Genomic DNA, 128890 nt, shown 5'->3' with positions numbered 1-128890 from the left:
TCACTTTTTCCCCGAACATTTATTATGAAAAATGTCACACATACAGAAAAATCGAAATCATTATACAATACACTCACACACCTACTACCTAGATGCTACAATTAATATTTTGCTAATATTTGCTTCATTGTCTATCTCTCCACAAACTGGCTTTTAAAAATTCCAGTTATCAGGGAGGGGGAAGGGTAAACTGAGACGAAGTGAGAGAGTGGCATGGACATATATACACTATAGATAAAATAGATAGCTAGTGGGAAGCAGCTGCATAGCACAGGGAGATCACCTCAGTGCTTTGTAACCACCTAGAGGGGTGGGATAGGGAGGGTGGGAGGGAGACACAAAAGGGAGGGGACATGGGGATATATGTATACATATAGCTGATTCACTTTGTTATAAAGAAGAAGCTAACACACCATTGTAAAGCAATTATACTCCAATAAAGATGTTTTAAGAAAAGAATATTTGATCTAATAAAATCACTCTGAACTTAAAAAATATATTAAAAAATTAAAAATATTAAAATTCCCATTATATGATGCTTACAAAAGACACATCTAAAACAAAACAGCACAGAAAAGTTAAAATAAGAGGATTCAAAAGTCATTTGACTTTATCCAAATAAGTCGAAAACCTATGTCCACACAAAACCTTGCACATGAATATTTACAGCGGCTTTATTTATACTTGCCAAAACTTGGAGACAGCCAAGATGTCCTTCAGCAGAGGAATGGATAAACAAACAGCAGTACAGCCATACAGTGGAATATTATTCTTTGCTCAAAAGAAGTGAACTATCAAGCCATGGAACCGTAAATGCATATCACTGAGTGATTGAGAAGCCTGCAGACTGTATGATTCCAACTTTATGACGTCCTGGAAAAGGCAAAGCTGTGAAGACAGTAAAAAGATCAATGTATGGCAGGGATTTGGGGTGGGGGGCGGGGTGGGTGTGGTAAATAAAGGGAGCACAGAGGATTTTTAGGGCAGCAAAACTATTCTGTATGATGCTACAATGGTGGATACAGGTCATTATACATTTGTCTAAACCCATAGAACGTACGACACAAAGAGCAAACCCTAACTATGGACTTGAGTTAATAATGATGTATCACTATTGACTCATTAATTTACACAAATGTGCTACACTAAAGCTAGGTGTTAGTAACATGGGAAACTGGGGAGGGGGGAAGTAGGTATATGGGAAGTCTCTGAACTTTCCACTCAATTTTTCTGTAAACCTAAAAAATAAAGTCTAATTTATAAGAAATTAGACTCTAAAAAATAAAGTCTAATTTATAAAAAGAGAAGCCATGGAATACAGAAATGCTGTCACGGAGGTGCTGACACAGAGGGGGAAGGTCTAATACATGTTGGGAATTAGGAGCAAAAGAAATATTAAACTAAATGCACAAAATATACGGTGCAGCCATGTCTAGACACCATGTTGTATCTGGTAATTTTTGTGCCAATAAATGACATCAAAATTAAAAAAAAAATAGAAGCCATAAAATAGCTAGGAAGGGGGAAAAAGCCACGTGCACATCGTTCTTTATCTTTATTCTGAGTTCAAGTTCTAGTGTTCAGAATGATGGAGGGAAAACTGAAAAATGAAGGATTAGCCCTATGCTAAATAATTCAAGGATTCTCCTTTGTAGCCTCTGTGTTACTCCTGGCCTTGCCAGTCTGTTCTAGTTGAGTATGTGGAAACTGAATTCATTTGCAGACTAAGGGGTATAATCCTAGAACCGAATTCCTTTGTCTATCCTCTTATCCCTACTTTACAGATGGCCCAACAGAGAAAAGGCACACGCAGCGTTTCATGATTGCATACTGCAGAAGTGAACTGTGCACCTTTATTCCTCACTAGGGCCCGCTGCCCTGTTCCTCCTTTGTCCTAGTATCTGTTTGTGGATGGTGTTGTACAACCAAGAGCCTTTGTAGAATCAAGACCCTGGACACTGCATAGTATCTTAATGGCAAATACGAATATTTAAATCCTGGGTCATTGTTTCACCAATAGAACATCTTTCCTGAGGAAGTAAAGTAAAGTAAACAGAAATTGCACAAAACACCGTTTGTGTGTTCAATAGTGCGTATCTTTGCACACATCAGAAACTTCGTTTTGGTTCTCAATGTTTTTACTGGTATCTCTCCATGCCTATTTTTTTTTGGACTGCCCTCCTTTAGGAAAACCTAGCAAAATTATGTTACTATTACTAGTCACTACTCAAGGGTCAGTGCTTCTGACTTTGCTAAAGGGTAGATTGACTAAAGGAATAATTTGGAAACATTTTTTATTTGTCAGTGCCTCCTTACCTGTTCAGACTTCCTGTGTATAACTTGTCCAGCAGTTTGTACCCTCTAGTAACTGCGGTCCAAATGAAGATAAAATTTTACTTGGTTCTTGCCCACACCATTTCATGCAGAACTTGGCCCTTTCGTATCATCTGGTCTTCCAAGATTCTCACTCCAGAGTTTTTAATAAGCACCTTCTACGGGAAAAGCATATATCCTCAGCATGAGGGACTGGTACGAAATCATTTGACGCAATTATTTTTAAAACTTTTGGCGAATCTTCCTGCCCCTGCTGAGTGTTTTTCTCTTGCTTTTGTCTGTTTTCCAAATATGCAAATTGCAGCACACGTGTCCAATTTTACACATTTCACATAGTTAGAGTGTAAAACGTTCCTCCATAATCTTTGACAGCCCAGTTATGCTTACGCCACACTCCTTTGGCTTCCAAATATCCCCCATTATAGGATCGGTTCCCGCTAATCCAACATCTACTATGTGCCAGGCAGGAACTCAGTGAAGTGTGTTACATGGAATATCAGCTCGTCTCGACAACTGCATGATCGCTGTTTATCCTGGTTTTACACATGAGGAAGCTGAAGAGCAGGGAAGTCATCAACTTGCTGGAGGTCAAACAGCTAGTAATGGGGGGAGCTGGTTTCAATCCCAGATAAGCTGAATCACCATCAGTCTCCCTACCCTTAGTGTTCCCTACCACCCTCGCTACTGTAATGGGGAAGAACCTTTGTGTTCTATTACAAGTTCATCACTAAAGGGATGTTGCCTATAAGCTTAAATCATACATAGTGGCCCATCTCTGGGAACCCTGCCTCCCAGGTAATGAGCGTTAAGCTAAAATACCTTTGTTTAGCTCACAGGAAACCTCCAGAGCGGGCCCACCTGTGAATGACTGCAGGGAGGAAGAAATGAACACCTCCCCTCTGGGGGCTGACGGGAACCAGGAAATGCTTGACTTTACCCCCCTCCCCTTTTCGTATAAAAGGAGCCTGAATTCTAACTCAGGCAAGATGGGTCTTTGGGACAGGAGTCCACCGTCTTCTCAATACGCTGGCTTTTCAAACAAAGTTGCTATTCCCTGTCCCAACAACTTGTCTCTCAATATATTGGCCCGTCGAGCTGTGAGCAGTATGAACTTGGACTTGGTAACACTACCAGCCAGCCCCATTTCATGGACACAGAGCTCCGTAGCCTCCAAACGTCACCTCCCTCTCTCCAGTTCTACCTGCCTAATAACCTCTGACATCTACATGCTGCATTGTAGACAAGTGTCACTGACATAATGTCATTGGATCCTTGCAACAAACTTGTGAGAGAGGCAGTTGTCTATTACTTTGATTCACAGTTAAGGAGACTGAGGTTTAGAGAGATAAATAATGTCACAGCATGAGAAGAGAAGAGCAGGGATCCAAACCCGGGTCATGCTGACTCCTGCTTTAGTGCTCAGGCCATCTAGCCACAGAGAGGCCCGCCTCAAGCACACAAACCCCACAGACTGAGGTGGTGCTTTTGTCCTGGGCACCTGGCCTAACTTTTGTCTTTGTTGAAGAGTGAACAGTGCGTCATGTATTTACTGCTTTGGTCTACCTCCCACTTCAGAATGGATACTGCAGGCAGGCTGCATCTGTGACAAGCGCTATGCTAAGTACATTCCTTTTACACATCTTGGTTCCTTGCAACTATCCTCAGAGGTCAGGATTATCGTCCCCATTCTTCACAGATTTCTGCTTCCAGAGGAATGATGTGTACGGCAGATTAAATATCCTGAAAAGTCTGTCCACTACAATTCAGCTAGATCCTGAACGAGTTACAGCCAGCATTTTATATGCATTGCTGAGCTCACAAGAGGGTAAATGAAACCATGAAAAAGTTACACACACACAAGAAGGAACAGTGGACTGAAACCAGAACAGTGAACGGTAACAAAAAAAAGAAGCTGGGGCTGCCCTGGTGGCAAAGACTGATAACAGAAACCCGGAGTTTTGGGGACTAATAATCAGGAGGAAGATGAGAGACCATCGTAAAGGGTGAGCATCAAAATTGAGACCTCAGCATTAATCTGAAAACTTGGAAGGTGGCTACACTCTTAGGGATAGAGAGATTGCTAGAGGCCAGTGAGTCTTCACTGTGGCTGAGACAGTGGTAGGGATGACGGTGGTGATAAGATGATGGTGATGGTGGTGATGATGGTGGTGTTGATGGTGATAGTGATGATGATGGTGGTCTTTGAGAATTCACACCCTTATGCTCAGTCTTTTTTTTTTTTCCACTCCTGGGTATATGCCCAAGAGAAGTAAAAACATGCCCATACAAAAACTTGTACATGGGACCTCCCTGGCAGTCCAGTGGTTAAGACCTTGTGCTCCCGATGCAGGGGTTGAGGGTTCAGTCCCTGGTCCGGGAACTAAGATCCTGCATGCTGCACGGTGCAGCCAAAAAAAAGAAAAAAGCCACCAAAAAACCCTTGTACATGAATGCTCAGAGCAGCTTTATTCACAATAGCCAAAAACTGAAAACAACCCAAATGTCCATCGACAATGAATGAGTAAACAAAATGTGTGTGTATACATACAACAGAATATTTGTCCATAAAGAGGAATAAGGTCCTGTTAAACGCCACAGTGGGGATGAACCTTGAAAACAGTATGCTAAGTGAAAGGATCCAGACACAAAGGGCCACATTTTATCATTCCTTCTGTATCAAATGTCCAGAATACACAAATCCATAGAGACAGAAAGTAGATTAGTGTTCTGCCAGGAACTAAAGGGTTTTGGAGTGATGAAAATGTTACGAAGCTAAATAGTAGTGAAGGTTCCACAACTCTGAATATATTAAAAGCCGCTGAGTTGTACATTTTTAAAGGGTGAACATTATGGTATGTGAATTATATCTCAGTGTTTCAAAAGCCCATGAGATACCATTACATAGGCACTAGAATGGCTAAAATTAAAAAAAAACAAACAACCATACCAAATGACGACCACGATGCAGAGCAACTAGAACTTTAATCCATTATTGGTGGAAAAGAGGCAGTTTTCACAAAATTAACCATAAACATTTAAAGCTAACATTTAACTCTCCATTTAACCATGCAGTTAACATTTAACAAAGTAACCATACATTTACCCTATGACCAACTATTCCAAGAGAAATGAAAACACATGTCCACAAGAAGACTTTTACAGAAGTGTCCGTAGCATCTTTAGTCATGATAGCCCCAAACTGGAATCAACAAAAATGTCTATCACCAGGTGATCAGATAAACAAATGTGGCATACCAGGTGATCAGGTAAACAAATGTGACATACCAGGTGATCAGATAAACAAATGTGACATACCATCTGTTATGTGAGTGTGACATACCATACCACTCACTGATTAAAAGAAACAAATTGCTAATATACCCAACAAAATGGATGAATCAGAAACTGGAGTCAGAAAGTACAGTACTATAGCAGGCCCCAAACAGTACACGAATACAATTGTCTCTATGTGAAGTTCTACAGTGCGCAAAAGTATTCTGTGTTTGCCTAGGTCAGGGGATGGGCGTTGGCTGCAAAGGGCACGAGGCAATTTTTTTTGGAATGATGGAAATGTAAAGAAAAAAACACCAAGACCCCACTTCACCCCAACCCCCAGCAAGACAGCAAAAGCAGGGGCCTTAACACACCTGCTACCAGATGGTGGGAAACGAGCTGGCTGCCGGCTGCCCATGCTGAAGTCCACCAGCAGGTGGCGTTTCTGCCTCGCATGCGCCAGCCCTCCGCAGGGCCCCGACCCCCGGCCGCCTCGTTTCCCCGTGTGCCTCTGGTCTCTCCAGACAGATAGACGGGGCTGCTCTGGAGGCTGTAGGTGTAACGTGCTGCGACAGCCACTTTACAGCGTCGGTGCACGGAGGCGGTGACTGGTCCCCATGCTTCTCTCCTGGGCACAGGCAGGCACATGGCGGGGCGGGGTGGTGGGGAGTATGGAGCTGGCGCCTCGGGTACATTTTCCAAACGAGGCGTCTTCCTGATCATGTGCGATGTGTCCACATGACGTTAAGACATTGATGAAAGGATTTGGAAGGAGCCTAGTGAGAGCAAGACTGAGCTACATGGAGGAAGCAGTTGCAGGGTGGGGCCTCCCTCTGCGCTTTCCACAACCACGCAGAGGCTCCGGCGTCGCCCCCAGGTTCACGCTGCCCCATCTTGGAAACTAGCCACCCCTCTGCCCAGGGCTGGCCAAGCTGGTTTTGCCCATCCTGTGGCTGTTAGGTCTGCCTTCCTTCTTTTCCTTCTTTTTAAAAAAAATATATTTATTTATTTATTTTTGGCTGCGTTGGGTTTTCATTGCGGTGCGCGGGCTTCTCATTGCGGTGGCTTCTCTTGTTGCGGAGCACAGGCTCTAGGTGCGCGGGCTTCAGTACATGTGGCACGTGGGCTCAGTACCTGTGGCTCGCGGGCCCTAGAGCGCAGGCTCAGTAGTTGTGATGCACGGCTTAGTCGCTCCGCGGCTTGTGGGATCTTCCCGGACCAGGGCTGGAACCCCTGTGTCCCCTGCACTGGCAGGCGGATTCTTAACCACTGCGCCACCAGCACAGTCCCTGCCTTCCTTCTTTCCTTTTGCCAAGCGAGGGATGAATCCAATGCCTCCGTGGCCAATTCCCAGTGCTGGTTATGGCCCCAGAATGTGGACATGGATAGAGATGTGGGAAAATGGAATGCCTGTGATTTCACGGCTCTTTGCTTTTTACCAGAAGTTCTAGAAAGCTTTCAAAACACACTTGTTTTAACAGCGCCCAAACAGACTTCAACCCCATCGTCCACAATTGTTGGGGATGGAACATTCCAGAGCCCATTGGAGAAAGAAGCAGCTGGGCCCATCTCCTCCACAGCAGGCTGAGCCGTGAACTCATCACCCCGTAAGGTTCCCATTGAGGCTCCTGGGCTCAACAGATACGCCTTTGTTGGCTGGATGTCCAGTGGGAGTTCAAGGAGGCTGAGCATAGGCCTGACGGCTGTCTGGGCCTCCCTGGGATGACAGCAGGATCCAACCAGCCACCACAAAGTCTCTCACTCAAGGTCACTCTGTCCTTGGCTTGCTCACATGGGAAGTGACCCAGAATGGCCTTTTGGCTCCAGACCCACCACTGATGGCCCCAATTTCCTCATCCCCAACTCAAATTCATGCCCAGGGAGTCTGATTAGACCAGGACATCCTTTCAAATGAGCAGTGCGGAGGTCAAGGCCCCATCTGTGGTCCCCATCACTGTGGCCAGGGGGACATGGCTCAGAGTTAACCAGAGGGCCAGAGGTCAGTGGGTTTGCAACAACAATAAACACGCCTAGCAAAATATAACAGCATCCACGGCTGCTGCTCTGTGAGGTCAGCACAACACTGGCACAGCCTATATTCGGTGATTAAAACCTTCATGAAACTGTAGTGTATTGTTGCTAGTTTTATTCCCCAGTTGAGGAACTGAGACTCAGAGAATGGGACTGACTTTCCCAAGGTCCTGGAGCCAGTTACACGTGGAGCCAGGCATTGACCCCCAAGTCCCACAGCCTGAGCCCCCGACAGAGTGCCCGGAAGTATGATTAGCAGAACCCCAGAAACTAGAGATGGGGGACAGCTTGCCAATGTATCTCTCTAGCCCGACCTTGGCCCTGAATCCCAGGCTCAGCATGAAACGCCGACTTGATAGTTTGAACTGGATGTCTAACAGACGGTCAGAATGAACGTGTCCAAGCAGCTCTATTCCAGACTTGTTCCTTTACACTCTTTTTCAGTTCAGTCAATGGCAATCCTATTCTTCCAACTGCTCAGGCCAAAAAAGATGGATTCATCCCTGGATTTTCTCTTTCTCACATCCCACGTCCAATGCCGTCAGCAAATCCTGTTGGCTGGACTTCAAAATATATAAGCAATCTGACTGCTTCTTACCACCTTTATGGCTAACCCCTTGTCCAAGCCCTTATCTCCTCACTGGTAGCCCTGCTTCTCCCCTTGTCTGTGCACATTCCTTCTCAACACAATAGCCCCAGAAACCAAGTGAGAATGCAAGTCAGACTGTCTGTCTGTCCTTTCACTCAAACCCTCCCGTGGCTCCCAGCTCGCTCAGAGCGGAGCCAGTTGTCTCCGAGCCCCATCTGACCCCGTTGTCTGCGGTCTCTCCTGCGCACGCCCCCGCCCCCTTGTTCACTCTGCTCCGCCGTCCTCACTTCCCTGCTCTTCACTGAGCATATGCCAATTACACTCCTGCCTCAGGGCCTTTGCACCTGCCGGTCCCTCAGTTTAAAATCCTCTTTCTCGGAGTATCCCTGTGGCCAACTGTATCACTTCCTTAGGGACTCATCTCAAGAGTTACCTTCTCAGTGAGGCCCTTTCCTGCCCCCTAAGTAAAAGGGCAACACCCCTCCTCCATGGCGCCTCCCTCCTCTCCTGCTTTATTTTTCTCCATGGCATATATCACCTGATGTGTATATTGATCCCCTGCCGCTAAAATGTATGTTCCTAAAGGGCAGGGACTTGACTTTATTCGCTACTGTTCCCGGATCCTTGAACGGTACATGACATGTATTTGTTGAATGAGATTGATGATGTGTGGGGCGTGAGTTTCACAGCCTGAGCCTGAGCAGGTCCACCCAGTGTTCTGACATACTCAGGACATGTCTAGAGAGCAAGTGGGTGAATCCACCGGGGTCTTGTTTGTGTGATGATTGAGGAGTTGCTGGGGAAAATCTCAGTGTGGGGAAAATGACAGTCCAGGCACACGGTGTTTCCTAATCATAGTGGCTTGGTTGATAACAGAGAGATCCGCAGCTCAGCTCCACGGCACTCCTGTTAGAGGTCCAGGGGATGGCACTGGAAGTCCAAGGACCAGCATTCCTGGGAGCCACAGGGAGTACCAGGCAGCATGTCCCTACAGTGGTCCCTGAGAGGTGCCCCAAGGGGTCAGAGAGCATAACCAGCCAGGCCTGGGTGTGGAAATGTGACACCCACTTCCCGGGGGTGATAGGGCCAAGAGGCCAGCACAACACGACCTGAATCGCAGCCACCCTCATGCTCATATCCCAGCCCTGGTAACTCACGTATTAATGCCAAAAGCCTCTTCTGGCAGATTCAAAGTCACATTCTGTAAGGGGGAGAGCCGTTCATTCATCTGATGCATGTTTATCAAGAGCCTGTAATACGCCAGGCACAGTGCTAGGCCCTGGGATGCAGCCATTAACAAGATGTGTAGGCTAATGAGGGGACGGAAATAAACAAGCAAATCAGGACGCGGACAAGATCAACAAAAGCAGACCGAAATGCTACCACGAATATGGCTGTGAGAGCTACTTTGTTCTATGCAGCATTTTTAATGGTGACTTGGATGAAGCTCCAAAATGTACGCTTCTCAGTTCTCCAGGGGATTAGCGTCAGAACCAGGACCGACACAATCAGCAGGATGGAATTTAGCCGTGACAAGTTGTCGAGATCTGGAATCAGGCCCCGAAATCAATTACACAGACTCGGAATGTCATAGTCGACAGAGTGTGAGAAAAGGACTTGGAGGAATTTGTTGACTACAAGTCAAGGGTGGTGTAGCCGTTCACTCACTCATTCCCTCAGCAAATTCTGAGCGGATGATTACGGTACCAGATACTGTTCTGGGCAAGGAAAGGACAAAACAAAACAAGTTCCTGTCCTTATGGAGGTTACTTTCTGGTGGGAGGAAAGACAATAAACAAGTGAATCTGTGGTTGTAGGTGGTGATGGGTGCTGATGAGCAGGGAAGGAAGGGCTGAGGGAGTGTGAATTTGGGGAGAAGCTCTGCAATTTTAGGTTGGGTGGCCAGAGTAACTGAGTTCCCGGGGAAGCAGGTGCTGATCTGGGGGTTCGCGTGGGGGTATTTATTTGGGAGGACAGTAGGAATCCACATGTGCAGGAGGAAGGGAAGGAAGCAGGATTGGGCTTTGGGAGGAGTTGAGCTGTGACTCAAGCCGAAGAACTCAGCCAGCGCCCCATGGAGTTCTGGACACAGATGAGCCTTCAGAATTGTCTCAAATCCCCCATGTTGACCGGCATCGGGTGAGGCTGCCTTGGAAGGATGCATGTGCTTGAACAGGAGGTTTTCTTCAGCTGAGACAATCCTCAAAGGGGCTGAGAGCTGAGGGCACCTCCCAGCAGCCAGGGGACAAGTCCTTCGCTCCTGAAGAGGGGTCAGGACCACACATCACAGTGCCCACTACCCCAGGGAAGGCTTCAGCAAGAAGAAGACATTGACAGAAGAACCTGAAGGTGTGAGGCCCAAAACCTTTCCAGGCGGAGGGAACAGCAAGCACACAGGTCCTGCGGAGGGACGATGCTTGGGTGGTCCAGGAGGCTGGCGTGGCTGGAGCACAGTGGGGGAGGGGGAGGGGTGGGGGGAGCTGGATTCTCAGTGACGGTCCAGGTTGCAAGGACTGTGACTTCTACTGGGAGTCAGACTGGTGCCTCTGGAGGGTTTTTAGCGAGGAACAGTTTGACCTGCATGTTGAATGGTTTCTCTGGCTGCTGTGGTGAGACAAGCATGGCGGTGGGGGGGGGGGGGGGCGGGCGGGCAATGATGAAGCTGGGAGCCGATCAGGGAGCCCGCGATAATGATCCAAGCAGGCGACGATGGTAGCTTGGACCCAGGTGAAGCAGCAGACATGGAGAGAAGTGACATGCTTCTGGACAGGTTTAGAGATGGAGCAAACAGACATGATGACAGATTGGAAGAGGGGTCAAGGGTGACGCCAAGGTTTGGGAACTGAGTAGCTGGTTGAAGGAGTTTCTGTTACAAAAATGGATGCCTTCCTCCAAAAGGATGTTGGGCTGAGCCTACCAGGAGAGGCCTGCACTGGGCATTAAAGAGTTAACCCTATAGCGAATAGGCTTGTGGTTGCCAAGGGGGAAGGGGGTTGGGGGAGGGAAGGACTGGTAGTTTGGAATTACCAGATGCAAACTGGTGTATATAGGATGGATAAACAACAAGGTCCTACTGTATAGCACAGGGAACTATATTCAAAGTCCTGGGATAAATCATAATGGAAAAGAATATGAAAAGGAACGTATGTACATGTATAACTGAGTCACTTAGCTGTACAGCAGTAATTAACACTACATAGTAAATCAGCTACACTTCAATTAATCAAAAAAAAAGAGTTAGTCCTTTTCCAAACCCTCCCCTCCATGCAGGAGACGCTGGGTGACAGGTGGTTTAACCCATCAGGTGGGCAGGCTGTGTGCACAGAGGGTCCTCATGCAGCTGAGGAGCTGAGACAGACCTCACTGGCCAGCTGAGGGCTCCTTTCCTCTGAGACGCACACTTCAGGAAGGGCACTGACAAATTAACGTATTAAACAGCAAGACCCGGTGACAGATCTAATGGTGATTGTAATTTTGTTTTAATTAATTAATTATCTATTTACTTATTTGGCTGAGTTGGGTCTTCGTTGCTGCGCGTGGGTTTTCTCTAGTTGTGGCGAGCGGGGGCTACTCTTTGTTGCGGTGCGCGGGCTTCTCATTGTGGTGGCTTCTCTTGTTGCAGAGCACGGGCTCTAGGTGCTCAGGCTTCAGTTGTTGTGGCACACGGGCTTCAGTAGTTGTAGCTCGTGGGCTCTAGAGTGCAGGCTCAGTAGTTGTGGTGCACGGGCTTAGTTGCTCCGCGGCATGTGGGATCTTCCCGGACCAGGGCTCGAACCCGTGTCCCCTGCATTGGCAGGCAGATTCTTAACCACTGCGCCACCAGGGAAGCCCAGTGACTGTAATTTCGAAGTAGCCACAGCCATTAATTGATGACAGGTCACAGGTGCTACTAATACTCCTCTGGACGCTCTGTGCCTTCATGGTGGAAGGAAATGCCACATTTCAGTTATAGGTTGGTTGAAATAAAGAGGTAACTTTTCCCCATCCTCTTTTATGGAACCCCCTCCGTCCTTTCCAAGGATCTCTCAGGAATCTGTGGGCCCAGATCAAGAACCCCTGGAGGGCACCCATTTTGCTGATGAGATGAACAAACTGAGGCTCCGAGAGGTGAAGGGATTTGCTCAAAGCCAGGCAGTACCGAGCCGGGATGGGCATCTGGGCTGTGTGGTCCCAAAGCCCACTTTGGATTCCACCTTCCGTCTGTATAGTGGAGATAAACCTGCTCACCTGGCTGGGCTGATGGGCAGAGGCCTGGTGCACAGAGGCTTCCGTAAACCGCCGCTCCTGGACCCCACGACACCACGATGCGGTGGAGGGCAGACAGTGAGAATGGGCTCTGGGTGCTCGAGCCGCAGCTGGCAGCATCCTGGATGATTTCAGGCTGTTCTCGGGGAGCCCAGTCCTCTCTCCTGGGCTGGGTGGGTGGGGCAGGGGACTGGCTGGTCCCTGGGGCACCACACGGGGAGGAAGAGAGGCTTCCCTTGACTCAGACCTGCTAAGCAAGGAAACCTCCTAAGAGGGACGGGATTGGATCAGTCTCTCGATTCTGTTCATGTGGCCGTGTGCACAGGACGAACAGCACGGGAGATGTGGAAAGGAAGGATGGGTACTGGGATCCAGGCTCCCTTCACGTGGTATTGGCGGCACATGGTCCACCTCTTTTGCCCCCTGAGCCGCGCATGGTGCGGCCACAATTGCACTGAGGCCCCGGAGCGTCCTGGAGGTTCCCAGGGCTGAGGCTGACCCCTCTCAGCCTGAGTGCCCCTGGGGGACCCGATGGAGACCTGCTGTCTAACAGAGACTGTGTAAGTCTCGGGCAATGGGGAGAGTCAGGGGCTACAGAGGGAGGAGCAGAGTCCTGGGGCCGGTGGGAAGACAAAGGGGCATGCTGGCATCCCTGGACCCAGGTTCAGCCCCTGTCATGTCACGCGGCTTCACCTCTGTGAGGCTCAGTTTCCCCAGCTGTAAAGTGGGTTCAGAACACGACCTATCTCTCAGGGTTCCCGAAAGGAATAAACAGATGAATGTTCGTGAAGGCCCATCCCACCCACCCCCGGCTCACCGTTGGCTCAGAAACAGGAACAGTCAGTAATTGGGCCGCGGGGTCACATTCCTTAGGCTCAAATACCAGCTCTGCCTCCCACTAGCCGTGGGCCCTTGGAAAAATGGCCTACGTTTCCCAAGGCCGAGTCACCATGACTGCAAGATGAGGATAATAAGCATATCATCGTCCCAGAACTGTTGTGAGAATTAAACGAGATAATTTGTTAAAGTGCTTGGCACGTAAGAAGTACTTCATAAATGTTAGCTATTACTACGTAAAAAATATACTTTGGGGATAACCAGGACTCACGAACGAGGAGCCCTCTACTAATTACCGATGCCTGAGGGGACCCCAAACCACTAATATAGAATTTGACACAGGAAAGATAAAGTTCTCCATTAAAGTTCAAAACATCAGTTCCCTATAAATATGTTTCCATTTCTGACTTACAGAAGCTTCCTTTCCCTGTAATTTAAGCTCTCGGAACCTTTGAAAGGAAATGTCAAATGAGAAAACCTAGCATGTCCTGACTTACAGTATTTAGCTGTTTCTTTTTTCAGTCAACAAACCCTTAGTGAGCATTGTCTGTGTGCCTGGATGTGTGTCGGGTCTGGGGACACCAAGGGGAAATGTCCATGCCTAATTCACCATCTAAGGCCCTAGGACATTCCTGATTGAAGGTTCAGATGAACGGCCTGAAATTTACCAAAGGGCTGGCTTTCTTCCACCCAGAAACACACTGGAAAATGGATATTCTAGAGCAGTTATCCAACAACCATTTCTTGGAATCATAAATGTCTGAGAGTTGCTGCAGTACTTCAGATTATCTTGTTTTCTTTATCCATTGAAGCCAAGATTTTTAATGCTACATCTGTGTGAGTATCTTTTGATAATAAGAACCAAATGTTGTCGGTGGAAATGACTGGAAATTACACTTAGGTTGAGAATGTGGGGTTTTAGATTCCCACTTGGAAGGCAGTGCTGAGAAACAAACACACAAGACGTTTTCCCTATAAATCACCTCGGGATGTTGCAACACTCTTCTATCCAGGCATCAGGAAGACTGGGATGAAGTGGATGGGGGGAAGGCATCACCAGTTGGTAGTAAATACCCCACAGCCCAGATTACGCCTCCAGCACCCACCTCCAGCTTTTCTCGTCTGCCACTAGAGCTTGCCACCTGGATGTCCACATGCATCTCCAACTCAACACGTCCAAACTGAACTCATCATTCTCTCCAGAACTGCTCTACTATATTCAGATTCCACACTGATGAAAGGCACCACCTCGTCCTGGGCAGGAAAGCTGGGAATCATTCCCCGTCTCCCCCGTCCACCGCCCATGCTGCTCTCACATCAATCAAGTGCTGGCCCTTTGCTCTCTGATTTGGTCCCCTCTGCCCCAGCCCCCTGGTCCCTGTCCTGGTCTGGGGTCCTCCTCCAGAGTCTGGAGCATTGCAGCAGCCTCTTCTTGCCCACCTCTGACAGCCACTCCCTACCCCTCCAGCCAAAGTGATCTTTGGAGAAACCCACATAGATTCCATTTAGCCATGGCTTTTTTGAGAACTGAACTGGAGTGCAAATCCATCGGTTTCTCCACTTGAACTCCACCTTCCAAGAAAAATGTAAATAACAACAATATCAACCCATACCTAGGATTTAACACAAGAGGGGACCTTCCAGGAACTGCCCTGAGACTAGGACACCCTGGGGGAGACTGTACCCCTTGTTCCGGTCCACCACGTCCTGGATAATGGAACTGATGGCCTGGTGGCAGGATTCTGGCACATGGAGATGACCCAGATGCAGTCCCTGCCAGGTGGGGCTCCAGGATGGGTAATTAGGAATGACTGAAAGGAAAGTTTCCAGAAGGAGGGAGCAGAGAGGGGCAGGGCCAGCTTGAGAAAATCTTGAGCCTTGAAAAGGCTGAAATGATGGACCAATGCCTGTGGTCTGGAGAAGCTGCCAGTGTCTTAGCAGGACAGCAGACGGGCAGTGCTGGGCATCGGACAGATGAGGCATGCCGCAAGCTCTCCCGCACCCTTTCCAATTCTTAACAGCCTTTCACCTGGGCTTTGCGTTTGGAACTCACGGTGCGGGGCACGGATGACCCTGGCCCAACCCCCCCCCCCCCCCCCACCCCACCTAGAACTGGCACCTTGGGACTGGACCAGTGTCTCCGAGTGCTGGGAGGCCCACCTGTTGCAGCCTCAGGGGGCTCTGATGAATAACAAACTTGTATGCGTTTGCTTCTTTGCTTTGTTCTTAGAAGGCAGCTAGGAACTAAATATTTTCTGGGGGAGTGCGTATCCCCATTTCCCTAACCGGCTTCTACCAGTCTGCCCATGACACCCAAAGGACAAAGCTAACGAGCTCAGTGTAGTTTGTTTTGTTTTTTTTTTTTGCAGTACGCGGGCCTCTCACTGCTGTGGCCTCTCCCGTTGCGGAGCACAGGCTCCGGATGCACAGGCTCAGCGGCCATGGCTCACGGGCCCAGCCGCTCCGCGGCATGTGGGATCTTCTCGGACCGGGGCACGAACCCGTGTCCCCTGCATCCGCAGGCGGACTCTCAACCACTGCGCCACCAGGGAAGCTCTAGTAGAATCTTCATAGTAGCTAACGCTTGCTGCATCCGTGCCGTATCCTAAGCATTTTGCTTGGGTTATCTCACGTCCTCCTGACAACGGCTTGTGGGCTACACACTTTGATTACACCTATTTGCGGGTGAGAAATCGAGGCCCTACTCAGCTAAGTCGCTCGCCCAAGATCGCACAGCCGGGCAACGGTGGAGCCAGGCTTTGAACCTGACGTTGGCACCCGCAGATGTTTGCTGATAGAGCACTCGGATGCATTATGTAATCGGATGCCAGCCAGCTCCCACCACCCAGCAGCTCCCACCCATCCAAACCCCGCCCTCCCCGTGCCACACCTCGTTTGGATTCAGCACTGAAGGTCCTTTCTGCAGCTGTAAATTGATATCTGGAAGGGGAAGTCCCCACTCTCCACTCATTTAGTATAAATGGACCCACCACCCACCCTTCCCAAATGGCTGATGCCACAGCGGCTCCCGACCAGCGGTCAGCTCTGGGGTCATCAATTTCTTGGTCACCCATGGAACACTCCAGCTTTTCAGCGAGTTCATGATAAATGCTGTGGGGTTTTCCTCTGGGAGGGCAGGCGCGGGCTCTGGGCACAGACGGGTCACAGGACTGACAGCAGGGTGGCCCCCCGCAGAGGAAGCCATCCCAGGGGGTCCCCTTCCAGCCACCCCGACCAGAGTTGCGGCCTCCTCTTCGGAGCCGGGCGTAATTGGTTCTGCATGGTGTTGTTATGGCTTATGTGGGAATCAGAGCAAAAGAATTCGGTGGGGAAGGCCGCTGTTGGGGACCACATGGCGACTCCCGGCGGATGTCTCCGCTAACCTGTTCCCAATTAGGGGCTTGGGGGGCTCCAGGCCTCCCATTTGTTTGTGAAGCGATTTGACCAAATTCTGCCTCAAAATTGGTCAAAGGGGAAGGCCCTTTGTGGAGCCGTGTTCATCTTTTCCTTTTTAAGTTTTTTTTTTTTTTTTGGCCACACCAGGTGGCTTGTGAGATCTTACTTCCCCAACCAGGTGAGAAAGAACCAGGTCTCCCAGTCGGGCCGCTATACTGGATTTTATGGGAAGGGTTGGAAAATTGTTAAGCTTTGTCCCTCTGCATTGGACGGTGCCCAGAAGTCAGGTGGACAGACTGACACTCCATCAGCTGGAGCTTCCAGATGTGCCTGGCCACCTGGATTCAAGAAAGAGCTAGCTGGGAAATTTGGGAAGAAGCCGCATTTTCTTCCCCAGTTTGGGCACCATTCTTGCCATCTACAAAAACACACTTTGCTATATTTAGGTGGTGCTATTAACAGTGCTCTCTGTCTCTTTTTCCCTCAAGAATGTTTCTCGGTTTGTTTTTGTCATTTCATATTTTTCCCTACCACCTGGGGAAATCATCAAGCACTCACATTCCTGAAGCAACCTTTCCCACTGCTAGCTAATTAAAATAAACCTCTGTCCAAATTTCGACCTTCATATTTTAGGTATCGGTGGAAAGTATTCGTGCATGTTTCCCCCACCTTGGATGGACGGCACGTTGCTGGTATTTCTGGGGTGTCTGCTCTGTGCCAGGCACCATGCTAGTTGCCATCTGCGTGTTTGTTCATGTCAGGCTCTTGTCTACCCTGTGCAGGGGAGCTGTTAGCATCACACTATGTTCTAGATGACAAAGCCGAGCCCTAGGGGGGTCAAGCCACAGCCACAGGGGCTTGGGGACACTGAGATCTGAATACAGGTTTATTTGACTCTAAGTTCTGTGTTGAACATGACGCACAGGCTGGGGCTGGAGGAGACACACGCTGGGAACATTCACTTCTGAAGTTCTGTGGGTTCTACTTTAATGTGGAATTCCATGAGCCTCTAACTGACCCTGGTCAGCCTCTAACTGACCCCTCCATGGAAGGGGCCTTGACCTGGGGGAATCAAGGGGGCAGACCTCCCTCCCAGTTTGCCCCTGCCCCCAACACCACTCTGAGATGCCTCTTAGCTTCCAGCCCTCACCCCAAATGGCAGCACCTCTCCAGGGGGACCCCAGGACATCAGGCACGAATTAGGAAAGGTCCCCAGCCCCTTCTCCCAATGCAGGGCTTGGCAAATTGGAAAAGGGCTTCGGCTGGCTCTCTGGATGGGTGTGGTCCCGTGTCCAGGCACACGGCTTGGCCAGCTTGCAGGGGGCGGTGCCCAAGCCACCATTCGCCCCTTGGCCTGGCGTCCGTGTGCAGTAAACAGCTCCACACTGCACAGCGTTGACTTTCCTTAGCAAGGAGGCCATCAGCACAAGCGCACAGGCCATGTGCTCCTGAGCCTGCCATCCCGGGCCTGACCGATGATGACAACAGTGGCGCGACAAGAAAATAGGTCATGCTGATCTGTAGCTATGATGCGTGTGCTGGGCACGAGGCTAAGCATGTCTGGTTGTATTAACTCGTTTAATCTGCACCACAGCCCCATGAGGTACGTTCTATTATTGTCCCCATTTGAGAGATGGGGAATCTGAGGTTGTCATTTGAAAATACAGGGACCATGGGGTCAAGCTTCTTTAAAAAAAAAAAAAATCTGGGAATTCCCTAGTGGTCTAGTGGTCAGGACTCTGCACTTTCACTGCCAAGGGCACAGATTGGATCCCTGGTCGGGGAGCTAAGACCCCGCAAGCTGCATGGTGCGGCCAAAAACAAAGAATGAATGAATAAGTAAGTAAATAAATACACAAATCTGACCCGATCACTCCACTCAATCCTCCGGGCACCATCCGTATAACCTCAGAGCAGGTGGGTATGGCTCCAAAGCCCTCCACGGTCAGCCTCCTGCCTGTCACTGCAGCCACGGCTGCTCTTGGGCACCCCTACGTACTCTGCTCCAGAGGTACCGTAACCTCCCACCCCGTACAAGACCTTTGCCTAGGCTATCGGTCCCACCCAGTCTGCCTGGCAAATACCTCTTGTTCATCTTTCAAAACGTACTTGAGCATCGGTGGTTTTGGTCTCTTTTCAAGAGCAGCTCCCTCCTTCCTTCCTCTGGGTCCTGCCGCTCTCACTGCATACCTCCGTCACGGTCCACCTCCTGCAGTCGAACGTGGGTCCTAGGAGACAGGTGTGGCTGCTGTGAGCAGGGTCTGGCTGTGAGTGTTAGGGAAGGGCCCCATCCCTCTCTTCTCCGCCCCTGACCAGCATTCCAGGTTAGGCTCCCATCGGTGATTCAAACCACGAACCTAATATCTGTGTCAATAGCATCTTTCTACATCTGATAGTTGCAAGATTCTAGCCTGTCTCTTTTCATACTTGTTTGGTGCCCCTGGTGCTTGTGTCCTGGGTGTGTGTGAAATGAGCCTGCCGAGGCCTGGGGAGAAAGCATGCAGACACATAAATCTTGCGGACGTTCCATTCATTTCAGTGAACCCAGAGGCCACGTTCTTGGCAAAGCACCCAGGGAAGGCCTGGTGGGGGGATGCTTGGTGAGCACGGGGCCTCAGCCTCCCACTTCTTCCTAGGAGATGTTTTCTGGTTAATGGTGACAGCAGTCTGAGTCCAGGGTGGGGGGATTTCTGAGTTGAGAGGAGCCCAAAGTAGGGACCTCTTACACCCCTAAGCACCTCACTCTGAAATTACAGCACGATTGCCTTCTGTGGCTGCAAAACGTGGGAACTGGTGTAATGCCCAGGTCCCTGGTGTGATTTCTGAATACCACAGGAGTGTGGCATCCTGGGAAGCAACGTCTGGGTGGCACCCACACGCAGGACGCTGTAGCCGCCAAGTGCTCGCCCAGCGGTGGCCACGTGTGATCATGCCCATTGGGGCTACAGCTCCTGAGAAACACTGAACTTGGCAGTTCTGCCTATTTCGTGGTCAGTCAGCCTTGGGTGGGAGCAGGGAGGGGGCGGGGCTGAAGACATGGAAGGAAGTTAATGGATTTAAGAGCTATTTAGGAGTCCAAGTGCCCAGGTGTGGCCGTGGACCACTGTGGAAGACACAGAGAAGAAGGATTTGGAGGAAGCTTCAGCTTCTTCCTGGCTTGGGCAGTTGCCTGGTGGATGTGTTTTTCACAGAGGAGGGAGCCCAGGAGGCAAGCCAGGTTAGGGTGAAAGCGTACATATCGGTCTGCTAGGGCTGTCACCACAAAGTTCTACAGACTGGGGGGCTTAAACAACAGACATTTGTTGTCTTACGATTCTGGAAGCTGGAAGTCCAAAGTCAAGGTAGCAGCAGGGTTGGTTCCTTCTGAGGCCTCTCTCCTTGCCTTACAGATGGGCATCTTCTTCTTGTGTCCTCACACTGTCATCCCTCTGTGTCTATGTCCTAAACTACTCTTCTTATAAGGATGCCTGTCATATTGGGTTAGGGTCCACCCTAATGACCTTCTTTTAACTGAATCACCTCTCCAAGTGCAGTCACATTTTTTTTCTTTTAAAAAATTTTTAATTTATTTTTGGCTGCACTGGGTCTTCGTTGCTGCGTGCAGGCTTTCTCTAGTTGCTGCGAGCACGGGCTACTCTCTGTTGCAGCGTGCGGGCTTCTCATTGCAATACCTTCTCTTGTTGCAGAGCACGGGCTCTAGGCGCTCAGGCTTCAGTAGTTGTGGCACACGGGCTCAGTAGTTGTGGCTCGTGGGCTCTAGATCGCGGGCTCAGTAGCTGTGGCGCACGGGCTTAGTTGCTCCGTGGCACGTGGGATCTTCCCGGACCAGGGCTTGAACCTGTGTCCCTGAATTGGCAGGTGGATTCTTAACCACTGTGCCACCAGGGAAGTTCCTGCGGTCACATTCTGAGGTACCGAGGATTAGAACTTCAACAGATGAACCTTGGGAAGATACAATTCAACCCATAACAGCTTGCATATAGTTTTAAACAGGTTGAGTCCTGAGAACCACGCAGACACCCAAGCCACGTTGGATGTGTCCTTCTGGGTTGAGAGGGAAGGGCTTGGCTGGAGCTGTGAATTTGGGGGTGGGTGGCAAGGAGATGGTAATTGGGGCCACAGGAGAGGAGGAATCGGTCCAGGAGAGAGAGTAGAGGGAGATGAGAGGAGATTCAAGACCAGCCATCCAGGAACCCAACATGGGAAGGGCGGGTGAAGCTGTGGCCGGTGGGACTGGAGAAGATCCAGGGGAGAGTGGAGTCACAGAAGGGACCCCAAGGAAGGGATTGCTTCAAGGAAGAGGGTGTGGTCGTCGTTTTGAACAGCAAGTGCCCTTTTTTCTATCTGGCACTCATTCCGTTTCGTGTCTCCCACAAGATGGCAGACAGCTTGGGGCAGGGGCTTAGTTTTGCTTTTATCCAAGCCCACTCCCACCCTCGACTCACCCCAGAGCCTGGTTCAGGAAAAGAATAAAACTTGAAGTATGGAAATATTCATTTCCAGTTTTCCTTAGGCAGGTGTGAGTTTCTGTTTTCGTGAAATCAGTCTCCTCCTGGGAGTTAAAGGTGGATAAACGTGTCCTCTAGTGGCAAGAGGCTCGTGTCCCCCCCCCCACCCCGGACTAAGGCAATCTCGTGGCAGCAAATGACCGTGAGCTAAAATGAAACACCCAGATGTGCTGTTCGACTTGGAAGGGGGGGAAAAAAACCTGGCTGTGCTCGCTGTGGCTTTTGTTTGGCCTTTAAACATTGATTGGTCAAAGTGAATGATGCTTTCCAGATGCTCCAGTTTCCCCCAGCCAGGAGTCCGGCTGGCCAGCTGGGCCCCGCTGCGGGCCTCTCCTTCAGCCCAGCCTCCCGTGCAGCCAGACAGCCTTCCTCAGGCCCGGCTTCCACCCGCCTGGCTAGAGCTGTGGGGCTGTGGCCTCGCTTCCTGCTGCGGGAAAGGGGGGCGGGGCGGCGCTGGGCAGATGGTCCCCAAGGACCCTTCCAGTTCTAACAGGCAACAGTTGTGTGCCTTCTAGCCCCGCAACTGCCTCAGAATCAAAGTCAGGCATTCGAGGACCCCCGCAGGGTGAGCGGTAACGAGGCCCTTTATTTGCAAAGGGCTTCGTGATCTTCTGAGACGCCACCCCACATGTCCGCCCCGAGCTGCCTGCCCAGCCCCAGCGCTCTGGGCACGGCTGCCTGGATAACCCACTCCCGGTGACGTCAGCCCCGTGCCTGCCCCTGCCTCTGAGCTGCTGTCCTTTGGAGTTTATCACACTTTGATGTGAATCGATGAACAGGCTTCTTCTCTTAGAGTAACTATGTCTCGGATTCTAATACTCGAACAAGCTGGTGAGACGCCTATGTTAGAATTTCTTTTAAACTTTTAATTTCAAAATAAATATAGATTCACAGGAAGTTGCAAAAGTAACACAGAGAGGCGTTTCTGCTTCTGGAGGCAGATTTACTTTTCCCTATTCCTCCCACTAAGTACAAGTAAAAACTCTGAATGTTTTATATAAAACAAATAGAAGAAGATTCTGAAAGGTGGAGAGAAACAGGTGGGCTGACTAGGGACCTCAGGACCCAAGGAGTTCCACAGTGGCAAGTTCCCTGGGTTTTCTTTTGCCTCGTACATCCTAGACTTGGAGGAGGAGAAGCTGGCATTTAAAAATGTCAACAGGCACAGACAAACAAAAGCCTTCTCTCTCTGGCCAAAAGACCAGGAAAGGGAAGCCGAGCAAGTCAGAAAACTTGTAGACAATAACTGCTCTACTTTAGCTAAACACACAGAAGCAAACACGGCCCTGCCCACACCCACACCACACTGTAATGAGGTGTCCCAACATCCCCACTGGTGTCAGAGGAGGCTGAGTGGGAAGCCAGGACTTTCATCCCTGCCAGCTGGAAACGAGGCCCCTCTCCCGTGGTGCCTGTAGAGACACGTGGGGAGTCCAGACCTCTACCCCAGCCTGGCGGTAACAAGGCCTCTCTCCTACTCCCCACAGGGTTTCGTCAGAGGAGGACCGGTAGAGAGTCAGGTCTTTCACCTTGGCCCGATAACAAGGTGACCCCTCCCCCAACCCCATGTCTACAGGTGAGGAGAAGAAACAGCCCTCTGTCCCTCCCATCCAGGGAGTTTTCAGGGCAGGCTTAGCAGAGAGCCAGAACTCCCACTTCCATGCAGCGGTAAGAGGAGCACCTCCACCATGGGTGCCAGTGAAGGCCAACTGGGAAACCAGGACTTCTACCTCCACCTGGCAAGAATGAGGCTCAGTCCACGCCACCCCTTCCAGAGCAGAGTGAGAGGAGACCACCTGAAGCAGAAGGTTTAAATAAGATCCAGAATCTCATGTGCACTATGAGAATGTCCAGGTGTCAAATGAAAATCACTCGGCATACCAAGAACCAGAGAGATCTAAAACTGAATGAAAAGAGATAATAAATAGAGACCAACCCTGAGATGACAGAGATGTTAGATTACCCGGCAAAGATTTCAAAGCACCCATGATAAAAATGCTTCAACAAGCAATTATGAATATGCTGAAAACAAATGGAAAAATAGAAAGTCTCAGCAAAGAAATAGAAGATAAAAGGAAAGCATCTGTGAGCTGGAAGACGACAATCAAAAGTACTCAGTATGAATAACTGAGAGACAACAGACGGGAAAAAATTGAACAGAGCCTTGGGGACCCGTGGGACTATAACAAAAGATCTAATATTCGTTACATCAAGTCCTGGGAAGAGAAGAGAGAGAGGTTGGAGCTGAAATAATACCTGAAATCTTCCTTCATTTGGCAAGAGATGGAAACTTATACATTCAGGAAGCTGAGCAAATTCCAAATATGATAAACCCAAAGAAATCCACACCAAGATGCATCATAGTCAAAACTCCGAAAACTAAAGACAAAGAAAAAAATCTTGAAAGCGACGAGAGAGAAACGACACTTTACCAATAGGAGAAACAATTCAAATTATAGCAGATTTCTCATCAGAAATCATGGAGGTCATTAGGAAGTAGCACGACTTTAACAAGGGCTGGAAGAAAAAATTTCAGAATTCTATACTCAGAGAAAATATTCTTTAGAAATTAAAGGAAAACCAAGACATTGTCAGTTGAAGGAAAACTAAGAGAACTTTTTGTCAGTAGACCTATCTTAAAAGAATTGCTGAAGAAATTTTTGTAAACAGAAAGGAAGGAATAAGATGAGGAACCATGGAACATCAGGAAAGCGAGCAAAAGTATAGGAAAATACAATAGGTTTTCATTCTCCTGTCGAGTTTTCTAAATTATGTTTGACACTGAAGAAAAATTATAATACTGTCTGATGTGGTTCTAAATATATGAAGCGGAAATATTTAAGCCAACCGTAAACAGAAAGAGTAAAGGAACCTAAAGGGAGATGAGATTTCTATACTTCACTCTAACTGGTAAAATAACGCCAATAGACAGATAAGTTATGTATACCTAATGCAATACCTAGAACAACTACTAAAATAGTTATATAAAGAAACACCGTACATAAGTAAAAATGGAATTCTGAAAAAGTTCAGTGAACCCACAAAATGACAGGAAAAAGAAAACAAACAAAAAGTAGAACAAACATAAAACAAAAAACAAATTGGCAGACTTAAGCCCTAACGTATCGATAATTACATTAAATGTAAATGGTCATTTACCATTTAAGGACAATTAAAAGACAGAAATTGGCAATTAAAAAAGGGAAATAGAGTGAATTTTAAAGATGACCCAACTATGTGCCATCTACAAGAAACCCGTGTACAATATAGTACAGGCAGCTGAAAAGCAAAAGGGTAGGAAAGATAATATCATGCAAATATCAATTTGAAAAATCACATGGGGGCTTCCCTGGTGGCACAGTGGTTGAGAGTCCACCTGCCGATGCAGGGGACGCGAGTTTGTGCCCCGGTCCGGGAAGATCCCACATGCCGCGGAGCGGCTGGACCTGTGAGCCATGGCCGCTGAGCCTGCGCGTCTGGAGCCTCTGCTCTGCAACGGGAGAGGCCACAGCAGTGAGAGGCCCGCATACCGCAAAAAAAAAAAAAAAAAAAAAAAATCACATGGTTATATGAATATCAGATGAAGTAGACTTCAGAGCAAAGCAAATTGCTAGAGGTAGAGATTATGTAATGATAAAACGGCAAATCTACTAACAAAACAGACATACCAATCCTAAATGTGTATGCATCAAAGAACAGAGTTGCAAAATATGTGAAAGAAAAACTGATAGAATTGAGAGGAAAAATAGATAACTCTACAGTTACATCTGGAGACTTCAATGTTCCTCTCTCAACAATTGATAGGACAACTAGACAGAATGTCAACAAAGATATAGAAGAACTCAACAATACCATCAACTAAAACGATCTAAACAACATTTAGAGAACACCCCAGCCAGCAATAGCATAACACACATTTTTTTAACTGTCAGAGAACATGTACCAAGATAGACCATATCCTGGGCCGTAACACAAACCTCAAAAAAAAATTAAAAGAACTGAAATTATACAGTGTGTTCTCTAATCACAATGGAAGCCAACCAGAAATTCATAACAAAAAGATAACAGGAAAATCTCCAAACACTTGAAGACTAAACAACACACTTCTAGATAACCCATGGGTCAAGAGGAAGTCTCAAGGGAAGTTCAAAAATTATATTGAGCTGAATTAATATGAAAATACAATGTATCAAAATTTGTGAGAACAGCTAAAGCAGTGTTGAGAGGAAAGTTTATAGCACTAAATTCGTACATTAGAAATGAGGGGGGACTTCCTTGGTGGCGCAGTGGTTAAGAATCTGCCTGCCAGTGCAGGGGACACGGGTTCGAGTCCTGGTCCGGGAAGATCCCACATGCCGCAGAGCAACTAAGCCCGTGTGCCACAACTACTGATCCTGTGCTCTAGAGCCCATGAGCCACAACTACTGAGCCCACGTGCTGCAACTACTGAAGCCCACGCGCCTACAGCCCATGCTCCGCAACAAGAGAAGCCACCATGATGAGAAGCCCACGCACCACAACGAAGAGGAGCCCCGGCTCACTGCAACTAGAGAAAGCCACGCACAGCAACGAAGACCCTAAGTAGCCAAAAATAAATAAATAAAATAAATGAAAGAAAGAAAGAAAAAAGAGGGAAAATGTTAAATCAATAATCTAAGAGTCCACCTGAAGATTCTATAAGAGGAAGAGCAAAAAAAAAACCCAAAAAACCCAAAGCAAGTAGAATGAAGGAAATAATAAAGAGCAAAGATCAATGAAATTGAAAATAGAAGAAAGTAGAGAAACTCTATGAAACAGAGCTGGTTGTTTGAAAAGATAAAACTGACAAAACTAGCAAGACTGACAAATGAAAAAAAGAGAGCCTACACAAGTTACCAAGACCTGGAATGAAATCGGGAATATCACTACAGACTCTGCAGACATCTAAAGGATAAGGGAATTCTAGGAGCAACTCTACACACATAAACTTGACACATTTGATGAAATAGGTCATCTTCTCAAAACACTCATGCTATCACAACTCCCCCAATATGAAATAGATAATTTGAAGAGCCCTATAACTATTTAGGAAATTGAATTCATGAGTTTAAAACTCCTTAAAAAAGAAGCCTCCAGGGCTTCCCTGGTGGCGCAGTGGTTGAGCGTCCGCCTGCCGATGCAGGGGACAGGGGTTCGTGCCCCAGTCCGGGAAGATCCCACATGCCGCGGAGTGGCTGGGCCCGTGAGCCATGGCCACTGAGCCTGCACGTCCGGAGCCTGTGCGCTACAACGGGAGAGGCCACAATAGTGAGAGGCCCTCGTACCGCAAAAACAAACAAACAAACAAACAAACAAAAACAAAAACAAAAGAGAAGCCTCCAGGCCCAGATGGTTTTACTGAAAAATTCTACCAAATATTTAAAGAAGAATTAATATTAATTCTACACTATCTCGTCCAGAAAATAGAAGGAGGAACACTTCCTAATTCATTTTATGAAGTTAATATTAGCTTGATATCAAAACAAGATAAAAACAGTACAATAAAAAAATGAAAAAGAAACTACAGACCAAAATACCTCATGCAAAAATCCTTAACAAAATACTAGTAAGTAGAGTTTAACAACATATAAAAAGAATTATACCCCATATCCTGAGTCTCACACCTATTAAAAATTAACTCAAAATGAATAACAGGGACTTCCCTAGTGGTGCAGTGGTTAAGAATCCACCTGCCAGCGCAGGGGACCCAGGTTCGAGCCCTGGTCCGGGAAGATCCCACATGCTGCGGAGCAACTAAGCCCGTGCGCCACAACTACTGAGCCTGCGCTCTACAGCCCGTGAGCCACAACTACTGAGCCCGTGTGCTGCAACTACTGAAGCCTGTTCACCTAGAGCCCATGCTCTGCAACAAGCGAAGCCACTGCAAATGAGAAGCCCGTGCAGCGCAATGAAGAGTAGCCCCCGCTCGCCACAACTAGAGAAAGCCCCTGCACAGCCAAAAATAAAATAAGTAAATTTATTTTAAAAAATGGAAAAAACAACATGAAGAGACATTTCACAAGAAAATATACAGAAGACAAATAAGCACATGAAAAGGTGTTCAGCATCATTAGCCACTAGGAAAATGCAAATTAAAACCATAGTGGGGGGCCTCCCTGGCGGCACAGTGGTTAAGAATCCACCTGCCAATGCAGTGGACACGGGTTCGAACCCTGGTCCAGGAAGATCCCACATTCTGCGGAGCTACTAAGCCCATGTGCCACAGCTACTGAGCCTGCACTCTACAGCCCGCGAGCCACAACTAGTGAGCCCACGTGCTGCAACTACTGAAGCCCGCACACCTAGAGCCCGTGCTCTGCAACAAGAGAAGCCACCACAATGAGAAGCCCGCACACCACAATGAAGAGTAGCCCCTGCTCGCCGCAACCAGAGGAAGCCCGTGCACAGCAACAAAGACCCAAAGCAGCCAAAAATTTAAAAAAAAATAAATTAAAAATAAATAAATAAATAAATAACCCATAGTGGGATGGTTCACTACATACCTATAAAAATGGCTAAAATAAAAAAGAGAGACAACACCAAATGTTGGTGAGGATGAGGAGAAACTGGATCTCTCACATATTGCTGATGGGAATGTAAAATGGTGCAGCCACTCTGGAAAACAATTTGGCAGCTTTCTAAAAAATTAAGTATTCAAATACCATACGCCCCAACAGTTGTCTTCCTGGATATTTATTCCAGAGAAATGAAGATTTCTGTTCACAGAAAAACCTGTACACCAATGTTTAAAACACCCTTATTCTTAATGGCCAGAACCCAGAAACAGCCCAGATGTTCTTCAACCTTCGCTGAGCGTGTTCACTGTCAGTCTATGTGGATGACCTTTATCAGGTTGTGAAGTTCCTTTTCCTTCCTATTGAGATTGCTGAGATTTTTATCATAAGTGGATGTTGAATTTGTCAAATGCTATTATATATATATGTGTATATATATACACATATATATATAAATGATTATAAGGCTTATGTCAATGTAGTGAATTATACTGATTAATTTTTTTTTTTTTTTTTGCGGTACGCGGGCCTCTCACTGTTGTGGTCTCTCCCGTTGCGGAGCACAGGCTCCGGACGCGCAGGCTCAGTGGCCGTGGCTCACGGGCCCAGCCGCCCCGCGGCATGTGGGATCTTCCTGGACCGGGGCACGAACCCGTGTCCCCTGCATCAGCAGGCGGACTCTCAACCACTGCGCCACCAGGGAAGCCCTATATTGATTAATTTTTAAAATGTTAAACGTATCTTGTATTTCTGTGATAATTCCAACTTGGTCATGATGCATTATACTTTTTATATATTACTGGATTTGATCTGATAGTACATTGTTAAGAATTTTTGTGTCTATATACATGAGGGATATTGAGCTGCAATTTCCTTTTCTTGTAGTATCCTTGTCTGGTTTGGTAAGAGAGTAATGCTGGCCTTATCAAATGGGTTGAAAAGTATTCATTTCTTTTCTATTTCCTGAAAGAGTTTGTATAAAATTGATATTATTATTTCCTTAAATGTTTGATATGATTCACTTATTAATCTTTGAATCTTCCCTCTAACCCTCAATCCCTCTGTCAATATGGTAGGTACTTAGTACATGTGGAATGAATAAGTTTGTGCTTCTAGACCAAGGGTTGCAAGTTCAGATGGCTTCAAGACGAGGTCAGTAACAGAAATAGGTGAAACAGCTGAGTACTATAGGGAGTGGTGGGGTCTGTGGCTAAAAAGCAAAGCATTCAAATTCAAACTTTATCCACAAATAACAAATGCTGGAAAAGCGTGTGGAGAAAAGGGAAGCCTCCTACACTGTTGGTGGGAATGTAAATTGGTGCAGTATGGAGGTTCCTCAAAAAACTAAAAATAAAGTTGCCATATGATCCTGCAATCCCACTCCTGGGCATATATCTGGAGAAAACCATAATTAGAAAAGATACATGCACCCCAGTGTTCATTGCAGCACTATTTCCAATAGCCACGACATGGAAACAACCTCAATGTGCATCGACAGATGAATGATAAAGAAGCTATAGTGCATATATACAATGGAATGCTAATTAGCCATAAAAAGAATGGAATAATGCCATTTGCAGTAACATGGATGGACCTAGAGATTATCATACTAAGTGAAGGTAGACAAAGATAAGTATCATATGATATCACTTATATGTGGAATCTAAAATATGACACAAATGAACTTATCTATGAAACAGAAAGAGACTCACAGACATAGAGAGCAAATTTGTGGTTGCCAAGGGGGAGGGGGTTGGGGGAGGGACAGACTGGGAGTTTTGGATTAGCAGATGCAAACTATTATATATAGGGTGGATAAACAACAAGGTCCTACTGTATAGCACAGGGAACTCTATTCAATATCCTGGGATAAACCATCATGAAAAAGAATATGTATATGTATAACAATCACTGCTGTACAGCAGAAACGAACACAACATTGTAAATCAACTCTACTTCAAAAATATAAATTTTTTAGAAAACAAATTCAAACTTTAAAAAACTTATCTGTGGGGCTTCCCTGGTGGCGCAGTGGTTGAGAGTCCGCCTGCCGATGCAGGGCACACGGGTTCGTGCCCCGGTCCAGGAAGATCCCACATGCCGCGGAGCGGCTGGGCCCGTTAGCCATGGCCGCTGAGCCTGCGCGTCCGGAGCCTGTGCTCCGCTACGGGAGAGGCCACAACAGTGAGAGACCCACGTACTGCAAAAAAAAAAAAAAAACTTATCTGTGGATCTTGCCTGTAGACCTTTGGTTTGCAACCCTTATAAACACTTCTAATTCCATATTTTCTTAAGACATGGAGGCGACGGTAGAGGACAGAGTATAAGCTGAATCACACTGAGAAATTTTAAATGTATAGCTGTGGCTCTGTTTGGTGCTCTCCTCACATTTATTCACCCTCCTACCTTGCCTCGTTTCTCTTCTCCGTCACTCTTACTTCCCTGGGATTGCAGGCTTCCAATAAAGCATAAGCATGTTTAGAAAGAAAGTGGGGGAGGGGAGAGTTACCATCCCATGCAGCCATTGCCCAGCAAAGTGTTAGGGACTTATCTAAGGGACAGAGAGATAAGAAATGCCTGGCGATGTTCTTATCAATCCAGGCCCAGCTAGGATTCTTGCTGGCAGTGTGAAGTGTTGGGGCAGCGTTTCCTGGCTAGCCAGCCACAGCTGCACATGAACAGGAATTCTCTCTCTTGGTGCCTTTGCTCACACCCCCCAGGGTTTGGGGGGCAGATTCATTGAGAAGAGGTCACAGTACTTGTAGTCATTCATTCCTAGGCTGCTGGAGCCACTCTCCCCGTCTCTTCATCTTCTGAGTCTCACTCACAGAAAGGATCAATCCACAAACTTTGGCTGCATGTCTGTCCCAGGCGGGGCAGTATGCTGGGTGCTCAGAATGGAGCCAGACACAGCCCTGCCCAGGAAGACTCAGGACCAGGCATTGTCAGCATAGAGATTAGAAACCATCAAAGAAAACCATGATGAAATAAACTCATGCCCTGTTTCTAAAGGCAAGGAAATGTGTTCTACGTTTTGGAAATCTTTCCGTTCAACACCGTCAAAATAAAGAAGCAAAGGGTTGTTGCTGGAAGGGATAAGCTTCAAAACTGGGGAAAGATAGCTCATGTGGGACTGGCTTTGTTCCAAACGCACTTGATCAATGAGTGGTTACTGCGTGGTGTTTTTAAAGGGAGTTAAAATGTTGTCCTACTAGAGCACGGAGGGTCATAGGGCACCAAGGCCTCTAGTTTTAAGTCTTGGTGATGACTTCAGTGTTTCAAACAAAAATTTTTTTTTGGTGGGGCAGATCAGATCTAAAGTCTTACTAATTCTGTAGAACTCTGAACAAATCCTTACCTGTCTCTCTAAAGTACATCTCTTATCTTTATGGGTTGTTTCATTTCTCCATCGCAGTTTAAAAAATATATTTTGAATTTTCCCTGGCTTCAGAATGAAGTCATAAGACCTCAGAATTGCCAACAGATGCTCTCTTTCTAGAACGTGAATGTGCGGAGGAGTTTTATTAAAGTGATTTTTGTGTGCAGAAAAAGATTAGACATGTATAAAACCTGCTGTAAAAAGTACACACATACTCTGGGGGATGTCTCAGATTTGATTTCAGGGTTCACTCTTGCATAGATAATGATAGCCTTTAATTTATACACTTTTTTGGGGGGGGGCTTCTTTTTTGTGTGTTTGGCCTATGTCCCCACTGTGATTCTAAATTGCCAAAACTTAAACATGGAAAACTGGTATTTGAGATTAGGCATAAATTATGAGATCATATACCTCCAAAACTTTTCATGCATTGTGGATATTCTCAGTTCCAGTGTTCTTTTTTTTTTTTTTTTTTTTTTTAGCGGTACGCGGGCCTCTCACGTCGCGGAGCACAGGTTCCAGACGCACAGGCCCAGTGGCCATGGCTCACGGGCCCAGCCGCTACGTGGCATGCGGGATCCTCCTGGACCGGGGCACGAACCCGCATCCCTTGTGTCGGCAGGTGGACTCTCAATCACTGCGCCACCAGGCAAGCCCGGTTCCAGTGTTCTTTAACACCAGTAATGAACATGGGCTGGGAGCAGTGTAGGTTGTTAAAAGTACTTGCCAAACATACTTCTAAAGCTTAACCTCGTTAAGGGGAAAAGAAAAAAAAAAAGAAATAGCATTACTGCACATTGGCTTGAAAGCAATCTGCCCAGTGACTGGCCTCCAAATGTTTCTCATTAAATACCTTCCCCAAGGGCAGGACTATAGGACTCATTCATTTCTTAATTTACAGCCCCTATAGCTCAGTGTCAGACAACGTTAGATGCTCAGTAGATATCAGCTGAATGGATTATTTGAAAGCATGTGACAGTAAGAGGCGTGTTAAAAGGATGGGTCCCCAAGAGTAGGATCCATACCCCAGGGCAAAGGATGCTGCGCTGTCTTTCACTTCCAGGGTGGACTTTTGGAACTCTGAGCAGAGGTAGTGCCTTGAAATCCAAGAAGCTGCCTTGCCTGGAGGAAGGCACTCCGCAAGAGCCAGAAGGCAGTCTGATGCTGCTGAGTTCCTGGGTGGGGCCTGGGCGCTACTCCCTGTTCCTCCCTCACAATGCGCTGGGGGCAGTGGAATCCCAAGAGAAGTTCTGGGGAATCCTGAGGTGGAGGGACCTTACCCTCTTGGAGGCCCTTCGCGGTGGGGTGGAGGTTACTGCCTGGAGGTTGGTGCAGAGAGGACTTACTGGTGGCTTCCGTCTAGAACAGTCTTCTCTCTTCCCCAGGTGGTTCTCACCTGTTCTTCAGGACTCCAGTCAGATGTTCCCTCTCTGGGAAGACTACCCTGCCCCCCAGTCTGGGTTACCTGTCTCCTCTCCTCTGGGTCTCCTGGATCCCCATGTGTCCACCTACCATAAACACATCACATGATATTGCAATCCTGTTGCATTCATAGCCTGCGAGCTCCTTAGGGAGGGACCATGTCTCCAGGCATCACTGTGTCTCTGTGATCAGAACAGGGTGTTCCTGGGTCCCCACTACCCCTCCCTCTGCCCACCCCAATTTATCAAGGTTCTATTGAAGATAATGTATTTTCCCCATCCCCACTCATACCCCCAGCTGCTTTAAATCTTTCTCTTTGTGTTTGTTTTTCAACAGTTTGACTATTCGGTATTTAGAATGTGGTTTTCTTTGTGTTTACCCTGTTTTGGATAAATTGAGCTTCCTGAATCTGTGGGTTGGCATCTTTCATTGCTTTGGGGAAATTCTTGACCATAATCTGAGTATTGCTTTTGCTGCCCACACCCACCCCTGTTTTTCTGGGGCTATAATTACATGTATGTTGGGCCTTTTGACTATGTCCCATAGGTCTTCTATCCTCTTTTAAAATCCATTCTTCTGGACTTCCCTGGTGGCGCAGTGGTTGAGAGTCTGCCCGCCGATGCAGGGCACGCGGGTTTGTGCCCCAGTCCGGGAAGATCCCACATGCCGCGGGGCGGCTGGGCCTGTGAGCCATGGCCGCTGAGCCTGCGCGTCTGGAGCCTGTGCTCTGCAACGGGAGAGGCCACAAGAGTGAGAGGGCCGCGTACCGCAAAAAAAGAAAAAAAAAAAAATCCATTCTTCTATTTTTTTCTATGTTTCAATTTACATATTTTTATTGATTTATCTTTGATTTCATTTTTCTTGTGTTCTACTATGTCTAATCTGTTGTTGAACCTTTCCCTTGAGTTCTTTTTTTTTTTTCTTTTTTCTTTGGCTGTGTTGGGTCTTCATTGCTGCGCACAGGCTTTTCTCTAGTTGCAGCGAGCGGGGGCTACTCTTTGTTGAGGTGCACTGGCTTCTCATTGCGGTGGTTTCTCTTGTAGCGGAGCACGGGCTCTAGGCACGCAGGCTTCAGCAGTTGTGGTGCGTGGACTTAGTTGCTCCTTGGCATGTGGGATCACCCCAGACCAGGGATTGAACCCGTGTGCCCTGCATTGACAGGCAGATTCTTAACCACTGTGCCACCAGGGAAGTGTCTCCCTTGAGTTCTTAATTTTCCAGTTCTAGAATGTCAGTTTGGTTATTTGGTTCTTTTTTCTCTAAAGTGTCCAATTTCCTATTGAAAATCTACCTTTCATTATTTTGCCTATGTTTTCCTTTAGTTTCCTTGACATATGCATAATTATTATTTTAAAGTTCTTGTCAGCTAACTTCCATATCTGGATCAACAGTGGTTATGTATCCTTTGCTTGTCTTTTCTGTTCATTCCTTGTCATATTTTCTTCACTCTTTTCAGGTATAGTAATTTTAATTGAAAGCTGAACATTGTGTAGGGAAAGCAAGGAGGCTCCAGGTGACTTTATTCTCCTCTAGGGATGGTTTCTCCTCACCTCTTAAAAATATTCCTGCTTATGTGAAAAAAAGCTAAATACAAAACTGTCCCTGGGCTTCCATGGTGGCGCAGTGCTTAAGAATCTGCCTGCCATTGCAGGGGACATGGGTTCGAGCCCTGGTCCGGGAAGATCCCACATGCCTCGGAGCAACTAAGCCGGTGCGCCACAACTACTGAGCCCGCGTGCCTAGAGCCTGTGTTCTGCAACAAGAGAAGCCACCACAATGAAAAGCCCGCGCACCGCAACGAAGAGTAGCCCCCGCTCGACACAACTAAAAGAAAGCCCGTGCGCAGCAATGAAGACCCAACGCAGCCATATATAAATAAATAAATAAATTTAGTAAGAAAAGAAAAAACAAAAAAACTCTCCCTATTGGATAAATGGTATGAGAGACTTTTCACATCAATCTAACCAGAAACTGAGCAGGGAAGGGGCTGAGTTGCAGTTTGAGTCATACTCAGTTTGTCTCTGGGGCATCCCTGTTCCCAGATCATGCCCTCCTGAACTTTCGACTGGACACCTGCTGGGCTTTGTCTCCCAGCCCCGAGAGACTACAGGACAGTCAGCTCTCCTACATCCTGCCCAAGTAGCTTCAACATCCACTACTACATGGTACATGGAGGCTGGCTGCATTTTGGACGTAGGTCTCCTCCCAGGCTGGGCTTTTGTGTCCTAAGCCTCACTCTGCCTTTCCAATTTCCTTCTGGTTCCCTGGACCCCTGCACAGCTCCAGAACTCAGCAAATGCGCCCCCCAGGAAAAATGGGCTGTGCATCCAAACCCCCTCAAGTTTCCTTGCCCCGCCTTCCCGTGTGACCACTGGATACTAACGGGATTCCCCTTCCTCTGGCCAAGCCTCCCAGCCAAGAGTAGCCCCATCCTCAGTCCTCAGAAAGAACAATGGTTAGAGATTGTCAGCTTCTCTCAGGGTCTCCCGGCGCTAGAATTTAATCTGATCTAAGCCTCATTGCTTCCATGAATCTTTGGTGCCTTTAAAAATATGATTTTTGCAATTTACCCAGCTTTTCGAATTGCAGTGATGGGAACATTGGCCTGTTACTCCAGTTTAAAAAGTAGGAAAAGAATGTCTCCTACATAGTTTATCCACATACTTGCTTTTTTTAAAAATACGAGTCATGGGCTTCCCTGGTGGCACAGTGGTTGAGAGTCTGCCTGCCGATGCAGGGGACACGGGTTCGTGCCCCGGTCCGGGAAGATCCCACGTGCCGTGGAGCGGCTGGGCCCGTGAGCCATGGCCGCTGAGCCTGTGCGTCTGGAGCCTGTGCTCTGCAACGGAAGAGGCCACAACAGTGAGAGGCCCGTGTACCGCAAAAAAAAAAAAAAAAAAAAAATACAAGTCATGCTTAAGTGAAAACACTAAAGACGCAATTGTATCGACACTGTGATTACAGCTGTAAAACTCATTTGTGCAAGTGAACAAGAGCTAGAGAGGAACGCAGAGAAATGAGTCTAATGGGATGGGGCAGTGGGGTTGTCCATTTTTCTTGGCCTTCTGATTTCTGTTAATATGATTAAAACGTGGTTTATAGAATTTTCAAAAATATTATTTTGGAAATCCACGCTTGGCTGTGTAGCTCCGCCTGAGGTCTGCTTCCAAGATGGTGTCCCAGGTTCTTGGAAATGGGTCCCTTCCCTCACTTCCCATCCGTTCCCTGCTCTTTCGGACACCTGTCTGGCCCCTTCCTCCTCCTCACTGAGACTCTTAAAGAAGTTGGGGAGAAATCACCTCGTTGACCCAGTGGGTCCCCTGCCCATTCCCTGGTGCTTCAGTAGACGGAGCTCTAGGCTTGGAGCCAGGAGAGCTGGGGAGAGGGGAGCACGAGGCCCGGCTCTCAGGGGCTGCACAACACCTGGCGAGCCCCTGGCCTTCCTGAGCCCCAGTTTCTCCATCTGTAAAGTGCGCATGGTACCCCTATCTCACAGCGTCAGTGAGGACTCAGGACCACGCTGTGTGCGGCCGGCCAGAGGTTGGCTGAGTCTGCATTCGAGCCCTGGGATCCACAGATGTGAGCAGATGGCAGCTGTGGAGGCTCAGGCCGCTGGTGGAGGGACGCATAGGTGGTCCGGGCCGTGCTGGGCTGATCTGATCAGATACATTCACAAGTCAGGCCCGCCTGTTCATGCCTCACGCTTGCACGGGACACTACATATGGGTGATCGCAGGACAAACGTGCACTTTCTCCTGAGCTGGGGTCCCTGGGAGGAGCAGAGGGGAGCCCTGCCCAGTGGTGAGAGAGATGGGCAAAGGGTCGGTGCCAGGACAGGCTGGCCAGTGAGAGAGCCAGGGCAGAGGACCCGGGGACATCCCGAGGAGGGCCGGGGGAGAGGAGGCCTGCATCCCACCAGGCCCACAGACCACCCAACCTCGACCAATGTCAAAGCCCCAAATCCCAGAGGGAGTGAAAGGTGTTTGGCGGTCTGAAACGCGAGAGCATGTAAAGTGTGTTCATACATGATGTCAGCCTCGTAAATTGTGAAATCCAAGACACAGGCTGACTTTTTCCCATGTTGGGGTAAACACTGCACTTTTCGTGTTAAGACGGAAACTAAAACCGAAGATAAAGTCGGAGTCCCCTGCAGCGGTCACTTGGTGCCTTGTCAGATGTGTCTCTCAGATCCCGAAGCTTCTGTCTGTGGCCAGGGTGGGGGGGCCCAGGAGCGGTGGTGCAGAGGCGGCCCACCCCCTCATTACACCGTTCCTGAGACAGTCGGGACACCTGGGGTAGCTTTTGAAGCGTGAGAATGGGCTTGCCAGGAGGAGGATGGCCTGCAGGGGAGGGAATGGCAGCTCGGGCAAAGGAGGGATGTTTCACGTCTGAATGGAAACTCCCTCCCCCATAGCAGCCGCTCCACGAAGGCAGGATTTTGCCCGTTTGGTTCATGTCTGCATCTAGGACAGTGCCTGGCACGTAGTAGGTGCTCAATAAAATACTTGGCGAGTGAATGGATGAGTGAGTTGGGTGTGCAGAGAGAAGAGGCTGGAGAGGAAGCTGAAGGAAACAGGGCAGTCTGTCCAGGGGCCTCATGTGGCAGAGTCTGAGGTCCTGCACGCGGTCCTGCAGACAGAGAGGAGGTAGCAGAGTTGCAGCAAGATCTCTTCGCTATCGCCCACTGTCCCGACATTGTGGGAGGGAGCAGCGGGCATGGGGCTGACTGGAACCCTGGGCAGTGTCATGGCCACAGCCGCAAACATCGCAGCCCTCCAGAACAGCCCAGGGGGCTGGCCTGGTTTCTTGCTGTAAAGCTTGTGGTACATGCAAGGCTTCTCCTGGCCACCCCTACCGCATGGCCACACGGCAAGAGGAAGCGGGAAGCCATCCTGAGCAAAGCCAGGCTGCCCGAAGGAAGGTGAGGGGCCAGGCCCAGCAGCCGAGGTAGAGACATCAGAGGAGGCCACCTTGTGCCCTGAGCACCGTGTGCACCTGGATGCCGGCGGTCACCCAACCCCCAGGGCCTCCCTCTGTAAAGCGGCAGCTCCCCAGCGCACCAGCTTCTGGGCGGACCTCAGCTGATGATGTGCTGACACGTGGCACAGGACCCGGCCCTTGGTCAGGGCTCCATAAAGACATACCAGGATGTAGACATACAGAGACGCCAGGCCCACCTGCAGAGGCCAAGGCCTCTCTCCAAACCTTTGCTGTTCTTTCTGCCTTGGGTGTCTCGCCCCTCCCACCTCTGTCCATGGAATTCTTCATCCTCTCCCCAGCTCAAGTTTCCATGAAGTCTTCCAAGACCAGCTCTCCCTGCTACATCCTCCTCCCCCACCCCCTTCGTCTCCTCCTGCATCAGAGCTAACGCTTATCAGATGGTTCCATGTGCAAAGCACAGGTCTAGAAGCTTCACAATGGTATCCAAGTTAATCCTCCCAGCACCGGTATGAGGATGATGTCAATATCCTTTTTTTTTTTGCGGTACGTGGACCTCTCACTGTTGTGGCCTCTCCCGTTGCGGAGCACAGGCTCTGGACGCGCAGGCTCCGGACGCGCAGGCTCAGCGGCCATGGCTCACGGGCCCAGCCGCTCCACGGCACGTGGGATCTTCCCAGACTGGGGCACGAACCCGTGTCCCCTGCATCGGCAGGCGGACTCTCAACCACTGCGCCACCAGGGAAGCCCCCAATATCCTTTTTTTATAAAGAAGCCTCTGTAGCTCAGGGCAGGTAAGTGACTTGCCTAAGGGCATCCAGCCAGTGAGGGGTGGAGGCAGTGTTTTAACAGAGGTCTGTGAGGTCAAAGCTTGCTCTTAGCTATCAGGAGACGCTGCCAGGAGTGAGACGGGGCTGGACGGGGCTGTGGTGTCCTCTAACCTTGTCCCTTGGCGCTCTATGTGTACAGGGGAATCCTGACGATCTACTTTAGGGTTTGCTTCACACACTGTCTCCATCCGGGAGACCTGGAGCTGAGTATCTTGAAAGCCAGGCCCAGGGCCCACTTGCCCAAATGCACCACCCACTCTCCTCCTTCTTTACTTGCCCACCTGGCAAACTTCTGCTGCGCATGCCCGAGAGCCCCCCTGCTCCCTGAATCCTGCGTCTTCTCAGGGCACCTGTGGCCTCCCCCAGACCGTGAGCTCCTGGGAGCCGGGCCGGACACCTCCAGGCCTGGCACAGATCTGCGCTCAGTCTTAGTGAATGAACAAATCCAGTCCCACATGGATTGATTCTGAAGTGGCCCTGGAGCTGGAGGGACGAGATTGAGCTTTGGTTTTGCTACTTAATTGCTGTGTGCTCCCGGCAAGTCCCTTCGCCTATTTCAGCCTCAGTTTTCTCATCCATAGAATGGGGGCAATTTGTGGCAAAGAGAGATGGAAGCGCTTCCTAAACTTTGAGTTGTAAGGAGGGATGACGGTGGCCTCAGGGAAGGCCCGGTGGATCTGCTCCTTGTTAAGCAAAGCAGACACTCGGTAAGGCTCACAGCTATACAGATTGTCCTAAAATATGAATCCATGCAATCAAAAGATTGTTGTGTTCCTTTAGAAAAACACTACCTACAGAGACACCCTGCCCCCACCGTTTAGTTTAACAAGTTTGCTCTGGTCACAAAAACCCCAGCGACTCCCCGGTACACACAGCTGGAACCTATGAAGAAAGTTCAGGACTTTATTTAATTAGAACCATTTGTCCTTCCAGCAAACAGCAGGTGTCTGGGCCAACTTAGAAAGAGATGCTCATTAGAGCAGCATGTGCCCTTTGACCTGTTCATCTGACTTCTGGGAATCTGTCCTAAAGAAATAATCCCAAATATGGAAAGGCTCACGAACAAATAAACAGTCCTTGCAGTATTTCTTATAACAGCAAAGAAACTGGAATCAACCTGACCATCCAACAAGGGAGGAGCTGATGATGTTTCCCCAACCTGATGGCATTCTATCCCCCACTGGCGAGGATGGCTGTGGAGGCTCTGCAGCAACGCGGAGCACGGTTATGAGAAGAGGTTAATTAAGGAAATCAGGTTGCAAACTGTGTGCTCCGAGACGGGCTGCGTAAACTACGCATATAAAACACTGGAACTAAATGTACCACCATTCTACTTGTGTCAAGAGAATGAGATTATGGGTAAATTTTTTTCTCCGTCTTCCCAATCTTCTGCAATGTGGTCACAGTTAAAAGTATATTATAAACCTAAAAAACTCAAAACAAAGCAACAATGCCTGGTTTTCTTAGGGTAGAGGTAGAACTTCCAACTTTGTAAAAACAAATTCTACAGAACCACTCCTGTGGCCTGTCTTAGATTTTTTTCTTTAATGTAAAAGTAATACATGTACAGAGGAACAAATATGCAGGGCAGAAAGACCAGCAAACGCCACTGTCCTAATGACACTGCCTTTTTCTTCCAGTAGTCTTCACATTTATATACAATTTAACGAAGCCTGGGGCTTCCCTGGTGGCGCAGTGGTTAAGAATTCACCTCCCAATGCAGGGGACACGGGTGTGAGCCCTGACCAGGAAGATCTCACATGCCACGGAGCAACTAAGCCCGTGCGCCACAACTACTGAGCCTGCGCTCTAGAGCCCGCGAGCCACAACTACTGAGCCCACGTGCCACAACTCCTGAAGCCTGCGCACCTAGAGCCAGTGCTCCGCAACAAGAGAAGCCACTGCAATGAGAAGCCCGCGCACCACAACGAAGAGTAGCCCCTGCTCGCCACAACTAGAGAAAGCCCGCGGGCAGCAGCGAAGACCCAATGCAGCCAAAAATAAATAAATAAAATTAATTAATTAATTTTAAAAACCCAGAAAAACAAAGCCTGGTGTATATCCAATTTTAAGTTCTGCTTTTTTATTTAAAAAACAAGCACCTCTGTTGCAACAGTCTTCATAGTTTAAATTTAATAGTTCCCTGATAAATCAACTACACTCCAATAAAAATTAAAAAAAAAAAAAACAATTACATGATCTTCCATAGGGGGGATCTGTCATGTATTTACTTAACTATTCTTCTATATTACATACTAGTTATTATGTTTCCATTTGTGTTTATGTTTCTATTATAAATCTCATGGCAATAAATAATTGTACATAATGTACACATGGTTGTCCATAATGAATATGTAAAAACTTATAGCTTTCCTTTTCATCAGCCGTAACAAATTAGAAAACGTGATGGGAAAAATATTCCATTCAGAATGACAATAAAAAATATAAAGTGCTCAGAACTAAAGAATTAAGATGTAAGATCTGCACTTAAAAAAAAAAACTGCAGAATTTTAATAAAAGCTGCAGCTCTCAGGGAGTTCCTTGGTGGTCTAGTGGTTAGGATTCAGTGCTTTCACCGCTGCGGCCTGGGTTCAATCTGAGATACCACAGGGTGTGCAGCGTGGCCCAAAAAAAGTAAAAAAAAAAAAGGTTAAAATAGTAAAGTCTATATTAAAAAAAAAGTTGCAGCTCTCAAAGAAGAGGGAGTCATGGGCTGGGCTTCATTTCTCAAAGATGGCTACCACATTCCACCCCTTGGCTACTCAATACATCCATACCCCCTTGCTCTCTACATACAAACTTGTTTTTGCTTAACTCAACCCAACTGTCTCACATTCCACTACAAAGTTATTAACTCTCCCCCACCCAGAGGCAACCAACATCATGTCCAGATGTTACATCCAGAGGCAATCAAATTAAGGCCCCTGTTCAGCACCCACCATCCTTAGGGGACTGTCCTCCACTAATTCTGTAACAATCCCTGTAGCAATCAGGACTGTTAGTTGCAAGCTGTGGAAACCAACTCCGGTTGAAGTAAATAGAAAGAAATTTATCGAAATGGTATTGGGTAGCTTGTAGAATTATCAGAAATACTGCAGACCAAGCCTAAACCTGGGCTAGACCAGGGACACCTGGAGTAAAGCCAGGGCTACAGCCAAATTCAGGGCACAAAACCAGTCAGGTGATGTCACTGCCAGCTACCACCGTGCCACTCAGCGCCGGACGCCACGGCTTGCTCTGCTTCCAGCACTGACCCCAGAAATTCCATGTTCTTGCTGCTGCTGCTTTTAACTGCTGACAAAATGGATTCGCCATCAACCTTGCTTCCTTCCATCACCAGCTGCCTGTACAAAATCTGGGGCAGTTCCATGAGATTGGCTCGCCTTGGTCACAGGCCAGCACCCTAGCTTTAAGGGAGGCTGGTGTGGGGACGTGAGGGTTTAGTTTCTGCAGTGGGAAGAAAGCAGTGCCTCCCCGTGAGGCTCTAAAGTGGGGAATTTCTCAAACAAAGGTGGAAAATGGATAGACGCCTATTATAATCCCATTCGCTTTTCTGGACTAGCAGGAAATTTCAAGATCGTCATTCTTTTGTCTGCGGCCAACTACAAAAGAAATGCAAATCTGCCCTGAAACAAGCAGAAACCCAAGCTCAAGTCTTCCCAGCCTCCACTGCTGCCCCCAGGGCAAGCGGAGAGAGTTTTTCCAGAACCTCAGCAGTTAGAGTTTCATTTTGTCAAAACAAAATTACATGTGCTTCAGCCGTGGAATGGCTTCTCCTCCTCCCTTCTTTTCTTCTTTGACCACAGGAGCTCCAATGGTCTTAATCTTTATAACTATCACCTTTCCCATTTCCACTTCCCTGCTCTTAGGACAGCCGCGTACCATGCCCCTACCCCCAACGCCAGGCTCGCATCACGGGCTTTTCTGTTTTCTGGGCTTTCGTTTGTGCGAGGCAGCAGCTTTATATAGTCTCCAAAGCAGAGTACAGCTCCTCGAGAACTATCTTTTCACAGAAAATTCAACGATGGCGGTTTTTATTTGAATTTGCCCTGATAATCCTTCTGATCCGCGGAGAGTTCCAGGACAGCTGACGTCATAAGAGTCCCTCGGACCTTGTTGCTCCCCGACCTGCTTCCTTCCCTGGTCCCAACGCCTATTTACAGAGTCCCTGACCACAGACACGGAATACCTCTTCCGAACCCCTCTCTAACTGTATCAGTCTGCAGTGCTGCATAACAAAGTACCACAGACCGGGGGACGTAGACAATAGAAAGCTATTTCCTCACAGTTCTGGAAGCCAGAAGTTCGAGATCCAGGTGTTGGTAGAGCTGGTCCCTTCTGAGGTTTCTCTCTTTGGCGTGTAGACGGCTCTCCTCACCCCGTGTCCTCACATGGTCTTTCCTCCGTGTGTGTCTGCGTCCTCACCTCCTTTTCTTCTAAGGACCCCAGTCCTACTGGAGGGGGGACCACTGTAATGACCCCATTTAACGTGATCCCCTCTTCAATGGCCTGGTCTCCAAATACAGTCACATTCTGAAGGACTGGGGGTTAGGACTTGTGACTTTTGCGGGGGACTCAATTCAGCCCAGGACACTCACTGTCACCGGCTGGGTGGGCACTGCGGGCTGGTGACGAATGTGTGGGCTCAGGACCCAGACATGCCGGGGTGCACCCTGGCCCCGCTGCTGGTGCACGTGAGGCTGGCAGTCTCCTCTATGGTCCTGCCCCCCCTGCTGTGAAAGAGGGTTCATGCAGAGTGAAATGGGATCAAAGGTGGAGAAGTGCAAAGGTGCGGGACAGATGGGAGCAACATCCTTTGCCGTCAGCGGGGAGGTGGACGAATGAGACGGGCCCAGGCAGGGACTGCTGGTCGCTTCCCGGTCACCGGCGGGCCTGACGATGGGGGCTGCCGTGCCGCGTGGGGGGCACAGGTTCAAGGCGTAAGAGTCAGGAGAGAGAGGCGTCTGTGGGAGGCCCGGGAGAGCCCAGGGCTTCTCCACAGCTTGTGTACTTGGCACAACTTGGAAGCTCTCATTTTGGGAGCCCACTTGAAGGGTTGGGACTTTTTGCACTCGTCCCCCTAGTCACACGATTGCACCTCTGAGGAATACCTTCCGCATGAGGAAAGACGCCAGTGGAGTGGAGAAGGAACCCAGAGGGGGCGGTGAATGGGCTCAGGAGCAGAGGTGCTTGGATGGCAGCCCTGGGCCAGTTCCCAGGCTGGCAGAGGGCAGCGTCTGGGGCCACACCGGGCGCCAGCTCTGCCATGCCCCTGAGCCACAGTCTCCCCAGCCGTCACGTGGGGGGGAGGATGCCCATCTCAGCGGAGGTTTTGATGCTGGGCGTGGCCCTGACTCAGAGCCACGCTTGCTCTCCATGCTGCACTGCCAGCTGCTGGAAAGGCCGCTTCTGCATTCACACACTAGACAGGATTTGTTTTTTGGCTGTGCCCTGCGGCATGCAGGATCTTAGCTCCCCAGCCATGGATCGAACCCTCCCTCACCCCCTGCAGTGGAAGCGCGGGGTCTTAACCACCGGACAGCCAGGGAAGTCCCTTGACAGGATTTATTGAGCACCCAAGGTGTGCAGACACAGTCCTTGCCCTCAGGGAGCTAGTGGGTTAGTGGGTGGAGAGAAAACCAACACTTTAACAAAGAAAGAAAGGAGTATGAAAGGGAGAAGTGTCATGAAGTGGGTGGCATCTCGCCTGAGACCTGAAGGACCGAACGGGGCGGCTGGCCAAGCGGAGAGGCAGGAAGGGAGGGGAGGAGCTTGGGTGTTCTAGGAGCCGTGCAAAGGCCAGGGGGCTGCCGCCAGGGCGTGAGGGGTGCAGGGCCAAGATAAGCCTGGAGTGGTGGGCAGGGGCCAGGGCAGCCACTGCCCTGAGAAAACCACCCGGGTGGGTAGCAGCATCTCGTGCGAGAAAACATAGCGGTCCTGTCCTCCAGAGGCTGGGCAGCGTCAAAGACATTTGCTTTCTGACTTGGGGAAAAACAGTCCACGTGTGCCAACAATGATCTTTCAAACAAAATGGAGAATTATTTGTTATGTGGAGGAGGGCAAGCATTTGTTCTGCTCCTCAGAGACGGGAGAAAGCTGGACTGTCACAACGGGACATAATGAATGACTTCCTGCTTGGAGCAGAATCCGAGGGGTGTGTGTCATCTTGTCCTGGACTGGGGGCCAGGTGGCGGGGGGCTCCTTTGGTCCCTAATTCCCCCCGTGGAACCTCTCTGAAGACCATTCCATCTTCCACAAACTACAAGCAAATGTGCAGCTCATCAAGTTTCCTGACTCTTACCTCAAGACCCAGAAAGAAAATGATTAGAATTTAGTGCCAGAAAGAAACTTGTCTCTCCAGATAAAATGATACATTTCCTTTGGTCAGAAAACAGGGACTGCATAAGTGATCATAATTTGATTTTTGCTTTGGTCGCCAAGAAACTCAGAGTCAAGTTTATGTGCAGGAGTTATATCACTCCAGGTTTCCTCCCTGTCTCAATTGTATCCTAAAAAATAAAAATTAAAATAACAACATTTTCACTAGTCAAACACAACATCCACTTTCATTTAGCTCCCTTTTGATCTTTAGCTTCATGACTATAGCTTTTACAGAGTCATAACTGCAGTGTGAATCTAAACATTCACACTCAATCTTGTTTTCCTTTTTCTTTTTACATGATATTAGTTCGCAAAGATCACATTTCTACTCAAGCATTGTATTTAGCCCTTTCGACCATGGTACAATATTCTGTTGAATCACTGACTATTGACATTGGTGAATTCAATTGTACATACCATAAATAAGCTATTGTCGGACATTGCATTTTTCTAGCTTTTCACTGGAATAAACAATTCTGCTATTATAAAAATAAATGAATAAAAGTTATGAAAGAGAAATACAGATATGAAAAATGTTCAACCTCTGTGATGATTAAAGACATATATTGAAACATCGAGACACCTGTCCTTTTGACTGTGGAAATAGCCCAGATTAAACAAAGATACTCGTGCTGGAGAGGAGATGGAGACACCCACGGCTCAGCTCCTGTCTCTCTCTGGGCATGTGAATTAGTCCATTCCTGGGTGTAGCATCTGTTCTTCTAGTGTATCCATGCGGGGAGCTGAGCCCAGAGCACACAGGTTTCACTGCAGCCTGATTTATAACCCCCAACATTGAAATGATCTAAATGTCCAATAATAGGAGAGTGGTTAATTAAACGTGTGTACAACTTTTATACTAGTCACTCACTGGATGTATAATGTAGATTTCTAATAAGAGGGGGAACGTTTATGCTGTAGTGTTCGGTGAAGAACAGAACCCTGGATACAGATGAGCCCGGGATTGGGAGTCAGATGGCCTGGATTCAGATCCCAGAGCTGCCAATCACTGGTCATGAGAATTTGACCAATGACCTCACCTTTCTGAGCCTTGGTTTCCTCATCTCCAGAATAGGGGTACTAAAGCCTCCTGGGGCTGTGGTATTAATGAAATAACATAAGAGCATATAATCTACTACACACACTACACTTTCCCTGGTTCTCTAACCTCCTTCCACGGCACCCTGATTCTCCCGTGGCTTAAGGACATCAAATTAATATTAAAGTACTAGTGAGTCTCCAATCTGCCTCCAGCTCAGAGCTCCCCACTCACCCTTTATCCAACTGCCTTCAGGACTTTACCATAGCACATCTGTGGGCTTCAGGGACCCACATCGTCCAGTCAAAATGGACCGGATAATCTTCCTGAGCTGCTCAGGGTCTCTGATGCCTCCACACTTTGCAGATGCTACTCCCTCTGCCCAGGAATCCCTTCTCCCTCTACTGCTCGTCTTTCAAGGGCCGGTCCCATGTCCCGTTTCTGGGAAGCCTCCTTAACCCGGGAGGCCATTAGCAAGCGAGCCCCTTTCATGAGCTTTTCTGGGCTCTTTGCAAACCTCAAACTTAGGAGGTAACCTGTGGGGAGATGAGTGTTGTGTCCTTCTGTTGTTGTTGGGGTTTTTTTTTTTGGCTGTGTTGGGTCTTGGCCACTGCGCGCAGGCTTTCTCTGGTTGTGGAGCAGGGGCTGCTCTTTGCTGCGATGCGCGGGCTTCTCATCGCGGTGGCTTGTCTTGTTGCGGAGCACAGGCTCTAGGCACGCAGGCTCCAGTAGTGGTGGCTCGCAGGCTCAGTAGTTGTGGCTCACAGGCTCTAGGCACACGGGCTCAGTAGTTGTGGCTCACGGGCTCTAGAGCGCAGTCTCAGTAGTTGTGGCTCGCGGGCTCAGTAGCTGTGGTGCACGGGCTTAGTTGCTCCGCGGCATGTGGGATCTTCCCGGACCAGGGCTCGAACCCGTGTCCCCTGCACTGGCAGGTGGATTCTTAACCACTGCGCTACCAGGGAAGCCCTGTCTTTCTGTTTTTGATTTTTTTTGTTGTTAGAAAATTTCTTTATTATTACTCATTAAGCACCAGCTTAATAGTGCAGAAATTTCAAATCACCCATCAACAACTCATTCTTCCCCACCCCACAGCCCCAAATTCCTGATAAAGAGCTCTTCAAGTAAAGACACACTCTCTTCTCTCCTCTGTATAAAACTTTACGAAATAAAGGCAAAGAACTGTGTACATCTTGCTGTAAATGCTGCCCACAGCTGTGGAGACAGTGTCTGCCCAAGGCTCCCTTTACTGTCCAGGTCCTGAAAGACTCTTGTTCATGAATTGTCTCTTCACAAAGCAAGTCCACCACTTGCTGGGTTTATCATTCTGAGGGTTAAAACCTTCTCCCAAAGTCTCAGTCCAGTCTCTTGCCTCAGCTGTTGTAAGTAGGTCCTCATCACTTCATCTTCCTGTTTGTTCGCAGGTTTGGCGTAAATTGCATTAAGTGGAAAACCAGGCTCTCTGGGAATGGGAAAATTAGCGATTCCCAGTGTATACATTTCTTTCTTGCCTTGGCTTTTAGAATTGCACTTTTGGAGTTCCTTTAGACACTGAGAAATGTAGAGAGTTATATATATCAAGGTCCTATCAGCTTCATTCTTAATTTCATAGTTTTTGAAGAAGACATTGGCCTTGAAGTAATAGATAGTTTCAGCCACAATATCTGTATCTTTTGTCTCTCTAGGGGTGGGTCCTTTGAACTGACTTCTGATAGGCAACAGTGCCATGTTTCCAATGAGTTTCATGTCAGGGTCCGTGAGGGGAGAGTGGTAAACCGGCATCCTGGAGGCGCCCAGGTTTCAACCCCGGTGAGGAGGGTCGGGTTAGAGCGCGGCGCTTCCGCTCTGGCAGCCCGGGTGGAGTTGTTTTTGATTTTTAAATCTATCATTCATTCAGAAAAGGGCTCATGTAAGTGAGCAGCTTCATAAAATTTCACACACTGAACCCAACCTTGAAACCAATACACAGATTTTAAAAAACATCCTAACTGGCCCCGGAGAAAGCTGCCTCATGGCCCCTCCAGTCCCTAAGCCATCACCAGGGTCATCACTCTCCTGACGTGTCTGAGAGCCTCCCTGTAGCTGCCTGGGTCGTAGAGCTCTCACTTTTCAGGGCTGCGTAGTGCTCCAACCCGACTGCCCAGTGTTTTCATTATACTGCTGGTGAGGTTGGGGCCTTCCTTGTTGGAAGCCGTTATGAACTACGCTGCAGCAGACACTCTGGTACAGGATTTTCTGTTTCTTGGTGCACACTTCACAACACGTATATGCCTTTCTGCTGGGTGTAAACCCAGAGTGGGACTGCTGGGTCAGGGGACCCCTACCCTTGGCTAATGGTGTTCCTGTGGGTCTCATCCCGTTGCCCCTCATCTTCACCCGTACACGTTTTGTTTTTGTTTTTCTTCTTCTTTTAAATAAATCTATTTATGGTCCCAACGGACTAATTCATCCTCAGTAACCACCGACTGGTTGCAGCCATGAATTCCTACACAGGCCCAGCGCAAAGGCTGCTTCCTCTCCGGCAAAAAAAATCTCTTTCTCCCCGCGGTTGGGTGTCCCGGGTTCATCACCCTCCACGGATGCTGGGATGTTGGTGGAGTCTGTCCGCTGCCCGCCCCACTGGCGGTCCCCTGAGGGCAGAGCCAGGTCGAAGCCCGGGACACACCTGGAGTTAGCCACCGACCTGCAGAGCCCCGGGCGACCTGCGCGCAGGGATGGCGAAGGCGCGAAACCCGCAGACCGCGGGTTCGGGGTTATTACTTGGGGGCCGGGTCCCACAGGGAGCCCCCCGAATGGTCACCACCCTCAGAAGGCGCCTCCGACCCTGGGGACCCCTCGCCGCCTGACTTCCATTTTGGCGGAGTCGGGCGGAGCTAACCTTTGCTACCCAGCCCGCCCCTCCGGCCGATGGGTGGGGAGGGGATCGGGTTTCACTGGCGCAGGGGGGGTGAGGGGTGAGGGGGGGTGCCTCCCGCCCGACTGCGCCCCCCTTCCTCGGTCCCCACCAGGAAGAAGTCTTGGGTCCCTGCTCCCAGCCCGGCCGTGGGCCTGCGCGCCCCTCGGGCCTGGGGTGCCAGGAGGGAGGGCCCAGGAGGTCCCGGGCGGGGAGCGGTCGAGGGGGGAGGGGAGCGGGCGCCCCGCGGCCCCGCCTCCGCCGCGCCCTCCCCCGCGCCCTCCTCCGGGGCGGGATAATTGAACCGCGCGGCCGGGGCCCTGCGTTGGCTGTGGAGGCGCTGCTGGAGCTTGGAGCCCGCGCTGCCCGCGTGCCGCGCCCGGAGCCGAGAGCCGCGCCCCGCGCCCCGCGCCTTTGTCCGCCCGCCGCCCGCCGCCCATGGAGCGCGCCGTCCCGTCGCGCCGGGTCCCGCTGCCGCTGCTGCTGCTCGGCGGCCTCTCGCTGCTGGCGGCCCAAGGTAGGGGCGCGGGGGCGCGCCGGGCGGGGAGGGAGCTCCCCGAGCCCACGGCCCCCGCGTTAGTGACTCCCCGACACCCCGACCGCCCGGACCCACGCCCCGTGCGACTTTTGGCGCTGCCGGCGCCCGGGAGCGTCGACCGGCGCTGCGCCCCTCCGCGGTCTTCAGGGTGTCTGTGCTGCGCTGCCGCTAGGCCCCGGCGACGCTTCCCGCCCCCACCCCGACCAGTCTCCTGGCTTCGGTCCTGATCACCTCACTGACGTGGGAATTTGTTTTAAAGACGGATCCCTATCCCTGCAGACACATCCTCCTGCCGGCCCTCTCGCATCCACCCTGCCCACCCTAGCGCCCACCCACCCCCTGGGGCCAGGGTGCGGGCTGGGGGAGAGGAAGGCTGGCTGGTGGTTGCCAAGGACCCCCCCTACCTTGCACCACCCAGTGCCTGCTCCTTGCACCTGGAGCGCCCCTGGCGTACCTGTTCACACTGCCCCCACCTCCACCCCTGCACAGGCGCTGTGGTACCCAGCTTGCTGGGCAGTAATTTGCCCAAGAGACAAAAGCAGTCATGGGGTAGGAGGTGGACGTGAAGAAAGCAGAGAGGAAGGGAGTGGGCTGAAGGTGTTCAGGGCCATGGCTGTGTGTGCGGAGACCCCGCCTGCCCACCTGAGACACCGAGGACCCCAAGACACGGGGTTCTGCCAGGCTCCAGACTCAGCTCTCAGCTGTGGCTGGGGACAGGACACCTCCAAACCCAGCCACCTGGTGGCAGAGGGCTGCCAGGGGGTCTCCACCAGCAGACCCGTGGCCCAGAGCTCCCAGCCATGACCTCTGACCTCTCTGCTGACCCGTGGCTCATCAGTCATTAGCCAGGCCAGCCTTCCTGGGGCCAGGCCCAGATAAGAGCCCCGACCACCCTTGGCATCCCACATTCTTTATCTCTGGCTCAGTTGAGTTTCTTTTAAACTCTCTGGGGACCACCCTCCGCCTCTGTCAAAGGTCACTGGTCAAAGGTCACTGTTCTCAGCTAATGCTTTGCCAGGATTCAGGGATTCCCGGAGAGGCTGCCGGGGGGGCGGGGGGAAGAGCTGTGCAGAGGTTTCTTGGCTCAGTGGCTCCCTGCAGCAGACCTTCACGGAGCTCTGGCTGTTCCAGGCATCGGCTCCATCCTGGGCATGTCTGGGGGGGGTACATCTCATGGGGTGGGGGGAGGTGCAGGGCTCAGCATTGGCAGCAAGAGCCATCCCAGGCCCTGGGGCTTACGGGAGGCTTCCTGGAGGAGATGGCGTTTGGGCAGGAGCTGGTCAGACAGGCAGGGAAAGAAGGGAATTCTGGTGACCCCTGGCTGGAGTGAAAGCCCAGAGGGGCCTTAGACTGGGGGCCACACAAGACTCCTCTTGGAAATGGAAGGGGCCCCGGAACCTCCTGTATTTTACACCCAAGGAAACTGAGGCGCAGAGAGAAAGCTTAGTTGAACTGTCCTGAGCCCGAGTCCCCAGATACTCCATCGCTGTTCTTTTCTGCCTGCTGTTTGAGAAGGGTCCCCTGCAGCCTGGCAGCGTCCAGCTTTGAAGGAGCACCGAGACTTGCTAGGCTGAAGCCTGACTGACGGTTTACAGCCGTCTTCTTCACAGAGAAGCTCCTAACTTGAAGTGTATAAAGGAAACCTTAATTACGCACTGACGAGAACGCTGTGGTCCTTTGTCTCTTTTGGGAGGTCCCTCTTTGGAGTTTCAACAAGTTTAGTGTGGTTTGGGGAGAGAGAGAGTGTGTGGTTTGCCTTGTTCCTTTCTGTGCCTGCAAACTCAGAAGCTGTAAGGTTCCCTGAAGCCTTGTAAGGCCAAGGGTGACACTGTCCCCACCCTCCGTAGAGCTGCGGGGTCCAAGAGGAAACATGCAGTTTAAAAGTGATCACGGAAAAGGCCTCGATGGTGAGCCCTTTAGCTAATCTGCTGAAACCCATTTGGTGACCTGGCCACGGAAACGCAGAAGGGGGCTGGACTTTCGTGCCAGGGGGCAGAGTTGGAACCACGGGTCTGTCCTGTATCCATCTGTCCAGTTGGGTTTTCCTGAGAGCCAGGGTGGGCGGGAGTAGAGAGAAGAACCGTGTTGGGAAAGACGGTTGTGTTTTCTCCAAGACTTCTTGGCCTCTGGCTCCAGCCGGGCAGCCTTCCTGACTGATTACAGAGAACATCGCTGGGAGGAGAACAAAGGGGAGAGAGGACTTAGCTTGGAAACACGTGGCGGCACCGCTGCCGCTCCTAGAAGTTTCCCAGTTGGGTGGCAGTGGCGGGACATGCTGATGGGGCTGCTGGACTGTGAGACAGCGTGCCCTGAGGGTGCAGGGCCAGGGCCTCTCCTGCGGAGCCACAGCTCTGGGTCACGACCCCTCTTGGCACTGCCCAAGGCCACTCCCAACTTGGGCTCATTTGCCGCCTCTGATGGTGGCGGGGGAGCGTGACTCACCGTTGGGACCCAGCAGGCTGCCAGGAGCGTTTGTGGGACTGCAAACATCTTTGTCTGTCATCCCTCAGAAAAGAACCACGGGCTTATCTGGTGGTTTTCTCATTTGTAAGATGGAGATAACAGAGACCAACTTTTTAGTTTGGCTGGAGGATTGAGGGAGAGAACATAGGACGACGCCTGTGATGGTAGCTGTATTATTATTATCTGTTATTTGTGATGTCCCCTTCCTAGAGTAGGATAGGACAGTATCCTTTTCCCCAAGATTGCACTACTAAAACTGCATTTCCCCAGCCAGGAGCTGGGAAGGAGGCCCAACAGGGCCGCAGAACCTGCGGCAGCTGTCGAATGCAAAAGCCGTGTTGGTAAAGGTCATGCAAAGTGGCCTCAGCTGGCCTCCTTAGGCGTTCAATCATCTGTACGCGAAATATCTGCTGAGGGCCAGCTCCGTGCCAGACACTGTTCTAGGTCTTGGGGATATGGCAAGGAGGAAGAGAGACCTGGCCCTTCTGCCCATGGGGCACATCTCCCGGGAGATCCAGAAAAGCGAACAATTACAAACCAACTCCAACTGGGAGTGAGTCAGGGAAGACTTCCCGGAGGAAGCAGCATGCAAACTGGGATGTAAAGGAACAGAAGGAGGGCTGGGAGGAGGGTGGGGAGGGTGTCCCAGGCAGAGAGGAAAGCATGGACAAAGGTCCGGAAGGTGAGAGAGAACGTGGGACTTCTAGGAGTTCTGCCCCCTCCTTATGCTTGGGGAAGACCACCGTGTCTAGCACCTTTTCCAGCAGCCCCTTCCCCAGCAGCCCCTTCCCCAACGGCCTGCACACACCTCCCCCTGCCCTTTCCTCTGAAGGTGGAGCTCTGAGCAGTGGGCACAGTGGGTGGAGCAGCTTTGCAGGAAAACTGTTCTAATAGGGAGTATTTTGCCGGTATGTTTTACATAATAAAAGGTTTTTGTTTTGCAAAACATCAAATTATAACAATTTCATTAATAATGCTTTTGCAGGCTTCATATGGTTCCAGTTTCCCTGTAATGGTCTCAAATGAGGCCAGATAATGAAACGGCGGGGGGAGGGGGGGCGGCGCACCCGTTCTGTCAACTTTCCTGGGGTCAGAGACCCTTCAGCCTGGAGGGGAGCTCATTGTTGAGAGGGTGTGGCGCTGAGGCCAAGTCATCCAGCTCATAGCAGGCATGGCTGGACCAGAGGCTGTGCTTTGCGGCCAGCACTCTTTCCACTGGTCACTGCTTTTAAGCCCCAGGCTGGTCATAACGAGAGGCTGGGACAGGAGGGTCCTACACCGACCCACCCATTGCTGGGGGTCAGCACTTGACCAGGGTTAGGAGACTGGTTCCAGCCCTGAAAGTGATTGGAGAGAGCTTGACGGACTCCCACACGCTCTCTGCTCTGTTTCCTTAAAAACAGAATGGAAACTCTCTGCCCTAGGAAATTATGATAATTGGAAGTCTTTTACACTTACTCACTAACTTAGTCCTTCTCCACAGCCCCATGAAGTAGGTACTACTGGTATTTCCACTTTACAGGCATGTAAACTAAGACCCAGAGCGTATACTCTAGCGGATGACAGGCTCCAAAAGGAAGAATAGGTTCAAGAAAAATACTGGCTCAGCCCATTAGCGTAAAAACACCGTGATCTTGGGCGTTTAAAATCCAGTCCTGGGGCTTCCCTGGTGGCGCAGTGGTTGAGAGTCCGCCTGCCGATGCAGGGGACACGGGTTCGTGCCCCAGTCCGGGAAGATCCCACGTGCCGCGGAGCGGCTGGGCCCGTGAGCCATGGCCGCTGAGCCTGCGCGTCCGGAGCCTGTGCTCCGCAACGGGAGAGGCCACAACAGTGAGAGGCCCGCGTACCGCAAAAAAAAAAAAAAAAAAATCCAGTCCTGGCAACCAGCCCTTGCTCAGGACGATGTGGTAGTAAATAGAGGACTCCGGACCTCGTGCTCCTAACCACTCAGCTGGATGGGCACTTCAGTGCCAGAAACGAGTGCTGTGTGTACGAGGGGCTCCTTTGAAAGAACAGGCATTTTCTATGGGGGGTAATGGACGGGGGTGGGGGGAAGACCACAGAAGTGGGAGCCACAGCCTGGGCCCTTGAGGGGCTCACAGCTGGCTTGACAGAAGGTGGCCCCCCAGACGACAGCGCCCGTCTTGGTTCAGATCTGTGGATGAGCCTGTCCTGTGCTGGCGGGGCCATCCAGCCCAGGGTCTGGCTTGGTCGCACCTCTCCCTCAGGTGTGGCCTGAGTCAGGGCCTCCTCCCTGCCATCTGGGGTGGCGCCTAGGAGCCCCCCAAAGAACCAGAGCCTGTGGTGCTCTCCCCGCTGCAGGGCTTGGCTGGCTGTGGCCTCGGGATGCTGGGAGCGGTCCAGAACCGTCGTCAGGATAGAGAGAGTCGCCCCTTTGCTGGCATCTCTGTAAAGGAGAGTACTCTTGGCTGGTCTTGGGTCCTGGACACAGCAGGGCAGGCCTGGCCTCTGAAGAGAGCAGCCCTGGAAGTTGTTAAGTCCTGTTTCCGCTTAATCCATGGGGACACCGCCGCCGGCCTTGCCAAGGAAACTTGTCAGAGCGCTGGGCCGACACGGCCGGGGCCAGGAGTCTGGAAACCAGGTTCCCGCCCAGCTCTGTCCCCGGCTTCCTGGGGGATCCAATGGGCAAGGGTGCCCGGTTATTCCTTCCTGAGGCCAGAGGCCCAGAGCCTCTTTTCCCCCAGTGAAGGGTTCAAGGTGTCTGAGGGCTTCCCTTCCTCCATGGCTCTGGGGCGCCCAGAACTCCTTGGCTTGAGGCTGCATCCCTCCAGTCTCTGTCTCCATCTTCATGTGGCTTCCTCCTGCATCTCCTCTGTGCATCTCTAAGGACACTTTCATGGGACTTCGGGCTCACCTGGATAATCCAGGATGATCTCATCTTGAGATACTTCATTCCATCTACAAAGATTCTTATTCCAAATAAGGTCACATGCACAGGTTCCAGGGGTTAGGACATGGACATATCTTTCTGGGGGCCCCCGTTGAACCCACTACACACACTAAGAGTAAACACAGAAACAGATGCACTAACAAAAAGTATCGGGGGCACCCGTGCCATAGTGACTGTAACACACTGTGACAGTGGGACACGGGTGGCTCTCAAGTGGGTGTTGGGGGAGGGAGGGAGCGAGTGAGAGCAAGTGATACCTGAGCTCAGATGTGAGTGGCGAGAAGCCGACTCTGAAAAGACCTGGGGAAGAGCGTCTGGGCGAAGGGGACAGCCGGCACAAAGGCCCCCAGGTGGGACCAGGTGTACCAGAGGGACCGGCGAGCTGGTGTGAAGGGAGGGGAAGGGGGGGTGCCCGAGAGGGTGGCCAAGGCGGGAGGGGCAAGGCAGTCGTGCAGGGCCTTAGAAATCAGGGTGTGGACTGGATTTTATCCTAGATGCTTGGGGAAGGCGCTGGAGGATCCTCAGCGGGGGGGTGACATTCTTTGACTCACACTTCTAGAAGTCCCTCTGTGTTGCCTGGTGAATGCATTATAGGGAGACCAGAATGGAGGTGGAATAAGCTGGGGGGAGGCTCCTGCAGGGTCCAGGGCCAAAGATGCCCTGGGCCGGGGGGGGCGGGGGGGGCGGGATCTGTGGACCAGAGGGAAGTGGACAGATCTAGGGCGTTTGGGAGGTAGAGTGGACGGGACTCACTGAGGGCTTGGATGTGGAGGGGGAGGGAGATGGAATAATTCATGCTGGCCCAGTTATTTTGGCTCCAGCCTCTGGATGCATGGTGACTGCTAATGACTGAGGTGGAGAAGCTGGACAGGGGAGGGGATCAGAGTCCTGTGTGGAAGCCTTAAGTTTCCTATTAGACGTCCGGGTGGAGCCTGGGCTCATGGGCGAGACCAGGCTGCAGACAGAAGTGTGGGAGTCTCGGCCGATAGGGGAGGCTGGATGAGGCCACCCAGGGAGGTGGGAGCAGTGGGGGGAGAGGACAAGGGGCCACGGCACTGAGCCCTCGCAGGCAGTTTGAGGAAGAAGAGCGGCTAAGTGGCATCCCCTCAGGGGGGTCCCCAGAGCCACCCCCTCAGGGGTCCCCAGAGCCATGGGTGGTAGCTGGGACACGGCCAGGATGGGTTTTTAGATGCTAGCTATCAGTGTTTTTATGCTAATGGGCTGAGCTCGTATTTTTCTTTCTTTCTTTTTTTTTGAGCCAGGATTTTTCTTGAACCTATTTTTCCTTTTGGATTGTGTTGCCTGCTGGAGTGAAATGTACTGGAAGTTTTGTTACCTACGTGCGCCACTCGTTTTGACGTAAGACGGCTCCCTGAAACCCATCGCGCCACGCGTGTCGTTATCCCCATTTTCCATTGTTGGTGTGAGACCCACCCCACCCAGGCACAGAGAGGCCAGGCAGCGCGCCTGTGGACACACAGCTGCTAAGTGGCAGCAACAGGACTCGAACACAGGCGGCTTGGCTCTCACGTCGTATTCTTAAGCAGGACACTGAACTAACCGCCTCACTTTTCTAACTGAAAAGTCTCCAGTTTTTTAAGTCCAGCTTCAGGGGGAAGCCACTGTCTCCTTCGGGCCGCCTCTGTGTTTGTTCCATGGCCTCGGGCAAATTGCTTCATCTCTTCCCGTCCCCTGTGTCATAGAGTTGCTAGGATCACATGAGATCATTCGTCCATTCATTCCTTCATGGACGTTTACTGTGTGCTGGCTCTGGACCTGCTGTGGGGCAGGGTGCAGAATGAGACTCCTGTCCAGCCCTCGTGGCACAAGTACACCCTTGGTTAATTACTTGTGCTAATTGCTGGGAAGTTCAGGGAGCAAAGAAACCACGAAAGAAAGGAAACATGTCTGCCCCATGTTCACGTGTGTGCATGTGTGTGTGTTGGGGGGTGCAGTTAGGGAGGACTTCCCGGAGGAAAGGACCTTTGTACTGGTGTGGGTGTGAATGAGCTAGCCGGAGGAGAGGAGGGACCCAGGACCACCCAGCCTGGCAGAGCTTCAGTTTCCAAAAGCCGGGTGCAGAGGACACTCGACAGGTGTGCATACATGGTCTGAGAGGTGAGAGGAGAACCAGGGGAGGTGGGTCCTGCAGGGGATGCTGTAGAGATGCGGGCCGGGGGAGGACGGCCCACATGTCCACTGGGCTTGATCCAGGAGGTCACTGGGAGCCGCCTGGAGGGAGCAGTGTAGAAGCTATTGCTTCTCGCCTTCCCAGAGATGTGTCTTCTGGTCCTTGTCTCCTGCTGCCTCCTTTTAGCTGGTGCTCTATCCGAGACCCCGTCTCTCTGTGCCAGGTGCTGGCGTCGGAGGGTGTGAGGGCACCAGCCGTTCTTGTGCTGAGGACAGGGCCTGGAGCCATAAGAGCAGACTCAGCATGCCCTGCTTCCTCCTGGGGAGGTCTTGGGGCCTTGAGGAGGGGAGATGGGTCTGTCCTCATCCCAGTCGTACAGAATGGTGCAAAAGCACTGGGACACACCAGGTGACAGTTGCTTGTCGTCTCCCTGAGAACGGGGTCATGACTCTGGATCCCTCGCCCCAAGCTCAGAGCCTGGCATGTGGAAGGGTCCTAAGAGGGGCATCTGCTGGCGCCCCAGGCTAGTGAGGTGGGGGGCCCCGCAGGGGCTGGGGGTGTGGGCTGAGTCTTGGGTGGTTCTGTTGGGTTGGAATTTCCTGTTGGCATCTCCTTGCATCTCAGGCTTCCCAGCCACGCGGGTCCTGGACCCCACGGGGACCCCCTCCGACTTTTTGCTGTGGCTTTAGACAGTGCCGTGGAGCAGATGGGGCGTGGGCCTTCCGTCAACTCTTTATTTTTCCAAATGAGAGTATTAAAATAAAACCAAATAGAGAGCTAACCGACCACCATCTCATATCTCAGCATTTCATATACATGGAGGGCATTTTAATGCCCCAGGTTTTGGAAGGACAAGGAATTTTGTCTCTGTGGATCTCATCAAGTCAGATTAACAGGGACCAGAGATGGAAACTGTGCCCTGCTGAAGTTTCTTCTCAGAGAGGGAAAGGATCTGAGGGAGAAGATTCCAGACTCGCCCGAAGCCCCACTTCTCTCTTAAGAGCACCTGCGGGCTCTTAAGGACGGGCGTTGAGTGAACAGTAAGCGCGTGGTGGGTGTGGGTAGGTGACAGCGCTCCCCGGGGTTGGGGACAGAAGAAACAGTGATGGCCTTGTCGCGCCAGGTTTCTTTCGTGACATGACTTAGGAGGGCCACTCAGACATGGCGGGGTCTGTGCCTGAGGTTTCCTCAATTTTACGCCCTTTGGGAGGTGCTGCCGGGGGATCTGCTGGTGAGCCTGGTTGGTCTGATGCTGTCAGCTGCTGTGTGTGGCATCAGGTGGGGTGACACCTTGGTCGTCTCCTTGCCCCCCGTGCCCAGCCCAGCCATGTGCCCTGTGTCAGAGATTGGGGCCACAGCCTGGAACCCCCATCCCTCTTTCCCCTTCCACTGATGTCACAGAGTTCCTTCTGTGAGTGGTTGGGGGAAGTGATGCTGGAAGAGGGGCCTTCCCATCACCTCCAGAAAGCCTTCCCTCCCATCTCCCCTGGGCTCGGGCAGCCCGAGCCCCATGCTCCGTGGCCCCATCTGCCAAAGGACTTGTCACACTCCCGGGTGACAGTCACTTGACCCAGCCGCTCCCCCCACTAGTCTGGGAGTGGCGGACCGGCACTGAGAAGGTGCCGCATCGGGGTGTGACAGGATGCACAGGCTGAGGGGGGGCGTCGACGGACATGTCCACAAGTGGGGACAGGAGAGGGGCGCCTCTTTGGGCTTCAGGTCACCCCCGGTTTGGTGATGGGGCAGAACTGAGAGGCAACCTGACCCCGCAGGTACAATGAACAAGCCACGGTGTCCGCAGTGATGCAGGAGGTCAAAGCCAGGGCAAGTCTGAACTTTAGGTCTTTCTGCCTCTCCTCCACCTGTCCCACCCTCTGCTGGCCACTGCCCCAGCTGCATGGGGGAGAAATGATCCCTGGGGATTTTTGTTTTGTTTTTAAACTTTTAAATCATCTTTATTTTGGTTGCAAAGTTACAATTTACTTTTTAAAAATATATATTTATTTATTTTTGGCTGCGTTGGGTCTTCGTTGCTGTGCGCGGGCTCTCTCTAGTTGCGGTGAGCGGGGGCTACTCTTCGTTGCGTCGCGCGGGCTTCTCATTGTCGTGGCTTCTCTTGTTGTGGAGCATGGGCTCTAGGCGCGCAAGCTTCAGTAATTGTGGCATGCAGGCTCAGTAGTTGTGGCTTGTGGGCTCTAGAGCTCAGGCTCAGTAGTTGTGGTGCACGGGCTTAGTTGTTCCGCGGCACGTGGGATCTTCCTGGGCCAGGGCTCAAACCCATGTCGCCTGCACTGGCAGGCAGATTCTTAACCACGGTGCCATCAGGGAAGCCCAGGCGGATTCTTAACCACTGCGCTACCAGGAAAGTCCCACAATTTACATTTTAATTAATATTTTCACCCTTCCCATTTGAGGTCTCATAGCTTGCCTTGGAAAACATTGCATTCTCTACCAAACTGCTCTACAAAGATGTTGTAAAATACAGTTTCCCAGATTAATCCTCTTTGCCGGTATTCAGATTAGTGCATAAAGACAACATCGATTGAAAATGGCAAGTGACTTAATCGGCAGAACGTACAATTCCTTTCCTAGTGAAGGGTGCTACAAAATGGTACACAAAAGCTCAGTTTTTAAAATGCATTTTAAAAACACGCATAACTGTGTGAGCTATTATATATAGAATGGATACACAGCAAGGTCCTCCTGTACAGCGCAGAGAACTATATTCAATATCCCATGATAAGCCGTAATGGAAAAGACTATATTGAAAGAGTGTATATATATGTATAACTGAATCACATTGCTGTACAGCAGAAATTAACACAACATCGTAAATCAACTCTACTTCAATTAAAAAATTTAAAACTACGCATAACGTACAGTTGACCATTTCAGCTCTTTTTTAAGTGTGCAGCTCGGTGGCATTAAGCCCATTCACATTGCCGTGCAACCGTCACCACCATCTGTCTCCAGAACTTTTCATCTCCCCCAATGGAAACTCCGTCCGCATTAAACACTAACTCCCCCTCCCCCTCCCCCAGCCCCTGGCACCCACCATTCTACTTTCTGTCTCCATGGATCTGACTGTTGTCAGGACCTCGTATAAGTGGCATCATACAGCCCTTTTGTGACTGGTTTCACTCAGTATAATGTCATCAACAATGAAAAAAATTAAAAGAAGGATTCCTTTCAGTGTTGGGCATTCAGCTTCCAAAAACAACAATCATGGGGAAGTTAGTTCCCCAAAGTAATTTTAACCCGAGGCTGCATATATAACGGTTGTTCTACAGGACATAAGGAAAGATAAATAATGGCCCGTAGAACCAGACCGTCATACTCAACGTGGTTTCAATAGAAGAGCCAAGTTGGGATCGTTAGAATCTGAGGACAAGGTTGACAGATGGAGAAGATGCTCAACCCAGAGCTGTTTGTTCCCATAGTGAAATATCGGAAGTAACGTAGATGCCCGGGGGGGGGGCGGGGGAGTGGGTTGGAGACGATGCTACTTCTATACAACAGTGTGACGCCTTGTGCCTGGCACAGTGGCATAAAAAAGGAATTTAAGGGGGTGAGAGGTGGTGAATGGACGGGCTGTCTCTGCGGGGATCCTCATGTGTCCGGCTGTTACGATGAGGACAGCGTTGTCCTGTCTGCTCTGACCTCTCTGCTGCGTCCCATCCAGCCTGGCCGTGGGTGCCCCGTGGCCCCTCGGATTGGGAGTGCAGGAACTTCCCCCTGGCTGGAGAGGGGGCGCATCCTGCCCAAGGAGGGTGTGCTGACCCCGGCCACTGGGAGTTCCAGCCTTATGGCTGCTTGGGGCATTCTGGGGATGTTCCACGTTTCTGGATTGAGCGAAAGATGTCACATTTCATTGTCCTTCTGAGAATAAGGTTCAGAGTGCTCCAGGCTCCCCAGTGGGAATCATTTCCAAACGTTTCTACAGCTTGGGCACAAAGTTCTCGTGCCACTGAGCCAGCTCCAGGAGTCTGAGCTTCACCTGTGCTTGCCTTTCTCAGAGTTGAGGGAGGCCGAGGGGCTGCCACTCATCCCTGGGCCATTCTGCACCCCGAGACAGGGCCTTGGTTCCCGCATTCTTCACGGACAACGGCAAGCAAAATTCCCTTTGTTCCTTCCACGTGTAATCCAGCCACTGTTTACTGGGACTCCCTGTGTGCTCGGAACTTTATAAGCTTTATCCCTCTCCTCAGCCACCTTCAGAAGGTACTGTGAGCCCCGTTTTGCCGTCCAGGAAGCTGTGGCTTAGAGAGGTGAAGTGTCCTGCCTAGGGTCACACAGCAAGAAGGCGCTGGAACTGGGATTGGGGCCCATGCCTGTTCGGCTCCGAAGCTGGCATTCCTACTCACCCCTGTAGCTGCTGAGGGCTGGCTGTGGGCTGAGGGCTGAGCCCGAGAGGGAGGCCTAGCTCTGCATGGGTGGGAGGGAGGGAGGGAGGGAGGGAGGGAGGGAGGGAGGGAGGGAGGGCGAGGCAGACAGATGTTGTCAATTGTGTTTGCTCCAGGCCGGGCTGGTGGGCAGGCGGGCTGCGGGGGTGGGGGAGAGACTGGATGGGGGTTGGGCCGGGGCCAGAGGGGCTGAGAGAGCCACAAGGCGTGAGACTGTGGGCGGGAGAGCTAGGCGGGCCCTGCTGGGATTGGGGTGAAGGGGTACAGCACAGGGGACATTGGCCTCTGCCAGGCCACGTGGCTGGGTCACAGTCGTCTTGGAGGTGAACCACAGGCCATGTTTTATCTGTGACAGGTCAGGTCCTGCGTTTTGTGAATGCTTCCCTTAGAATCAACTGGAGCAAGAATGAAGGAAGGAACGAATGAATGAGTGGGGCCCCTGGAGGTCACCCCGGTAACCGAGAGGCTCTCCCTGATGAGGGACCTCGCTGTTTGGGGCTGGGAAGCCGGTGATGCCAATTATATCTGACCCCCAGCCCACGGTGCCCCCCACGTTCACCAGATGGCATCATCAGGAAGTGTGGAGGGGGACAGCTGAGGTTGGGATGGGCCGAGCGGCCGGTAGGCAGTGGACCGGCAGACTTGGCTCTGGGGTGGACTGTCACCCTTATTGCCAGCCTGGGGGAACCCGAGAGAGCGAGGATGCAGCAGTGCATCTTCCACTCCGAGCTCCCCCGGCTGCGGATGGGGCTGAGGTTGTCATCGTTGGGGGACCTGGCAAGGCCCTTCCTCCTCCTGGTTCAAGAAGTACCTGGGGCTTCCCTGGTGGTGCAGTGGTTGAGAATCTGCCTGCCAATGCAGGGGACACGGTTCGAGCCCTGGTCTGGGAAGATCCCACATGCCGCGGAGCAACTAGGCCCTTGAGCCACAACTACTGAGCCTGCGCATCTGGAGCCTGTGCTCCGCAACAAGAGAGGCCGTGATAGTGAGAGGCCCGTGCACCGCGATGAAGAGTGGCCCCCGCTTGCCACAACTAGAGAAAGCCCTCGCGCAGAAACAAAGACCCAACACAGCCAAAAATAAATAAATAAATTTAAATCATATGGGCTTCTAAGAAGACCTCTGCTTAAAAAAAAAAAAAAGAAAGAAAAAAAAGAAATGCCCAGCCCAGCCTCGGACCACGCCCATTGGGTGTCTCCCTGGAGGTGAGCCCAGAGCTCAGGGGCACCGTGTTCCAGGTGCAGTTTGTCGGCAGAGGTGCTCGAGGTGGCTGCGGGCAAGCCGTCACAGCCGGTGTTTCTGGACGCATTGGCCTCGTGCTGAGCCCTGGGGTGACCCTCTCTTTTGGGGCCACCCCAAGGGCTGGGCCTTGGAAGAATAATGAGCTCAAACAGAACACCCAAGGCCCTTGGTGCCAGGAAACGCTGCCAAGTCCGGCGGGATTTACCCCGTGGGGCACGGGAAGGCCAGCCGTGAGGAACCGTGGCGTTTTGTTTTTTTTTATTTTTTTGCGGTACGCGGGCCTCTCACTGTTGTGGCCTCTCCCGTTGCAGAGCACAGGCTCCCGACGCGCAGGCTCAGCGGCCATGGCTCACGGGCCCAGCCGCTCTGCGGCATGTGGGATCTTCCCGGACCAGGGCACGAACCCGTGTCCCATGCATCGACAGACGGACTCTCAACCACTGCGCCACCAGGGAAGCCCCCCGTGGCGTTTCTTAGCGCCCAATTTTGAAATGTCCTGCCGAGAGGTGACCTTCTGCCTGGGAGCAGAGGCTGTTGTCACTAACAACAGCCCCCTCCCGGCTGCGGGTGGAACTGACGCTGGGGGGCGCCTCGGTACTCGGTTGCTCCTCCCTTGGGGAATGGTGGGGTCCCCTCCTTCCTGTGAGCCGAGGGGCCCAGCGGGGCAGCAGCCTGGGTGGGGCTGAGTGCCGGGCTGGGCGCTGGAGGGCGTGGGTGCCCCAGCTGCTGGACCCACCTGAGCCTTCCATCTTTCCTTTTTGTGAGCAAAGAGGCAACCTTGTGACAAAGCAAGGGCAGAGACCATCACCGGCCTCAGTTTCCCGACCCGTACAGTGAGGACTGATGCTCTCCTAGAAAGTGGCCCCGGCGATGAAGTGAGAACACAGAGTGGGTCCCGGAAACGCTGGCTCTCTGCTTCTCCGCAGAGCCGGCTGGTTGCATTCGAGGCCCCGCATCACGGTTCCCTCCTCTGTCCTCTGTTCATGCTGTACCTCTTCCTTGGTGTTCGCTCCCCACTCTCGAGAGATGCCTTCCTTGGTTGTCCCAGTTTGGGGGACACCTCTAGGCCTCCCCAGTTCTGCACTGTTCATTTTTAGTGATAGAAACCATCTGTGACCCCATAGGAGTGGGGTCGGCAGCATCCTGGATACCCACCTGCTGGGCTGGAAGGCAGCTCGGCCGTGCCTTTGTCAGTAACCCCTGTCTTTCTTTCTTCTGGACTGCGAAGGCAGAGACCCCGTCTGGGCAGGTCCCCATCCCAGTTTCTGGCATCTGGCTGGAGCAGGGGTCCCGGTGCTGAGCTGCAGCCCCGTCAGAATTGGATTTGGAAGGTAGTAGTTAAGGTTTCAGGCCTTTCTAGGAGGAGCGGAGTGTGTGCTCCCAGCCTGCGACTCAGCGGAGTTTTCAGTACACGTTTGTCGAGTGACTGAGGGACCGGATGTGCCGCGGCCCTTTCGGGCCCCGTCCTGATGCTGTAGAGGAGACCTAAGGAAGGGGTGTCCAGATGGTGCGGCCGGGAGGGGGCGCTCTCGGCCACCTGAGGGGGCCGCCCGTCTAAGGGGACCTTGGGCAGGGTCCGAGGTGAGTCACCTGTCGTCAGTCACCCTGTTCTCTTCCCTGCACGGCAGGCGCAGACGTCCCTATGGAGGCTTGCTGTGCAGATGGACATCGAATGGCCACTCAGCACAGGGACTGCTCAATGCCGTACGCCTCGGAATCTAAGGAATGCAGGTATGTTTGCCAGTGCCGCTGTGCTACCAGAATAGTGTTCTTCTAGACAACAGCAGGGGAGGAAGGGACAGTGGGTGCCAGGCCCCCGGGAGAGGCTGGGCCCCCAGGGCCAGGCTGCGGGAGGTGTGGGGGGCTGGTGACCCCTGCGTCCCTCCTCTGTGCTCCCACGGGCCTTGTACGGGACTCCGCTTACCCTTCCCGTGCCACCCTGGCAATGCCGGGGCATCCCGTCATTTCACCAGGCTGCAAGCAAGGGGATGTGGGTTTGTAGCCCTCGCTGCCGCACCTGGGCAGTGTGGCCAAGTCACCCAGCAAGGGGGTGGTTGTTGGGGGCGGCGGATGAGAGCGTGTGACTGCCAGTGCTTTGCAGATAAAAGCATGGGCCACCTTCAGACCCCGAAAACGCAGACGAGCGAGTCCCAGAGCAAAAGTTCTGCCAGACCGTTGCCTACTTTATACAGTAGCCAGCCTCTGGATCAACTAGTTTTATTCCTCTCTTCCTCAGTTGACTCAAGCTCCCTCAAAGTTTTGGGAGAATGTAAGCGTAGAATAAATAATAAAGGTATGTAATGTTGATCATCACCGTAAAAATAATAGCGAGCCTTTAAGAAGCACCGACTTTGTGCTGGGCGTTTGCTGCCCTTCGTCTCATTTCACCCTGTTACTGATCCCATTTTACAGATGAGGAAACTGAGCTTTCCCCAGTACGCACAGCTGGTAGGTGATGGCCTTAGGACTTGAACCCAGATCTGCTTGCCTGGGGAGCAGAGGTTGAGGGGGAGGCGAGGGTATGAACGCATTCCATCACTTGACATCCGTTCATTTTCTCTGCCTCTAATCCGAGTCTAAGCTGCTTAGACGCTTGGAGCTGTGGGATGCTAGGTGGAGAGCTGCCATGGAAGGAATGTGCAGGGGAGGCTTGTCTGCCTCACCCTGGAGTTTTGCATTTGTGTTGGCATCGAGCAGAGGCTGCTGCCTGCCAGCAGTGACGGAGGATGTAAATCTCGATTTAGGAAATTCTTGAAAAGTCGAAAGCATTATAGACCAAACAAAGGAAGGGAAGACAGGGCACTCGGATTGTTTGAATTGACTGGGAGACCACGCCGTTAGGATTTATGGCGCGTCTGATGAGTGAGAGCCGGGATCTTGGCTCCCGAGCGTGGCTTCGAGCTGGAAACGTCAGAGGGTGGCTGGCAGTTGCGGAGCGAAGCTGGGTGGTGAGCGCCAAGCGTTCTGTTTGCAGACTGGACTCTGAGAGGCAGCCGGGCCCCGGGGACCCTTCTGGGCCGGCTTTCAGGCTGTGTGACTTGAGCCAACTTGGAACCTCAGTTTCCCCAGATGTAAAAGGAGGACAGCGGTAGCTTCCTTTCGGGGTTGTGATAATGACCGAGGCGAGGGAAGCAGCCGGGACCACCAGGCCAGGCTGTGGGGCTGTATGTGTCTGCTCAAGCTGCCGGCACAGATACCTCTGCCCGGGCGGCTTAAACCACAGACATTTACTGTCTCACAGCCTGGCCGACAGAAGTCTGAGATCGAGGTCTCAACAGGGCTGGTTCCTCCTGGGGCATCTCTCCTGGCCTGGGGATGCCACCTTCTCCCTATGTCCTCGCGTGGTCTCCCCTCTCTGTGTGTCTGTGTCCTAATCTCTTATCCTATAAGGATGCCAGGCAGATTGCACTAGGGCCACCCTAACCTTAATTACCTCTTTAATGACCATTTAATCTCCAAATAAGTCACATTCGGAAGTCCTGGGGTTAGAACTTCAACATAGAATTGTGGGAGGCAGGGATACAATTCAGCCCAAAACGGGGAGCCCTGTTTGTAAATCAAAGGCTTACAAAGTGAGGCGTCAGCCAGCTGACCCCTCAACGGACAGAAGGAGGAACTGAGGTCAGCGACTCAGTGGCCTCTGGGCCCCACTTGTGAATTTGGATTTTAGTCATGACTGAATTTGTTACTGACTTCTACTCACCAGTGTCTTGACTGAGCTTTGGAGATATCTTGAATCCCCAGTGGGCTCCAGACTCTAGAGAAGCTGCCTTTTTGGCTATGCAGCAGGCATTCGTGTTATGATCTACATTTTTTTTTTTTTGAGAGTTATGTTTTATTTGGTGGACTTTCTGAGGACTTCAAGCCTGGGACACAGTATCTCAGATAATGCTGAGAAAACTGTTCCAAAGAGGCAAGGGGGGAGCCAGGATATATAGGAGTTTTTGCAACAAAAGGCCAGGTGGTCGGAACATCAAGATTACGGTCCATGATCTACATTTTGGGCAGGGTTGTAAACTTCAAACACGCATTCAGAGATTTCCTGAAACGTAAGTCATATCACCTGAATGGCCGAGAGGGAGGGTCTTCTCTCTTGGGGGCAGATATGGGTGCAAGTCCAGGTTCCCCCTGACCCCTGACATGTTTCCAGTGGGGCCCACTCACTTCATCACGTGGGACCCAAGGGAACTCTGGCTGGATAGTGAGAGTTTCCACATGACAGGGTCCTCAAGACGTGTTGTTCAACTCCCAGGACGCTGACTGCCAGCGATTGGCCTTTTGTTTCCCCGAGGCCCAGGGAGGCCGGTGGACTTGTCCCTGAACTCACGGGCAAGGGCTGCGTCTGTGTCCAAGGCCTCTGAGTGAGTTAGCCGCTGGGCTGCTGGACTCTGACCGCACCCCGGTCCTGTTTGCCTAGGTGCTGCCTGCTGCCCCTCCAGCCTGCCCTGCACCCTTTCCTCTTTGTCAGTTAATGTCGGGGTCTGAACCCCATACCATCTGCAGAGGTCAGAGGCCAAGCTTGTGGTCTTGGGCTCAAAGTAAGATGCAGCTCATCTAAGAACACAACTGGGTTTTAATTCCAGGGGCAGCACTGGGTGCCACCGTAGGGGATGCTCAGGAGAACAAGAACCGCCCCCCGCCCCGCCCCAGCCCTCCATGCTTTCCTCGCCCAGTGGACGGGGACGGCGACGGCACACGACAGATGACTCTGAGCCCCAAGTCGGAGCCGCGGTGCTAGGATGAGCAGGGCCGTGTGCAGTGGGGAGTGACAAGCAGCGCAGCGATGCTGATAGCAGGGATTTTCTAACAAGTTCAGGGTTATCGCTTTTAATGAAGGCAGAGAAGGGAGAGAGCAGGTCAGAAATCCAATCTGTTTTAAGAGGGTCCTCTTCCTAGTAATAGGTAAAAGATACAAGAAACAGGGCTTCCCTGGTGGCGCAGTGGTTGGGAGTCCGCCTGCCGATGCAGGGGACACGGGTTCGTGCCCCGGTCCGGGAGGATCCCACATGCCGCGGAGAGGCTGGGCCCGTGAGCCATGGCCGCTGAGCCTGCGCGTCCGGAGCCTGTGCTCCGCAACTGGAGAGGCCACAACAGTGAGAGGCCCGCGTACCGCAAAAAAAAAAAAAAAAAAAAAGATACAAGAAACAGAGACCAGCGGCCGCTTGCTAACTCAGTAGTTCTGGTATCATTTTTCTTCTTTTGAAGTGGAATTCTGCCGGGATCTCCAGTTTTAAGTCCTCGTTCATTCGGCAAATCTTTATTGAGCTCAGTGCTGTTCTAAGTTCAGCACGAGGAGAATGGGATCACACGGGTGGGCGAGCCCCAGGCCGAGCCTCCAGGGTAGAGTCGAGGAAGGAAGGCACCGAGGGTTCTGTGGGGCCCAAGAGGCCTGGGGTTGGTGCCACTGGCAGACGAGGGGATTGGCAAGGACCGCAGAGGGGCCAGCCCCTCTCTGCACACATGGACTCCAGCCGGGCGTGTTCGACCTCTGCCTGAGCCTCTAACACATGGCGCGTTTGGGGGCGATCGTCTCCTCAACTCACGCATCGCCATGCATTCTGGCCTCGACCAAGGGCCCCGTATGCCTTAGGACCCAAATATAAATTTGCCTCAAACCTTGGGTTGAATTAAGCCCGCGAGTCTCTCGGAGGAATTTGGATACACATGGAGCCAAAACCTAAAGCGGATCCTCAGATGCTGTCTTTCAGTCTACCAGTCACTCGCTGAACCCCTTCGTTTATTTATTTCACAAATCGTATTGAGGGCATTCTGGACAAGATGGAGATGAATCAGTGAACAAAATAGGCAAAATCTCTTCTACGGAGGATACAGATGATGGCATGGGAAAGTCTATCATTTGTAAGAAGGCACAAGGTGTCATGGGAACGGAAAGCCCAGGGACAGGAGGCAGGGTCTCCTGATCAGGGCAGGTTTACAATTTTAAATAGAGCTGTCTGGGGACGCCTCGCTGAGAACAGACGTCTGAGCCAGCACCTGAAGGAGGTGAGCCAGGCAGCCAGGTGAATGCTTGTCCAAGTTGAACGGCAGCAAGGGGAGAGCAGCTCTCTGGACGCCCAGCCCCACCAGGGTAGAACTTAGTAACTGCTGCCCCAGAAGCCCCCTGGTGTGGGAGGCTGAGGTTCCCCACCAGGCCATCCGTCTCCCTGTCCCTGAAGCCTCTGTACAGGTCTGGCACACAGTAGGGCCACAGCCACATTTTTTTAAAAAATTGCATTAAAATATACATAACACAAATTGTACCGTCGTAACCATGTCTAGGTGTATAGTTCAGTATACTCACATCACTCTATCGCCATCACCACCATCCATCTCCAGAACTTTTTCATCTTCCTAGTGAAACTCGTACCCATGAAACAAAACCTCCTGCTTACCCCCCCTCCCCCAGCCCACCCCTTCTATCTTCCGTCTTTATGAATTTGACTCCGCTGGGTCCCTCATATAAGGGGAATCACAGTAGTCATCCTTTTGTGTCTGGCTTATTTCACTTAGCTTACTGTCCCCAAGGTTTATCCATGTTGTAACATGTGTCAAGGTTTCCTTCCTTGTTAAGGCCGAATCCAAGTCCATCATATGTACAGACCACATTTAGCTCATCTATTCCTTGATGGACACTTGGGTTGCTCCCGTCTTCTGGCGATTATGAATCACGCTGCTGGGAATGTGGGTGTGCAAATATCTGTTTGAGTCACGGCTTTCGATTCTTTCGGGTTTATGCACAGAAGTAGGATGGCTGGATCCTATGGTCATTCTATTTATTTATTTTTTTGCGGTACGCGGGCCTCTCACTGCCGTGGCCTCTCCCGTTGCGGAGCACAGGCTCCGGACGTGCAGGCTCAGCGGCCATGGCTCACGGGCCCAGCCGCTCCGTGGCATGTGGGATCTTCCCGGACCGGGGCACGAACCCACGTCCCCTGCATCGGCAGGCGGACTCTCAACCACTGCGCCACCAGGGAAGCCCCCTATGGTCATTCTATTTAAAATTTTTGGAGGACCTGCCATACTGCACCATTTTACCTTCCCACCCACAGTGCATGAGGGCTCCCATTTTTCCACACTGCTTGTTTTCTGTTCAGCCAATAAGTATCTTTGAGCGAATGGATCAATGGATGCACATCTGCTTGCTCTCCCTGATAATGCAGTGACATGCCTGTCATTTGCAAATCCACTGAGAGCACGAGTGGATGTGTGGTAGCAGAGTACAGGCATATCTCATTTTATTGCTTTGAAGTTTGCGTGTTTTTTTTACAAATTGAAGGTTTGTGGCAGCTCCGCGTTGTCAGATGATGGTTAGCATTGTTTAGCAAGGAAGGTTTTTTTTTTTATTAAGGTATGTATTGCTTTTTTAGACATAATGCTATTGTACACTTACTGGACTACAGTACAGTGTGAACATAATTTTTATATGCACCAAGAAACCAAAAAATTCATGGGACTAACTTTATCGTGGTTGCCTGGAACCAAACCCGCAGTATCTTGGAGGTCTCTCTGCAGACAAATCCATCCCGGAGCCCGAGGGCAGTTCTAGAAGTGCACGGGAAGCCGGGTGCAGAGCTCTGGCCCCATAGGGTGGAGGCTGGGGGCCGAGGCAGCCTGGCTGGCAGCACATGGAGCCCAGCGGGGCCCCTCCCTCTCCGGCCCAGTGCAGGTCTGACGGCTTCTCCTGCCCTTGGTGGCTCTGGCCAAAGCCAGGGTTATTTGGGGTCTGGTGGGAGCCACACCTGTGATCACACACCTTGCGCTCCATCACCTGCCTGCCCTCACCACCTGGAGCTGTGTATGAGGGACCAAGCCTGGGAGGTGACGGTCCTTCTGGCGACATAAGCTTTTGTGCACGTGTGTCCTCGGGTTTCCGAGGACCTTCCTCCCGGAGCTCCCAACGGGGCCGGGAGACGTGGATGCCACGGCCCGGTGTCACCGTTGCCACCATCCCTCACTCCGTGGCCTTGGGCAGGCTACTCCGCCTCTCTGGAGCTGTTTCCTCTGATTCCGGAAACTGGAGATGAGTGTTGGGAAGGATTCAACTTGATAAAGGATCAGAAGGTCTGGCCCAGAGTCAGCCATCTGCTGTTTTTGTTTTTTAAAATAGGTGGGAACTTTCTGTGGCTGAGGCTCAGAGGTCAGAGAGGTGAACTGGAGCTCTGGCCACACAACTGGGGCTCTCGACTCCACTCCCAGTTACCACCCTGCGTCCGGTCTTTCTAATTAAACACTGTTGGGCACTTTCTGTATGCAGGCGTTGTGTGTGTGTCTGTGGATGAATGGAGGGGATGGGCAAGGGGGGGACACCCAAAGATGACAGAGCTCCCATCCCCGAGGGGCTACTGCTTCCAGGCCCTGAGTACCAGCTGGTGGGCCCCCCGCCCCACAGAGCCCTTGGGCCAGCCTGCCCCCTCTGCCCACAGGATGGTCCAGGAGCAGTGCTGCCATAGCCAGCTAGAGGAGCTGCACTGTGCCACGGGCATCAACCTGGCCAACGAGCAGGACGGCTGCACCATGCCGCATGGGGACAACACCAGCCTCGAGGCCATGTTCGTGAAGGTGAGGACCTGCGCCCCTCCCAGCTCAGCAGCCACTGCTTCAGCAGGAGGCCTGGGGCGCTCTCCTCTCTGCACCCCCGACCTCAGATGCCTTTCCTATGAGCAGTGCATCGTGCTCGACTCGGGGCGGGAGGAGGGACACTCAAGTCTCCCCACCTCCTCCAGTTTATTCAGTAAACCCTGGACAACACCCCGGGCCCTGTCCGACACCGGGGAAACAGGGATGGAGTGACCCAGCCTTGCCCTGAAGACTGCCAGTCCCGGGGCTTCAAACAGGAATGTGGAGGTCAGAGCAGGGGTTATCTGGGCTCAGGGCCGTCTGAAACCTCTTCTCAATTCAGATAGGCATTCCCCACCCCACCCCGGAGGCCCTCCAGCTTCTCTGCTCTCCCGAACTAGTCAGAGTTCAGGATGGGCCCCCACCAACGCCTCTGATGACACGTGACCTCCATAACCGCCCTGGAAGAGAAAACTGAGGTTCAGAGAGGCCCACACTCCAAAGTGGCCTCTCAGCAGGGGTCCCTTCAGGACCAGCAAGGGAGGGATCTGGTGAGGCAGAGCTGGGAGTGTGGTCCATCTGGCCCAGAGGGAACCCTGCCCAAAAGTCAGCTATGAATGAAGGCCGTAATCCATCCTGGGACTCCAAGTCCAGGCCAGGTCACTCAGGACCTCTGTCACTGTGGAAGGCCTGCATCTTTGCATGGATGTGGAAAGGTTACTGAGAGCGTTCCCAGGTCTGAAGACTGCAAATAAACTAGGCTGTCCCTCTCTTGCCACCTACTGAGGGAGAAAAACAACCCGACCAGAAGGCACTCAGGTTTGGAAAGTTAATTAACCTGGACATCTGGGTTTCTGTTGGAGGTGCCAGGTGACAGAGATGAATTCCCTGGAAGAAAGATGCCCCCGTTCCCAGTTAGGAAGGCCCTGCAGTAATTTCAAGGAGCAAGCATTGGAATGAAGTCTGGATCCCGAGACGGGGTGTGTGGGTTCCTTTCCGGGGATTCTCTTTCCACGCAGGTCGGAATGTGTAGGGAGATTCCACGTAGAGGAGCTGTGGGTCCAGAGCCCCTCTGCCCGCCCCTCAGCCTTTGTGGGCTTTCATGGGAGGAGGCTTCTGGTGTGAGAGAGCTGGTGGCGGGGGCGAGGGGGGGTGATCTGGTCAAGGGGGCCTAGGAGCCAGGACCTTATGTGTTCAGTGACTGCCTCCCAGGAAGGGTTGGGGCTCTGCAGACGTTGTCTGCCCCGCACACACTTCCGCCAGTGTCCCCCGACTTGAGAGAGAGGCATGGAACTTTCTAAGGGGAGTGGAAACGGATGGCTTTGGCAGATGTGTGGTCTGTGTTTCCGGGAAGGGGGCCTCATGGCCTAAAAGGTCGGGGAGGTAACTGAGGCTCCCACTCTTTCCAGCAGCAGAGGCTGTAGAATGAGTGGATGGGAGACCCGTCAACCTCTACGAAACTCAAGCAAAGCCACCCCTCCTCTGCTCCTGCCATGGACCTTCTGGAAAGCTCTTATGCTTTTCTTAGAATGATAAAGACTGAAATGGGGCTTTTCATGTACCAGGGTGAATGTTGTCCCTGGGATTCAGCTGTGACTTTTGGAAACACTGGGGTCCAGGTGACAGGCAGCAACTCTGTTCCTCACTTGATGACCAGGCTTGAGGTTCCGTTCCTGCTGCTTGAACCACCCTCACTCAGTGCGGGAAGAGACAAGGTGCATATTCATCCTTCCAGGCGTGGTAGAGAAATCTCAGACCACGCAGAAGTCATGGACCCTTAGGGAGCTCTTGTGTGAGCCCCAGAAGGCCCTCTCCTAACCCCCTCTTCCTGGAGGTGGAAGCTGGGCTGGCAGGGATATTGGGGGGCAGTCAGGTATCATGGAGCGTGTGCTGGGATAAGGCCCTTTAAGGTTCCTTTCAAAATCAGAACCTGCGGGATTTGGGGGCAGCAGGCTTCGGGCCTGGATTGCTTTGCTGTTTCCTGCCAACATGTAGAAGATGCAGCCCAGGTCAGGCACATGTCATCACCGTCCAGGGAGCATTAACACGGCGGGGCTGAGAGGTCCGTGGGGATCCGCTGTGTCCTGTGTCTGGCTTCCCCAACGGGAGTCTCCTCCTGTGTTTGCAGAGGTGCTGCCATTGCTGCCTGCTGGGAAGGGCGGCCCAGGCCCAGGGTCAGAGCTGCGAGTACAGCCTCATGGTCGGCTACCAGTGTGGGCTGGTCTTCCGGGCATGCTGTGTCAAGGGCCAGGAGACAGCAGAGTTTGCCCCGGGGGACGTTGGGGACCTTCAAGAAGCAGGTAATTCCCCCCTTTCTTCCCTCTTGGGCAGTGCAATTAGTTAAGGTCATCCAGAGAAACAGAACCGATAGGACTTGGAGACAGAGAGACATTTTAAGAAATGGGTTCACACAGTTGTGAGGGCTGCCAGGTCTGAAATCTGCAGGGTGGGCCCACTGGCCAGGGACCCAGGGGAGAGCTGATGTCGCAGCTCGAGTCCAAAGGCCGTCTGCTAGCAGGGTTCCTTCTTACTTGGGAGAGGTCAGTCTTTCTCTTAAGGCCTTCACCTGATTGGACGAGGCCCACCCACATGATGGAGGGCAATCTGCTTTACTCAAAGTCTGCTGATTTCAATGTCAAACGCATCTAAAAAATACCGTCACAGCCATATCCAGACTAGTGCTGGACCAAATATCTGGGCACCATGGCCCAACCAAGTTGACACATAAAATTGACCATCACAGGCAGTGTGGGCATGCACATTTACCATTGCCTTAACTCAGAAGAGACTGGTTCTAGTTGTCAGAGCAGTTTCACGTTTGTCACTGTCCTGGAGTGAAACTGAGGACTTGGGATCTGGGATCTGACAAATTTGTGTTCATGTCCCTGTCCTGACATGTATTTGGGGGGCAAATTGGTGTATCCAGGCCTCAGTTCCCTCATCTGTGAAAAGGGGATAATTAGAGTCCTACTTCCTCAGGTTGCTGGGATTAAATGGGAGAAGGGGTATAAAGTGTTTGCCATCACATTTCGTCCCATCCCTCCAACCGCCTTGGGCAGCGTGGGTGGCTGGCCGTGCTCTTGTTTCACACATGAGGACCTGGCACTCAGGATCACGTGGTCAGGGGACTTCCCTGGTGGTCCAACGGTTAAGACTTCGCCTTCCAATGCAGGGGGTGCAGGTTCGATCCCTGGTCAGGGAGCTAAGAGCCCACATGCCTCAGGGCCAAAAAACCAAAACATAAAACAGAAGCAATAGTGTAACAAATTCGATGGAGACTTTAAAAATGGTCCACATCAAAAAAAAAAAATCTTAAAAAAAAATCACAATTATTAAAAAAAAAACGATCACATGGCTGACATACAGAGGAGGGAGAGCTCTGGCCTTCCGATGCCTGGCCAGTGCCATCTCTCCATCTGGAGCTGAGGCAGGGGGCACCACTCGTTAATAGCAGGGGCAACACTCATTAATAGCAGGCTGTGAGCATTCAAACACTAGATATTTATTCAGCAAAGGGGCAAATGACCCCAAGAGCAGCTTCAGGAGGGCTCCCAGCTGTGTGTCCACCAGTTCAGTCTCCACCCTCCATTTGTCTGAAGCCACATCAATCCTGAAACCTTGGGGCTTCATGATTCAGTTACATGGTTCAGGAAACTTCTTGGTTGTCTAATCATCTCTTCCACTTATGCAATGGTTTCCCGTGCCATAATGGAAAGAGCCCTGGAAAATTTCAAGCATCTGCTCTGCCCCAAGCTTGCTGCGTGACTGGGACCTTTGCCTTCTCACTCTGAGCTCCGTCTGCCCTCTGTTAAAAATGGGAAAGGGGCAGGAAGGGGCTCGGAAGGGCGAGCTCACAGACCAGTGGTCCCTAAGTCAGGCCATCCATTCATGTGGCTTTGGGGTCCTCGGTCAAACGACCAGTCTTTCATTCTTTGTTTTGATTTCTCAAGTCCGGGGCCCCATGGCCGCCGTGGGGCTGATTTCAGATATTTTAGTCATAAAGGGGGATTGGAACCCCATTCTGGCTCCTTCCTTGACTTTTGAAATCATGGATGACATTTTCACTTTAAACAAACTCAAATTCTTCATACTGATGGAGAATTTCTCCTGTGTCTCCAGGGAGGACTTTTGTTGATTTATGTCTTGTTTCATTAATGATCTCTGAGCTTTTCTGTTGCTCCAGATGTCTTATTTCTCCCTCGTCTTTTATCTGCTTCATTTCTTGCCTCAGACTTTCCTCAGTGTCTCTATGAGGACTTCCCTGTGTTTCCTCCTCACCCAGACACAGACCTGCTTTCCTCTCTTCCACTGACATTTATTGTGGGCCTACTGTGTGCTACCGTAGCGGGCCCACAGACCAGTGCTGGCCTGCAACAAAACACGTACAGAAGTTGGGAGTAAGCTTTTAGAAACTTCTATAAGCATTTGATAGAGTAACATGTCTGTTTAAATATAAAATTGGGACTTACATGTCTGTTTTCTTATCTTAGTTTTTCTAATAATCTATATTATAAGTGATCAAAGTATTGGTCTAAGATGGGGGAAAGAACCCTGTTCCTTGGGGATGAACTGTGCTAGGGCGTATCTTGGTTATGTCCATTCTGCAGATTGGGAGACTGAGGCTGTGGAAGCCTCAGTTCAAGATTCCTTTTCTGGCATTCTTTGCCAGGCTTGCTGGCTCCTGAAAAATGCCGTGAAAATCTTGATGACCTCATCACCTGAGTGATAAATAGTTTCTCATGAGTCCTCCTGGCCTTCTTACCATGAGTCCTTCGGAGGATGAGGTCTGGACACCCTGGCCTGTGCCTGGCACATGGCAGGGACTTGGGCTTTGCTGGGATGGAATGCACCAAGTGAATGAAGAGTCCCCAAGTTAAACATTCTTTTTTTTTCTTTTTTTCTCTCTTTTTTAAAAATTGAAGTATAGTTGATTTACAGTGTTGTGTTAATTTCTGCTGCACAGAAAAGTAATTCAGTTATACACACACACACACACACACACACACATTCTTTTTCATATTCTTTTCCATTGTGGTTTATCCCAGGATATTGAATATAGTTCCCTGTACTCTACAGTAGGACCTTGTTGTTTATTCATTCTCTATATAATAGCTTACATCTGCTAACCCCAACCTCCCACTCCATCTCCCCCCACCCCCTTCCCCCTTGGCAGCCACAAGTCTGTTCTCTGTGTCCTTTTCATAGATAGGTCCATTTGCGTCATATTTTAGATTCCACATGTAAGTGATCTCATACGGCATTTGTCTTTCTCTTTCTGACCTGCTTCACTTAGTATGATCATCTCTAGTTGCACTGACATTAAACATTCTGAGCAAAGGTGCTCCCGGCCTCCTAACCTAGAGATGACTCACACCCTAAGTGTCTCTGGCTTAGTTCCTCCCTAGCTGAAAAATTCTTTGGATTATTTAGGAACCCTTACCATATCTTAATAACCCCTAAAAAATAACGCCTTATGCCTAGGTAGTGTCTATAACTTATGTTACGCTGAAACGTACAGCAGAATTACTAATATGTGTTCTTTCTACTGATGTCTGCTTTTCCAGCGTGTGTGTATCATGTAGTCACTGTAGGCGTTTTAGAAGACACGGGAAGGCAGAAGGAAGAGGAAGTCAACATGGAGATAAATATGGTTTCCATTAGGTCACGTTTCCTTCCAGTGTTTTTTCTGTCTCTCTTGGCTTCTCTTGTGTAGGTGTGGCTGTGCTGGGGATACCTTTGCTTTATGCTTTCCCCCGCAGCGTTGTAATGTAATGGCTGTTGGATTGTGATTGAATTGTGATCACTGTCATTCCATCTTGCGGAAGGTCTTCATCATCAGAGCACTTGGTTTTTCAAGTATTCTATGAATTCTTGGGTCTACCCACCCAGGTTAAAAGGACTCATCCATTTCTTCTATACCAGAATTGCCAATGGAATACAACCCTTTAAAATGAGGGCCCAGGTCTCCCACTGGGTCCCTCTCTATCCTATTGTGATTATTGAGAGGAGGGGCCTTGTCTGTGCCGAGTGCTTGACCCTCGGAGCAGATACTCAGATACCTTTGTTGAATGAATTGAGTGAGTGACCGTTGATGTCCGGCACTACATTGAGCTTTGCCGGCACAGTGTGTAAAATAAGTGAATTCATTTCCTGGGGCTGCTGTAATAAAGCACCACAGACTGGGGAGCTTAAACCACAGAAATGTGTTGTCTCACAGTCTGGAGGCCAGAAGTCCGAGACCAAGGTGTCGGCAGGGCCGGCTGCTTCTGAGGCCTCTGGGAGCATCTGCTCCAGGCTTCTCTCCCAGCTTCTGGGAGCATCAGGTATGCCTTGGCTTGTAGATGGCTGTCTTCTCCCTGTTTCTTCACACCGCTTTTCCTCTGCGTATCTGTCACTGAGTCCCAATTTCCCCTTTTTGTAAGGACACTCATCATTGGATTAGGGCCCACGCTAATGACCTCATCTTAACTTGATTGTCTGCAATGACCCTTCTCCAAACTAAGGTCACATTTCCAGGTACTGGGGGTTAGGACTGCAACATCTTCTGGGGTTTGGGCGGGGTGGGACACAATTCAACCTGTAGCCATAAGCTTTTACCAGGTGCATTGTTTTCGGTTTGGAAGATGTGACTTAGTTGATAGTAGGGCCGTGACTGCATTTGCAGAAATATTTGAGTAATGTGGACAACGTAACCACACTCAGCATTAAGTTGATGACTACAGACAGACCCTTGTGCCAGTGCTGTTTCTGTTATAGTAGATCTTTTAGAGATTTAGCTACATTTATAAGTGTGACTCTGTTTTTAAAAAGGATAAAATGAACACTGAGCTTTTTATAAGATGTACCAGCAGACGTTACTGCATGATATTTGCAAGAAGAGAAGATGCTCGGCGTTGCATTTGTGTTAACGTGGGCACTGTGTGTGGACAAACCTGTGTTTGCCTCTTCCCCCTCAGCTAAGGTCTCTGAGATCGAGGAGGGACAAGAAGACCCCTACCTGAATGACCGCTGCCGAGGTGAGACTGGCCCTCCCCAGGGCTAGCTGGTGGTTAATGAAGCCCGAGGGGAAGTCAGTGCTAATCTCGCTGGGAGCTTGACCGCAGCCCTTTGGCTGGGAGTCAGCTGTAAGGCCCTGTCGTCTGCACTCCCGGGCTCCTTCCCTTCCTCTCCTCCTAGCTGGGGCCTGATGGGCGAGCGAGGGAGAGGGTGGGCTTGTAGAGAAGGGGCCGCTTGAGGAGCTGGTGTGCAGAGCTCTCCCACCACAGCCCACAGACTCTGTGAACGATGACCCCCCAAGGCTGGGAGCCCCTTAGGGGACGGGGGTGAGTGATACTTCATTTTGCGGCTGGAGCTCCAGCTGTACCATCTGTGATAGTCATTTGTCTCATAAGAGAGGCGTTTGCAGATTTAGTCAGTAGGGCCTTGGGACTTCCCTGGTGGCGCAGTGGTTAAGACTCCGTGCTCCCAGTGAGGCAGGGGGCCCGGGTTCAATCCCCGGTCAGGGAACTAGATCCCACATGCATGCCGCAACTAAAAGCTCTCATGCCGCAACTAAGGAGTCCACCTGCCACAACTAAGACCCGGCACAACCAAATAAATAAATAAATAAATAAATATATATACACATATGTACATATATTTTAAAAAGACTTTAAAAATAGTCCACATCAAAAAAAAAAGTCACTAGGGCCTTGCACCTTTGTTTTCCATATGCTAAGACTGTTTCTCTTTATGGAACATTCCCGCATGTCTGGACTGGCAAGTCTGCTCCCCGAGCACATTCAGTGGCTTGCCTTGTGGTTGGGCTTTCATTAGGGAGCCAGTTTAATCACAAAATGATGTGGTTGGCGCGCAGTGACACTCGGCACAGAGGGCTGGGGGTAGGTGGAAGGGGGGGCAGAGAACCCCAGAAAGGCTCGTAATCCTCTCTGGGGGGCGTGCGAGGCTCTTCCTGGGGGAGGGGATAGCTGGCTTGCAGTGGCTGACGATGGGTTAGCCAGGGAGATGACATTGGCAGGGGGTTTGTGGCAATGGGAGCGGGGACTTGCAGGCCCGCAGCAGCTGGGCACTGGTGGGCCATGGGGTGGGGTGCGGGGGGGAAAGGAAGAGGCTGGAGAAGTGGGCAGGACCTGCAGGCCCCGGGCAGCAGTCAGAATTTTATTCCCTGGAATCTTTGCCCGTTAGAGGTTTTGTCCCCGTGGGATTTGCTCTTTGGGCATCATGCTGGCTGCCCTGCAGGAAGCCTGGTTGGAGGGTGGTACCAAGGGATGCTCAGAGAGCCAGGGGAGCGGGCGGCCGGAGCTGAGGCAGTGGCGGTGGAAATGGGGTATCGGGGCCCCGCACACACCCCTGATCTGTCAGATCAGGGCTGGGACCTGAAGCCGCAGCCCCGGGGGGTCTCCCATGGGAAGGGAGGGCGCTGTGAAGGCTGCAGTGGGCTCCAGCCTGGGGAGCCTGCCCTTCTGTGTCAGCCTACCCTGAGGGCGCTTTCTCTGACCCCATCCAAACACCTGGAAAAAACCAGGAGGTCTCCGGGGTGCACCTGGCCTCCGCTCACGTTTGCTCTGACTCCAGGCGGCGGGCCCTGCAAACAGCAGTGCCGAGACACGGGGGAGGAGGTCGTCTGCTCCTGCTTTGTGGGCTACCAGCTGCTCCCGGACGGCGTCTCCTGTGAAGGTAAACGTCGTCCTGCCCTGGGAGCCTCTGCCTCTGCCTGACAGCCAAGCAGGGCCCGCTTGGCACAACTTGGGGCCCCATTCGTAGGTGAAGAACGGTCCAGGACCGGCTTCCCATCGTCTCCTGGAGTTTGCAGCGCCTGGCTTCCGGCCACGGCTGTCCTCCAGCAGGATGTAAACACCGTGCTGTGAAAAGGGGTTGGCTTTGGGGTGTGACCGGGCTCTGAATCCAGGATATGCTGAGTGGCCCTGGGCACGTCCCTCAGCCTCTCTTGGCCTCTCATCTGTGAGATGGGGCAGACGGAGGGAGGTGGTAGCCCCGAACGGGGGGTTCTCTGGGATCACGTGAGTCCAGTTCAGGGCCTGGTGCTCGCTCAGCAGGTGTTCGGGAGAAGCAGTACGTCTGAAATAGCTCAGCAGGGCAGAGGAGCCGTTGCTTTTGCTCTGATGGCGAGCGCCCAGGGCTCCAATCCGGTGCACGGCCTATAAATGCACGTGCCCGGGGAGCTCGGTGGATGCGGGAGGTCGATCCCCTCGTGCCCTCTGGTACATTCCTGCTGATAAAGCGTGACGATCGGTGGTTCTTGCTGGTTACTCCTGCGTCACCTGTGTCTCTCCTAGATATCAATGAATGTATCATGGGCGCCCAAAGCTGCCGTCTTGGAGAGTCCTGCATCAATACAGTGGGCTCTTTCCGCTGCCAGCGCGACAGCAGCTGCGGGACTGGCTATGAGCTCACAGAGGGCAATGACTGCAAAGGTAGGATAAGCTCCGAGTCTCAAAACCTCATCCCCCGGAAGTGCGTATGATGCGATGGGGAAGTGGCACTGGGCTCCCTGGGGTCTGGGCTCCGTGGTGCCGTGTCCCCCCTTTGGCTGCCTGGGGCACTGGCCAACCCTGTTATTAGTGAAGATTTACCTCCTTTACCGTAATGCTGAGTTAATGACAGTGGAGAGTTTGGATTTCTGAAAAGGCTTAGAACACGCTCATTTAAAAACAAGACCAGAGATGAATTTCAGGTGCTCACATGTGCTTTCCAGTCCCCCCACCCCCGAGCTGTTTTTTTGCACAACAGCTGCCTTGCATCTGATTCCAGGTTTCCTTGAAGTTCAAAGCATATTCCCTTCCGCTGCATAAAAAAACATGACATTTCTGGCTGCTGGCTTTCCCCCGCCAAACCATAGATGTTATTTGGCAGATAAGCCTTTGATGAGGATCTGTTAGAACATAGTTTTCTGCTGAGGGTTTCCAGCCCTTCAGAACGACAAGACCACTTGTGTAAAAACGTCGTTTGAATTATGAGGGCCTTTGGATGAGCTCAGTCCTCCCCACCCCTGCAGACTCCCTGGGCGGTGTGGACCTCGAGAACCCAGGGGCCCAGCCAGCTGAGTATACACTTTTGAACATTTGACGCCATGAACTTCAAGGGAAGGGCAGCCAACACGTCCAGTCACGACAATCACCATTGTTAATATCTGGAATATTGCGAGGACTGCAGAGTGAATAAGTTTATAGGGACAGTGTTTATTGCCACTTAAGATCATCATCGCTTTATAATCTAAACTAAACATGCCTGAAATGAAAACCAAATCAAACCAAACCACATGTTGCCAGGAAAACGCCTGGGTTATTTATCACATAACAGAAAATTTGCATCATAAGAACCTTGGGGGGAAAGTCAGTTTTGAATCTTTAGAAACACGAGCACCATTTGGCTAAGGCCCTTTTGGAATGTGACCTCTCTATTGGAACGTTTGGGGTTATAGTCTGAGTAATGAGCATTAAAAGAAAAAAAAAATTCTTGTGATTTTAAAGTGTTGAAAGATGCTTCTGGCAGGACTCTTGCTAACAATTTCCTTTTTTTATGATGTACCAGATATTGACGAGTGTGAGAGTGGTATTCATAACTGCCTCCCCGATTTTATCTGTCAGAATACTCTGGGATCCTTCCGCTGCAGACCCAAGCTACAGTGCAAGAGCGGCTTTATACAAGATGCTCTAGGCAACTGTATTGGTAAGATGCTGCCGCCAGGGCTAACGGGTCCTCCAGGTGGGGGAACCGTCCAGCGATGGGGCACTGCGTAGTGTATTAGAACGGAGGTCAGCAAGCTTTTCCTATAAAGGACTGGATAATAAGTTCGTCATCGTGGGCTGTGTGGTCTCCGCTGCAACTACTTAGCTCTGCGGTTGGAGCTGGAAAGCAGCCATGGCTGTGTTGAACAAGTGGGTGGGTCTGTGTCCCAATAAAACTTTATTTACAAACACAGGCGGCAGCTGGGTTTGGCCCCACGGCTATAGTTTAGCAATCTCTGGTTTAGATGAAAGCGCTGGTGTTTTGAGGTCAGAGACACCTGGTGTTGAACCAAGTGACCTAAGGTCATTTACTTCCTCGGAGCCTCAACTTCCTCCTCTATAAAATGGGAATAATCATCATATCTGGCTTGTAGGCTTGAGGCAAGGATGAAACAAGGTGGTTGTGAAGTGCCCTGTGTATTAGAAAATGGTTTTAGAAGACACTCTGTGTTAGGAGTCAAGTTCGTAGAGACAGAGAGTAGAATGGTGGTTGCCAGGGGCTGGGAGACAGGGGTGGGGAGTTAGGGCTTAACAGGTGGAATTCTGCTTGGGATGGTGAACGAGGTCTGTGGCTGGACAGTGCTGTTGGTTGCACAACACTGAATGTGCTTGATGCCACTCACCTGTACGCTTAAAAGTGGTTAAAATGGCAAAATACTGTGTTGATATCGGAGGAAGATCAATGCGAAATGAAAACAAATCCCATGGAATTTAGTAAAAAGAGGAGGTCTGGGTGAGACTGCTTGAGTTGCAGAGGCAGTGTAGGGCAGGGGCGAGCGCGGGAGTAGTGGCCAGAGTGACCTGTTCTTCAGACGGGAGGTGGTCCCCGCTTTCTCCTGCAGTCGCCCGAGACCAGCCATCTGGCCAGATCGCTGTATGCTGTTGGCGTTTAGGTCCAGATCTGCCGGGCTGCCCTTGCCCTCTGCTCAGCAAAAGCTTCCGTGTCCTCCCTTTGGGGTCGGAGAGTCGTCTCCCTTATTCTGCGCTGCAGGCGCCACTAGTCAGAACTCACCCTTCCTGGAGCTGCCCCGTCACCCCCCTGGAAAGGCTGGTACGCCACGAGCAAGGGGCCGAGAATTTCTTCTGTCTCACCCTCTTGCAAATAAATCTGTATTGATCTTTGATTTGAAATGGCAGTGTGGACTGAAAGTCCTTCCCCGCTTTTATTACCATCCCAGGATATCTAAAGACAAATAGAACATCAACTCCTTAGGACAGGGGCCTCGTCTGAAGCCAACCCCAGTCTTTGTTCCTAAAGCTCCCCTTTCAAGGGGAGGCGAGGCTTCTGAGCCGCGGGGGCCTCAGCTTGGCTGCATTGGCCCCTCGCCAGCCTCCTCCCAGCAGGGGGGCTGTCCTCCTCCCAGAAGGAGGCCGGTGAGCCGGAGGCTGACAGCTCTCCCAGGGCTAGGAGGGAGGAGGGGCCTGCCTAGACTTGCAGCGCACTTGCAGGGGGCTCCGCGGAGGATGGCATCTGCCGGGGATGGAAACCCTGACTCATGGCAAAATCAGCCCAATTTCCACAAAGAAGGGACCGTTGCAAGTCTCGACTTAGCCTCGGTTCCCACCCGCCCCCCACCCCCGATTGCAGGGGTGCAGCTCTACAGGGGGAGGCTCCAGAGCAGGAGCCCGGGGGCCCAGGACTGGCCGCAGCCCAGCACCCACCCCCGAACTTGGGTCTTCAGAGGTCCTAGAGGCGCCCCTCGTCTCAGCACCCTGGGAGGGTGGGGCAGTCCAGCTTTCTGTGTGCCCACAATCAAGTTCACAGCCCAGTTCACGGTCAAGTGCCACAACCAAGTTCAGGAGTCTTTCTTTTTAAAAATTATCTTTTTTATTTCAAAAGTTATGTCCATCTTTATTTGCAAAAAAAGAAAGAAAAAGCCGAGTGCAGAAAGGGAAAGCTTCTACCCTGCTTGGCAGCGGGAAAAGTTCTAAACACTGCATTCCTTCTTGACACAGGGCCAAGCTATTTCTGAGAAGGGCTAGAGAGTAAATATCAACCTCGTCGACCGAAGGGTCTCTGTCACGGCCACGTGGAAGCAGCCGGGGACACTGCATAAAGGGATGGGCCTGGCTGTGCTCCAGTAGAGCTGAACTTACAAAAACAGGCAGTGGGTGGGATTTGGCCGGCGGGTTGTGGTTCGCCCACACCAGGTTTAGGGGCCCTCGTCCTGGCCGGGAGGCGGGAGACCCTGATTCTAGACCTGAGTGGGTCCCAGCCTTGGGCTCGGGGAGTTTCCTGTTTATGAAATGCAGATAATCCCGTCCTGCCTAACCTGCAGGGCAGTACTGGAGGTGAGACCGGCAGCACAAAGGCAGACACCAGGATGGGGAGGGAGTCGGGCTGCCCATTTGTCCGAGGAGGGTGGGCCTTGGCTGCGAGGGGAGAAGTACAGCCGGTCCTCTACCATCACCCCCTTCTCTTGGCCCCCCTAGATGTTTATAAGTGATTCTTGAGACCTTAGGTCCTTCTGGGAGAATACTCCTGGTAGGAAGTTCAACCTGTGCGGTTTGGCACTGAATCTGAGTGTGATCAGTGAACACATGTGTAACCCAGTTCTCCTTCTTGGTTTACTGGTTCACACCCGCCGGGCGTGTGTTCATCAAAGGGGAATGCACGCCCCACGGTCCCCCATCAGAGGCGTGTCCAGTGGGGGAGGGAGCCACCGTGCGGAGAGCTTAGAGCAGCCCTTCCCCGGGGGCGCGAGTGCACACAGGCCCCGTGGAGCCCGGAATGGGGGTGGGGATGTGGGAGAAGGTCGTGCCCAAGCTGTAAGAAAGGCACGTTCACCAGGCAGACAGGGGCGCTGGCTTCCCAGGGAGGAACTGTGAATAAAGGCACAGAGGCGGGATCTGAGTGGCCGCTGGAGGCTAGGGCTGGAGGCTAGGGCTGGAGCCTGGGCGGTAGGAGAGATGGACCCGAGTTAGGCTGGGGAGTGGGGCGCGGGGGCCAGCCAGTCACTGGAGGATCGCAGAGCACGAGTGCCGGCACCGAGGGGGCGGCCACCTCTGCCCCTCAGCCGCTGCTCCGCTCAGGGAAGACCCTCATTAACCGTGTGGAGTATGTGAACACAGGACGGCACCTGAATCGCTAAGTTCACCGTGTGGGACTCACAAGCGGGCAGCTTCGGATTCGGTGCAGTGGAAGATGGAAGTGTTGCGGGTTTAGGGGCAGGAGGATGGACCGGGTAGGGGTCGTTACGGTGTGGTATGCTGCTGACACCTGCGAGCCAGCTGGGAGGCTGCTGTGTGGTCCAGGGCGAGGGCATTGTCGTAACTGCATTCGTGGTTTTATAAAGAGGAGGGAAATGGGATTTCTTTGGAGATCCAGGGGTTGGGTTTCGGGAAGCCCTCCGGGTTTAACCCCGTTGCCTCCGTCTTTCCCCCTGTAGATATCAATGAGTGTTTGAGTATCAGTGCCCCATGCCCTGTGGGGCAGACATGCATCAACACGGAGGGCTCCTACACATGCCAGAAGAACGTGCCCAACTGTGGCCGTGGCTACCATCTCAATGAGGAGGGGACCCGCTGTGTTGGTTGGTATTAAAAAAAGAAAACCTGTTTGAAATGGACTTTTGGTCTGCTCCCAGCACAGCCCTCCCTTCCCTGGAAGGAGAGAGCAGATCCCCAAAGGAAGCTGTTTGCACCTGTCCGTCCATCCCATTGCTGATCTCCAAGCATAGGTCTTTACTGGCTATAGCCCGGACGGGTGCAGTAGAATGCCAACCCACCCACTGCCGCCAGCTTTGCCCCTTCAGTCTGTCCGGTTCATCCTGGGCTGAAAACTCTCTCGCGCCTCCCTGCTCACAGCCCCCGTCGGTGATGGCTCCCCATTGGCGGCAGACAGAGGACAGATGCCCTCTGCTTACAAGTCAGTCCTCCTGAGTTGGCCCCAACCTCACAAACTTTATGATCCAGGTGAAATAGGTCTTGCTGCTCCCGCAGCAAGCCCTGCCCTTTCCTCTCTGTGTGGTTTTTACTCTTACATGCTTCCCTCTTCACCTACATTCCTTTGGATTCGGGCAAGGGCATCATGCACCCAGCCTGCCCAGATCCCTGCCACACCGAGGAGTCTCCTCCCTATAACGCCCAGGGCACTTCCTCAGCCTCTCCCCAGTCACTGGGCACTTCCTGCCTTAACTAGGGTCACTGCTGGCCCAGAGCAGCAGGAGGCCCCCGAGGGTAGAGGCTGCGTCTGCGTCAACCATCTCGCCAGCATGGACTTGGCACGTAGTAGGTGCTCTATGAAATCGGGTTAAGAATTAAACGATGCCGCTTTGTCCATTACGTTTTAGTTGGCTCCTTCCTTTCTGATCATCTTAGGGCAAAAAGCCCCCGGCACGCTAAAGGTTCTTCACCGTGTCTTTCTCTTTTGCAAGATGTGGATGAGTGCTTGCCGCCCTCTGAGCCCTGTGGGCCGGGGCATCTCTGTGTGAACTCCCCTGGAAGTTTCCGCTGCGAGTGCAAGGCCGGCTACTACTTCGACGGCATCAGCAGAACGTGTGTGGGTACGTGGGTGTCCCTGCAGAGGGCCCGGCCAGATGACCTCAAGGAGAACCCAGCCTGGGGCACCCTGGAATGACCGTGGTCTGCTCCTCACCTCTGAAAATCCCAAGTGCAGACAGTCCCAAAGAAGGAACCCCGATCGGGAGACCCCTGTTCTGGTTCCGACTCTGCTGCTGCCAGTCATGTGGCTCCTGGGGAGGCCCTCCTGGGCGTGAGCCAGGGTCCTTACCTGTAGAACAGGTGCTCTGCTTGCCCCGGGACCTCTGAGTGTTTATGAGGCTCCAGCCAGCTCTACAAATGCCCCAGAGTCTTAGTGATTTCCCAGAGGTTCCTGCCGACCTGCAGGGCTGCAAGGCCCAGAGCTGTGTGCTCGCCCAGGGCAGTGAGAACCCAAGACGGCATGGTGGCCCGAACACCAGGGGCTAGGACAGATCCTGCTGGTGGACGCCAGCCATCCCCAAACCAGGGTGCTCAGGGGAGCCTGGCACCTGCCCCGCCCAGCCCCACGGCACCTTTGTTGGATCCTGGAGGGCACTCTCTCGGCTCTGGGGTGGAGGACTGGCGGGTGGCAACGTCCCCAGGCGTGCCGTCGTGGAAGGAGCACGGGGCTCGCCCAGCGGGCAGACAGGCCGGGGCCGTCCCAGCTCCCCTTCTGACTTGCCGCGTGTTTGGGACAAGTCACTGGCCTTTCTCTTGGAGAGGAGGCCAGGGGAAGTGGGGGACAAAGGTCGTGAGCTGCCGCCACGGGCAGCACTGCCCAGGGAGGACGCTGCCTGAGCCACCTCCTGCTCTGTTTCAGACATCAACGAGTGCCGGCGCTACCCCGGGCGCCTGTGTGGCCACAAGTGCGAGAACACGCCTGGCTCCTACTACTGCAGCTGCACCATGGGCTTCCGGCTCTCCTCTGATGGCCGGTCCTGTGAAGGTGAGGGCAGGGCGGGGCAGGGTCAGGAGCTCTGTGACTGCATCCGCGCCCCTTCCCCCAGGCTGCCCACCTCCTGGGGAAACCACCACTCTCCCTGCAGCTCCACGTGGGACCGACTCACATTTGTGCCCTAGAGCGTATCAAACAACGCATCAGCAGGGGAAGGACCTCTAAAAGCTTGCTTGTCGGAGATGACTGCCCTCCCCAGTTTCTCCTGGGCCCTGCAGGGGGTGATAACACCTGTGCACACGTAGGGATGGACAAGTTGGCTGCAGAAGCCGGGGGCGTCTGGCCCACTGCTTACTCACATGACCCTGGGGAGTGGCTGACGTCACCTGCCTAATTGTCCTCACAGGGGAAATGGGGTTGTTTATGCCAAAGAGAAACAAAAGCTGGACACTTGTTAAAAGTGGGAAGACATTTTATTTAGACTACTCAGTAGGGGAAAGAGACTTCGGCATAAATTGGTCTCAACTCCACCAAAAAAACAGGTGCGGGCTTTTTAAATGCTGGGGCCTGCTAAGGAATAGTTCTGAAGGATGTTGAGGGCACTGGTCGGTGGAATTAGGCCAGCTGTGTCTTCTCACTGGCTCTGACCCTCCTGCAGAGTCTGGGAGATGCGGTGGGGGTGGGGGAGGGACCTCCCCCTGATGACCGCATTTCAAAGGCCTGGTTCCCACCTTAAAGGGACCTGGGTTGCAGAAGATACATCTCAAAGGGACAGAAAGGATTTACGGTCTGCAGGTTTTCTAAAGTAAATGCTTCTAAGGAAAAGGGAGGTCAGGGCCTGTATTCCGGTGTTGGCTGGAATACACAGGAAATTCTTTGGCAGCATCAGGCTTTCCCAGGCAGGCATTTCAAGGGTCGTGGTCTTGGGCTTGATGCTAAAGTTTGGTCAGGTCTCTGGGTTGGGGGGCGGGTTGGACCGAGTCATTAGTGTCAAGAGTCTTGGGGTTGTCAGATAACACTGACCCCATCTGATGGGATGGACTGAAATGAGGGGAGGGCCTGGCACATAGTAGGTGCTCAGTGGATGTCACATCTTCTACGGGAATTAGGTGATGAGGTCAGCAGAAATTGAGAGCTTCTGACCCCCCTCGGCAATCCCTAACATTGCCCATCGAGCTCCCTTCTTTGCAGCACAGTGCCCAGGGGCAACCTGTAGGGCCACACTCAAGACATGGCAGGTCTTAAATTTCTGGATTGAGAAGGATGATCACAAAGGTCAGATATGCCAGGATGCACCCCAGTGTGTAATTCTCAACCTGGAGCACGGACAGTGTGATGGACTCCTGGGTCCGAGGCTTCTCCTGAGATTCTGGGATTTGTCCCCAAAAACCAGACCCAACACACACATGTAATGGCAAGGGGCAAGATTCATGCGTGGTGGTCCCTCGGGCCTGGGTTCACACCCCAGCTCTGTCACATTTACGGCCTTGAAGGAGTAACTCAGCATTTCTGGGCCTCCGTGTACTCATCCGTAAAATGGGGGGAGTAGGACCCACCTTGTAGGGGGTCGTGAGGGTGAATCAAGATGCAGCCTGTCGAATCAAGATGCAGCCCGTCAAGGGTTTGTCACGGTGCCCAGTGTGAGATGACGCACCTGTGATCTGGAGACTGCTGGGATCACTGTTATTCTCACTCGTGGCTAGTGCTGTCCCTGGTCACTCCTCCACGGCTGAATAGTAGGTATTCATATCTATGTTAGTGGACGATACTGTGGACACAAGGCCAGGGCCTGGCCAGCCTTGCAGTATGAGTCCACTAAGCACTTATCGAGCGCCCACCGCCCCAGGCGTGTAGCAATAACATGGTTCCTGCCTTCAGGGAGGGTCTCTAGGACGTAAGAAACCACACTGAGCAGAGGTGAGCAAGTGAACAGGTGGCAGCCAGGCCAGGCGTGCGGGGCTGCAGGGGTGAGACTTGGGGTGAGAGGCTAACGGACATTCTCAGCTGCTCACCCCTCCTGCCCTGCTGAGAATTAGCAGTAAACAAAAATGACGAGGGACTTCAAGTCAGAGGTTGGCAAACTTTTTTTCTAAAAGCCACGTAGTAAATATTTCAGGCTTTGCCAGCTACATCTCTCCTGCGACTATTCAACTCTGCCCTTGTTACGCACAAGCAGCCATGGACCGTAGTAAATGAACAAGCGGGGCCACGTACCGATAAAACTTTATTTGCAAACACAGGGGGTGCGCCAGAAGCAAGAGCCCAGAGTCGGTCTGGCTTGAAGCAGGCGGAGGGTGTGGGGAGATGCCAGGTCCTCCGGCCGTGAGGGGCCGGAGTGGGGCCCCTCTCCCTTGGGGCAACTCCAGGCAGGTCTCTGGCCCTACACGTGGTAACCTCTGCCTCTGTGTGCGTGTGTGTTAACTTGAGGGGGGTCACAGCCCCGCCAGCACTGAGCCGTGACCCCGGGACCCTCTCTTTCAGACGTGAATGAGTGTAGCAGTAGCCCCTGCAGCCAGGAGTGCGCCAACGTCTACGGTTCCTACCAGTGCTACTGCCGGCGAGGCTACCAGCTCAGTGACGTGGACGGGGTCACCTGCGAAGGTGAGGGCTCCCCGCTCGGCTGGGGGCGAAAGCACCCCCTCCTGGTCCCCATCCCCCAGCTCCTGGCTGCTGGGTGGTTTGTTTATTTACCCACTCAGATGCACGTTGCCCGTCGTTGAGAGTGAAGTGTGTGAAGGGGCAGAGCCACCCACAGATTTTTCTTTAGTAAAATGACACGTGACAGTGGGGATCGCCATGTGTGCCGGGACCTCGAGCAGGGCAGTGGTGGGTGAGGAGGGCCCTCAGGGGCCGCCCACGTCTCTGACTCGCAGCTCTGCCTCTGGCCTTTTGAAAGCCCCTCCCTGGGCCTGGACCATCCTCTCTGTAACATGGAGGTTAAACCCACGCACACCAGGCTGTCAAAGGATGAATCCAAATGGTGACTCAGAAGCACTTCATATGTGCCTGGCACGATGTAGGTGCTCAAAGGATGACTCTTGTTAAGATTATTACTGTTCCTATATAAGGTGTGTCCGTTATTAGCACATTTATAATAATCAGCATTAGGACGTAGCCAGCCAGGGCACCTCTATGTGTGTCATTCTGAAGCCCTGGGCACTGCCTCCTGCCTCCGGTTCCCCAGTCTCCCTCCTCCCCTTCCACGTGCACACTTCACACCATGAACTTGCTGTGTGGCCCTAGGCTAGGCTCTTACCCTCTCTGGGCTTCAGTTTCCCCTTCTGGCGTGATGGTCTCTGAGGCCGCCCCAGCCACAGCACTTTGAGGCCCCCCCGCGCCGTGTCCGGCTTGTACTGTGTGGCTGCCCTCCAGGCCGCAGCTCAGCCCACCACGGGGGGCGTAGCCCAACCGGGGTCCACACAGATGCTGAGGGTGGGCTTTGCCGTCACAGACATCGACGAGTGTGCCCTGCCCACTGGGGGCCACATCTGCTCCTACCGCTGCCTCAACATCCCCGGAAGCTTCCAGTGCAGCTGCCCCTCGACCGGATACAGGCTGGCTCCCAACGGCCGCAACTGCCAAGGTGAGCGGGGTGGGACTCCCGGGGCATCTCAGGCCGGCTCGGCACTCTGCATCCTGGGCGTGTCCTGGGCTCCCCAGGCACCCTGGTCTCCCATACCCGGGCACACTTGTCCGCCGGGGGTTCTGAGCCTTCCACCCTGCCCTGGGCCAGCCCCAAGAGGGCCCGAAGCGGGGCTGACAGCCTTTGGGAAGATGCCCACCGTGGAGGAAACAGGACGTCAGTGCCCGGAAGACCCCATAGCATAGCACTGCTGTTTAGTCTTTCGTTCAGTCACTCGACAAACCCAGGCCCCGCTGGGTGTTAAGGGCAAAGCAGTGAGCAGATGGCGCAGTCCTCTGTCCCAGGGTGATGATCCCCACTTGGCGAGGGGATGGGCCTGGTCAGGGTGTGTGACAACCCAGAGGTCTCTGTATTTAGGGACACTGTGGCTGGAGGATGCTGCAGGGGCCCGGGGGTCGGCTAAACGAGGGGCGAGCGACATCCATCCTGTTGTACTAGGCTCCCATTTCCAAGGACACTCCAGGGGTCATCAGCGTCCTATAACCGTCCATTTGGTTACTGGGGGGGCGGTGCTAAGTAGATATTTGTGAAGGGGCGACCCTGGAACGGGCGCGTGGGCCTCACCTCCGGGAATGGCCGCAGAAGCTGAGTCAGAAGTTGGCTCTGTTCAGCCCCTCCTGATGAGTCCCCACGTGGGGCTGGTGGCCCAGAGGCTCTGGAGGGCCCGGGTCCTGCAGATGTCCTTTCTGGTCATGAAGAAGGTTTGAAGACTTTGATAAAAGGCGGGCAGGAGCTGTGGCGTTTCCTGGGAGGGACCCGCTCAGCTCGTCCAGAGCTCCGGATGGAAGTTGCTCTGTTTTCACATTTCTGACGAAGCAGATGACCTGGCCAGGCGCCCTCACCACAGCCTGGGGTCCTGCCAGACACAGTGAAAACACATTCCTGAGCCTCGGCCTTTGAGATTGGGGAGTGCTGTTTTTGCCACCAATGGTCAGGATTTGGCATCTCTTAACAGATGCCTCTGGCACAGTGACATCCCCTGGGCCCACCATTTGGCTGCTCCGGAAAGTTGAGGGAAGGGGACGGCTCCCCATGTCCAGGGTGACCTCGTGACATGCCCCAGGCCGGGTTCCGGTCTAGCCCAGATAGTCACTGACTTTGGACACTGGGCCCAACATAGAATCCCTTTAAGCCTCAGTTTCCTCGTCTGTAATATGGGGCTAGTGGCTTCTGCTCATTCCCTCCTAGGATGTTACAAGTGGCACGTGAGGTAAGGCTGATGCAACTCGGGAGCCTCAGAGAGGCACTGGCTGCCTGGGTTCAAAGCTCGACTCTGCCACTTACAGAATGTGTGACCTTAGGCCAGTCACTTAACCCCTATGACTCTTCCCTAAAATGGGGATAATAACAGTACTTGCCTCATTTAATTATAATGTGAAGCAGGTGTTTCCTGCAGAACACTTCAAGGGCTATCATACAGTGTTTGCCGTTATCATTATTATGCTTACTCCTGGGATTGTGAATAATAGGTATATTAAATATAATCTCCTATAAGTAAAAACGCTGGCACAGGGCTCTGCTCCAGAGAGCAGCCAGTGGAGGGCAAGGATGGCCTCATCCCCCCTGACCCTGGTTGATGGGAGGCCTGGGCACCCCTGTCTGTGGATGGGGATGGCTGGGGGGCCTTGGCCTTCACCGTGCTGCCTTGGGATCTCCTGCAGACATTGATGAGTGTGTGACCGGCATCCACAACTGCTCCATCAACGAGACCTGCTTCAACATCCAGGGCGGCTTCCGCTGCCTGGCCTTCGAGTGTCCCGAGAACTACCGCCGCTCCGCAGACACGTAAGTCCCTCGGTCCCCGCGATCGTCTGTCTGTGTTGGCCTTCCTGGGGGCCCGGCTCCCGGCCTGGGCGGGTGGTTAATGAGCCGTGCCCTCCCACGCGGGTCTTGGGAAACTCAAGGATCCCTGGTTCTCAGGCGCCTAAATGCCAATGAGACTGGTTGCAGGAAGTGAAGGTGGTGACCTCATATGGGCTCAAGGTGGGCAGGCCTGCTCCCAGACCCACCTGTGCATGGAGCCAGGCAGAAACCCCGGCCGTCTCTCTCCCCGGGGTGAAGCCTTGGGCAAGGGACAGCTCTCTGGGCCTCAGTTTCCTCATCTGTGACATGCAGATGGCAGAACCTGCTCTGACTCGGATAAAGGTAACAATGACTCTGTGTGAGCCGACGTGACTTGTTAGGGTGTCACTGTTAGATGACCTCACCTGAAAGATTCTCTTCAACCCAGTGACGGCGTGGGAACAGCACGAAATGTTCTGTGTCCTCAGCTTGAAGCTGTGTGTCCATATGTCACTGCAAGCTCACTCAGTCTCAGGCCACCGGGATATATCCTGCTGGGGTGTCCAGGAGCCCTGTTCCTCAGGGAGCAGTGAGGACCCTCTGGTCTCGCCCCACACGACCCCATCCCTTATTTTATCAGATGGGCCTCCTTTCGTGCCCCCGGCGGTTGTTTCAGGAAAAGCTCCACGGTGGGAGCCAATCTCAGGGGCGTGGATGCGTGACCCCTTCCCTCCAGCCCCGGGAAGTGCTCAAAGTCAGCACACAGCCAGGCTGCCTGGGAGACTCGGCCTCTTGGCCTTGGCCCTGGTCAGTGCCATCTTGGGCGGGGTCCCAGGCCCCAGCGTCCACTTGTTGTTCTCGTCCCGCCTCCTGCTGGCCGAATGCCAGAGCAGGAGATGCTCAGACGGCCCCAGTGTTCTTCCCAGCATCCGCGGTGTTCATCCCCCAGCCTTGCGGCTCCTGCCCCCGCCCCCGCAGGTCCTCTCAGTTTCCCCAGCAGGCGTGCTTGCCAGGTAGGGAGAAGCCACTCCAGAACTGGGTTTGCCAGCATTCCAAAGAGCCTGTGGGTTATGCAACAGCTAAGGGGGCAGTCTTGGTGCTCCCCTGAGCCGTGAAGAAAGATCCGTGTCCTTACTTTGAGGCTGCGCTGCTCCCAGGACCCTTGTCTGGGTCTGGGTCTGGGTCTGGGGATTCTGGAAGACCGGCTGACTGCTCTCCATGTATAACTCACACACAATCACGAAAGCAAAAGGGGAGGAGGCTGCCCTGTGCAGGGACTTCACGCCTCCTAAGCGGGGGGTGGGCAGGCCGGCAGGCTAGCGTCGTGTCCTGAGGTTGTGGCTGAAGTTGCCCCCTGCGCCCCACCGCGTTGATGCTCGTTGTGGAATCCTTGGCCGACCCGCAGTGCCGGCGAAAGTCATTTACTTGTTTGGGGAATGTTCGCCGTGAGCCTACTGTGTGCAGGCACCTGGGCAGACAGTGGGCCCACAGAGGCCCCCATCCCCTGCTCTGAGCCCCGGAGGAGCACATGCAGAATGGCAGTGGGCAGGGTGCAGGGGTACTGAGACCAAGGAGGGCCCCCCGGCTCCGGCGGGGAGCACGGGAGCCAGGGGAGCCTGCAGTCCTGGCCGTGAATATGGGCTATTCAGCGAGGAACCCCACGTTCTGCTGACCGAGGGATTGATGCTCCAGGGCCTGGTCTGTGTCCATCCCGTGGGTTCCTCAGCCTGACCCCCAGGGGATGATAAAGAGGGGGCTCCGTCATTCTCTGTATTAGAAGGGCAGGAAGTGAGCCCCTGCCCACAGTCAAGGTGAGAGGGGAAGGGTGAGCCTCCAAGCAGCCCCTCCGGGGAAGACTGTGGCCCCATTGACCCACATGCCGCTCACCAGCGCCACCTAGCGGCCGGAGCAGAGGCTGGGAGGCGAGTGGAGCTGGGAAGGGGTGCGGTCCCCGCCCTGAGGGTCCTGACTGAGCCCCTGTGGCTGTTCTCGGGTCTCATGGAGGTGCTGTCTGGCATTGAGATGAACGATTTGGCTTTGGTGTCCGGCTCGCTTAGGTTTGCCTCCTAAGCTCAGTCCGTTCCAGGCCCCTTGACCTTGACCATGACCAGGTCCCGTGAGCTTCTCGCTGTGAAGGGGGCGGTGATACCGCCCTCCTGCGTTCCTGTAGGGTGACCTGCGATTGTGGGGCTGAGCCACCTCCGTACCGCTTGCTCTGAGTTCAGCCCTGGGGGGTATGGATAGGCGCCCCAAGGCGTGTTTTACTGCCGGTGTTTATGGATGGAGGGAAGGTGGGCCCTGGTGTCCCGGTTGGGGCATGGCCTGGGAGGCCGCCCGGAGGAAGAAGGAACCAGGGCTGGGTCCCATCCTGGCATCCGGGCCTGGCTCTCCGGTTCCTCGGTGCCGTGACCTTGGGTCTTGGTCACCCAAGGGCCCTTTTTGCCTCTGTAACACAGCGCTGACAATACCTGCTTGTCAGTGCCTGGAGGATTGGCAGTAATGCCCCACGTGCCCAGCCCATGGCCAGCATTGGTACCCAGACAACAGTGGTGGTGAGAAGGATGGCAGCTGGCCACCCTGTTCTCTCGTCCTCAGAGTCCAGAGGTTCCTCAGAGCAGCTCTGCAGCCCTTGCTCTGCTGCTGGCTGTGTGCCTGTGGGCTGACTGTGTGACTGGAAGGTCTAGGGTCGTTCAGCCCTTAGATGGGAAGACGAGACATGGGTTCCTGAAGGGCTGTGTGGTCCTGGGGCCGTGCCTGCTGCACATGGGAATCTGTCTAGTTACAGTTTCTCCTTTGTTAACCCTGTTGAGGTATCACGGACCAGCCAGGAGCCCAGCGTCAGGCACAGGAAGTGAGGGCCGGGCCTGGAATCCCAGGTTGAGGGGCCATAGGGGGTCTCATCCTCGTTGCCTCGTCCCAGTTGGGGGGGTTACTCTGGGACCACAGGAGCACCGCTAGCTTAGGGTGAGCACGGTGACAGGTCACTGACACGTCACGTAGGCCGACGTGGGCAGGACGCAGGCCGGAGCTCTAGGTGCGGAGGGGCCGCCCCTCTCAGCACTGGAGACCCCTCAGACTGGAGTTTTCTACTTTACAGCCCTTTTCCTTCTCCACAAAAATCCTCTTAAAGAATTTACTATCTGACCTTCAGAAAGCAATTTGTAAAATTTTAAAAGGCTGCATTAGGAAGGACCCAGTAACTGGCACTTCTGTGGTTAACATTAAGGGAGCCTTTACAGGCAAGATTTGAGTCTCTCTCTCTCTCTCTCTCCCTCTCTCTCTCTCTCTCTCTCTCTCTCTCTCTCTCTCTCTCTCTCTCTCTCTCTCTGTGTCTCTTTGTCTTTCTGTCTCTGGGCCTCAGCCTTCCCTCTCTCCACACAGCCTCCTTCTGGCCAGTGGTAACTGGAACATGACCCAGCAGGCTGGGCCGCAAACCACAGGGCTGGGCCTCACGGACTGACCAGGCTGTTAAGATCCCGAGCACACAATTCCCTCCTCCCCACAGGAGGAATGTTCAGTGTCGCAGAGCCTAGGGTGGGACCGAAAACATCCTCTTTACCCCCTCGGCGGGGCAGCCCCCTGAGACCCGGGGTCTCGGAAGCCAGAGCGAGGCTGGGCAGCCTTGGCTGGCATAGCTGTTCGGCCCCAGGCGGTAACGCGGGTGGACAGAGCGGGTGAAGCCCTGCCCCGGCCGGTTCCTGGGGCTTGTGTCCAGAATGACAGGAGCCTGAAAGTCAGGGAACCGCCAGCAGGGACGGCTGCGGGCATCAGACGGGCCCGGGGGGCGACCAGAATGGCCACGCCTCCCGAGAGAAGGGCCTGGCCTTGAGGACCTCTTTGGCGTGTGGTGGCCTTCAATGATTACATTTTCATGGAACTTGGGGTGTCCCGATCAAATTCGTTGAACTGAAAAAGCGGGGCACGTTGTTCTCTCATGCGGGTCGAGATGGAAACCAAGGTGCGTGGTCCCGGGGGTCCGGGCCTCCTCTGCTCTGTAATAGATGCAGGGGCGACGGCCCCTCCTCTGTCTAGACATACCGGCTGACAAAGACTCCGCGGCCGTCCCCAGGCTGACAGGCAGTTTGCCAGAGGCAGTTATGATTTCTGAGATGTTTCAACAAATATGGGGGAGAGCAGGATAGGATAATTGATGTTGGAACTGACCAGGAAAATCAGGCCCGTATTTACTCGTGTGCAGGTAGAAAGCACGTAGGTGTCGAGCTGGTCCTGGAGATGAAGCCAGAGAGCCACAAGCCCCACCCTTGGGAAGCCAGCCATCTGAAAGGAGCCAGGCCCAGAAGGGCCCAGAGTGAGGAAGGACTGGCTCTGCTTGGTGACCCTGTGGGGTTGGGGGTGGCTGGAGACCATCGAGGAGGAAGGAGTATCCAGCTCTCTGGTGTGTGATACCAGACCTTCATGCACACCTCATGTTCCCTGCCTTCCGCCCATGCCGGGTTAATCCTCTGGCGAATCAAAATCCTGGCCTTGGATACGGGAAACGTGGGAAAACTTTAACGCACATGCAGGAGACCCTGGCGCCACCTGCTGGCCAGATCCACCAGGCCCTTCCTGAAGCAGCTGGGCTGTGTGTGTGTGTGTGTGTGTGTGTGTGTGTGTGTGTGTGTGTGTGTGTCCTCACTGTCAGTAGGATAAGGAGAACCGGGTGGGACAGTGAGGTGAGCTTGGGGAAGGAGAAACCCCGATGAACCCAGCACGAGGCCAGGCACCGTCCCTCGGTTTCTCCACAGTCACCTGGGGCACTCCCAGCTGGCCTGGACCTGGGTGTCTCTGGGGGAGGGGGCTGCCCCTCAGCAGCGCCCACGCCCGCCTTCTTTCCTCCCTCTCCCCCCGCCTCTGAGCCCCCTCCCGTGCAGGACCCTCCTCTTCAGTGTTCCTGATCTCCACACCCTTTTACTAGCGTGGAGCTCATTCCCAGGGCTGCCCTTTCTAAGAGCTCAGAATGGTAAATGGCCGACTAAAAGAAAGGATTTTACATCCTGGGCATAGGATGTAAAAAGAGACAGCGCTCACAATAAATGCCAAGTGTAAATAAGTCCTAGTCACCTGACAAGAGGCATGGAAACTAAAAAAGTTGAAATGGAGGCATGATGGAAGACTAGGACAGTAGATGCTTGTGGTTGGAGAATCCAGACAGTCAAGATGGCAGAACTTCCTGGGACACGTGCTCTGTCAAGTCCCGCAGGGCTCCGCACCTTGGCTCTGCTCCTGAGGCAGTTGCCTTCGGAGTGTGATGGGCCTGGAGTTCAGGAGGCAGAAAATAGGCCCTGTTCTTATCATCTCACAGGACGTTAGAACCTGTCCCCGTCCTGTCACAGGACGTTAGAACCTGTCCCCGTCCTGTCACAGGACGTTAGAACCTGTCTCCGTCCTTGTACAGGACGTTAGGACCTGTCCCCGTCCTGTCACAGGACGTTAGAACCTGTCCCCGTCCTGTCACAGGACGTTAGGACCTGTCTCCGTCCTTGTACAGGACGTTAGGACCTGTCCCCGTCCTGTCACAGGACGTTAGAACCTGTCTCCGTCCTTGTACAGGACGTTAGGACCTGTCCCCGTCCTGTCACAGGACGTTAGAACCTGTCCCCATCCTGTCACAGGACGTTAGAACCTGTCCCCATGCTGTCACAGGACGTTAGAACCTGTCCCCGTCCTGTCACAGGACGTTAGGACCTGTCCTCGTCCTGTCACAGGACGTTAGAACCTGTCCCCATCCTGTCACTGGAAGTTAGAACATCTCTCCATCTCCGTCTCAAGCCCTGGTTGGCCCTGTGGACACAGACAGGGAACTGGGCCTAGAGCACAGGGCTTAGTGAGGGAAGACGGGGAACAGACCTCACTGCCTGAGTAGCTTCCCCACACACTCTGTGACCTCAGGAAGGCCACTGACTCTTTCAGCCTCAGTTTCCTCATCTGAAAAATGGCCCTCAGCCCCCCATCCCCAAGGGGTGTGATCACACTAGCGGAGGCGTGATGACGGGTAGCCGTGCGCTCCGTAAGCGGCAGCAGCCATGCTTGCCGGCGTGCAGACACTCACTTCGGGGGTCGTCTCCGAGACCCGCTCGGGAGCCCTGTGTCGCCCTGACCACTGTCTGGGTGAGGAGCCAGGAGCCTGGACGACACTCAGAGGGCAGGGTGTGCCTGGTGAGGACAGCCCGGGGTGGGGCTCTGCCAGTGAGAAGGGGACACACCTCGCTCCAGGCACGACCCTTGACCCCAGCCACCCAGCGCCCCCTGAGGGTGTTGGAAGAGGCTAGTGCCTGAGCCCGCGGCCCGGAGGTCCCCGGCACCTCCCACAGGTGAGTGAGGGGTGCTCTTCCCGTTGGCTGATTGGCCAGAGGGGCGGCGGGAGGCCCCGCCCAGCGAGCCCCCGCTTCCCCGCCCCCATGCTCTGTTGTTTCTCCGCTTGCTGAATGGGCCCTAACCCTCTTTCTCTCTGTCCACTTTTCTTGCAGCCGCTGCGAGCGCTTGCCTTGCCATGAGAATCAGGAGTGCCCCAAGCTGCCTCTGAGAATAACCTACTACCACCTCTCTTTCCCCACCAACATCCAAGTGCCCGCCGTGGTTTTCCGCATGGGCCCCTCCAGTGCCGTCCCCGGGGACAGCATGCAGCTGGCCATCACCGGCGGCAACGAGGGGGGCTTTTTCACCACCCAGAAGGTGAGCCACCACAGTGGGGTGGTGGCCCTCACCAAGCCCGTCCCCGAGCCCAGGGACTTGCTCCTGACCGTCAGGATGGAGCTCTCTCGCCACGGCACCGTCAGCTCCTTTGTGGCCAAGCTTTACATCTTTGTGTCCGCAGAGCTCTGAGCACGCGCTTTGGGCCGTGGGGGGCCCCCTCTTGTTGCTTTCCTCACCCTCCCCTCCGGGATCCGAATAAAGGTTCAGCGGACGATCCCACACAGCATGGCTGGCGTGCCTTGGTTTTATTTGGCGTGGTCGGGTGTCTCTGTGCTTGTCCCTGGTGGGGAGGGGGCAGCCGAGTAATGCCTGGCGCCGCCAAGGGTGACCACGGAGTGTTTTACGTGAGGGGTGTGCGCCCAGGAGCCTCCGTTGGTGGGACTCACAGCCCACGCCGCCAGGGAGCCCAGGCCCGGAGAGAACGAGGCTCGGGTGTTTCATTTGACGTGATTCTCTCTCCTCCGCCTGTGTTTAGCCCAGAGGATGAGGTGACCAAGGCCCCCAGGGTTGATTGACCTCCGTCCCCTCTCACTTCACAGATGTGGAAACTGAGGCCCAGAGAAGAGGAGGGACTTGGCCAAGGTGACGTGGGCCATTTGTGGTAGAGCCAGGTCTACTGGCCCCAGCTTCGTTTCCTTACTGTGTCACCAGGAGCTGAGCCTTTAACCGAGGCAAAAAAGCTCTATCGTGAGACTCAAACCTCCCTTTCTGTTTGTCTTGATGGGAGCCCCGAACTTGTGGAAAAACACTGAACGCAATTGCAGCATCTTGGATGCAGCCCTTACCTGAGCGAGGTCGGTTCCCTCCACTAAGGTTCCCAGCTTCGTACCAGGAAGAGGCAAAGGACAGCACGATGGATGTGCCGCTCGTGGGAACCCCTAAGCCAGCGTCAGGTCCTTCACATGCGTTGCTTCCCATCCTGTGGGGCGGGTGTTTCATCCCGAGAGAGACTCAGAGGGGGCGAGCGCTTTGCCCAAGATCACACAGTGGGTATTGGAACCTCGGTTTGCTGACTACACAGCTTTGACTCTTCCACCGTGATCCCAGCCAAGTCCCCAACGTGCCTCTCAAGGCCCTGCCTCATTTAGTGCTAATGTCCATCTCCCTTCGCTCGCCGCCCTGGAGCCACACTGCCCAGCTCTTTGCTGCCTCAGGCCCTTTGCACGTGCTTTTGCACCCTTAGCCTGAATGTTGGTTAAACCTCAGCCTGTATGTTCCTGTCTCAGCTGGGCTTCCCTTGACATCCGTTGGTTATGTTTTTCTGTCAGTCTTTCTCATAACACTGCCTTTGTGATGCTCATCACAGTTTGCAGTTCCTATTTATCTGTTTTGCTTTTGTCTTCCCCACCATCCAGAAGGCTCCATGAAGGCAGGGACCAAGTCTGTCTCATTCAGTGCCGTGTCGCTAGCTCCCGGCAGGGCCTAGCGCACAGTAGGTGCTCTACCCCTGTCTGTTGGGGGAATGGGTGACTTCCTGCCAACATTGCTTTGCATGTCTGGCATTTCTGTGGCTGCTGGCGCTGTTTCCAAGCAGAAATGTGAAGGGAAGGCAGAATGTCAAGAGGAATCGAGTAAAGGTTACTGGAGGATCCTAAGGTCCTTCCTACAAGTACATGGAAGGAAAATGGGGAAGGGGCCCACCTTGCTGTCTAGTGGAGAGGACGGGTATACAGTTAACACTATGCCCAGTGCCCTGTGACAGAGGCAGCGGTTAACTCGCCATGGGAGCACACACATGCTCCTAGCCATTCATCTCCAAGCCCCCACTGTCTCCCAGACTCCTCTCTGAGCATCTCTGGTCTGGACTGGCTTCCAGTCTCCTATCTTCCAAGCTGAAGCCAGAGGACCTCTCTGAAGGACCAGTCTGGTTATGTCCCTCCCCTCTTTAGAAACTTCTATGATTCTTCCACTAGCAGATGAAGCCCAACTCCCTTGGAATGGCATTCGAGGCCCTGCCTACTCCAGCCTCTGCCCATCTTTTCAGCTACATCTCCCTCCCGCTCCCCGTTCTAGCTCACCCCCTTGCTTGTGTTCCAGCCACGCAGGACTCTTGTCCTTCTCTGCGTGCACTTTCTCTGGGCTTTAGCATGTGCCATGCCATCCTCCTGCAAACTGCCGTTCTCCCTGAAGTCACGTCCTCAGCGAAACCTCTCCTGAAGCTGAGCTCTTCTAGCGCCGGGAGTACTCCATCAGAGCAGTTCCCCTGTCGTTACTTTTTATCGTCCCCACTTCTCTGGGCCTGTTTGAAGGCAGGGATTGTATCTGTGTTCTCTACACTTTCAGAATGTCTGGCCTGTGGAAGGAGCTCAGTAAACATCCGAATAAACATATGGATGGATGGATGATGGATGGATGGATGGATGGGTGGATGATGGATGGATGGATGGATGGATGGATGGATGGATGGATGGATGATGGGTGGATGGATAGTATTTTCAAGGTTTAGTTCAAATATCACCTCTTCTGTGAAATCATCAAGACACAGCAGGGATTCATCATGTATTCAGTTATTCTTTTATCATGGTCCAGATTATTCAGGCCACAGAAGCACTTTTCCCATAGGAGTGTTAAGATTGGGGGGGGGGGCGGATTTCTCAGGGGCTTTAGAAGCCAGAATCCCCTCTACAACATTCCCACCAGCTTTGTTTGCACTTGCCCTTGTTTGTGGAACTCCCTGCCTCTTAAGGTGGCCTGTTCCATTTCAGGACACCTCTGATGTTCCTCTGTGTGTACCTGAGAGCACATGTGGGGATGATATCTGAATTACCTGCCTGCTCACCTCCCTGCAGTTCCTTGAGGCTACTTAGCAGTATTCCTGGGTCATCCTGCTGAGATCACACAGTGCAGAAGAAACCAACCAACCAAACAAGCAAAAACACAAGAGTTTGAATGTCCTCCTTGCCATTTATTCGTTCTGTGACCTCGGATAAGTCATTTGCCTTTCAGAGCTTCAAGGCCCACTTCCTGGATTATTTTGAACATTACATGAAGTTACTTACACACGAGGCAGTGTCTGGCATGTGGTAGGCAGTTAATAAGTGTTGGTTTCTCCCCTCATTGGAAGGTACTTGAGTGTTCATTTGGATCTTGATTTAAATGGGGAATAGAAGTTCAGAGGGTTTGTAGAGCTGCCATCACTTCCGACTCCTGGACCTGCGTGTGCACTTTTTTTTGGGGGGGGGGGGGTGCTGTGCCAAAAAGCACAGTGTGCTTTGTGGCTTGTGGGATCTTAGTTCCCCAACCAGGGATTGAACCTGCACCCTTGGCAGTGAAAGTGCAGAGTCCTAACCACTGGACCGCCAGGGAATTCCCATGTGTGTGCCCTTCTGACTGTCCCTGTACTAAATCAAGCTCCCAAGGGTAGAGGATAACAATCATGATTATCATTATTATACTGATGAAAATAATAACAACTATGACAGCTAACACCTGGACACTGCTGTCTGTGAGCCAGGCACTGTGCCAAGCATTTAACTAACCCTCACGGAGCCTAGTGAGGAAAGTGCTGTTATGATCCTCATTTCACAATGAAGACATCGGGGAGAGAGGGGTTAAGTAACTTGCCCAAAGTCCCAATGCTGATGTAAGGTGGGCCCGGGGTTCAAACACAGGCAGCCTGGCTCTGGAGTCTGCTCTCAGAAGGGCAGTCCCATGCTGTGAAGGGGGCAGGATACCTGGACGAGTCAGTGCTCCTCAGCTTGCTACTCTAGCCTCTTCTCAGAAAGCCCTGCATGCCAGCCCCATTCTAAAATTCCCAAGTGAAAAACAAAGCATTTTGTTAGCTAAGGAAGGAGGCAGTGTGGTGTAGAGGAAAAAGCTGTGAAGGTTAAATGAAGTGATGTGTGCAGCTGTCCAGCAGAGACGTCAATGAGGTCTGAAAAACCACTGTGAACCACGCCTCTTTCTCAAATTTCAGGAAAACTAATTTCACATAAAAATGATCAACTCAAAAAAAAAAAAAAAAAATGATCAACTCAAAAGTATCCAGGTTAAATCTCATAAAAGATATTTTAGGGAAAAAGAGAATAAAGAACAGAATGATATCCTTCTGGGTAATGAAAGTACACCAGGAAGATATGCTCACAGACTAGATCAAAACTGTAGCCCATATCAAAACAAACTAAAAGGATTGAGAAAATTACCAAAAATGAAGGGAAAATGTAAGCCAGAATTAGGAAAAACCAAGAAATGAAGTAATGGAACTCAAGAAATAATTTAAAATTAAAGCAGAAAGCAATTTCAGAAATAAATACTTAAGGAGAAGTTGAAAAGAAGAAAAATTTTATAAATTGAAAAATGAATAACGAAAGAGATGAAAAGGCTTGAAGAGAAAGTGACAGATGTTAAAGATAGGCAAAGAAGATCCAACATACAGATAATAGAAATCTCCAAAGAACTAACCCAAAACAAGGGAGGGGAGCAATAAATACTAAAAGTGATTACTCAAGAAACTTTACAGAAATTTTAAGAAAAAGATTTGAAATTCCATATTGAAAGAACACCCAACATACCTGAAGATATTGACTCAGAGCAACCAACACCAAGACAAAGAGAAAACAAAAAAATCCCTGTGCTTTTGGGCAAAAACAGCAAGTGACTTATATGGGAAAAAATTATATTATCATCAGACTTCTTCACAGCAACACTTATGCCAGAAGGAAATGAACACTTAGGATATTCAGGAAAATGTAAGCCAAGGATTTTATACCCAACAAAACAGACTTTCCTGTACAAAGGGCACAAACTATTATCAACATGCGAAATTGTCAACATGCAAGCACTAAACATAGTTACTCATAGAACTACAACTAAATGAGTGCAGTAAGAAAAAAGGGAAGTATGGGGACTTCCCTGGCGGTCTAGTTAAGACTCCGTGCTTCCACCGCAGGTGGCGCGGGTTCGATCCTTGGTCAGGGAACTAAGATCCTGCATGCCACGCAGTGTGGCAAAAAAAGAAAAAAAAAAAAAGGAAGGAAATGGCTCAGACAATGTAGAAATAGCACATCTATTTAAAAATTGTAGGTAGAATAGGGAGAACGTATCCCCCCCAAATTATTCTAATTAATTACGTTAGTGGTAGTAATCTTAGTATTGTTACTCTGAGAGTACTGGGTTAAATATGAAATATACTAAATAAATAAGTATGGAATATTCTATCATCTCCTGTGTTCTTAAGAACGAGGATTTTGATATGGAAAAAAGGAGATTCCTTTGGTACATAGAAGAGATTAAGTAAAAAACTATGTGGCTCTTGTTTTGAATTGTCAATATCAGTATGAACTCATGACGTAATTTATCTTTAAAAATGTCCACTGAAGAAGCCTAGAAACAATGACCAGCTCAGTAGGACTGAGCATTCCTGGTATCCAGACTGTGGTCTTGAAATACCATTTTCTACTAAAAAACAAAACAAACCCAACACTTCTTGGAGAAATAGCTGGGGCAGTAAAAGTGTAAGATGAGGCTGGACCGCCTTGTCAAGCCAGACAGCAAGAAAACCATCAGAGATTCCTAGGGCCAGGTCCAAAGGACTTGGGAGCCAACCCGATTTACCCTGTGGCCAAAGATGGGAAAACTTGAGCTCTGGTAGAGGATAATAATTGCAATAGGTTGAAATCCATCAAATAGTTTAAATCTATGAGTTCATACTGATATTTTTAAAAAGTCAACTGATAACCTCTGGATGATGATCGCTAGTTCCTTATCCTGAAAACAGGTCAACACAAAGAAAGAATCAAGCATTAATCTTGCTTTTCCTCTACGAACTATACCCCCTGGTAACCAGATAGTGTATGAGGGGAAGCATCTCTTTAGAGAAGTATTCAAACTAACAAGCGAAAAAGAAATTATCGACTCGGACCACAGCATTGTGCCATCCCCGGTGAATCAGTGGACCTGGACCCTGAGCATTAGCCGCTGCTACCGTCACAGAAAGGAGATGACCAGACACTGCGTGCCTCCGATGGAAGACACACCAGCACCTGTCATTTCGCTGAAGGACCTGGGTCTGCCTCTGATCAGGCGTCTGGATCCGGCTGCCAATGGGCAGGGAACGCAGAGGACAGGGGAACACGCTGGGCTGCGCCGCCAGGAAGCAGTCAGCAAGTCCAGAAGCTACGGAAGCTCCATAGCTCAGATGCTTTGCTTCCCTAACAGGTAAACTGTATGGAAAATGAAGGAATGGAGAGGAAACCTGAAGGTTGAAAAGGACTTTAGAAAGATATAACAGGGACTTCCCTGGTGGTCCAGTGGGTAAGGCTCCACGCTCCCAATGCAGGGGGCCCGGGTTCGATCCCTGGTCAGGGAACTAGGTCCCTCATGCCACAACTAAGAGCCCGCATGCTGCAGCTAAGAGCCCGCGTGCCGCAACAAAGATCCCACGTGCTGCAACTAAGACCCGGCGCAGCCAAATAAATAAAAAGAGAAAGATATAACAAAAATGTTTTAATGGACAAGTTTAAATGATAGTGTCTCGAGATGCACACTTACGTGACACAGATGTAAAGGAACCCAGGTAAGTGATTGCTAGGACAGTCAGGACAGGAGTTACTTTGGGGGTGCACGAGGGGGTTGAGACGGGTCTGGGGCCCACGAAGGGCCCTCAGGTGGCAGGTGAAGCTCTCTTTCCTGACCTGGGTGCTGATTATAAAGTGGTTTGCCTTATAATACTCATTCAGTGGTACCTTTGTTTTGTGTAGCTCTTGCATTTGTGTTTTATTTTATGATAAAGAGGTTTTGAAAATATCGCTAGACCTGTAACCAACTTGGGCCCCTTTTCCTTCCTCCCCGTCCATCGTGTGACACTGGAGATTTGACCGCTTTGTGCTGGGCGCCAAGCTGGGTGCTTTACATACGCTCCCTCATTTATTACCCCTGCAGCCCCCCGACCCGGGGCCCCAGGAAAGCCGGACCCTGACTCCTTTGTTTGCTTTGGTGTCCCTGGTGCCTGACACCCAGCAGATGCTCAAAACACACTTGTTGAGCAAGTGAACGAATGAATGTGATTTGCAGTTGTAGAAGCTGAAGCTCAGTTCGTATAGTTGGCAAATAGCAAAGCTTTGCTTATCCCAGCCGGGACAGACAGAAACCGGGGCATGTCTCGGGGGTTTGGGTTCTGGTCCAGTTTGCAGCAAGGTCAGAGAAGCATCCCCTCGGAGCAGCCGGGCTGCAGACGCCAGTGTGGGTCTCCGACGGAGCCATCTCTGGGACAGGTGGTCCCGCCCGGCCACCTGCTTCTCCCCGGACCCCGGTCTCTGTGGGAGTGCTGGTTCCACCTTTCCCATCGCTTCTTGTGCTGTGGTTCCCCTCAGGCTCCGCCAAGAGAAGACAGACACCGTCCGCTGCATCAAGTCCTGCCGCCCCAATGACGTCACCTGCGTGCTGGACCCAGTGCACACCATCTCCCACACTGTCGTGTCGCTGCCCACCTTCCGCGAGTTCACCCGCCCCGAAGGTGAGTGGCCGCTCCCACGGCTTGGAACCAGCGTAGGGGTCCTGGGGGAGGCCATCGTCTGGAGGAGCTTCCTTGCCAGGCAGCCCCCTTGCTGGAGTTGAGAGCTTGGCCTGCAGGAGCCACTCCTTGGTTGGGATGTGGGTTTGGGGTTTGGAATGCAGACCCCTCCCTGCCTCTGCATCTCCTCCGTGTCCCCAGACTACATGGCGGTACCGTTCCAGCCCATTCCCAGCTCTCAGTTCGGGGGTCTCTTCTTAGGGGTTACAGTGCAACAAATAGCTATCAAGTGTTGATTCTGTGCCAAGCGCGGGGCTCTGGGGGCCTCCAGGAGACAGTGACTCCACTCTGGGTCCTGAGGGGTCAGTAGGAGGCAACTTAGTGAAAGTGGGGAGAACGGAGACATCTGGAGGTGAGTGCGGAGTGTAGACCTTTGAGGAACAAAGCCAAGTTTTTCTGGCTGGAGTGGTGGACGGCTTGGCAAGAGAGGGCCTGAAAGGGTGAGAGCGGGAGGCTGCACTTGGAGTTGGGGCTTCAACTCCTAGGCCTTGGGAGCCAGTAGAGGGTTGGGACAGATGCTATTTGCATACAGAAGCATCATCCTGGAGACCGAGGGGCAGATGGGCTGGTGCGGCCAGACCAGCTCCAGGGAGCCCAGCAGTAAAGCAGTCAGTGTGCCCTGCGCCCAGGCAGCCCCTGGCCTGCAGTGTAGACCTGCCATCACAGCCCCCTTTTCACACAGGTAGGCCCAAGGCAGCGGGCCCCCGGCGCCCGGCAGAGGGCTGTGGACGGGGTGCGTCTCCGTATGCCTTGCTTCGGGGTGTGCAGCCCACGTGCCAGGGCTGGTGTGGTCTCCAGACACCGCCTCCCTCTGTGGAGGCCTTCAGAGGAGCTCGCCGTGAGGATTCACTCTGTAAACGTCGACTAAGCCTCCGACGTGTCAGGCTCGGGCCAGGCTCTGGGACACAGTGATAAGAAAGAGCCCTCTGACCATCTCAGGGAGGACGGACAGTTTGCCCTGTGTTTACACGCGGCAACGGGGTCCTGGGGGGTAATGCAGGTGCACATGCCGGAGCGTGGAGCCTGGCCACGGGGGTGGGAGGGCACCACAGGCACCCCGGGGATGTGCTTGCCTGCGGGAGCCGGTGGCCCTTGCCCCACCTGCCCACTCGTTCCTCTAGAAAAGGGGAGGCACAGAATCTTCGCAGGGTACACGGACTTGGGTCGGAGAAAATCACTGACTGCCGTTCGCCTTGTGCAGAATGACGGGTTCCACCAAACCACAAATCCTTCCCAAATCCCTAATGGCCGGTTTTGTGGCCTCCTGGCCAGTGCCGATCCATAATTTTGTTCTAGCGGGAGCTGGGTGTGGTTAGAGATACCTGTCAGCGTCTTGGGCCCAGGCAGTCCAGACCTTGACCATTAGCGTTGAGAGGACCCTTGATGGGCCCTGGCGGGCTGCCTCGCTCACTTTACAGATGAGGAAACTGAGGCCCAGAGAGAGGACATTCCCCCGCGGACCCGAGACAACACAGAGCGGGGGTAAATCGGGGCCTCGCGCTCCCCGCCCAGGGCAGGCTGCCAGCTTCATGTCAGGTGGCCCGGGAGACGGATACAGCCACCAAACTGCCCGGCCCGGCCTGAGAAGTGGCTTCTGACCCACATCACTGTGGGGCAGGGGACCAGCCTGCTCCCTTGCCCTTTCTGACCTCTCGCCCATATCCCGTCATCCACCCCCCTTCCCCATCTCCCCAGCGTCAGGGAGACTCCCGAATCATCACCAGTTCCTTTAGCACCGGCCCTGCTTCTGATCAGCTCCGTGACTTTAGGGAAGACTCGCAGGCTTTCCAGGCCTCGGCTTCCCCGTTGATGAGAAGGGGGGACAGGCTATGATCTAGGGCCCCTGAGGGGCCCTCCACCTTCTCCATGCAGGGGGTCCCTCATGTTGGGTCCTCATTGCCTGGGGGGGCATTTCCGGGGTCACGGGGCCCAGCGCTGCACGTTCTCCATGCCGTGCTTCTCTCTGCAGAGATCATCTTCCTCCGGGCCATCACGCCCGCGTATCCAGCCAACCACGCTGACATCATCTTCGACATAACAGACGGGAACCTCCGCGACTCCTTCGATATCATCAAGCGCTACATGGACGGCATGACCGTGGGTGAGTGGCCGGAGACGGCAGGTCCACCTAGACTCCCCCTCGTCCTCCCAGCCAGTGGCTTAGCCGAGGCCTGTTGGGAACCAGCCCGGCTCCCATCCGAATCCCCTGGTCCTTCAGGGCTCAGCTGGAACCCCCCACACACACCCCAGCCAGTCACAGTGTGAGGAGCATCAGGGTGGTGGAGCCGCCAGCTCTCGGGGAGACCCCTGTGGGCTCAGTCTCCCGACCCACAAAGGGTGGATTAACTAGGTCTCTGCGTCTCATGGATTTCAAACATGGATTTCAGACAAGGTCACACAGGTAGAGCGCTGGTCCGGGGGCTCGGCGCAGCTGCCCCATCGTGGGAGCTGATACGATCTTTATTCTTATGGTGCAACGGAGGAATAGCTAACGGGCGTCAGGGCCTGGCTCGCCTTGCAGGGTGTCCGGTCTTGTCCCCTCCCGCGTGTCATTGGGTAGGAGGACCGAAGTCGCGTCAAGGCGCACGTACAGCCCCCCTCACACACACACACCCCGAGATTCAGCGCCGAAGGAGGGCTGGCCGGGAGGGGGAGAAGCAGAAGCGGGTGCGTCTGGGAAGCTGTTCACGGTGCCTCTCCTGAACTGTCACGCTTTAAAGACTTCAAATTCATGGAGAATGAAAACCATCACGTCTGCCACTTTGGACTTAAACGAAGACTCGCGTTTTCAAAGCAGCTGAGCAACTGAGGGCCAGGCCTGTCCTCGCCTAGGCCTCCGTTTCCTCGTCGTGAATAGGGTGGGCAGGAGTGGGCCTCGTGGTCTCTTAGGCCCCCTGGATTTTGTGAGGTCTTGAGCGCCCACTCGGCTGGTCCCGGAGCCGAGCATTTTGGAACATGGCCTGTAGGTGGTGCTGTTGGACCTCAGAACCCCGGTCCCCCAGGCCCCCAGCCACGACCGTTGTCGAGCTGCAGCTGAAGATAGGGAATGGTTATTCCCCTGTTGCCAAAGAGCCATCTATAGCGACTTTACAAGCTCTTAAATGGGTTTGCATGTTGTAAACATGACTGAGTCATCTGGGGGGCCCCCACCCCCGGCTCCTCCTCTGCTAGTTGGCAGCAGGAATAATTAGTTAATTACAATTAATGGTACATTAGCTCGCACTGGGGTTCCGAGGGGAGGGCGTGCAGTTTGGTTGTCAGCAGGCTTAAAACTCGCCGCTTGCGCTTCAGTTACTGCCCGCCCTGGGCCTCAGTTTCCCCCATTGTTAGGTGAAGAGACGCTTAAGGGACCTTCGGGCGCCTGGGGATGAGGGCAGACAGGAGGAAGTAGGGTCGACTCGCCTACAGAAGCCCACCTTGAGCCAGCCCTGTGCTTGACGCTGGGCCTGCAGGTGTGGCTGCCACACAGCCCACCCTGGGGCGGTTCACAGCGCTTGGCACCACAGGAGTTGGAATCAGAACCTTCCCACACACTCATTCATTCTTTGCATTTCTGCATTCTTCCCAAGCCCGCCCTGTACCAGGCCCTGGGCCCGGCCTTGTGGGTACAGAGATGGGTCAATACCACGCAGCCCCTGACCCTAAGGGCTTTGCATTCCACCGGGGTGGGAGGGGGTGTGCGGCGCATAAACAGATCATCAAAACGCGGTGGTGGAGAGACAGTGACAAGCGTCTCCAGCCGAGGCCTCTCTGGGGGCGGGCTCTGTACAGGGTCTGTGCCTTCACTTCCCAGCTAAAGCCTTCCTGAAGTGACCCACGCCGGGGGCTGGGCAGCGGCCAGGCCCGGAGCCGGTGCTCAGCGGCGCATTTTTCTAGCCGCATCTATACTCCAAACAGAACCAACCTGGGAGTCTCGATTTCTTGGCTTCCCATCCCCTGGGGCAGAAAATCCTGGCATCTCGGAGCCTGGAGGCTCCTGGAGGCCACCTCTTCCAACTTCTTTGGCAGAGGGGGCAGCAAGGGGGCTGGCCGATCTTCCCAGGGTGACTCGGGGTAAGGTGGGGAACAGGACAGACCCCTGGTGTGAGAGGCGACGCCCAGGCCACAGAGACAGAGCAGCCTCTCTCCTCACTGTGCTTCGTCCCATGGGCCCCGGTCTTTGGATTCTGGTGCTGGGGGCGGGCCCAGGCTGGCCCTTGGGAATTCATCCTGCCTGTGATCCGGCCTCCTGGGTAGGCCCGGCCTCTTCAACTTCTCAGGACATTTGCTGGACGTCCCGTCCGGTTGGGCCCCTGGAGTTTACCAGTGCCCTCTCCCAGGTGGAGGACCAAGGCCAGAGGGGGCAGGGTCTCGCTGAGGTGGGACCCAGGCTGTGCTGGGCTCTGGTCTCTATACCCTCCGGTCGCTGCCTTGTTTGTCTGCTTGGGGTCTCTTCCCTGGGCTTCCCTATCCCCACCTCCTTCCTGCTCCTCTAATGCACCAACTAGCTTCTGTGCCCTCCAGGAGCTTCTGGGCTCTGGGGGTAGCCACCCTGGCACACGCTGGCCCTGGACACAGGCCTGTCCACCTGCGATGGACTTGAGACCAGTCTGAGCAGCCCTGGGAACCACCGCTGGGCACGCTCACCCCCGCATCCCTGCTTGGTCCTTACAGATGCCTCAGGGATGTGATCACCTCCCTTGGGCTGCTTAGTCCTTACAGACGCCTCAGGGGATGTGATCGCCTCCCTTGGGCAAAGGAGGGAGCAGAGTAAATGACCACCTGACACTGAGCAATGGAAAAACCACAGGGCCCGGGTTGTTTGCAGACTCGTTAATGGATGAAGGAGCGATGGCCAGAAAGGGCAAGAGGCTTGTCCTAGGCCCCCTGGTGCTGGGGGGCAGAGCAGGCCTAGAACCCAGTCTTCCCCAGACACCCAGAGTTGGAGCCTGCGGACAGCTGGTGTTGACTTGGGCAAAGTTACCGAGAGTTCGTGTCCCGGAAAATTACCCAGCGTATGAGCCGCTGTTGAGTTCATTCCCCCCCCCACAAATAACAGAAGAAGAAGAAAGTACCCCAAGTCGATTAAGAACCGAAAAAGGCCAGACTTTCCCCTGATGTATCCTTTAAAAACCAGTTCTTCGCAGGGATAGAGGCGGCTCTGAAGCAGAGCTGAGCTGCTGTCTCTGTAAAGCCCCTTGCAGCCACCCTGTTGCATTCCTCTTTCACCAGCTGTCAATGAAAAATGAAGAATCCATTTTCGACCTGTGCGAAAATGCTCTATTAATGCCTGAGGTATTCTCGGGCCACTACAAAGCCTTCCTTATCCAGCCCCGGTTTCATTCTTCGCTCAGCGGAGTCCTGGCTGTAATCGGGGGCTGCTCCAGGAAGGGTCTTTCAGGTAGTACCTCCTGAGAGATGACTCATGGGGACCCTGGCGAGACGGGCACAGGCAGTGTAGCTTCCGCCGCCAGCAACTGGGGGCCGCCCCGGACTCCCCAGGCCGCTGGGTGGCAGCTGGTGTCTGAGCCTCAGCCTTCCCCAACCCGTCCCTGCTCACTACTTCTTTTTAACTATTTTTCTAAGGAGGGGAAGCAAAAGTCTGTCTATATTGAGGGTCACCTTGGCCGCAGTTTCTGCTAAAGCCTCCCCAAAGCCAATAGGAACTAGACAGCGCTCAGCGGAAGCTGCTTTTTAGACCCCCTGGTTGATTTCGTGAACAGCCTTCCTGATCCTTGGCTGGCATCACTGTTTCTATAAGAAAAGGCTGACGTGCCGGCCCCGGGTCCCACGGGCTGCAGCTGACAAGCAGGTATGCTGCACGTTGAGTCTGTTCTGGGTTGTTCCCTGAGCTCCGCTTCCTCCGCCGGGTCCCCTGAGAAACTGAAGCGCTCCCGTCCTCAGCTCCTGGCGAGGCACCATGGCGGCCAGTCCTGCTCCCAGTAAAGTCTGAATGAATGGAGATTGGCTGGCTCACCTCAGAGGCTGCTTACCTGTATTAGGTTGAGGAGTGATATCCCCTAATCACAGACGCCATTATTGTCGTTAGATGACATGATTACGTGACAGGTCCTAGCAGCGCCTGGCACACAGTAGGTGTGCAGGAACTCAATCTTAATGGAACCCAAACCTTTTCCCCATGCCGATGCTGTCTGTACTGAAGCAAGATGCGGGGCCTCTAAGTTTGCCCGGTCTGTACCACGCTCGTAACGATATCCTCAGTCCCCCTCCTAAAGGGAACCAAAACCTTCTGCATTTTGAAACAGCGTTCTAAGTTTCATCTGTGAGCATATAAGGATTATTACCCTATTTCAAGTTAAGTTTGAAAATATCAGTGGCTGGGGTGGCCCTTTTCGGGTAAAACACAGTGGAGTCGCTGCTGCCACAGAGGGAGCACGGAACTTGGGCTCAGATGTTCTGGGCATAATTCTTGCTTGATTCTCTGTTTCGAGCTGTGTGACCTCAGGCAGGTCTCATAACCTCTCTGAGCCTCAGTTTTCTTCTCAGCAAGCTTGCCATAATAATACTTGCCTTGCCGGGTTACGAGGATTGGAAGGAGTTGTGTGTATTTTAACATAACTGGGTAGGTTGTTAGGGTGATAAATGAGCCACTGAGAGGAAGCCGTTTGGAGTGGGAGAGCTGGTGAGAGCTCGGAGCTCCCTGAGAGGACAAGACAGCAGGCCAGAGGGAGGCACGTGGGACGGTGCCAGGACTGTTCGCCCCAAAGTGGCTCCAGCTACCTGGGAGCTATGTAATAGGCACATCTCGTGGCCTCGGCTGACCAGTCGGGCCCAGCCTGAAGCAGAATGATGGAGGCTGTGCCTCCCAAGTTCTGTCATCCTTGAATTATCTCACTCATTCGACAAGAGCATCCTGGGTTTCTACTCCACGCCGAGCCCTGGGCTGGCTGCTGAGGAACAAATTTACACCCAAGCCACAGGTCCTGCTTTCAAGAAGCTGCCCCCTGGCTTCCCTAGCATCCTGCCATCGGAATTCCTATAGCAGAAAGTGCTCGTTTTTCGGCAGTAGGCTCTGTGCCTGTTAATGTCTCAGTGGGAGAGACAAGTGGTGTGTGTCAGGGCTGCCATGTACAGTTGAATATGTTGTGCATTGAGAAACCCTAGGGGGGACCATTCACAGCTGCTTCTATGTGCAGTGCACAACCTAGTCAGCTGTACATAGCAGCCCCAGTACAAGAGCTTGTGAGTGAAGGTACCAACCTAGGGCTTCCCTGGTGGCGCAGTGGTTGGGAGTCCGCCTGCCGATGCAGGGGACACGGGTTCGTGCCCCGGTCCGGGAGGGTCCCACATGCCGCGGAGCGGCTGAGCCTGTGAGCCACGGCTGCTGGGCCTGCGCGTCCGGAGCCTGTGCTCCGCGGCGGGAGGGGCCCCAGCGGTGAGAGGCCCGCGTACCGCAAAAAAAAAAAAAAAAAGATACCAACCTAGCTGTTCCTCTGCCCCTGGCCAGGCGGGGCCTCATGCAAAGCAAAGAGCTTGTTCGCCCGGCCATCTGGCTTCAAGTTACCCTCAGTGGTCCCAGCTACCAGGGCCCAGATCGCTTCTGCAAAATCATTACCTCTTAAGGGGTTAAACACGCGCCGCTGACCCCATCCGGCAGCCTGATTCGGAAAGCTTGGCCCGGGATCAGTACACATTACGAATGAGATTCAGAAATTCCACCTAAAAACAACAGCGCAGCCATCCCTGCCAGTGATGAGTGATCCGCCCTGTCCCGGCTTTCACGGCAAATCCCAGGGATTAGGCGCTTTCTCTTCTCCGGGAGGCACAGCCCCGTCACCAGGGGGTGGGGGGTGGGGGGCCACACCCTGGCCAACAGCCAAGTTGTTTCCCGGGTGACAGCGCAGGGACGGGCCTCGGCCCGACTTCACCTGGAGGCTGGCCGTGCCGGGAGGGCAGGCGGGGGTCTCTCAGAGGGGCGCGAGAGGGGGACAAACTCTGACACTTTTTGTGCTTCCTGCGCTGGGACCCCGCGGAGCAGAGATGGGTTCGTAGGCGTCAGGCCCAGCGCCGTCCTGACTCGTAGAAATGCAGCTATTCCCCCTGCAAAGCCCTGTGAGGAGGGCTTCTGACACCCAGTTTCACAGGTGCAGAAGCTCTCAGAGGCCACCCCCCAGGCAGCCCCCTGGCTCGGGCAGGACTCTCAGGGCTCAGAGGGGTCCACTGGGGCACAGCCCTGCTTTTGAGCCCCCCACCCCGAGGGGGGCACACAGGGGCCACAGGGATCCTCGCTGGACACCTGCCCGCTCCTGCCCCTGGACCCATGCATCACATGGGCTGCTTCTCACACCTGCCTCCGATGTCTTCACCTGGCTGTGAGGTCCCGCGAGCCTGGCCAGAGCATCTTCCTCTCTTAGCAGAGCACTTCCGTGTCACGGGGAAATGTGCTGCAGCCACTCGGTTCCTGAAGCTGGAAGCCAGGGACCCTCTGCTCTCCTCCTCCCCCCCCGCCCCCCCCCCCCCCCCCCACAACCAGTAGCTGCTGGTTCTGTCAGGTTTTAAACCCCAGCTTTCACGTCCAAACCTGCTGCCTGGCTGGAGAGACGTCCTCAGCCTCAGCCTGCTTTTCTCCTCCCCAGCATCCAGCGCTCTCATCCCTTCCTTTCCCCTCCACTCTGCTCCAGCCACCCCAGCCCGTGCCCCAGACCCCAGACATTTTATGGCCTCTCTCTTCTCCTGAACTTTAGCCATAGCATCCACCTGCTTCTCCTCTTGGTAAGCTCCTATTCATCCCTCAAAGCCCAAGTCAGCCATCACCTCCTCTCACATGCCCTCCGTGCCCCCCACAGGCAGAGTGTGCAGCTCCTTCCTTTGTGCTCACAGGGCACCCTGGATGAGCTTCTTATAGGACTCCTGTCATACTCATTCTTCTAGCAAATAACGTGTGTGTCCAATGGGTGCAGACCCTGCTCCAGGGGATGTAGCAACGACCAAGACAGACAGACATGAATCCTTACCTCATACATGTTTTATTCCAGAGGGTAGCAGCAGACAAGAAACAAGTATAGTATCCACACTGTCAGGCAGTGGCGAGTGTTATGTAGAGGCAAGAGAGGAGGGGGGCAGCGTGTGGGGAGCAGCAACTGTACATCTGGTGGTGGAGACATTCGCCTAAGACCCGAGGAGCTGAGGAAATGAACCATGCGGAGATCTGGAGGAAGAGCTCCAGGCAGCAGGAACAGCAGGTGCAAAGTCCCTGAGGCAGCGGCGAGCCTGGCGTGTTTGAATCACGGCGAGGAGGCTGCAGCTAGAGCAGAGGCACGGTCTTGAGGCTGTGGGAACGGCTCTGGCTTTTCTGCTGAGAGAGGTGGGAGCCACGTGAGGTTTTCGGGATGAGGAGGGAGATGACCTAATATTATAAAGGCTCCCTCGGGGCTCCGGGGTGAAGCTGGGCTCAGGAAGACACTGCGGCTAGCTCAGTGATCCAGGCTGGAGATGACAGTAGTTTTGACCATGTGGCCCCGGCAGGAGGGGCGAACAGCAGACGGGTACCAGATGTGCTGGGAGGTGGTGCCAGGCTTTGCGGACAAATTAGGTGCTGAGGCAGGGATGACCCCTTGGATTTCACCTAAAGAACAGGGAGACTAGGGCTGTCATCAGGTGAGCCAGGGGAGCTGTGATATGGCGGCTTTGTGGAGGTCAGAAGTTCCCTTCGACATTAAGATTGAGGGGCTTGTTGCACACCCGTGGCCATGCGGGGTAGAATAAGTGAGTCTGGGAGGTGTTAGCACGTGGATGGTAGTTGGAGCCCCAAGGCCAGACAAGCTTGCCAAGGAATTGAGTGTAGACAGAGGAGAGAGGAGGCCAGAGACCAGGCGCTGCAGCCTCCTGTGCTCAGAGGTCGGGGAGATCAGGAGAGGAGGCCAGCCTGGAGGAGGAGGCCTTTCCAGGAGGAGGCGCAGTGAGCCGTGTCAACGATGGTGAGTCTGGTCAGATGAGGACCAAGGATTCACCATCGGATTCAGTATCGCCCCAGCTGACGGTGACCTTGACAAGGCTGTCTCAGTGCAGCGGGGTCAAGGGGAGACACACCGGAGTGGGAGTGCTGGAGGTGGCTCTGGGGACTCCTTCTAGAAGATCTGCCGTGCGTGGGAGCAGAGAAACGCTGGTGCCAGCGGGCAGGGTGTGGTGGGCGTGACATTGTGAGTTTCTGCCTGACTCTTCTCTTCCACCGATTGTGAATTCCTAGAGGCGAGAGCCTGCGAGGGGGGATCCTTTGTGCCGTGCCCCCGTCCCCCCGTTTGTCGCACGCATGCACACGCACAACACACCCACTAGGAGGTAACCCGGGCCCGGCACCCCGCAGGCCGCAGGGTCACACTCGCCCGCTCACTTCCAGAGTAACCAAGGGGTTAAAGTGAGTCCAGAGCAGCCTCTTAGCATTTCCCGAGGTTCTCCTGGGGATCGGCTGCGTCCAGAACGATTTGTGACCGTCTTACTGCTGCAGTTGTGCGCCTTTTTTTTTTTTTTTTTGCGGTACGCGGGCCTCTCACCGCTGTGGCCTCTCCCATCGCGGAGCACAGGCTCCGACGCGCAGGCTCAGCGGCCAAGGCTCACGGGCCCAGCCGCTCCGCGGCACGTGGGATCCTCCCGGACCGGGGCACGAACCCGCGTCCCCTGCATCGGCAGGCGGACTCCCAACCGCTGCGCCACCAGGGAAGCCCCAGTTGTGCACCTTTTGAAAAGCCTTTGGTATCACCGGCACATTCATAAACTATTCTCTTTTTTAAGAAAATGAAGTGGTTTCAGCCACACAGCAGTAGAGGCATGTTGTGCAAAATTAGGAAAAAAGAGTCTGACGCTGATACGAATCTTCCGACGGCCTCACCTGACAACCGTATATACCCAGGGGACCCAGACACCCACCGTCAACCACTGTCATGGAGAATGCTTCCTGTGGCCTCGGAGGTGGGTGTTTCCAGATGGAACGTCCAATCCGTGCCTGCGGCCTGAGGACCCCAAGTACTGGGTTCCGGTTATCACAGTTTTGTCTTAACAGCAAGCCCTCCTGGGCCCCTGCCATGTGCCAGGCACTCTTCCAGCATGCTGTACACACGGATTGTGTCACTTAAGCCTGTGGGTGATGGCCCCATTCTCCAGGTGAGGAAACTGAGGCACGGAGGGAGTTCGAGGCTCAGGGGGCGTGACTGAGGCATGCACACAGCGTGTTGGGACTCGGTGTGGGGTTCCTGCTGCCATGACCATCCTCCGTGACCTTGAACCAGCAGGCAGAGTCCTCCTCTTTGAGGTCTACCCCAGTCCTGAAATTTCTCTGCATCCCTGGTAGCCGTGAACACAGTACATAGAGTCGCTGCATAACAAGTGTTCAGTCACTGGCTGGTCAAATGATTCTCTTTCTGAGGATCCAGTGCCGGAAGAGCCTCTGTGGAGCCTTGGCCAGGGATAAAGGGAACTGAAGGCCTGGGTGTTTCGGGCTGCCGCCCTGCCAGCAGGAAGCCCTCTGTGTCCTGAACGGGCTCATTCTTAGTGCCTCTTGGGGAGGAAAGGAGAAAAAGGGATGGTTCTCACCAAACCTCAGCATGTCCCCTCCTTCTGAGATCTGGCAGTGACCCCATCGCTCCAGGAAAGGGTCTCAGCTCCTCGGGGCCACCAAGCCACTGCCCGCCTGCTGGCCTCCTTGCTCGCCCCTCCCCCCTAATTCTCACCCACTTGGGAAACTGAGAGCAGAAATCCTCCACCTGATCCCCTCCCGGAGGCCTGTTTCTGTCCTTCAGAATCGAGCTCCAGGTCAAGTCCTTGGTGATGCGCGCACGGGCGCGGTAGCGGGTCCCAGCGGAGCGCTTCCCTTTAGCGCTGCCAAAGCACCTTTGCTGACCTTTACCGGCCTCTACGCCCCATCATCTGTGTCTGCCTCCCCGGGGGCCCAGAGCTCCGTGAGGACGCACACCTGCGCTGCTCTCACTGTCTGTAACCCCAGCACCCGCGCAGCTCAGCAGCAGGGGGGGCTCGGGGCCCCCAGGCTGCGCTCACCAGCCAGGCGGGCCTCTCAATCCCTCGGGGCCTAATCGCTTCTGGAGAAGGAGGTAGCACAGCCTCAATGCCTGCAAAGCAGAGGGAGGACCCGTCTCTCTGCAGTTTCCCGTCTTTGAGTCTAAGTCAGGCCGAGCTGGCCAGACCCCTACTCTTCCTGCCCTCTCGTGGCTTTTGCTCATCTTGGGGGCTCTGCGAGGGGTCTGGCGTGGCCAGGGTACGGCCAGTGCTGAGAAACCAGGCTGGACGGGGAGGCGGGGCCTAATCAAGGGGCGCCTTGCCTGCTGTGGGCCAGGGGCTGGGCTGCGGGTCGAGAAGGGTCTGGCCTTGGGGCAAGAGGCCTGTGGACTCCAAGTGCCGGGCCCAGGGGCCTGGGGGAAGGTCATCGGGTTTGGGGGAAGGGGGGGAGTTCCAGTTGCCCATCTGGGGGCATCTGGAGAGATGTGAGTGAGCTGATGAGCTTGGGACTGGGCCAGGGAGGGACCCCAGCGGGCACGTGGGTAGGGGCTGATCCAGGCGGGAGGACACACAGAGGAAGAGGAAAGGGTTTCTCACCCTTCCCATCACAGTCACAGTTTTGGCCAAGTTGGTAAAAGCAGGTGCATCAGACGGTAAATCCCTTCTGGAAAACTGCCCAGGCCTTCTCTTCCTCTGGCGAGGGCGTGTGGCTTGCGGGAAAGGGCAGCAGGCAGGGATCTGGGTTCGGGACCTGCTTTGCTGTTGCTGGTACCCTGAGGTTCAGAACTCACTTCACCACTGGAACCTCTTTTGCTCTTCCTGGAACCTCGGACCACGAGACCCCAACGAGTGTAGCTGAGATGAGGGAGAGGAGATAGTGGATGGGGGTGGGGACCATACCAACCACGCGCCCTGGAAATGTTTGGACCCGCGTCCCGGAAAGAGTCTGAAAAGTTGAGGGTGGAGCTGACATTTCTTCTGTTTCTCCCCTAGGGAAAGGTGGACCCTGGGGGTTGACTCCTGGTTGCTTACAGCTGTCCAAACTGTCCGGTTTAGCTCACAGGAGACCCGTGGAGAAAGCGCATTTGTAATAATCAAGAAATTGGGAGGATAAGTTCTGCTGAGGCCCGTGGGGTGCCATTTGATATTTGAATATGTGGCCCAGACACCTGTCCCCCTCCTTCTAAGCTCCTACCTGAGCGTTTGGCAGGGCAAGAAGAGAAGACAGGGTGTCAGGAACTCCGTTCCTTCCCTGCCAGTGCTGTGATTACCCTCTAGTTCCTTTCTGCCATTTTTGCCCTATAGCGGTGACTCCGCCAAGGGCGGTAAAGTTTCCTCCGTACCACGTCACACCGTGAGGAGAGAGCAGATGCCGTGGGGCGGAGAGAGCTGGGCTCAGGGTCAGTCCTGGCTGGATGGACGCCGTGCCCTGAGGGCTGTGTGATCCGGGACACACAGCCCCCAGAGCCTCATTCTCGTCCCCAGTGGAAGGAAGGCGATGATTCTTCCCCACTAGCAGTGTGGGGGGAACAGGATGGAGCAGTGGACACGTGGGGCCCCTCCGCTTCTATTTCCCGCCCCTGCTGTGGACCTCTTTCCAAGCCCATCAGTACTCTAGACTGTTTGCTTTAGAAGCATGGACCGCATTTCCTCGTGTTCCTGATTTTTCCTCTTTGCCTTTGGTCTGTGCTATTAATGCTAGCCTGTGGAGATCGTTATTCCTATCAAGGCAGATTTCCCGAGATCTGGGTGACGGTTTGCTCCTTTCCGGTCGCCCATCGTGTTAGGGTTTGGCGAGACCACCTGGGCCTCCTGAGCTCCTGGGTTCCAGCACCTTGTCCACACAGGCCCACTCGTCACCTTCCCCCTGCTCGTGGCTCTGTGTGGTGGCCACCAGGGCCAGACAGTGAGACCTGGCTGTCACGTGTCGCCTTCCTCCTGTCACGCGGTCAACGCCTGAAAAGCCAGTGACTTTTGACTATTGTTCATTTCTTCCCGACACTTTCATTTCTGGGTGGTAACTTTCAACTTTATAAACTGTGCTTAGCACTTTGATCTTTAGTTCATTCACTCATTTAGCAATTCATGTACTGAGTGCCTCCTGTGTGTCCGGTCCATAGTAGGACCAAGGACCCACTATGTTCAAGAACGAGAGATACAAGAGTGACCAGGAAAGACAGTGCCGTTGGCCTCTGGCCTCACATTGCAGTGGGGAGACTGTGATAACCAAGAAGAAAAATGACTCTATAACCTGATTTCAGGTAGTGATCACTTCTTATTCTTTTATGATGTGGACATGTGGCTTTCTTTTTTTTTCAAATAAATTTATTTATTGGCTGCTTTGGGTCTTCGTTGCTGCATGCGGGCTTTCTCTAGTTGCGGCGAGCAGGGGCTACTCTTTGTTGTGGTGCATGGGCTTCTCATTGTGGTGGCTTCTCTTGTTGCAGAGCACGGGCTCTAGGCGCGGGGGCTTCAGTAGTCGTGGCACGCGGGCTCCAGTAGTTGTGGCTCATGGGCTCTAGAGCGCAGGCTCAGTAGTTGTGGTGCACGGGCTTAGTTGCTCCGTGGCATGCGGGATCTTCCCGGACCAGGGCTCCAACCCGTGTCCCCTGCACTGGCAGGTGGATTCTTAACCACTGCGCCACCAGGGAAGTCCCGACATGTGGCTTTCTTACCTCTTCCTTTTCTAACTCGAATCTCTGTCTTTTGAAAAGCACAATTTCCACTGGCATGAGATATCATGCTGTCTCTAGATTGATCATCTTTTTTGTCAAGATACTCTTTGACAGCTCTGTTCACGCCATTTCACTTGGTCGGTTGGAATCACAGGACTTGTGAGTTGGAGGCTGAACTTCGGAAAGACGGTGACTCGTACAAGGTCACACGGCTGGTCGCTAAGGAACCAGCATAGGAACCTCAGCTGTGACTCCAGGTCTCTTTATAGATCAGTGTCTCATGCTGGTGAGACACTCCGTGGCTGGTCTTCCTCCTTATAAACAACGGGGAGACAATCAGTTGCAGCGTCAGTCAAGCAGCAGAAGCCTGGAGATGGCTTCAGGGGCCTGGAATCCAGACCACAGTCCCCAAGAGCTGACGGAGGTCTCCCACTGGACTCTTGTGCTCCGTGTTCAGGCTTCTGCATCCCCGGCACATCAGCTGTAATTTACAAAGCAGAGACGAGACACGAAGATGAAGTGCCTGAGGGGACCTACATTTTTCAAAGGGAAAAAAAGGCTTAATTATATCTTTAAGAGGCACAGACACGCCGAGGAATACCGGCACTGTCTGAGACCCGAAGCAGAAATGCCAAGGATGAGGATTTGGAAGATTAACACAGTTGAACTCAGCATCGTGGCCTTTTTTTTTTTTCCTGGGGCTCTTGAAAGGTAGGGAGGTAAATACTGCAGCAGGTAAGATGGACAAGGCAGGCGTGATGGAAAGGCACCTCTCCCTTTGTCCTGCATTTTGCTGCTGGAGTGGTCATTGCACATAAAGCTGCTCTCACTCGGAGCCTTCAGTGGCCCCCTTTCCTTCAGGACAGTTTTGAGGGGCCCTCAAGGACTGGTGTCCCTTCTTTCCTCCCTCCTTCTCTTTTCTCTCTCCGTCTTTCTTCCTCTGCCTTCATTTCACTCAGTAACCTTAATGGTGCTCCTGCTGTGTCCTGCCCCAGGCCCTGGGCTGGGGACAGTGAGACAGAGAAGAGCGTGATGAAGACCCAGCCCAGGAAGGGGGAGCCAACTGTGAATATTCCCCGCACTGGGCAGATGCAGGGCTACAGCCGAGGGAGACACGGAGTGGGGCTGCGGAGGCTTCATGAAAGGGGACACAGGCAGTCTAGCTGGTCCCCGGTGCCTGGCACATAGTAGATGCCAACTATACCTCTGTAGAATCAAGTGGACGATGGAATCGGACCCCTGGTGGAGGTCCAGTTTCTAATGTTTGTGATGCCACCTATGGGCAGCAAGGGTTTCTCTTCTTCCCTCTCTTGTTTCCCCGCACTGGGAACGTTGTTGGTAGTTCTGAAAGAACACTGGCCTCGAATCGGCGTTGGGGAGGAAGCCAGGAAACTGCTGACCTGGGTTCTGGGTTCTGTGAGCCTGACGAGGCGTGAGGTCCCTGGAGAAGCCCTTTACCACCTTCTCAGCCTCATCCATCTATCTTCCCCAAGATTAACACTGTTCCCAGAGCTGACCCGAACCTTCATACTTTTGGCCTTTGCACATGTCATACTTGCCTCCTTAGCTCCTACTTACTCTTCAAAGTCTGATTTGAAGTCACCTCCTCTGTAGAATCTTCCTTAAACCTCCCCAGAAGGATGGCCCCTATTGAATGGATGTGTGGATGGGTGGATGGATGGATGGATGGGTGGGTGGATGGATGATGGATGGATGAATGGATGGGTGGATGGATGGATGGATGGGTAGATGGGTGGATGGATGGATGGATGGGTGGATGGATGGATGGATGGATGGATGGATGGGTGGATGGATGGGTGGATGGATGGATGGATGGGTGGGTGGATGGATGATGGATGGATGGATGGGTGGATGGATGGGTGGGTGGATGGATGGGTGGGTGGACGGATGATGGATGGATGGACGGATGGATGGATGGGTGGATGGGTGGATGGATGGATGATGGATGGATGGATGGGTGGGTGGATGGATGGGTGGGTGGGTGGATGGATGGGTGGGTGGGTGGGTGGATGGGTGGGTGGGTGGGTGGATGGATGATGGATGGATGGATGGGCGGATGGATGGATGGGTAGGAAAGCTGTGAAGAAAGAAGTGATATCAAGAGAAAGTCTAGGTTCAGTGAAGATGAAGACAAGGAGGTGGAACTCAGGCTTGAAGTAACCTGGGAATGAAGGGAGCGTGTTCACCCAATCAGAGCCCCCAGGAAGTGTGGCTAGGCTGAAGAAGAAGTGGTCAGGTCTACTGAGTGGGCGTGGGCAGCCTGGGAAACTAGGGCCGACTAGGGTTATAGATAGAGTTGGAGATTCAGTGTGGACCTCAGGTCAGAGGAGAGGGACAGAGAAGCTGATTCTGGAGGGGTGGGAAGGGAGGCGTATTTCTGAGCACCCTCTGTGTGCACCCCTATGGCGATTTCTTTAACCCTTGCGGCACACCTGTTTCTTCCACCTTAATCATTTTTTTTGTTAAATGCAAAGATCCTGAGAAAATCCAGGCCCTGAATGTGCCCTGTATCTGAAATTCAGCCCCTTCTCAACAGCCTTTTCATTAAAGCAGCCCTTTGCTTCCTTCAGTGTTCCATTTGTCTCTTAGCCGTTTACAGTTCTGGTCTTCGGCCATCGTAGAAACTAAACCTCGTGAAGCCCTAACACGACATATTTAGGTACATTTTCTACACATTCAGAGCTTTCCTTTCTCATAAATTTTTAAGTCAATCCAATAAGAATATTCAACTCTTGCCGTATTGTTCAATCACGTAAGAATTCAGCTCTATTTTAACTGAAAATCAGATCACATTTGAACGTTGGGAAGCTTTGTGACATCCAGCAGTCACTTCTGAGGGAGAAGCGGCAGGATGGCCTTGGGATGGTTTTGTTTCTGATTCTGAAGTTTGCTATCGTTTTTCGTTTTTTTGGCCGCGCCGTGTGGCACATGGGATCTTAGTTCCCCAACCAGGGATCAAAGCCGCGCCCTTGGCAATGGAAGCCGGAGTCCTAACCACTGGACTGCCGGGGAAGTCCCTGAAGGTTGCTGTGTTTAATCCTTGTTTCACAGGAGAGGAAATGAGGACTCAGAAAGGTTGGATAACTAACCTGGGATCATGCTACTGACCGAGGTCGGTTGGACTCCAACCCTTTGTCCTGAAGAACTGCAGTCCCATAATCCAGCTAGGATGACCCTGTCCTCGAGCCCAGCCCCTGCCTCAGCACCTTCTCTTTCCTCTCTGTCCCCAGGCTGAGCCCGCCAAGGACGGCCCCTCATTTTCTCTACACTAGCTCCTTAGCCCGGTGCCCGACACACACAGGTGGGCCCAGAAACTTCTGTGGGTCTGAACTGTGGATGCTACCAAAGCTCCCACATGCAGCCAGGAATCTTCATTTAAATGTGCATGTGTGTGATATAATTATTTTGTAATATTTACATTTTATATATACATTTATAATAATACATATTTATATATTAATATATAAATTGTATTTTATATAATAGTAATATAAATTATATACACATCTATATAAAATATACGGATATATGCAAAAGGTTATATAAATATAAGATAAATACTATACATTGTAATCGTATTTATATATAAATTAGATTTTGATTTATTTTAAATAAGCTCACTTATATTTTTATATATGGTTATAATATATATTTTGTGTTTATAATAATCAAACTATATATTTCTATATCATATATGATATTTAGTATAAGAATAATATAGAGAAATAAATATGTATCGGATCATAGCTTGCAGAAGCGTTCCCTCCACCTCCGTTGCTCTCTGTCCTAAAATAGTTGTCAGGCTCGCATAGCCTCTCACCCCTGTCCTTCAAGCCCCCCGAGCCCCTCTGAGCACCGCCCCTGGGATGGGTGCCGTCGGCAGGTAACCCAGGCCACTGAGGCTGGTGGGCGCCCGTGGTGGTCTCAGGCCTGGGGAGAGAAGAGGGTGACACTGATGGGGGTACTGAGGAGGCAGGAGAGCTTGGGGCCGCGCCCCCCCACAGGGGCCACGCTGACCTGGGCCCAGCCAGTGCCCAGGGAAGGGCAAGTGGGAGTGGCCCGGTCATACTGAGGGTGGTGACAAGCCCGCATCTTCAGCCGGGAGCTGAAGATGTTCATGGGCGTTCAAACAGGACAGAGCTGCCATGTCATCACCAAGTAGGGGCCGAGAAAGGGTGCTGACAGCCCGCAGAAGCCTGTGCTTATCTCTCCATCAGAGCTAAAGCCCTTGTTTGCTTAGAATAGCTTGGAATTCCGCCCTGCTGCTGGGCATTTCACTTTTGAAACTCAAGCTCAGGGAGTGAAAGGGGGGATGGCGTGAGCATGAACTTGGTGGTCCTGACTGGGAACTGACCGCTGGTGCAGACGGCCTTAGGGACACTTCGGTCTCCCTGGAGCCTTCGCTCCTCGCGGGACGGGTGTCAGGGGCCTGACTGCTCTGCCCCGTGTGCACATTTCCCAGGTCTGTGGCAGGGCTGTTTGTAGAGACCAGCTTGGAATCAGCAGTTGGATGCCGCAGTCAGTGGCTCTTTCTCAGCACGTGGTTGGGGAGCTGCAGGCTCCAGGGTGTTCTTTGCGGGCATCCCTGCAGTGGTGTACGGGCACTGAGCGCTCTTTCCCACCCTGCCTTGTGTGACGTCATGTTGGTAGCTTGAGGTCGGCCATGGAGATTGTCACGTGGCACAAGTAGAGAGCCGGCCGCTCTAGCACCCCTGCACCGCAAGACTTTGGGGAAGTCCTAATATCAGAGCGGGTATGACGGAGGAGTGACCTTCCCTAAATGTCAACAGCTATGGGTGGCACCTGCTCTGTGCCAGGCACTGAAGATCTGCAGGGAGGGCCACCTCCTCCAGGAAGCCTTTCCTGATCCCCTAGCCATGCTCACCTCCATCCTTGCCCCTGCTGGACAACATGCAGACTTCTGTCAGAGCACGGCACTCATCTAGATCTGCCACCAGCTTTGAAGCCAGGATTCTTTTCATTTTCTCGGTGTCACTGGGAACAGTGTCTGGTACCAGTTGAGGAAATGCATGAACTCAAGTGGAAATGAAGCACTGAGCCCGCTGGTCTTGGGGGGGAGGTAGCCCTGCACACCTGGAGCTCACACCTTGGCAGACGCTGTGCTGGGGTGTCTGGATCACACAGCGCAGAAGCACGGGGTCAGGTGGCATCATATGCTCACTGAGGAATCTGAGGCCCAGAGAGAACGGTGGTCTCTCCAAGTCCATGCAGGTGGACAGCACTCACCTTAGCCCCATCTGTCTGGTCCCAGAGTGCAGAAGCATTCTCTCCGTGAGCCTTGGGGTTGCACTGCATGGCCAGGCAGTGGCAGCAGGGTCCGGCCTGGAGACGTGGAGCTTCCAGGCACAGGTCTGGGGAGACTTACGGAATCCACTCGTACCACCCAACCCCGCTCCCCTGCAAGTCTGCAGAACACCTGGGGTTGTTCCTTCTTGCACTGTGACTGAGCTGAGCTTGTCTGCCCTGTACTCTGAGCCTTGGCAGGGGAGGCCTCATGACCTTTGCCTGGTCCCTATCTGGTCCAGGCAGAACTCCTCGCCACCCCCAGCAGCTTCACACAGATTTCTCCTTCCCCAGAATGGACACCTGTCTCCACTCTGCCACCTGTCCATTTCTGCTTGCCTGCTCGGGCTGGACCTGAGCCCCCTCTTGCTTACCTGTTACCATGAACACGGAACAATGAACTTAGGTGTCACCCTCCAGAAAAGAAGTGTGGAGAGCGAGGGAGCCAGGAGTATGTCCCATGGGGAATCGGGACTTCTCTGCTCAGATCAAGCGTTTCTGGGACCCCACTGCAATCTTCAATGGGAGGGATTGAGAGAAGAGGATCATACCTGCTTTGTTTCTTCCCAAGGGTCACAACTGGGCACAGTGGGTAGAAGGGAGTGGGACAGGTGTCTACTGGGCATCTACTCCATGCCAGGCCCTTTATCTAGACTCTTAAATCCTCGGTCACGTAGATGGTGGTAGAGGAGGGAACCTGGGCTCAGAGAGAACAGGAGCTGGTGTTGACCCTAAGGCATCTGACTTCAAAGCCCACACGCACAGATTCCCTCACACTCTGAGCCGCACACAGTGGAAAGGTTGTGGTGAGCTCACTGTCACTAGTCCCTAGAGGTGGCAGCAGAGCCCGGGAGTGACCACTTGGAGGGAGATGCTAAGCACCTGGTTCAGGTGGGACTTGATGAGGCCTAAGGCCTCCTCTAGCTGTGAAATTCCTGGAGGGAAATCATTTCCCAGATCTCCGTGTTCCTTCGGTCCCTGCTAACTCCCAGAACACCTTCTGCTCTCTCCCCAGGTGTTGTGCGCCAGGTGCGGCCCATTGTGGGCCCATTTCACGCTGTCCTGAAGCTAGAGATGAACTACGTGGTCGGGGGCGTGGTGTCCCACCGAAATGTCGTCAACGTCCACATCTTCGTCTCTGAGTACTGGTTCTGAGGGCCAGCTCACAGTGCAGCCAAGCCTGTGCCTCCAGGCCAAGTCATTGCTGACGATGACGATGCCCTGTCCCTGTTTGTACCACCCAGACATATCTTGACTTTACGTATTTGTTTGTAGTGTTAGGCCGACATGTATTAAGCTGGGCCAGATGCATAAGTCCATCTGTTGTATTTTGGTGTTTAAATAATGAGTCCAATTACCTAACTGTTTGGTTGAAAACCTTGCTTATTTTTTAATGCGAAAGTTAAAATTTGCTCCCTTTTTCTGCCTCTGGGCTGGGCGTTGCTAAGGACCAAGGGAAAACAAGACATTTTTCAGGGGGCAGCTAGTCCGAATGCTAAGAGAAGACCAGTTCTTGCCCTGATTTTATGAAATTTGACATTTGGTGCTTTTTTTGCCAATCAGATTTTGTATGTCCAATTCTAAGGACGCAGCTGCCAAAGAATAGCAGGTATGATAAATTCTGCCCAGAAGCAGCGTGCCACAATGCCTTGGGGAGCACTTCTAAGGTAAATTACAGTTCTGTGGAAACAGAAAAATCCCTCAGTAAAGACAGAGCCAGTTAGGTTTGTGTGTGGCTCCAGTATGTTCACCAAAGGAATCTCTGGGTTTTCCGCACCCTGCATCCATCGTAGGTGGGAAAATAAACAGCTCTGTGATCCTCCTGTTGGCCTGTGCAGGGGAGTCTTTCAAGAGGGGGGATCCCGACTAGCAAAGAGCCTGCGAATACTCCCCAAGGCCTTCTCAAAACCCTCCTGCCTCCCAAGGTTCTGGGGTGGGGTCCAGCACGTGTGTTGGAAAAGCTTCCAACTCACATCATTTCTGACGGCTTGCCCGCCCCCTAGGAAGTGGGGCTCAAGCACCCCCCATGCCCCACGCTCAGCCCAGCGGGCACGTCATGGACCTCTGCTGATGGGGTCCGTCGTGGGCATTCTGATCCCCTCTAGAAGTTGCTGGGGAGAAATAAGGATTCTCTTCAGTGGGAAGGAAAGACCACCAGATGCACTGACGCCCCGTGCATTCTAAAACGGGTGCTTCATTTATTCCTCCCGGGAACCCAGCCGGGGGTGTGTGGTCTTGCCCGATTTGGAGACACGCAAACTGGGCTCAGAGAGAGGAACTCAACTGCCCAAAGTCACACAACTTTTTAGAGATAAAGAA

The 128890-nt window shown here is 52.7% G+C and overlaps 2 protein-coding genes across 3 annotated transcripts; one reads left to right on the top strand and one right to left on the bottom strand.

Moving 5' to 3' along the window:
* Window positions 1-46847: 46847 nt before the first annotated feature.
* On the bottom strand, window positions 46848-47562 carry LOC116760739 (actin-related protein 2/3 complex subunit 3-like). Its single transcript, XM_032646062.1, has one exon. It carries the CDS (start codon window positions 47512-47514, stop codon window positions 47023-47025), a length of 492 nt encoding a protein of 163 aa, XP_032501953.1. The 5' UTR covers window positions 47515-47562; the 3' UTR covers window positions 46848-47022.
* A 1383-nt stretch (window positions 47563-48945) lies between these two features.
* Window positions 48946-127933, top strand: FBLN1 (fibulin 1). Of its 2 annotated transcripts, XM_032646146.1 has the most exons (17): window positions 48950-49142; window positions 63942-64044; window positions 70737-70872; window positions 72998-73169; window positions 77826-77885; window positions 79444-79545; window positions 80166-80303; window positions 81421-81558; window positions 85007-85150; window positions 85994-86122; window positions 86920-87045; window positions 89476-89595; window positions 90446-90577; window positions 92299-92422; window positions 106426-106568; window positions 108595-108726; window positions 127587-127933. In XM_032646146.1, exons 1-17 carry the CDS (start codon window positions 49064-49066, stop codon window positions 127724-127726), a joined length of 2118 nt encoding a protein of 705 aa, XP_032502037.1. In that variant the 5' UTR covers window positions 48950-49063; the 3' UTR covers window positions 127727-127933. The 2 variants fall into 2 exon arrangements, with proteins under 2 accessions (XP_032502038.1, XP_032502037.1); XM_032646147.1 differs by lacking the exons at window positions 106426-106568; window positions 108595-108726; window positions 127587-127933 and adding an exon at window positions 98890-99334 and having other exon boundaries at window positions 48946-49142.
* Window positions 127934-128890: the final 957 nt, after the last annotated feature.

The sequence above is a fragment of the Phocoena sinus genome, chromosome 10 (genome assembly GCF_008692025.1).
Source record: "Phocoena sinus isolate mPhoSin1 chromosome 10, mPhoSin1.pri, whole genome shotgun sequence".
NCBI lineage: Eukaryota > Metazoa > Chordata > Mammalia > Artiodactyla > Phocoenidae > Phocoena > Phocoena sinus.
This window is presented reverse-complemented; position numbering and strand designations above follow the sequence as displayed.

Bases quoted from the DNA above. Each gene is read 5' to 3' on its own strand.
- LOC116760739 (XM_032646062.1), bottom strand. From the start codon at position 47,514: ATGCCGGTTTACCACTCTCCCCTCACGGACCCTGACATGAAACTCATT.
- FBLN1 (XM_032646146.1), top strand. From the start codon at position 49,064: ATGGAGCGCGCCGTCCCGTCGCGCCGGGTCCCGCTGCCGCTGCTGCTG. The intron at 64,045-70,736 runs GTATGTTTGCCA...CTCTGCCCACAG, and splicing joins TCGGAATCTAAGGAATGCAG to GATGGTCCAGGAGCAGTGCT. The intron at 79,546-80,165 runs GTAAACGTCGTC...TGTCTCTCCTAG, and splicing joins GGACGGCGTCTCCTGTGAAG to ATATCAATGAATGTATCATG.